The sequence below is a fragment of the Lepidochelys kempii genome, chromosome 16, assembly GCF_965140265.1.
Source record: "Lepidochelys kempii isolate rLepKem1 chromosome 16, rLepKem1.hap2, whole genome shotgun sequence".
NCBI classification, from domain to species: Eukaryota; Metazoa; Chordata; order Testudines; family Cheloniidae; genus Lepidochelys; species Lepidochelys kempii.
In genome coordinates, this window is record NC_133271.1 from 9,877,985 (window position 1) to 10,017,500 (window position 139,516).

Genomic DNA, 139,516 nt, shown 5'->3' on the forward strand with positions numbered 1-139,516 from the left:
TCATGAAAAGCCAGGGCCATGTCTACACGGGCAGCGGCACCATTGCTAGAAACAGGTGCAATGGTTTTATTGTAGAGAAGCCCCGAGTGTGTCACACTCCCTTACGCTCAGTATAGCTTACACGCCTTTACACATTACTCAGTTTGGCCCTATCTTACCTCTTATTTCCAAAGTGCCTATCACCTCTGGGCAGTTGTGCAAGTGCAAGGGAAGGAGATAAGTGTGCAACCCAATTTTCCTGCTCTCAGGCTTCCATGCAAGAGGGACAAGGACCCCGCAGGGCTTGGGACACTCTTAGGTGCTAACATTGTACAAAGGTGGTGGGCTGGACTATGTCCTCCCCTCCCATCCACACTGGCCAGAGGATATGCATCTGCTGTGTCACCTTCATGGGTGGAAGAGCAAGTGGACTCTTAAAGGTCTCTGGGGCACTGCACTTCCCTGATGTACGTGAAATTCCCACGAGGGCTGGGCACCACGCTGCCCTCAAAGCAGGGCACTGCCTGTACAGGAGAACGCAACTCATAGAATCAAAGCAACAAATACCATAGGTCTGATTATTTTTTCTGGTTTCAGAGTAGCAGCTGTGTTAGTCTGTATTCACAAAAAGAAAAGGAGGACTTGTGGCAACTTAGAGACTAACCAATTTATTTTTTACCTTCAGATGGCCCACCTTGATTATCACTACAAAGGGTTCCCCCCCCCCCACTGGTAATAGCTCATCTCAAGTGATCACTCTCCTTACAGTGTGTATGATAACATCCATTTTTTCATTTTCTGTGTGTATATAAATCTCCTCACTGTATTTTCCACTGAATGTATCCGATGAAGTGAGCTGGAGCTCACGAAAGCTTATGCTCAAATAAATTGGTTAGTCTTGTCAAAGTTCCTCCCCCACACTGAACTCTAGGGTACAGATGTGGGGACCTGCATGAAAAACCTCCTAAACTTATCTTTACCAGCTTAGGTCAAAACTTCCCCAAGGTACAAAATATTACACCCGTTATCCTTGGACTGGCCGCTACCACCACCAAACTAATACTGGTTACTGGGGAAGAGCTGTTTGGACGCGTCCTTCCCCCCAAAATACTTCCCAAAACCTTGCACCCCACTTCCTGGACAAGGTTTGGTAAAAAGCCTCACCAATTTGCCTAGGTGACTACAGACCCAGACCCTTGGATCTTAAGAACAATGAACAATCCTCCCAACACTTGCACCCCCCCTTTCCTGGGAAATGTTGGATAAAAAGCCTCACCAACTTGCATAGGTGACCACAGATCCAAACCCTTGGATCTGAGAACAATGAAAAAGCATTCAGTGTTTTACAAGAAGACTTTTAATAAAAAATAGAAGTAAATAGAAATAAAGAAATCCCCCCTGTAAAATCAGGATGGTAGATATCTTACAGGGTAATTAGATTCAAAAACATAGAGAACCCCTCTAGGCAAAACCTTAAGTTACAAAAAAGATACACAGACAGAAATAGTTATTCTATTCAGCACAATTATTTTCTCAGCCATTTAAAGAAATCATAATCTAACACATACCTAGCTAGATTACTTACTAAAAGTTCTAAGACTCCATTCCTGGTCTATCCCCGGCCAAGACGACTACAGACAGACACAGACCCTTTGTTTCTCTCCCTCCTCCCAGCTTTTGAAAGTATCTTGTCTCCTCATTGGTCATTTTGGTCAGGTGCCAGCGAGGTTACCTTTAGCATCTTAACCCTTTACAGGTGAGAGGAGCTTTCCCCTGGCCAGGAGGGATTTCAAAGGGGTTTACCCTTCCCTTTATATTTATGACAAGTCTCTTTTGTGAATACAGTCTAACACGGCTGCTACTCTGAAACCTGTCATTATGCAAGGCACTGCATTTAGCCATATGGAGTGGAAATCTATCAACTTCATGAAAAATCTTGTATAGATACTGACAGACATCATCTTCCTTTCCAAGTGCAAACAGATGGACATCATGACTGGAAATCATCATGGACATCATGACCGGATGACTGGAAAAAGGCTAATGTAGTGCCAATCTTTAAAAAAGGGAAGAAGGAGGATCCTGGGAACTACAGGCCAGTCAGCCTCACCTCAGTCCCCGGAAAAATCATGGAGCAGGTCCTCAAAGAATCAATCCTGAAGCACTTACCGTTTACTTACAATAAAACCGAGACAACTTTGCCAAGTAGGCTCGGCGTGTGGAGGGTCGCCTCTTTCCAACAGTATGCGCTGAACCTCTTCTGAGCACATCCTTTCCTCCCTGCATAACCATTGAGCAGCCACGCCATGAGGTGGAGCACCGCTAGGTTGGGGTAGAGGAGGCAGCCCTGGCCCTGGGAGAGCAGCTCCGGGCGGTACGGTAATGGCCATGGCGGGGCAACCACCACCAGGCTTGTGGGGGTCCTGTGCCAATGCTGCCTGGGCCACGCCGGGGAAACCAGGAGGACCCAGGCCCTGTCCGTCTTTATCTTTTTCAGAACCTTGCCGATCAGTGGGAACGGGGGAAGGCATAGAGAAACTGGCCTGACCAGGATAGGAGGAAGGCATCGGTAATAGTGCCCCGTCCCAGCCCCCACTCCCCGGAGCAGAACCGGGGACAGCCACAGTTCTTTCAAGTCACAAACAGGTCCATCTGGGGAGTTCCCCACTCTTGGAAAAGTCTGTGTACCACCTCTGGGTGAAGAGACCACTTGTGCTGAGAGGAGAAGTCCCTGCTCAAGCGTTCGGCCTGTGAGTTTCAGGCACCCGGTAGGTGGTAAGCTGGTAGGCAAACGTCGTGGGCTATACAGAAGTCCCACAGCTTGAGGGCTTCCAGGCAGAGGATTGGACCCCGCCTTGCCTGTTGATGTAAAACCTCAAGGCCGTGTTGTCTGAGAGAACCCTGACAACCCTGCGCTCCAGGTGCAAGCGGAAGGCCACGCACGCCAGCCAAACCATCCAGAGCTCCTTGACGTTTATGTGGAGGGCCAGGTCCTGTGCAGACCACAGACCTTGGGTCTGAACATCTCCCACATTGGATCCCCATACCAGGTGTCAAGGTTCCTTCCCCACTCTGAACTCTAGGGTACAGATGTGGGGACCTGCATGAAAACCTCCTAAGCTTACTTTTACCAGCTTAGGTTAAAACTTCCCCAAGGTACAAATTAATTTGACCCTTTACCCTTGGATTTCCACTGCAACCACCAAACTTTATCTGGGTTCCTGAAAAAAACGGAGTTTGGACACGTCTTTCCCCCCAAAATCCTCCCAATCCTTGCACCCCACTTCCTGGGGAAGGTTTGGTAAAAATCCTCACCAATTTGCATAGGTGACCACAGACCCAAACCCTTGGATCTGAGAACAATGAAAAAGCATTCAGTTTTCTTACAAGAAGACTTTTAATAGAAGTAAAGGAATCACCCCTGTAAAATCAGGATGGTAGGTACCTTACAGGGTAATTAGATTCAAAACATAGAGAATCCCTCTAGGCAAAACCTTAAGTTACAAAAAAGACACACAGACAGGAATAGTCATTCTATTCAGCACAGCTATTTTCTCAGCCATTTAAAGGAATCATAATCTAACACATACCTAGCTAGATTACTTACTAAAAGTTCTAAGGCTCCATTCCTGTTCTGTCCCCGGCAAAAGCATCATACAGACAGACACAGACCCTTTGTTTTTCTCCCTCCTCCCAGCTTCTGAAAGTATCTTGTCTTCTCATTGGTCATTTTGGTCAGGTGCCAGCGAGGTTACCTTTAGCTTCTTAACCCTTTACAGGTGAGAGGATTTTTTCTCTGGCCAGGAGGGATTTTAAAGGGGTTTACCCTTCCCTTTATATTTATGACACCAGGTCTGATGCGTCGGACACCAGTTCTATCGACGGGGGCCTGCCTCTGAATCGGACCCTGCGGAGCATGTTCCCCGGGGAGGACCACCATCATAGGGAGGCGATCACCAGTTCGGGCACCTTGTCCATCCTGTGTCTGGCCTGGGAGAACAGCCAACCAGAGCTAGAGGGGTCTCATTCTGAGTCTGGCATGGAGAACCACATATGTGCACGCTGACATGTGACCCAAGAGCTGGAGACATGCTCTGGCTGTTGTCACTGGAAACCTTGTGACTGTGTCGATGAGCCCTTTTGGGGTCTCGAACCTGTCTGGTGGGAGGAAGGCTCTGGCCAACGTGGCATCCAGGACTGCCCCGATAAACTCTATGCGTTGTACCGGGGCTAATGTGGACTTGGTGTTGTTTACCAAGAGCCCAAGAGTGGCGTGCGTCGACAGAAGGAGCACCACATGATCCCGCACCTGCAACCAGGAGCTGCCCTTGACCAGCCAGTCATCCAGATAGGGGAAGATCTGGACCCCCACTGCACCTGAGGTAGGCCACCACCACAGACATATACTTTGTCTGGGAGCAGCGGACAGGCCAAACGGGAGTACCGTAAATTGGTAGTGCTCCTGCCCAACCGTGAAATGGAGGAAGCACCTGTGCCCCTCAAATATATGGATGTGGAAGTAGGATGGGCCTGAGCCCCCCTTTGGCCTTCTGGATAAGGGCATAGCGGGAGAAGTACCTCTTGCATTTGAACTCCACTGGCACTACTTCCACCGCTCCTAGGCCAAGGAGCTGCTCCACCTCCTGCTTGAGCAGGACCTCGTGAGGGGGCCCCCCAGGAGGGACGGTTGGGTGGGGTAGAGGTAAACTGGAGGGTATAGCCCCAGGAGATGGTGCTGAGGGCCCATCGGTCTGAAGTCAGCTGTGACCACTCCGTGAGGAAAGCACACAACCGGTAGGACAAGGGAAGCTTTATTGTGGGTGGATCCCTGATGTGAACTGGTAGGTTGCCCCTGGGCATCCTGTCAAATCTTCTGTTTCCCTGCCTGTTTGCCCTTGGAGAACCCAGGCTGGGGGGCAGACTGAGACTGCCTCTGTGGGCTTTTCTTATAGTCCCGCAACTTTTTATAAAGGGGCTTATATTTAGAGTGGGTGGCCTGGGTGGGAGCCTGCTGTGGCTTAAACTTAGGTCTAGCCGGAGGAATATAGAGGCCAAGAGTCTTAAGCCTAGTGCGGGATTCTTTCAGGCCATGCAGTTTTATGTCCATCTGTTCCGCAAACAGAGCCTTGCCATCATACAGCCTTGGTCCTGCAAGGAGTTCTGTGCCTCACTGGACAGCTCAGACAGCAGGAGCCAGGACGCCCTTCTCATGGACACCGTGGAGGCCATGGACCGCGTGGCCATGTCCGCCGCATCCAGTGCTGTCTGCAGGATTGCCCTGGCAGCCGCTGTACCCTCCTCCACCGGAGCTTTGAACTCCTTCCTGTCATGCTCCTGGAGAGAGTCCTCGAACTTGGGCAGAGAGCCCCACAGATTGAACTCATACCAGCCCAAGAGAGCCTGATGGTTCGTCACCCGTAACTGGAAGCTCGAGGACAAAAAGATTTTTCTCCCAAATGAATCCAGCCTCCTTGAATCTTTATTTTTTGGAGTGGGGGCTGGTTGGCCCTGCCGCTCCCTGTGGTTGACTGACTCAACCACCAGGGAGTTAGGGGCAGGGTGGGTGTATAGGTATCCATGTCCCTTGGTGGGCACAAAGTACTTGCGTTCTGCTCTCTTAGAGATGGGGGGCAATGAGGCCTGGGTTTGCCACAAGGCATTTGAAATTTTCACCACCCCTTCATGGAGTGGCAAGGCCACCCTGCCCAGTACCAAAGCAGACAGGATGTTAAACAGGGAGTCTGAGGGCTCCTCCACCTCCTCTGCCTGAAGGTTGAGGTTTGATGCCACCCTTATCAATAGTTCCTGGTTCAGAGTCCTCCTGCGGGACGGAGGGAGGCAGGGCCGTAATCGCCTCCTCAGGGGAGGGTGAGGTGGTGGGCGCGGTACTTTGCGTTTGCCCCAGGACCGAAGAATCCACCACCTGGTCGCTCTCTGGGCACGGCGCCGAAGATTCACGTCCCACTGACTCCTTCCTCGGAGGCTGGGAGAGGGTGGCTGATGGCCATTCTGAGGCTCCGGCCACTGAGTGAGCCCCCACTGGGGGCTGCGTTGGGGGCCATGGTGCCCACCGGTACCACTGTGCCGGCCACGGGGCCCGGTACCACTCCGCCTGCTGTGGCACCGGCAGAGCAGGCTGTTTGGCCTGGCTGGCCTGACCCATCAGTAGATGACTATGAAGGGAGGCCAGGCTGAAGTATGACCTGCTGCTGTCCCCAGACTGGGAGAACTGGTGGCGCGGGGAGCGGTGCCAACCACGAGACCATGATCCCGACGTGGAGGAACGGTACCACCAGTACCAGCTGCTCTGCAATCAGCGCCGGTGGGCGGATCTGCTACGGCGAGGCGTCAGCGATCGACGCCCAGGGCTGCAGGAGCAGTGCTGTGGCGGGGTCCTGGAGTGAGATGATGAATGGGAACGGCATCGACATTCATGTTGAGACTGGCTACAGTAGCCGCTCCGAGACGAGGATCTTCTGTGGTGTCTGCCTTGGTCCCATCAGTGTCTGCTCCACAAGGTGGAGTGGTGCCTGGAGTCTCTGTCAGTCGGAACCCAGCCAGACAACCTGGTGGGGGTTGACGGCAACCTGAGTGGACTACACACAGGATGGTTGCTGAGTGCAAATGGCGTCGGGAACATTCCCTCAACTGTGACCAGTACCGAGTCGGGGCGACTGCGGAGATCCCAGCGGCAGCTTGCCTCTGGACTGCGGGGCCACACTGGTGGTGCTCCTGGTACTGGCATGGACATAACGTCCTGGGCCACCTGCAGGGCCTCTGGCCTGGAGGGCATCCAGACATCCAGGGAAGCCTGCTCCGAATGGGCCAGCCTACTCTGCTTGACCTGAGTGGGAGGTCTAGAGGCCAATGGGGGCCGAGGACTGCCCAACATGGGTCTAGGCTTTCCCCCAGTCTTGCTCCGATGCTGCGGCAGAGAAGGCTTCTTCTTAGCCTTCTTGGCATGCCCCATGGATGGGGAGCAGTGCCGACTGGTACCAGGTGCCGACTCGGAGTGGTGCCCCAGAGTCAGGGTCAATGCCGACTCCATCAGGATGGCTCGGAGCCTAATGTCTCTCTCTCTCTTGGTCCGAGGCTTGAACAACTTGCAAATCTTACAGCGATTGCTGAGATGGGTTTCACCCAAAGAGCGTAAACAGTCCATATGTGGCTCACTCACTGGCATTGGTCGCCTATGAGTGTCACACAACTTAAAACCCGGGGCGTGGGAATGCCCCAGCCCGGGCACATTAACTAAACTAAACTAAAACTAATCAAACTACTAACTACAGGTACCAACACTGAAGGAACAAGAGTTCTGAGGAAGAGCTGCAGCAAAGCTGGAGAAGAGCCGTTCCAAAGCACCTTCACTGGCGGCAAGAAGGAACTGAGGGTAGGAGGAGCGCACAGCACCCCTTACACCGCACCATGGAGGCGCCACTCCAGAGGTCACTAGGGAAGCTCCCCTACAGGTACTGCTTGGGGAAAAACTTCCGACACTGGTGCATGTGGCAGGTACACGCACCTATTGTGGACTACACACGAGCAATCACTCGAAGAACAGATAGTTCTGCTTTAAACTGTAAATAGGGACATGGTATGGAATGTCCTGGCCACCCTGTACTAATAGCCTTAATACCCTCTGTAAAGAACCATCATTAGCTGTAGCCTCAGCAAATTCTTTCCACTTCCTGTCTGAGGCTGGACAATTCTTTTTTGATCCGTCTGACATGCACTATGTCTGACTCCACCTCTGTTTCTATTACAGTTTTATCAAATGTTCTGGACAATGTGTCCCTTACGTCCTCACCCACAGGCACTCTTTGAATCAGCCCAAGGGCTGGGCACGTTTTTAAATCCAATGTACGTGCTTTATTCCTTTTCACGATCTCAAAATCCAACAATTCTGTTTGATCTTTTACTGTCACTGCTAGTACACATGTACCTGTAGTAGGAAGGAGTTCCCCCATTATAAGCTTTCAGTTTGACCAGTTTGCTCACCATGTTCCCTGAGTTTTTTCCAACCTTTTGACACTAATACCTGAAACAACATTTACCTGACATCAGTGCACAATTTGTAGGTTATAAGAGTCTCATTAGTGTCTAAGGAAATTGTCCATTCGTTTCTTCCTTCCTCTTCAGATACAGCTCCTAGATAGAACTCCTGAGCTGTTGTCTGTGCTCCCTTCCTGGATCACTTGCATAAGTATACAGGCTTCGCTTCCTCTTCTGCAGTTGCTGAACCTGGTTGCAGACGTTGGCACAGTGATTGTATTTCTTGCAAATATTGCAGCACTTACCAAAATGTTGTCGTTTTTTGTCCACATCTTGAGCAATCTTTGAAGTTTTTACAAACTCTTGTGCTTTGCATTTTCCATGCATCTCTGTTGTTTGTTTTCTACTGACTGACTGCTTGCCAGTTTTTTGTCTCTCATGTCACTCTATCCAGTGTGGCAGTCTGTTCTGTTTTCCTTCTATTATTTTTATGCTGTTGAATGATTTCTGCTGCCTGACACAGTCTTACGGCTTTATCCAAAGTGAGAATCATATCGTCCAATCGTCTCTTTTGCAACTTTGGATCTCTGATTCCAATTACAAACAACAATACCACAGTGGAAAGTGTCATCCCGCTTCCCCAGTGCAAAGAGAGGAAATATCTGTTGCACACAGCCAGAACAGCAGCTGCCTTCTTGCTGTACAGACTGGAACCATGCAAACACACGTGCACATAAAGAAAAGAACCTTGGCAGTGATCTGCCATCTGGAGCGTCTGCCGTGCAGCAGTCACTGAAAAATCACATGGACATGTAGAAAAATGCAGCAGTGGTATATCAGCAGATATGGCCTGGGCATGCATCATTATTATTTATTAGTTCTATGACACAGGGACACGTAACACTGCAAAAATTGGGATAATAATTATTTCCCCCCATCATTCATTCGTCTTGGCTGCTTAGATTGTAAGGTCTTTGGGGCAGAGATGGCTGGAAGTTGAAGCTACACACATTCAGACTGGAAATAAGGTGTAAATATTTAACAGTGAGTGTGATTAACCACTGGAGCTATTTCGCAAGGGTCGTGCTAGATTCTCCATCACTGACCATTTTAAAATCAAGATTGGGTGTTTTTCTAAAAGCTCTGCCCTAGGAATTATTTTGGGGAAGTTCTGTGGCCTGCATTATACAGGAGGTCAGACGAGATGATCACAATGGTCACTTCTGGTCTTGGAACCTATCCCTCCATTACTGGCTCCTACAGGGGGTTTGCACAGCACTCAGCACAGGGGGGTCCAATCTGACACGAGGCCTCCTGTGGCTACTGTCACACACATAATAGTAATAGAGCAGTTGGCGAGTAAATCCACCCAATCCTGCTCTCCTTGTTCTCCCAAAGGTTCCCACTGAAGCCAACAGGGGGCTTCGAAGGGATGGAGAAAGTCAGTTTGGGCTCATTATTTGGCATCCTATTTTACTATTTCAGAAGACACATTGACAGGAATCAACTTTGTGAGGAAAGATTCAGACTGGCTCCATTCAATAATCATCATTGCACGATACTGCATTTGCTGTGCGGGGGAAGCAACGGCCGCTAGTCCAGTATTGAACGTCTCCTATCAGGCCATTTAATCAGCTCCAGTTGTGACCGCTGCAGCATAAAAATCTCAGTGGAAACTGCTGGAATGTGGAGAGTGGGAAGGAGGCACTGACATGCCGGAGGCAGAGAGTTTTATTTGCTCTAGGCTGTATCGTTATTGCATATAAAAGGCTTAAAGGGACTGAAATATTAAAGGAGAGGAGAAGGTGAGAAGACAAATGGAGCTGCCATTGCAGAGATCAGCACCAGCCATGGGGAGAACTGCTCTGAAAACTCTCCTCTCTTTACTCTGTCTTGCAGCAACGGTTTGTCAGGCTAAGGACACCTGCCCAGGTGAGTGAAAGACAATCCTGTTCCCAACAGCGTTTCATATTGTGGCTCTTGCCAACCTGGACCCTGGAGAACTGGGAACTGTTCAGGGATGTTTGTTGTCCTACACATCTATAAAGTGCTTTTCCTGCTCATGGTGCTTTTTAAATAATAAAATGAACAGCTTCTTTGTACAAAATTCCTGTGTTGAAATTAATCTATATTGCAGAAGTGCACAACACAGACTTGAGGTGTTCAGAAATCAGACACAGTTTTCGCAGACCATGTTGTGAAAATGTTGTCTCTTGTCTTCATTGAGATTCTTCAATATACTGTCTTCTAACCTCTCTATGTTGCTGCTGGAATCTCTCTGTCTAAAGCTCCCATCTCCTTTGCAAATTGGGGCCAAAGCCTTTCTAATCTGGTGACTGACCGACCCACACAGGCAGATGAGCTAAATTCTGGAAAATAAAATCTCAATCTTCAAAGCTCAGAGTGAGCCTATGATTTCAGATCCCTCTGCTTTTTAAAATTCACATTTACCTAATTAAGATGAAATTTATAAAATCACAACTGTTGTGTATCTATCACTGCAAATCCACAACACAATTCTTTCCATGTCAACACTTTCATTTCTGCACTTTGGGTTGAAAATCCAGCAGCATTTGAAGGTTTATTTTAATATTATTTCAGAGCAGCATTTCATTTTCTTACATTCATGAACATTTTGAAAATCATTTGCTATGTACAATTTCTACCCAAAAAGTTCCAAATTGGGCAAGTGGAGTTCCTATATCACAGGAAATATAAACCATTTCCCCACTTTGTTTACCTCAAAAATGTCCACATCGATGGAGCTCAATACCGTTGACAGGTGTGTTTTTATTTTTCTTCACTGATGTGCCTATTAATAATTTTAAAACTCACAATGTGTATAATATGGAGAGGGGACTGTTAGGTTAAAAAACATATTTAATTCTTTCAAATGTATTACCTGTGTTTGTAAAAGCAACTGTTTTTTAAATTAATTTACTTTTGGACAGTTTTTCACTGAATGGCAGCTATTTGTTTTTCCTTTGCATTTCATTCCGCTTGCATAATAAGAACTGACTAGTCAGTGTCACTTTTGTTTCTCTGTAGTTAACTAATTCTCATGAACTGACACAATGCTGCAATGGTCGGGTTGCAAATACTGCAGAGGGATGTGTACATCAAAATTAAGTCTGAAGTGATTTCTTTTAAATACAAATATTTAATAACTTCTTTTTAACTTTTGCTTTCACTATAACTTAAAACAAAGACTAATAGTAATAACCCCCAACTTTTAATATTAGGGCATTGTCTCTGAAATGCATAAAACTGAAAAAAATATTGGATTTATCACCAATAGAGAAAAAAATCAAGGAACTATCTAGCCTTTCATTTGCTGGTTTTATCCCTCTGGATTTCTGCAGAATGTTTCAGGTCCTGAGAAGCTAACAATAATTGATTATGGGTTCATTTCTTTCCCCAGAGGTGAGGGTAGTGGGTCTCAACGGTACCGAGAAACTCACCATTGTGCAAGGCTGCCCCGGAATTCCAGGTGCTATAGGGCCCAGAGGAGACCAAGGAACTGCAGGAAATACAGGTACTGAATCATAGAATCATAGAATATCAGGGTTGGAAGGGACCTCAGGAGGTCATCTAGTCCAACCCCCTGCTCAAAGCAGGACCAATCCCCAATTAAATCATCCCAGCCAGGGCTTTGTCAAGCCTGACCTTAAAAACTTCTAAGGAAGGAGATTCTACCACCTCCCTAGGTAACGCATTCCAGTGTTTCACCACCCTCCTAGTGAAAAAGTTTTTCCTAATATCCAACCTAAACCTCCCCCACTGCAACTTGAGACCATTACTCCTTGTCCTGTCCTCTTCTACCACTGAGAATAGTCTAGAACCATCCTCTCTGGAACCACCTCTCAGGTAGTTGAAAGCAGCTATCAAATCCCCCCTCATTCCTCTCTTCTGCAGACTAAACAATCCCAGTTCCCTCAGCCTTTCCTCATAAGTCATGTGTTCCAGACCCCTAATAATTTTTGTTGCCCTTCGCTGGACTCTCTCCAATTTATCCACATCCTTCTTGAAGTGTGGGGCCCAAAACTGGACACAGTACTCCAGATGAGGCCTCACCAATGTCGAATAGAGGGGAACGATCACGTCCCTCGATCTGCTCGCTATGCCCCTACTTATACATCCCAAAATGCCATTGGCCTTCTTGGCAACAAGGGCATACTGTTGACTCATATCCAGCTTCTCGTCCACTGTCACCCCTAGGTCCTTTTCTGCAGAACTGCTGCCTAGCCATTCAGTCCCTAGTCTGTAGCTGTGCATTGGGTTCTTCCGTCCTAAGAACCCTACACTTATTCTTATTGAACCTCATCAGATTTCTTTTGGCCCAATCCTCCAATTTGTTTAGGTCCCTCTGTATCCTATCCCTGCCCTCCCGCGTATCTACCACTCCTCCCAGTTTAGTATCATCAGCAAATTTGCTGAAAGTGCAATCCACACCATCCTCCAGATCATTTATGAAGATATTGAACAAAACCGGCCCCAGGACCGACCCCTGGGGCACTCCATTTGACACCGGCTGCCAACTAGACATGGATCCATTGATCACTACCCGTTGAGCCCGACAATCTAGCCAACTTTCTACCCACCTTATAGTGCATTCATCCAGCCCATACTTCTTTAACTTGCTGACAAGAATACTGTGGGAGACCGTGTCAAAAGCTTTGCTAAAGTCAAGAAACAATACATCCACTGCTTTCCCTTCATCCACAGAACCAGTAATCTCATCATAGAAGGCAATTAGATTAGTCAGGCATGACCTTCCCTTGGTGAATCTATGCTGACTGTTCCTGATCACTTTCCTCTCATGTAAGTGCTTCAGGATTGATTCTTTCAAGACCTGCTCCATGATTTTTCTGGGGACTGAGGTGATGCTGACTGGCCTGTAGTTCCCAGGATCCTCCTTCTTCCCTTTTTTAAAGATTGGCACTACATTAGCCTTTTTCCAGTCATCCGGGACTTCCCCCGTTCGCCACGAGTTTTCAAAGATAATGGCCAATGGCTCTGCAATCGCAGCCGCCAATTCCTTCAGCACTCTCGGATGCAACTCGTCCGGCCCCATGGACTTGTGCACGTCCAGCTTTTCTAAATAATCCCTAACCACCTCTTTCTCCACAGAGGGCTGGCCATCTATTCCCCATGTTGTGATGCCCAGCGCAGCAGTCTGGGAGCTGACCTTGTTCGTGAAGACAGAGGCAAAAAAAGCATTGAGTACATTAGCTTTTTCCACATCCTCTGTCACTAGGTTGCCTCTCTCATTCATTAAGGGGCCCACACTTTCCTTGGCTTTCTTCTTGTTGCCAACATACCTGAAGAAACCCTTCTTGTTACTCTTGACATCTCTTGCTAGCTACAGCTCCAGGTGCGATTTGGCCCTCCTGATTTCATTCCTACATGCCCAAGCAATATTTTTATACTCTTCCCTGGTCCTATGTCCAACCTTCCACTTCTTGTAAGCTTCTTTTTATGTTTAAGATCCACTAGGATTTCACCGTTAAGCCAAGCTGGTCGCCTGCCATATGAGAATGAGAATCAGCCATGGATGGGGCTGACATAAATGGGAACTACTTTTGTAGTATGCTCTGACTTTGGAGATTCCCCTTGATCCTGATATGAGGAAACTCTGCCCAAATCACATAGCAAATCTCCCATGTCCACTGGTAAGGGATTGGAGCTTCAAGCTCTGAAATATTGTCCATTCCCTTTGAGGTATCAGATTGGCAACCAAGTCTTCTGGTGTTTTCCCCATCTCTCTCACTTGTTCACTGTGTGACCTTAGAGATCAGGGACTCCAGGGAGCCAGATGCAGATATATTATTTGAATTTCAACACCAGTGGGTTATTATAATTCCAGGTTGGAGAGGTGGGTGGGGATTATGTACTCAGTATTTACAATACCTTGGAAAATATTCAGTCAGTTTTCTGTGTTTGCAGGAGAACTAGGACCTCCGGGGTTCCCTGGAAAGGCAGGAAAAGCTGGCCGAAAAGGTAAAGTAACAAAGGGAAGAGAACTTTGTTTTTCTATTAGGTGACCTAAGAACAGGAAATAAGTTTTTAATCAAATATTAGAGCTAGTTATAAATTAGAGCGAGTTATAATACACCAATTCCTATAATATCTGGGCTCCAAAAACCACCATAGAATATCAGGGTTGGAAGGGACCTTAGGAGGTCATCTAGTCCAACCCCCTGCTCAAAGCAGGACCAATCCCCAATTTTTGCCCCGATCCCTAAATGGCCCCCTCAAGAATTGAACACACAACCCTGGGTTTAGCAGGCCAATGCTCAAACCAATGAGCTATCCCTCCCCCCTCCATAGCTTCCCTTCACTCTATATTTGACAATAAAGCTTTTATTATTTCAATAGAACTTCAGTTCTGATCCAGTTTCAAGATCTCGCTATCTCTGATCTGTCTTTACTATCTTATTTTTTGTTCAATCAGGAGAAAGAGGTCTTGTTGGCCCCCCTGGAGCGAAAGGTGAGAGACCTCAGATGATTCTTCTCTCTGCAGAGCAGGGCACTTTATGCCAAACAAAAGCTGAAATGAAATTGGTTCCGGTTGAACAAGAATGTCCCTTTTTTGTTCTTGTTTAATAGCCAAATGACAAAACAAAACGGTGTTCCAAAATGAAGTGTTGGAACATTTCAAAAATGTTGAAACAAAACTTTTGGAGTATGTGGGAAGGTTTTCTTCTACTTAGCTGAATGTATTTAACAAATTTGACCCCAATTCATGAACTGTTAGAGAGACGGAACTGCATTTTTTGGTGAATAAAATATTAGCTGGAAAAATTTCACCCAGCTCTAATTATAATGTCTGATATGTCACAAGGTCCAGTGCAGTCACAGGAAATAGGTCCCAACTTCAGTATAGACATAGTGTAAGGGTGAAATTCAGCCAATGCAGAAGACAAGACAAGATAAATGCAGTCCTGCGAACCCCAAATGTTTGAAAATCTTGGGTCAGTTTCATCAAAAATCAGGAGACTGTTTTAGAATCATGAGATTATGTACAAATTATAGCTGTGGTGTCCTTTTTATTGCCTTCTGCTTTTTGAGCCTTTACGGTGCACTGGGATCACATTTTGAAGATTTGTTCAAAGCCTCAAGGGCTAGAAACTTACTTTTTCTTTCAGACTGAAGGCTGAAATCATGTCATATCCACTGGACCCCAGGCTTTGAGGAAAACAATAGTTATCATGGGACTCATGATAAAATCCTGAGTGTTGGCAACACTGTAAATGCATCACTTAAGTCCCACAAAACACCAGCTTTAACAGATTGTGCAGAATGTAGGTGGCACATAGGCCTTGAACTAGCCCCCTACACCATAACACCCAAGTGATTGCTGCAGTGAAATCTTGAATTATGTAGGTCACCTCCAGGCAAAAGAAGGATCTTATTCTGAGTTTATATTTTAGGAGATAAAGGAGACACGGGAGACCCTGGACCTCCTGGAATACCTGGTGAGACCCTCTGCACTCTCCTTTATACTGAGCACAACATTTCAGTTTTATTTCTGCAGCACTAAAAATTAAGGGGCTTAAAAGGCGTGTTTCTTGAATAGATACCATGTCCACAATAGTTACCATGTCCAAAATATCAATATCAATCCTCCTGTAAGATTTGGGATCTATAAAGAGAGAAATAGCTGTGCCTACAAAAACAGGTGGCCATCCATGTGTTGTAACATCTGGAACAACACTAGCCAGATGACCTTTGGTATGAGAGAGAACAGCTAAAATGTAAGTGAAATCTGTAGATCTGGCTGTGTATCCTAGAGAAGGTTACTTTTGCCTACCTCTCTTTATATTTCCAACATACTGGGAGTGGGGAGTATGAATCACAAAAAAATGGATCTTGTTTAAATGTCCAGTTAAAGGAATGACCACTTTTCTACCAGTACTTTATTTAACTGTTATTCTCCCATTGTCATTTGGAATTTAAAAAAAAAAGTACTGAGTCAAATTCTCAGCTAGCGTAAGCATATATAACTCCCTTGACTTTGTGGGCATTGCTTCTAGTTACTGACCAGCAATTAATTTAGTCTATTAAGGACGAATTCTTAGCCCTGCAAGTAAGAGCCTCATGAGAGGGTTACAAATAGCGTTGGTACATAATGAGAGCTGTCTTGATGGTTCAGGCTGGAAGGCTCAGACCAGAGGCGTGTGTGAATCCATTAGCACTTGGATTTTCACAATTAAAAACCTGTCTAGTGCATTTTCAATATAACGAGTACTTTGCCATCCCAGCTATCACTGTTGGCCAATTACATAGTTTAAAAGACAGTAGAACATTTTCTGGTTCCATTTCACTTTCTACTGTGTTTCTTTTCGTGACTAGGAGAGGAACTGCTGGAAGACATGCAGTGTCAGAAAGGTGAGAGTTTCTTATGACCACTGAATGTCATCTCATTCCATCCAGAGACCCAAACATGAAAACCCATTAGAGGTAGACAAATTACAAAAAAAATACATCTGTGATTTACCCTATTTGCTGTTCTCAAACTATCAGCAAAGAGACTTTAATCTTTTAAAATGAAGGTGTTTAGGTGGCCAGTGAATCTTTTGTGGAAATACATTTCAGCCAGTGGGGTCACTTGCAAACTGTTTGATGTGAGTATTTCTGAGAGTATCTGATATTCTTTGGGGGTGAGTGTTCAACCAAGTCACATAATGACGGGAAGCCCTTCTGACTCAGAGAGGGATTTCAAAAAGGCTGCATGGGCACTTCCAGTAGAAGTCTTTGTGCACATTACAGTTTCCATGAGTTTTCAAGATGCTTTGAGCCAATCCTCTGTTCAGGTTGCGCTGGTCTCACACAGAACACACGGGGTTGGACAGGTGTTTCCTCTTTCAAACAAAGTTAATACAAACCAGACTGGCACCCTGGAGTCTAAATCATTTGGTTTGCTAACTACAGAGAGTATGAAAAGCCTCGCTAGGTACATACGCTGCTGCTCTAGTAGGTTTCCAAAGATAGAACGCAGAGGAACCACAAACTATTTAAAGGGATACTACCCAATTCCCATATGCTACAGTGTGGAGGAGAGGAGAAGATGACTCAAAGATTCTTTTCCAGTTACCCGATTCTGCAATTCATCTGGCCCTCAGTGCAACATAAAGCAGCCTATGAATCCCTGCTCCAAAGAGAGTTATACAACCAATTTACATATTTCAATTCCTCTTTCAACCAGGAGCAAAGAACTGCAAGGAGCTCTTAGCTAGAGGGAACATCATGAGCGACTGGTACACCATCTACCCCCGTGACTGTAACGCCATGACCGTGCTGTGTGACATGGACACAGATGGTGGAGGATGGATTGTAAGAACAGAGCATAATGAAGCTCATTGGACGTTTTTTCTTGAACAACAATTTTCTGTCCCAAGAATGGGAGGTGGCCCTTAGCCAGTGGGTTGCAGCTAGAAGAAAAGCATGCAGACAGAAACTCTGAAGCTGTTAGCTCCCCATGGTTAGCTGAAATAAAAACACAGACACTTCCTGAGCCCTTCTAATCCTCCCTAGTCCTTGTCAAATTCTCCAGATACCTTGGTTGTCAACACAATGGGTTCCATGGAGGGAACTCAGAGCTTTAGAGTCAAAAAGACCCCAAGTGAGGAGACATTTGTCACTGCTCTGACACAGGTTTCCCTTCTCCTGGCTATTCTCTGCCTGGCTCTCAGAGCCTCCTCAATAGCTGCCCAGACTCCAAAACCAGATTTTCTTCTTCCTTCCACATCTGTCACAGGCATGATGCATCAGCTGCTCTCTCAAGTGTACAGAGAGCATTCTAGGGAGATGAGGAGACGAGGGATTTGAACCCTGAATGTATCTCACATTTAAACCTTCCAATTTATTATTGTGCTTATTTATATCCCAGTCGTGCCTAGAGAATCTGATGAAGATCAGGGTCCCATTGCACTGGGTGCTGAACACACATACTGAGAGACAGCCCATGTCCTTTGCAGCTCATAGTCTCCATAGACAAGGCAGTCCAGAGAGAAAGCAGAGGTGATGTGACTTACTCAAGTGGCAAAACTGGGTATAGAACCCAGGTCTCCTAATTGCCAGTCCAGTGCTGTAGATTTCGGCCCATGTGATCCTTTAATCTAGTGCTGTTGCTCCCAAGATTTAATATGATCCTCTGAGACAAGCCTCCCTCTGCGATAGTCACCTGAGGCTGAAATAGAGCTCACCACGTTAAATCTCATTCAATGATTTACAGTCTCAGAGTTTCTGGTTTTCTGCTCTAGTAGAATCATAGAATCATAGAATATCAGGATTGGAAGGGACCTCAGGAGGTCATCTAGTCCAACTCCCTGCTCAAAGCAGGACCAATTCCCAACTAAATCATCCCAGCCAGGGTTTTGTCAAGCCTGATCTTAAAACCTTCAAAGGAAGGTGATTCCACCACCTCCCTAGGTAACGCATTCCAGGGCTTCAACACCCTCCTAATGAAAAAGTTTTTCCTAATATCCAACCTCAACCTCCCCCACTGCAACTTGAGACCATTACTCCTCATTCTGTAGGATGGAAAACAATGTGGGATTTCCCAGCTGAGAACCTCCTGTTTCCCTGCAGGTGTTCCAGAGACGGGTGGATGGCTCCATGGATTTTTACCGTGACTGGAATTCATACAAGAGAGGTTTTGGCAGCCGGATGTCAGAATTTTGGCTGGGGAATGACAATATCCACCTGCTGACATCCCTTGGTAAAGACATCACTGATGCATTCTTTTCCTTACAGCAACCTTCTCCACCAAGTTTTGTTCCCACACTTTAGCCACGACACAGGGTATAGAGTTGTACTATCGGTAGAGGTAACGCTTCCGCTGCAGACACCCCTTCCTGTTCCTTACAGCCCAGTCCTGCCACACAGAGCTACTGAAGCCAATAATGCTGTGGTAGATGGGCTGGATCCAGTCACGATTCCTGGAGCAGCATTTTGTCCTCGGGTGGTTCGCCCACAGTACAGCAATAAGGGATGCTACAGCCTGGATGAGGTCATCGATTCTGAACTTCGCAAAGCATAACATGGAGCAGGTTTTTAATAGGGAGGTCAGGTTGGTGGATGGAAATTAAATTGATAAAGTCGATAGGAAGATTGGCTTGATGCAAGAATCAGTGGGTGGAATTCTGTGATGTGTGTGATGCAGGCAATTCAAACTAGATGATCATAATGGTCCCAACGTAATGGAGCCTGATTTGTGTGTAGAGCCTTTAGGGGCTTGTGCAATAGAAACAATCAATAATAGTAATAAACACTAATGGAAGGTGCTGAACATTTTGCTTTCAAATTGTTTTCTAAAGGTCCAAATGAGTTTCGCGTCGATCTCAGAGATTTTGGCACCAACTATCAATTTGCTCTCTTCTCATCATTCAAAATTACAGGGGAGAATGAGAAATACAAGCTGATCCTTGGAGACTTTGTGAATGGCACTGCAGGTAGGTTCTGAGCTTATCCTTTACCCTTTGTAGCAGATGGAAAAATGTAAAGCAAAAGTGATGCAGAATATTCAGGTTTCAGAGTAGCAGCCGTGTTAGTCTGTATCTGCGAAAAGAAAAGGAGGACTTGTGGCACCTTAGAGACTAACCAATTTATTTGAGCATAAGCTTTCGTGAGCTACAGCTCACTTCATCCAAGGCATTCAGAATATTCAGTGGCAGAAGCAAAAGGCGAGGTAATCTGTGCAGGTGATGTCTGTCAGGAAACATCAGTTATTCTGCAACTGAAGTATTATAGGAGGAATACAAAGTCTAGTGACTACAAAACATATAGTATAATATGGATAGCCTGCCTACTGCTGGTTTCTTTCCTACATTAGACCTTAATGCCCCATAGAAATATCTGAATTAAACTAAGTAGGCACACCAGGATTGGTACAAGTCACTGCGTGGGTAGATAAGCCCCATTTCAAACAATCGATGCATTCCAGACTCTTGTATACCAGATACAGGAATATTCTGTGGCATGCAGAGTCTACTACACATCACTGCAGGATTACTTAGGCACACCCACAAGCCAACTAGGGAGAAGGGTTTTAAACTAGATTTAAAAGTGCAGGTGACAAAAACCAAGAGTTAAGCATAAAAAAGGACCACCTTAACAGAAGGCTAGATTGGGGGTGGGGGGGGGAGCATGTACAGTCAGAGGAGGAAGAAGTGGGAAATCAGTAAAGAAATCTGCTCAACATCTCAGATACCGAAATGTAAATGCCAGGCGGATGGGGAATAAACAGGCAGAACTGGAAGGATTGCAAGTGGCAGACTCAAGTTGCAGCGGGGGAAGTTTAGATTGGATATTAGGAAAAACTTTTTCACTAGGAGGGTGGTGAAGCACTGGAATGGGTTACCTAGGGAGGTGGTGGAATCTCCTTCCTTAGAGGTTTTTAAGGCCTGGCTTCACAAAGCACCAGCTGGGATGATTTAGTTGGGGATTGGTCCTGCTTTGAGCAGGGGGTTGGACTAGATGACCTCCTGAGGTCCCTTCCAAACCTGATATTCTATGATTAGCATAGTAGGAGAATTGCTACTTAAGTGGCATCACAGAAACTGGGTGGGATAAGTCTCATTACTGGAATATTGGTATAGTGGGGTATAGCTTGTTTAGGAGAGACAGACAGGGTAAAAAGGGAGGAGGTGTAGAATTATACAGCAAGAATATATAAATTTGTTCTCTGCTCCAAGCAGACCAATTGATAGTCTCTGGGTAAAGAGAAAAAGGGTAAAAAATAGAAGTGACCTCTTGCTACACGTGTACTATAGTAATGGGGGACTTTAACTACCCAGACGTTTGTTAGAAAAGTAATACAGAAAAACACAACATTTCTGATAAGTCCTTGGAATGTGTTGGGGACACCATTTTCTGGAGGAAGTAATCAGGGGGAACAGCCATTATAAACTTAATTCTGACTAACAAGGAGGAATTGGGAGTGAATCTGAAGGCGGAAGACAATTTGGGTGAAAGTGATCATGAAATCACAGATTTCTTTATTCTGAGAAAGGAAGGACTAAAAACAGTAGAAGAAGGACAATGGTTTTCAAAATAGCAGACTTTAACAAATTCGGAGAACTGATGGATTAGGTCCTGTGGGAAGACAATCTGGGGAAAATGGAGTTCAGGAAAAAGAGGTTCTTTAAATACATTAGCAGCAAGAGAAAGATGAAGGAAAGTGTAGTTCCTCAACTTAGCAGGAATGGAGAGGTAATAACTCGTGACATCAAGAAGGCTCAGGTGTTTCATGGCTAGTGTGCTTCAGTCTTCACTAAAAAAGCTACTGGTGATGACATACTCAACACACTATTAACAACAAGGGGGAAGGAATGAAAGCCCATATAGGAGGGAAAAGGTTAAAGAATATTTAGATAAGTTTGAAGTATTCAAGTCAGCAAGGCCTGATGAAATTTATATTAGGGGAATTAAAGAGCCAGCCGAAACAATCTCAGAATCATTAATAATTATCTGGAGAACTCTTGAAGGATGGGAGAGGTCCCAGAAGACTGGAGAACAGCAAACATCATACCTATCTTTAAAAGGGGGAACAAACAGGACCCAAGGAACTGTAGGCCAGTCAGCCTAACTTTGATACCTGGAAAGACACTCACTCAAATTATTAAACAATCAATTTCTAAGCACCTGCAGGACATTAGGATTAATTAGCAATAACCACCATGGATTTCTCATGAACACATCCTGACAAACCAATTTAATTCCCTTCTTGAGAGGGTTATTGGCTTAGTGGATAAGGAGAAAGCAGTAGAGATGATATATTTTTATTTTAGTAACACTTTTGACAAAATCCCACATGACATTTGGAATAAGCAAACTAGGGAAATGCAGTCTGGATGAAATTACCATAACATGGGTGCATAACTGGTTGAAAGACTGTACTCGAGTAGTTATCAATGGTTTGCTGTCAAACTGGGAGTGTGTATTTAATGGGGTTCTGCAGCGGTCAGTCCTGGGTCCGGTAGTCGTCAATATTTTCATTAATGAGTTGGATAATTGAGTGGAGGACATGCTTATAAAATCTGCAGATGGCACCAAGATGGGCGGGGTTGCAAGCACTTTGGTGGACAGAATTAGAATGCAAAATGACCTTGGCAAATTGAAGAATTGGTCTGAATTCAACAAGATGAAATTCAGTAAAGACAAGTGCAAAGTGATTCACTTAGGAAGGACAAATCAAATGCACAACTTCAGAATGGAGAATAACTGGCTTGGCAGTAGTACTGCTGAAAAAGAATTGGCATTTAGAGCGGATCGCAAATTGAATCTGAGTCAACAATGTGATGCAGTTGCACGACAAGCTAATGCCATTCTGGGGTGTATTTACAAGAGTGTGGCATGTAAGAAACAGTAGGGAATTGTCCTGCTCTCTTCAGCACTGGTGAGAGGCCTCAGCCAGAGAACAGTGTCCAATTCTGGGCACCTCACTTTAGGAAAGATGTGGACAAATTGAAGAGAGTTCAGAGGAGAGCAACAAGAATGATAATAGGTTTAGAAAACCTGACCTATGAGGAAAAGTTTAAAAACTGATGATGTGTAGTCCTGAGAAAACAAGACTGAGGGGGAGGAATCTGGTAACAGTCTTTAAATACATTAAGAGCTGTTATAAAGAGGACTGTGATCAATTGTTTTCTATGTCCACTGGAGGTAGGACAAGAAGTAATGGACTTAATCTGCGGTAAAGAGAACTAAATCAGAATTAGAATTAAATTTCTAAGTATAAGGGTAGTTAAACTCTGGAATAGGTTTCTAACAGAGGGTGTGAAATCTGCATCACTGGAAGTTTTAAAGAACAGGTTGGGCAAACACCTCTCAGGGAAGGTCTAGATTTACTTGGTGCTACTTCAGCCCAGGGGGTTTGACTTGATGACTTCTCAAGGTCCCTTCATGCCTGACATGTCTATGATTCTGTGATTCTATGATCCTGAATCTTCAGCAGGCTCCTGGCTCAGCTATTAGTGTTAGGAGCACATTGGGCTCACATTAGACCATCACAATGGTGTAAACTGATTTCAGGACACCGAAGGACTGAGCACATTGACTGCAATGAGTTACTCTGGATCAATAGTGGTGTAACTGAGATCCAAATATGGCCTGGTGAAAAATGTTCCTCACTGGAAGTAGAACTGCAGTCTCTCTCCTGCACCCAAGGGAGAGTTCTGCTGTGGGGTGAAAGGAGAAATTTAGTAACTCCACTGCAGAGCCACCAGGCTGGGCTGTGGGAACTGAGCTGTAAAAAATAAAGAGATTATCTCATCCACCTTGTCTCTGTAAAAACATGTAATAAACAAACCCAATTGTTTCCACAGGGGATTCCTTAACTGAACACAATGGTATGATGTTTACAACCTACGACCATGACAACGACTTGTCTGTACTTAACTGTGCTGAAGCCTTTAAAGGGTCCTGGTGGTACAAGGATTGTCATGTGTCCAACCTGAACGGATTATACCTGAGTGGAGCCCATGAAAACTATGGTGCTGGGGTGAATTGGTCTACAGGCAAAGGGCACCAGTACTCCTACTGGCTGTCTGAGATGAAAATCAGGCCCGCGTAGCCAATCAGGGAGGCAGTTATAATAATTATACTGAGCTCTTATATAGCATTATAGGCCTGTCATAATGAACATTAATCTGAAGATGACACGAAAGATCTTTTCTTTATGCACCAGCCACGAGGGGGCAGACATCATCATAGACACTTACCCAGTGCAGTGCACTAGGACCAGAGCTGATAAAAAAAGATTAAAATAGTTTGGGGGGGCGGGAATGGAATGTCTAAGTTGTTTTCATTGCAAAGGGTTCTAAATAAACCCATTTTTGCAGACTTTGTTTTCATTCCTCTCCCTGATATGTAGGACCAGACAGTGTTTTATTTTCTCCTTTAAAAAAAACACCTGGCTTTCTGTAAAGAAACAAATGTGGTTGTTACCCTGAGAACATTTTCAAAAAGAATTGCTGAAACCATTTTAAAAAATTGATTTTTTTCCCTGCCAAACAAAACATTACAACCACATCAGTGATATGTCATGAAAAATGTCATATTTTTTTTTAAAAAGTTTGTTTGTCCACAGAAGAGCTCATAATTTGAGAAATGTCAGCCAGCTCTGTCTAGGTTATGTCTCCTCTCCCGCATGGCTCTGCTGTCTCTTGATTCCATTACCAGAAGCACCACGACAGCTCCTACCACTGCCATGCAATTCTTCCTGTGGTGTTCGGGACTCATTATCCTCAGATGCTGCGTCTGCCTCTGGAGAACCTTCCCCTCTGTCAATAAAGCAAGGGCTGCTCAATGAGTTCCACGTCTCAGATTTGTTTGTACACACAAGACAGTTCAATAGCATTAAAGCCCAAATGTGCCTGGCCCTGCGTTGTGAACATTGTGGGCAGAGCGTGCCCTGGGCAGAAGGGGACATTATTTGCCTGGCTACCCTGGGGAGTGCAAGAGAGGGGAGCTACCTCTGCCAGCAGCGTTGTGGCTGCAGAAGGGTCATGTCGAAATAGGGTGAGGGTGGAAATAGAAGAGCATTGAGACGATCTCGGGCTAACCCTGCACTAGAAAGTCCCATCACCCAGCCCATGGTGCTGGTAGTAGAAGTTTCCTTCCCCATCCTGCAGGGGCCGCAGCCACTGGGCATGGGCCAGTGCTGGAGGGGCTGCTGCTGGTACATGTCGTTTCCGTAGCCTCCTCTTCCTGCGGGACACAGAGACGCATGTTTTGTGGTTTTTAAAAAATGTTTTATGATTCAAAATAAAAGCCTACGGTGATGTGACCATTGGGCCCCATGCTGCATGTTTGATGACCATGCTCTAACCCTTAAACCTGCCCTCAGGGCCACATTAAAGCAATCCATGTCCCCATGCATACCCCAAAATGGCCTCTGCCAACTTGGAATGCAAGTGGCAGGGCCCTTCTTCCCTTCCAGGGGATACACCAGCAGTGGCATTGTCAAGGTTCCTTCCCCACTCTGAACTCTAGGGTACAGATGTGGGGACCTGCATGAAAGACCGCCTAAGCTTATTCTTACCAGCTTAGGTTAAAAACTTCCCCAAGGTACAAACTTTGCCTTGTCCTTGAACAGTATGCTGCCACCACCAAGCGTTTTAAACAAAGAAAAGGGAAAGAGAACACTTGGAGACGTCTTCCCCCAAAATATCCCCCCAAGCCCTACACCCCCTTTCCTGGGGAAGGCTTGAGAATAATTCTCACCAATTAGTACAGGTGAACACAGACCCAAACCCTTGGATCTTAAGAACAATGAAAAATCAATCAGGTTCTTAAAAGAAGAATTTTAATTAAAGAAAAGGTAAACGAATCACCTCTGTAAAATCAGGATGGTAAATACCTTACAGGTAATCAGATGCCAAACATAGAGAATCCCTCTAGGCAAAACCTTAAGTTACAAAAAGACACAAAAACAGGAATATGCATTCCCTCCAGCACAGCTTATTTTACTAGCCATTAAACAAAAGAAAATCTAACGCATGTTCTAGCTAGATTACTTACTAACTTAACAGGAGTTGGAAGGCTTTCATTTCTGATCAGTTCCTGGCAAAAGCATCGCACAGACAGACAGAACCCTTTGTCCCCCCCACTCCAGATTTGAAAGTATCTTGTCCCCTCATTGGTCATTTTGGGGCAGGTGCCAGCGAGGTTATCTTAGCTTCTTAACCTTTTACAGGTGAAAGGGTTTTGCCTCTGGCCAGGAGGGATTTTATAGCACTGTATACAGGAAGGTGGTTACCCTTCCCTTTATATTTATGACAGGCATGAGGTATCCTTTTCTTCCCCAGAAGCAGGAGCCTCTTCCCTCTAAAAGAGGTAGCGCTAGCAGCAGGAGAGTCCCCCAGTACTTACCCAGGAAGCAGGGGTTTATTCTGTAGTCATGATGGAGGGGCAGCTGGGCCTAACCTGAGCATTGGCTGCAACCCCACATGTCAGGTCACATTTGGCCCAGCCAGCCTCCATTATGATGGAGGGGTGGCTGGGCCAAGCCTGAGCAGTGCTGCAACCCCGCACACCAGCTCGCAATGCCACTCCATCACATTTTGCTTGGTCCTCACTCTATCATGGTCAAAGCAAAACAACACAACAATCCCTCCCTCCCACTCCCTGAATTTGGGCCGTAGGCACGTGCCCAGATGGCCTATGCATTAATCCAGCCCTGATTACCGCAGAGTGACTCCATTAACATCGGTGGGCTCACTCCATGTTTGTACTCATTAGACCAGGTGGGGAGTCGCGGACACCAAGTTTTACAAAAGCATAAGAGGCCCTATCTTGCTCCCACCGAGGTCAATGGCAAAACTGCCCATCCTGTAGCTCATGTAAGAAGGACCAATGGCAGGGATAAAGAGAGGTGGACTGTTAAAAATTGAGCTGCTCACGAAAGAGGTGTGGCCAATATCCAGCTGGTCCATGGCCATGCGATGGCCCTGCTACGGGGGATAGTAATTTCAAGCTGCCCCTGGGAAGCTCTGAATGAACCCTATGCCCCCCTGGGCTCACAATGAAGGGGAATTATTACTTATCTTAATAGTTTATTATTTGGATTATGGTAGCACCTAGGAACACCAGTCACAACATCCTGTTGTCTTTGGCACTGTACAAGTACAGAACACAAAGGCAGTCCCTGCCCCAAAGATCTCATCTCAGACACAGAAGAGTGATTGTGTTGGGTCGCGGTGGACTGGCCTCTGGTGAAAAAAAGAGTGTGACAGTGTATAAAACAGATTCTCTGTCCAATAGCAGGGTCATCTGACACTGGGCGTGTGTATTGTGACAGCAACTGGGAGAGCTGGGTCCAGGATCATGATGCCAGCTAAGTCCATCACTGGGACTGGCAGAGAAGTGAACGGTGCCTAGCACATTTTCCCACAGCACATTTTCAAAGGCATTGCACCAACATCAGGTAAGATGGGGTTGGCTAGTTGCAGCCATCCAAATTTCACCCCTCCCCCGCTGTATCCTCCTCTCGCTGTGTGGTGCTCTGTCCTCATCTGGTGATGGCTGGGCCACAGACAGAGGTTGATGAGTCTACTACAGCACTGTAGGCTACATACCTGAGTATTTCAGCTAAAGAGGCAGTAACTTATATGTTTCAGAGTAACAGCCGTGTTAGTCTGTATTCGCAAAAAGAAAAGGAGGACTTGTGGCACCTTAGAGACTAACTAATTTATTTGAGCATGAGCTTTCGTGAGCTACAGCTCACTTCATCGGATGAACTGTCAGTAACTTATATGGTTAGCTACAGAAGCCCCAGGTTCAATTCCTCCTGCTGATGTCCCACCCATGAGAAAAATACATACCCTGGCAGTTGGAGAAGAGGACAAACTAACATTCACTGATGGTACAACCCATCTGACATGCAATGGCATGCCCAAAGAAGCAGATCCTGCCCAAGGTAAATCCTGCAGCACAAGGTCTATCACACGAAACCTGTGTGAGACCAGAAAACACAATACAATATTAATCATGCTTCCCCGGTGTAAAGAGGAAATACCCATTGCACCCAGGGAGAATAGTGGCATTCTTGCTCTACAGATTGGAGTCATGCAGACACACAAGCACATAAAGAAATAAACCATGGCAGTGATCTGCCCTCAGGAGCATCCAACATGTGGCAGTCACTGAAAAATCACATGTACGTATCAGAAAATGCAGCAGCACTGCCTCAGTAGATCTGGGGCCATATAGTACTGCAAAAATAACAACCTTTCTTTTCTCCCATCCTTCATTTGTCTTGTCTATTTACATTGTAGCATCTTTGGGGCAGGGTTGGCTGGAAGTTCATGGGGGATAGGTCCATCAGTGGCTATTAGCCAGGGCGGGCAGGGATTGTGTCCCGAGCCTCTTTTTGCCAGAAGCTGGGAATGGGCGACAGGGGATGGATCAGTTGATGATTACCTGTTCTGTTCATTTCCTTTGGGGCACCTGCCATTGGCCACTGTCAGAGGACAGGATACTGGGCTTGATGGACCTTTGGTCTGACCCAGTATGACCGTTCTTATGTTCTTAAATTAAGCCTAGAGAAATTCAGACTGGAAATTATGGTGAGAGTAATTAACTATTGGACTCATTTCCCAAGGGTCATGATGGATTCTCCATTACTGACCATTTTAAAATCAAGATTGGCTGTTTTTCTAAAAGATCAGCTCTAGAAATCATTTATCTAGGAGTCTGTGTTATACAGGAGATCAGACTAGATAATCACAATGGTCACTTCTGGCCTTGGAATCTAGCAATCTGTTACTGTCTCCTACTGTGGGCTTGTACAACGCTCGGCACAGTGGGGCTCCAAGCCGATATGAGGCCTCCTGTGGCTACTGTCATACAAAAAATAACAAGAACACAGTTGGATATTAATTTCACCCAATCCTGCTCCCCTGGTTCACCCGAAGTTTCCCACTGAAGGAGACAGGAGACTTGAAGGGAAGGAGAAAGTCAGATTGGGCTCATTATTTGGCACCCTATTTTAATCTTTAAGAAGACACATTCTCATGAACTTTTGTGAGACAGGATTCAGACTAGCTCCATTCAATAATCATCACTGGACAATACTGCGCTTGCCGTGTGGATGACGCAGTGGCTGTTAGTCCAACACTGAACATATCCGACCAGACCATTTAGATCAGCTACAGTTGTGAACTTTGTCTATGTTGCAATCTCAGTTGAACCAGTGGATTGTGGAGTATGGGAAGGTGGTGCTAAGAGGTGGGATTAGTTCTGTATGGGTCATTCAATATGAAAAGCTTGCAGAGCCCTACATGCTAAGCAGAAGAGAGGGTGGCAAGAGAGGGTGGAGCTGCTATTGCAGAGACCAGCACCAGCCATGGAAAGGGTTGCCCAGAAAACCCTCCTCTCTTTACTCTGTCTAGCAGCAACGGTTTGTCAGGCTCAGGACACCTGCCCAGGTGAGTGAAAGACAATCCCTGTTCACAACAGCATTTCATGCTATGCTTCTTGCCAACCTGGACCCTGGAGAACTGGGAACTGTTACATATTGAAGGCAGCTGAGTGTAAGGTCTTCAGGGATCTTTGTTGTCCTACGGGTCTATAAAGTACTTTTCAGGCTCATGGTGGAATATAAATAATAAAAAGAACAGCTTCTTTGACCAAAATTACTTTGTAAAAATTCATCTGTATTGCAGAAATGGCCACCGCGGATGAGAAGTGGTCAAAAATAGGACACGGTTTTTGCAAATAATTTTGTGAAAATCTTTTTTTTAAATGAAATTTTCTGAAATCTGACATTTTTTGACCTGCTTTTCCTCACACTCATTTCCTAACTTCTAACCTCCCCCCGTTGCTGCTGGAATCTCTCCATCTAAAGCTCTTATCACCATTGTATGTTGACACCAAAGCATTTTTAACCCAATAAGTGACCAACCCACAAGCTGTGAAATGTCCACTTAATACATTCTAGGAAATCTAAACCCGACCTTTAAAGCTCAGCAGAACCCTCTGATAGTAGATTAGCCTTTTTAAAACTCGTGGTTACTAAGTTAAGGTTATCATTTTAAAAAATATTAGTACTGTATATCTAATAGCAGACATCCACAATAGAGATCTTTGTATAATGATACTTACTTTCACTGCTGTATTTTGGATTGAAAATCCAGCAGCATTTGGGGGTTAATTTTAGTTCACCATAAAATCCTATGGTCCTTATGCAGGATTTAATCAATTTTGTACAGACCTAATTCAAGCAAACTCCCTTTGAAGGAAATGGGTGTTTTGCTGAAAAAGGAATGAATACAGGATTTACCCTCTTATGGATAAATTAATGTATTATTTCAGAGCAGTACGGCTATTTAAGTTTCATTTCCTTACATTCATAATTATTTAAAAAATCATTTGGTACCTCTGATTTATGCCCAAATGCTCCAAATTAGGAGGCAGGTATCCTATGCCTACAGGAAATACTAACTATTTTTAAAATTAATTTGCTTTTGGACAATTTATTCACTGAATGACAGCTTTCTTTTTTTTCTCTGCATTTCATTCTGCTTGCACAATGAAAACCGACTAGTCTGTGTAATTTTTGTTTCTCTTTAGTTAACGTCATTAAGAGGTTCTCATGAACTGGTACAATTCCACAATGGTTGTGATGCAAACACGGCAGGGCAATATGTACATCAAAATAACTCACGTGTTTTTTTAAAAATCACTTAAATTTAATAAGTCTTTTTCTTTTAACTTTTCACTAAAACTTAAAACAGAAACAGAGAGAAATGATCACCCCCAACCCTTTAATTTTAGGGCATTGTCTCAAATTCATAAACCTGAAGAAAATGTTGCATTTATCACTAATAGAGAAAACAAAATTAAGGAACTATCTAGGCTCTCGTTTGCTTGGTTTTCTGCAGAATGTTTCAGACAATGAGAAAATAACACATATTATTTATGGATTCATTTCTTTCCCCAGAGGTGAGGATAGTGGGACTCAGCGGTTCCGATAAACTCGCCGTTCTCCAAGGCTGCCCTGGGTTTCCTGGTGCCGCAGGACACAAAGGAGACCCAGGAGCTGCAGGAATGAGAGGTACATTCCCAGGCACGGAAAGGGAATCAGGCATGGATGGTGCTGATGTAAATGGGAGTTACTTATGTAATATGCTCAGACTTTGGAGATTCCCCTCAACTCTGATATGAGGAAACTCTGCCCAACTCATAGGGCAAATCTTCCATATCCTTTGGTGAGGGATTGGAACTTCAGAATACACAAACTTTGAAATATTATCCTTTCTCTTTGGTGCATCAGATTGGCAATCAAGTCTTCTAGATCATTCTGCATCTCTGTCACTGTCTCATTGTGTGGCCCTGGGCAAGTCACTTCCTCTCCCTTAGCCTCAATTTTCCCCTCTGTATAATGGCTATAATGGTCCTTTACCTCCCAGGGGTTATCTGAGGCATATTTCGTTGACCTGTGTAAAGCACTCTGAGAACTTTGGATGAGAGGGGCTAGAGAAGAACAAATGATGATGATTATTTTGAGCCATTGACTTTTTAATGGTAGTGTGACCGGGATCCTAGTGGGAGCCAGCTGTGCTCACTCAAGTAGGGTGAACTGCAAAGAATGGGGCAGACAATCCCCAAAAAGCTGGTGGATATTCCAATCCTTAGATTTACCAAGCCAGAATAAAACAGCTTCTTTATTACCTCACTGGTTACTCAGAAGTCCAAACAACACAGATCCCTTAAAATGATCCAGCCTCAGGCCTCCATCCAGGTACCCATGTTAAATATGATGGCAATTTCTGTAAATTTTATTTCATCACATAAAAGAAAAGATTTACCAATCCCAAAGGATCGGACACGTCACCTCCCAGGTTAATGAATGTTTCAGATCTTACCCAAACACATGCTACAGCCAATTCTTATTAACTAAACTAAAATCTATTAAAAAACAAGAGAGAGAGAGAGTATGGTTAAAAGATCAATATACATACAAACATGAGTTCAACTCACTGAGGTTCAGATTCACAGCAGATATGGTGAGCTTTGTAGTTGCAAAGAGTTCCTTTAGAATTCAGTTCATAGGTCATAGTCCAATGTCCAAATCTCATATTCAGAGCTATCCCATGTTTACAATTCATTGAATTGAGATGTTGTTGTTTTGTCTTCTGAATGATCAGAAAATAGCACAGACAGGGACTGTTGATTACATTGTCGACCCTACTTATACATATGTAAATACACAAAACCACAAACATTAGCTCCCCACGTGTCTTTTGTGGGTTATTTATTTTGCAGGATGTTTAACCCTTTCTAACCATGCGTCACAGGTAGCATGTAGAAAATGGTTGTTTCCCAGCTTTGGTTCTCACCTGGCAGCAAGATGTGCTTGTCCCATTGATGTCAATGGCCTCCATGCAAGAGTCCATGCTAGTGGATCCTGATGTGAGATCAGGGACTCAACGAGCCAGATGCAGATACATGAGTTGAATTTTGACACCAGTGGGTTATTATAATTCCAGATAGGGGTGGTGGGTGAGGATTATATACACAGTATTTACGCTACCTTGGAAAATATTCCGTCAATTTTCTGTGTTTGCAGGAGAACGGGGACCTCCAGGGATCGCTGGAAAGGCAGGACAAACTGGCCCAAAAGGTAAAGTAACAAAGGGCAGAGAACTGTGTTTTCCTATAGGTGACCTAAGAACAGGAAATTTGTTTTTGATCAAATATCAATTAGAACTAGTTATAAAACACCAATTCCTATAATATCTGGGCTCCAAAAACCACCATAGCTCCCCTTCACTCTATATTTGACAATAAAGGGTTTATTATTGCAACAGAACTTCAGTTCTGATCCAGTGTCAAGATCTCGCTATCTCTGATCAGTCTTTACTATCTTATTTTTTGTTCAATCAGGAGAAAGAGGTCCTGCTGGCCCCCCTGGAGCGAAAGGTGAGAGACCTCAGATGATTCTTCTCACTGCAGAGCAGGGCACTTTATGATGCTGTTCACGGTGATAGAAGAACCAGGAGCCACATTTCCCCCCATGCCACTGTTCAATTTTCCCTTTTGTCTTCTCTCTGAAAGAAAAAGCTGAATAAAAAAATTGGGTCAGGTTGAACAAGAAGTGCCATTTTACCCAAACCAAAAGGTTTTAGGTGGGTTTTTCTAATCTCTTTTTGGTTTTGCTTAATAGTCAAATGACTAAACAAAATGTTGTTTCAAAATGAAAGGTTTGAACATTTTAATAATGTCAAAGCAAAACTTTTTGAGTAAGTGGGAAAATTTCCCCTCATTTATTTTTGTTTGTTTACTTTGGCTGTACGTGTTTGCCAAATGTGAACTGAATTTGCGAACTGTTTCGGACATGAAACTGTATTTTTTTGGTGAATAATATATTAGCTGAAAACATTTCAACAGCTCTAATTATAATGTCTGACATATCACAAGGTCCTTGGCAGTCACAGGAAATTACTCCAGGAATCAAACCACACTAGGCCAGCGGTTCTTAAACTTCATTGCACAGCGACCTTCTTCTGACAACAAAAATTACTATACGATCCCAGGAGGGGTGTCTGAAACCTGAGCCAGCCCGAGCCCTGTTGCCCTTGGCGGGGGCCAAAGCCCAAGCCCCACCGCCCAGGGTGGGAGGCCTGTAACCTGAGCCCCTCCACCCAGGGATGAAGCCCGAGGTGAAGGGGCTTGGGCTTCAGCCCCAGGCCCCAGCAAGTCTAACGCCAGCCCTGGTGACCCCATTAAAACAGGGTTCGACCCACTTTGGGGTCTCAACCCATAGTTTGAGAACCACTGTGGTAGGCTAACACATTTTCGCTCATTACGTAGGAGCTAGGAAGCATGCACCCAGTTGCAGTGTTGACATATCCTAAGGGTGAAATTCAGCCAGTGAAGAGGACAAAAGAAGATACATGTATCGCTTAAGTCCCACTAGCAGGCTACTTTAACAGATTGTGTGGAGTGAACTAGCCGCCTGCACATAACCCCCAAGTGGGTGTTGAAATGAGAGCTCAAATTATGGAGATGATCTCTAGGGAAAAGAATTTTATTCTTAGTTCTTTCTTTCTTTAGGAGATAAAGGAGCATTGGGAACCCTTGGAACAGTTGGTGAGACCCTCTGCACTTTCCTTTATACTGAGCACATCACTTCAGTTTAATTTAAGTGGCTTAAGAATCTTGCTTCTTGAATAGTTACCATGCCCACAGTATCGAGCTCAGCAATATTCCTGTCAGTGTTGAAATGTTTGGAGAGAGAAATAGCTCTGTCTACAAAACAAGTAAACAGTACAGTATTGCAAAATCTGCCATAACTCCAAGCAGATGATCTTTGGTATTACAGATAAGATTTGGCATGTAAGTGAAAGCTGAAGATCCAGATGTATATCCTGGAGAAGACTGCTTTCTCTTACCCCTCCTTATACTCCTCACATACTGGGGGTGGGGAGCATGAAGTATAAGAAATGGATCTGGTTTAAATGCTCGTTTAAAGGAGTTCCCCTTTTTCTGTTTAACTTATTCCACTTGGGATTTTTTATAACATATTGACTCAAATTCACAGCTAGTGTAAGCAGGTGTAACTTGCTTCTACTTCCTGACCAGCAATTCATTTAGTCCGTTAAGGACCAATTCTTACCCATGCAAGTAGGAACGTCATGAGAGGGTTACACAACAGTGTTGGCTAATTATGAATGACATCTTTTTTATTCCAGACAGGAAGCGCAGATCAGAGATGGGTGTGATTCCATTAACACTTGGTGTTGCACAAGTACAAACCTGTCTAGTGCATTTTCTAGTACATTGCTAACCCAGCTATCACGGTTGGCACAATTTAAAAGACAATACAATGTTTTCTGGTTCAAGTTTCACTTCCATTGTTTCTTTTCCTCTCCAGGAGAGGAAGAGCTGGACAATATACAGTGTCAGAAAGGTGAGCATTTCTTATAACCAGTGAACTATCATCTCATTCCATCCAGGGAACACAGCCGTGATGGCTGAACCCTCAGGAATGATGAACAAATATTTTAAAATGATTAATATGACAACTCAGCCTGTTTTACTCACCAGAGAGTTGGGTATTTTTAAATGAACAATTTGTGCAATTAGCTAGTGAATCTTTTGTGGAAACACATTTCAGCCAATGGGTTCACTTGTAATCTGTTTGATGTGAGTATTCTTATGAGTATTTGATATTCCCTTGCAGTGATTGCTCACCCAAGTCACGTGATAACCAGAAGCCCTTCTGACTCACAAGGGATTTCAAAATGGCTGCACAGGCACTTCCACCAGTACAAATCTTTGTGCACATTTCAATTTCCATGAGTTTTCAAGACACTTTGAGCCAATCCCCTGTTCAGGTTGAGCTGTTCTCACACAGAACAGATGGGGTTGGGCAGTTGTTGTCTCTTTTCCTCTTTCAAACAAATATAATTTGAACCACACTAGCACAGTGAAGTCTAAATAATTGTGTTTGCTAACTAGAGAGAGCATGAAAAGCCTCGCTCGCTACGTATGCTGCTGCTGTGGTAGGTTTCCAAAGATAGAACACAGAGGGACCATACACTATTTAAAGGGATACTACCCAATTCCCAAACACTACAGTGGGGAGGAGAGAAGATGGTGGCTCAAAGATTATTTTCGAGTTACCTGATTCTGCAATTGATCTGGCCCTTAGTGCAATGTAAAGCAGCCCATGAATCCCTGCTCCAAGGAGAATTATTCAACCAATTTACATATTTCAATTCCTCTTTCGACCAGGAGCAAAGAACTGCAAGGAGCTGTTAGTTAGAGGGTACACCCTGAGCGGCTGGTACACCATCTACCCGCACGACTGTAAAGCCATGACCGTGCTGTGTGACATGGACACAGATGGCGGAGGATGGATTGTAAGAACAGAGACTAAGGAAGCTTATTGGATATTTTTTCCTTGAACAACAGTTTTTTGTCCCAAGAATGGGAGGTGGCCCTTAACCCGTGGGTGGCAGCTAGGAGAACAAAGTGAGCATGGTTAGCTGAACAAAAACACATACACTTCCTAGTAATCCTGTCAAAGTCTCCAGCCACCTTGGTTGTGAACACAATGGGTTTCATGGAAGGAACTGGGAGCTTTAGAGTCTAAAATGACCCTGAGGGGACATTTCTCACTGCTCTGACACAGATTTCCCTTTTCCTGGCTATTCCCCGCCTGGCTCTCAAAGCCTCCTCAATAGCTGCCCAAGCTCTGGAACCAGAATTCCTTCTTCCTTCTACCGTGGTCAAAGTCCTGATGCATCAGCTGCTCTGTCACTCAGGCAGCCCCTGAGTATGAGTGGAGAGAGCATTGTAGGGAGCTGAGGAGACAAGGGGTTTGAACCCTGTATACACATCACATTTAAACCTTCCAATTTATTGTGTTTATTTATATCCCAGTCGTGCCTAGAGAATCTGATGAAGGCCTCATTGCGCTGGGTGCTGAACACACATACCAGCAGCTCCCCGCAGCTCAGCTCACCTCCGCTCCGCCTCTGCCCCTGAATGTGCCACGCAGCTCTGCTTCTCTGCCCCCCCCCAGCTTCTGCGACTCACCCATGGAGCCGGCACCTAAGGCACCACTTTTGGCCAGTTAAATTTAGAAGCCCTTTTAGAACCGGTTCTCTCTTGTGGAACAACTGGTTCTAAAAGGGCTTCTAAATTTAACAACTGGTTCGAGCGAACCGGTGCAAACCGGCTCCAGCTCACCACTGGTCCCACTGCGCTGAACGCACATACTGAGAGACAGCCCCTGTCCTTTGCAGCTCACAGTCTCCATAGACAAGGCAGACAAAGGGTCGGACAGAAAGCAGAGGGGATGTGATTTGCCCAAGTGGCAGAACTGGGTATAGATCTCAGGCCTCCTGATTGCCAGTCCAGTCCTGTAGATTTTGACCCATGTGATTCTTTAACCTAGTGCTGTTGCTGCCAAGATTTAATACGATCCTTTGGGACAAGCCTCCCTCTGTGATAGTCACCTGAGGCTGAAATAAATCTGACCATGTTAAATCTCATCCAACGATTTACAGTCTGAGTTTCTGGGCTCCTGCTCTACGTAGGATGGAAAACAATGTGGGATTTCCCAGCTAAGAACCTCCTGTTTCCCTGCAGGTGTTCCAGAGACGGGTGGATGGTTCCGTGGATTTTTACCGTGACTGGAATTCATACAAGAGAGGTTTTGGCAGCCGGCTGTCAGAATTTTGGCTGGGGAACGACAATATCCACCTGCTGACATCCCTTGGTAAAGACATCACTTTAGCCATAGATACAGGGTATAGAGTTGTAGAAGGTAACACTTCTGCTGCAGACACCCCTTCCTGTTCCTTACAGCCCTGCTGCACAAAGCTATTGAAACCGATAGTGCTAGGGTAGCTGGCCTGGCTCCAGTCATGATGCCTGGAGTAGCATTTGTCCTCTGAGTGCGGTGGTTCGCTCACAGTACATTAATGAGGAATGCTACAGACTGGATTGAAATTGCTGAACCTTTTGCTTTCAAATTGTTTTCCAAAGGAACCAACGAGCTTCGTGTCGATCTCAGAGATTTTGACAACAAGTATCAATTTGCTACCTTCGGATCGTTCAAAATTACAGGGGAGACAGAGAAATACAAGCTGATCCTTGGACCCTTTGTTAATGGCACTGCAGGTAGGTTCTGAGCTCGTCCTTTACCCTTTGTGGCAGATGGTAAAATGGAAAGCAAGTGAGATGCAGAATATTCTGTGGTAGCCCCAAAAGGCGATGTAATCTGTGGAAGTGATCTCTCTTGGAAAAGGTCAGTCATTCTGCTTTTGAACTATTCTGGCAGGAACACATGTTCTAGCGACACCAGCTATGAAGTGTAATATGGATATCCTGCCTCAGGAAGACAGAAGGCAGAATTCTGAGCAGAGTTAAGCACAGCCACTCCTTGTTGTTTTCCTAAATTAAACCTAAATGCCTGTGAGAAACATCTAAATTAAACTAAGTAGGCACACCTGGATTGGTACAAGTCACTGAGTGGGTGAACATGTGCATTTTGTGCAAACTATGCATCCAGACTCACACACACTAGAGACCGAGACATTCTTTGGCATACAGAGTCTGTTGCAGGCCACTGCAGGATTGCTTAGCCACACCAACTTGCCAACCTGTTATGGAGGGCTTTAAATTAGGTTCAAAGGGGGTAGGTGATCAAAGCCCACCGCTAAGAATAAAAAAGGGCCACCTTAACACAGGGTTAGATGTTGGGGGGGTATGTATGGTAAGAGGAGCAACACGAGTGGGATATCAGCTCAACACCTTAGAGGTCTACACACAAATGAATAGGAAGAACTGGCAGTATTAGCTCAATAGCTAAAATTATTAATTATTAACAGCTAGCCAAAGACTCAAAAAGTAACAGGAAAATTTTTTTTAAGTACATCAGAAGCAGGAAGTCTGCTAAACAACCAGTGGGGCCACTGGACAATTGAGATGCTAATGGAGAACTCAAGGAGGATAAGGCCATTGCGGAGAAACTAAATTAATTCTTTGCATCAGTCTTCACGGCTGAGGATATGAGGGACATTCCCAAACCTGAGCCATTCTTTTTAGGTGATAAATTGGAGGAAATGGCCCAGACTGAGGTGTCATTAGAGGAGGTTTTGGAACAGATTGATAAATTAAATAGTAATAAGTCACCAGGACCAGATGGCATTCACCCAAGAGTTCTGAAGGAACTCAAAATGTGAAATTGCAGATTGTGGTATGTAACCTATCATTTAAATCAGCTTCTGTACCAGATGACTGGATGATAGCTAATGTGATGCAATTTTTTTTTTTTTTTTTTTAAAAAAGGGCTCCAGAGGTGATCCCGGCAATTACAGGCCGGTAAGCCTAACTTCAGTATTAGGCAAATTGTTGAAACTATAGTAAAGAACAGTATTATCAGACACATAGATGAACACGATTTGTTGGGGACAAGTCAGCATGGTTTTGTAAAGGGAAAATCATGCCTCACCAATATACTAGAATTCTTTGTCTCCATCTTGTTCACCCCTTCAATGGGGATATAGTGTACTTAGATTTTCAGAAAGCCTTTGACAAGATCCCTCACTAAAGGCTCTTAAGCAAAGTAAGCTGACATGCAATAAGAAGGAAGGTCCTCTCCTGGATAAATAACTGGTTAAAAGATAGGAAACAAAGGGTAGGAATAAATGCTCAGTTTTCAGAATGGAGAGAGGTAAATAGTGGTGTCCCCCAGATGTCTGTATCTGGACAAGTACTGTTCAACATATTCATAAGTGATCTAGAAAAAGAGGTGAACAATGAGGTGGCAAATGATGATCCAAAACTACTCAAGATAGTTAAATCTGAAGCAGACTGCGAAGAGTTACAAAGGCAGACCACAAAACTGGGTGACTGGGCAACAAAATGCCAGATGAAATTCAATGTTGAAAAATGCAAAGTAATGCACATTGGAAAACATAATCCCAACTATACATATAAAATTATGGGGACTAAATTGTTGCCACTCAGGAAAGAGATCTTGGAGTCACTGTGGATAATTCTCTGAAAACCTCTACTCAATGTGCAGCGGCAGTTCAAAAAGCTAACAGAATGTTGGAAATCATTAGGAAAGGGATAGATAATAAGAAAGAAAATATTATATTGCCTCTATATAAATCCATGGTACACCCACATCTTGAATACTGCATGCAGATGTGGTCATCCCATCTCAAAAAGATATATATAGGAATTGGAAAAGAATGATTAGTGGCATGGAACAGCTTCCATATGAGAAGAGATTTAAAAGACGGGGACTTCTCAGCTTGGAAAAGAGACAGCTAAAGCGGGATATGATAGAGGCCTATAAACTTATGACTGGTGTGGAGAAAATAAATAGGGAAATGTTATTTATTCCTTCTCATAACACAAGAACTAGGGGTCACCCGATGAAATTAAAAGGCAGCAGATTTAAAGCAAACAAAAGGAAGTATTTCTTCACACAACGCACAGTCAACCTGTGGAACTCATTGCCAGGAGATGTTCTGAAGACTAAGACCATAATATGGTTGAAAAAAGAACTAGATAGGTTCATAGAGGATAGGTCCATCAATGCCTATTAGCCAGAAGGAGCAGGGATGGTGTCCCTAGCCTCTGTTTGCCAGAGCACATGGGATGGATCACTTGATGATTACCTGTTCTGTTCATTCCCTCAGGAGCATCTGGCATTGGCCACTCTCAGAAGACAGGATACTGAGCTAGATGGACCTTTGGTCTGACCCAGTATGGCCGCTCTTATGTTCTTATTACTTAACTGGCATCACAGAGACTTGGTTGGATAAGAATTGTTACAGCAATATTGGTATAGAGGGGTGTAGCTTGTTCAGGAGAGACAGGCAGGGAGAAGGTGTTGCATTATACACCAAGAATATATACACTTGTTTTGAGGCCTTGAACAAGGTGAGAGGCAGGCCATTTGACAGTCTCTGGATAAAGATAAAAGTGGTAAAAACGAGGAAGATGAGATATTTCTAGAACAAATAGCAAAAATAGGCAAACCCAGACCTGATAATAATGGGGGAATATAACTACCCAGACATCTGTTGGAAAAGTAATACAGCAAAACAGAAAATTTCCAGTAAATTCTTGGAATACATTGGGGATAACTTTTTTGTTTCAGAAAGTAGAGGAAGTAACCAGGGGGACCAGCCATTTTAGACTTAATTCTGACCAACTGGGAAGAATTGGTAGTGAATCTGAAGTTAGAAGGCAATTTGTGTGAAACTGATCATGAAATGATAGGCTTTATTACTCTAAAGAGAGGAAGGAGTGAAAGTATCAGAAGAAGGGCAGTGGATTTCAAAAAGCAGACTTTAACAAACTCAGAGAACTGGTAGGTTAGGTCTTACAGGAAGACAATCTAGGGGGAAAAGGAGTTCAGGAGAGCTGGTAATTTCCTAAGGAGACAACTGCAAACTATCCCAAAGTGAAGGAAAGGTAGGAAGAATAGGAAGAGGCAATTAGGACTCCATCAGGAGCTCCTCAATGACCTGGACATCAAAAAGGGATCCTACCATCAGTGGAAACATGGACGAAATGCTAAGGAGGCGTACAAAAGAACAGCATCACCCACAGGGACAAAATCAGAAAGGTTAAGTCACAAAAAGAGTTAGACCTAGCAAGGGACATAAAAGGCAGTAAGAAGAGGTTCTTTAAATACATTAGGAGCAAGAGAAAGATGAAGGAAAGTGTAGATCCTCTGCTTAGTGGGGATGGAGAGCTATTATCTGATGATATTGAGAAGGTTGAGGTGTTTAATGCCTATTTTGGTTCAATCTTCACTAAAAAGGTTAATGGTGACCAGATATTCAACACAATTAATATCAGCGATAAGGGGGAAATGAATGAAAGCCAAAATAGGGAAAGAGCACATTAAAGAATATTTAAATAAGTTAGATGTACTCCAGTCAATGGGGTCTGACAAAATTCATCCCAGGAACCATTAGTAATTATCTCTGAGAACACCTGGAGGGCAAATGAGATACCAGAGGACTGGAGAAGTGCAAACATAAGCCCTATCCTTTAATTATTAAGCAATCAATTTGTAAGCACCTAGAGGAAAATAGTATTATAAGGAAGAGCCAGCATTGATTTGTCAAGAAGAAATCATGCCAAACCAACCTGATTTACTTTTGTGTCAGGGTTATTGGCCTCGTGAATAAGGGGGAAGCAATAGAGGTGATCCATCTTGATTTTAGTAAGGCTTTTGACACAGTCCCACATGACATTCTCACAAGCAAACTAAGGAAATGAAATCTAGATGAAATTGCTCTAAGATAGTTGCACAACTGGTTGAAAGAACATACGCAAAGCGGAATTATCAGTGATTCACTGTCAAACAGCGAGGGAATATCAAGTAGAGTCTAGCGGGGGTCAGTCCTGTATCTGGTATTATTCAATCTTTTCATTAATGACTGGGCTAATAGAGCGGAGACTATTCTTTTAAAATTTGCTGATGACACCACGCTGGGAGAGTGACTCCTTTCACACAGCAAGTCTAAGAATACTGTTATAATTGCTGGAGGCAAAGCAGGGTTTGGGGATGGAGGCTGGCAGCTTGCGGCTCGCCGTGTTATAACCTTGCAGCCCCCTGAGGTGTCATGACCCTGGGTCTGAGATCTCCTGGGCTAGATGGTAGTACCGCTGAAAAGAATCTGAGGGTTAGAGTGGGTCGCAAATAATATGAGACAACAATGTGATGCTGTTGTGAATTATTCTGGGATCTATTTACACGTGTATTGCATGTAAGACACTGGAGGTAATTGCTCGATTCAACTCAGCACTGGTGATGCCTCAGCTGGAGTACTGTGTCCATTTTTGCATACTGCACTTTAGGAAATATGTGGACAAACTGGAGAGAGTCCAGAGGAGAACAACAAAAATGATATAAGGTTAGAAAACCTGACTTATGAGGAATGGTTAAAAAAGCTGGGCATGTTTAGTCTTCAGAAACGAAGACTGAGCGGGGACCTGAGAACAGTCTCAAGGGCTCATACAAAGAGGACGATGATCGATTCTTCTCCATGTCCACTGGTGGTGGGATAAGAAGTTGTGGGCTTAATCTGCAACAAGGGAGACTTAGTTTAGATATGAGGAAAAACTTAACTACAGCATGAGGATAGTTAAGGCTCTGGAATAGGTTTCCAAGGGAGGATGTGTAATGCCCACCAATGGGGGTTTTAAAAACAGATTGGCTGAACACCTGTCAGGGTTGGTCTAGGTTTACTTGATCCTCCCTCAACATAAGGGGCTGGACTTGGTGACTTCATGAGGTCCCTTCCAGCCCTATATCTCTGTGACTCTGATTCCTTGGACCTGAATCCTCAACCCGTTCTCTGGTAAGCTGTTAGTGTTAGGAGCACATTGACTGCAATGAGTTACTCTCTTGATTTATAGTGGTGTCACCGAGATCAGAATATGGTCTGGTGGAAAATCTTCCTTCTAGGAAGTAGAAATGCAGTCTTGCTCCTGGACTCCAGGGAGATTTTTATTGCCTGGTGAAAGGTGAAATTTAGCAACCCCACTGCAGAACTGCCAGGCTGGGCCGTGGGACCTGAACTGTAAAAACATGTGGTAAATACTGTACACACAGTTGTTTCCACAGGGGATTCATTAACCATGCAGAACAACATGCCGTTTACAACCCAAGACCGAGACAATGACCTATATTCAGGTAACTGTGCAACATCCTTTAAAGGGGCCTGGTGGTACAAGGAATGTCATTGGTCCAACCTGAATGGATTATACTTGAGAGGAGCCCATGAAAGCTACGCTGATGGGGTGAACTGGAAGACCGGCAAAGGGCACAAGTACTCCTACAAGGTGTCAGAAATGAAATTTAGGCCCGTGTAGCCAATCAGGGAGGCAGTTATAGTAATTACACTTAGTTCTTATACAGGCTTGCATATTTATCATCTTGATCATTTAGCTGGAGATGTGCTCAGATGAATTCTTTTTATACCATAATGTTTTGTCTTTTACGTCTTTTTTTCTGCTCACCCAATGAGATGTGCAGCCATTTATGTAACAGAAAGTAGAAATATGGGCTCAAATAAATGGTAAAATACATATGGACCCAAAGTCATAAGTAAATAAATGGTAAAATATATGGTACAATGGTAAAATACTAAATAAATGGTAAAATACATATGGACCCAAAGTCCTAAGTAAGGCTAGAGCCCATCACCTGTCAGCACAATAACTGCAAGCCCCCAATACCTGAGCTAAGCTAGTATCTTTTAGCTGTGTGTAAGGGGCCATTTTCTTTGTATACCACCCACTAAGGGAAGACATCAAATTACACATTCAGCCACTGCAATGCACTAGGACTAGAGCTGGTAACAATAAGGCAAAAATAGTTTTGTGGGGGGAAAAAAATGAAATTTCTAAGTTGTTTTCATTTCAAAGGTTTTTTGGGTTTGTTTTTAATTTTTTGTATATTTTTTTCCAATTCTTTCCCCCTGATATGCATCAGCAAAAATGCCATTGAATGTTCTCATTTACCAAAGCCCTGGCATTCTATACACACACAAAAAAATAAAAATTGCATCATCCCGAGAACATTTTTGATATAAAAAAATGCTAAAGAGTTTCAGTAAAAAAATATTGTGAATTTTCCAGTCAAACAAAACATTAGAATGATGTCAGTGATAGATTAAAAATTTCATTTGAAAAAAAAAAAAAAAGCTATTTCTCCCTAGAAAAACTCTTAGGGTATGGTTACACTGTGACAAAACCCAGAGCACTAGGTCTTGGTGCCTGGGTCAGCTGACTCAGGCTCATAGGGCTTAAGCTGCAGGGCTGTAAAATTGCAGTGTTGACACTCAGGCTGGGGCTGGAGCTCTGAGACTCCCTCTTTATGTGCTGTCATCGCCTGGGATCCAGCCCGAGTCTAACCTAGCAGCTGACCCAGGCCAGTTGCGGTCATGCCACAAGTCTTTTAGTGCAGTGTAAACATTCCCTTAATTCCAGAAATTTCAACCAGCTCTAACTAGGTCATCTCTCTTCTCCTCTTCGGTTCTGTCCTCTGCTGCTTCCATTCCCAGAGGCACCACGACAGCTCCTACCACTGTCATGCAATTTTTCCTCTGCTGTTAGTGAATCATTGCCCTTGGAAGCCGCATCTGCCATTGGCGAACTTTCCCCTCCGTTAGTAAAGCAAACACTGGCTCCATTATGTGCCTTTCACAGACATTTAAAAAAAAAAAAAAAAACATACAAGACAGTTCAATAGCATCAGAGCTAAAAACATGCCTGGCCGTGCAGTAGGTGAATTAGAGAGGTGGGAAGGCAATGTATAATCATGCTAGAAGCAGACAATTTGTCTGGGTACACTGGGGAGTGCAAGAGAGGGTAGCTACCTCTGCCAGGAGCACTATTCCTTGGAGGGGGCATGTCGGAAAAGAGCAGTGGTGCAAATAGAAGAGTTCTGCAAGGACCTCAGGCTACATCTGTACTAGAAAATCCCACTCCCAGTCCAGGCCTCAGGACGCTGGTATTACTCCCAGGGCTGGATTAAAGCAAGCCGTGGCCCTAGACGTACCCCAACATGGCCCCCACCAACTTGGCTTGCTGGTGGCAGGGTCCTCCTCCCTCCCAGGGAGTCACAGACAATGGCATGGGGCATCCTTTTCTTCCTCCGAAGAGACCTCTTTCCTCTCCAAAGAGGTAGGGCTGGCAGCAGGAACCCCCGCTCTTCCCCCAACCAGTACTTAGTCCAGAAGCAGGGGGTTAATCTATAGTCATGATGGAGGGTTTGGTTGGCCCAAACCTGAGCAGTACTTTGACTAGGTCATACCACCACTCACTCTAATTTGGCCTGGCCGGCTGCCTCTCATGGGAAGAAACAAAACATACTGGGCCTCCGACCGCGCTTGGGCCTTAGGCACATGCCTAGTTTGCCAATGCGTTAATCTGGCCTTGATGACCCCACTGTGACACACAGCCCTTCTTTGGTTGAAAACATCATGTTCCTATGGTAGGTTAAGGCATCACCTGTAACAAAGAGCTGTAGCTGTCTCCCAAGTTGTAATACAATAACTCTCTGACAGAGACATTGTCCTGACTTTATGGATGGGGAAACTGAAGCACAGGGAGGGGAAGTGAGTTGTGCAAGGTCACCCAGGAGACCAGAGGCAGAGCCAGGAATAGAACTCCGTTGTCCCAAGTCCCAACAGAGTGCTTGATCCACTAGCCCACACTGCCTCCCTCCCTGTAGTTCAGTCTCCCAAATGCAGGGCCTGGCCTTCCAGTGTGGGGATTGATCACTCCCCTTGTGGGCATCCCAAAGTCCTCACAGTACAGGGCAGGGAGGCTGCTGTTTCACTCTGGAGGCCTCTCAGGAATAGGGAAGAAGAGGAAGCTTTTTATAACAGTGCTCCGAGAATGACACATTCGGTCTTGCTTACACTGGGTTTATGCTCAAATATCTGGACCCTGAAAACTACCCGTAAGCTTTACAGCTAGGGCCAGAACCAGGATGGCACAAATCACAAACTTTGGCTTAAAATCCAAGTGTTCCCCAAGTTCAGACAGTTTGGATCAGAGATTTTGGTTCATCCCTTTACAGATATGAGTCCAGCTACAAAGTCCAGTTCCAAACTACCCCCAAAGTTTTGGTGGTTCAGATCCAAGGGATATTTTTGGGCCACGTTTTAAGCCAAAACTGGGCTAAAACTTTCAAACCCCTCTAAACAGAGGCCTTGTTCCTGAGCTTTGTACTCAGACCTCATTCACCCAAAATCTTATTGATCTCAGTGTGACCTGACACTTTGGCCTGGGTAAGGGCCACGGGATTTGGCTTTGGGGCTGGTGACAGGAGGTGCTAGATGGAAAATGTAGAAACCTGAAGCCAGTCTGGGTCTGTGCTCTTGGCAGAACCAAAACCCACCACTGCAGGTTCAGGTTTGACCTTGGGCCCAGGCAAAGCTAGCACAGCAATGACTACAGGATGTACTTCCTGTTCTGTGGGTTTGATTTAAGAGCACTTCTGTGATTGGTACCAGTGTCCTGGGTCCTCAGTGATGAGTGAAACTGGGAGCCATGTTCCAAGGGATGATGTTCCCTCCCTGTCTTCACGGGAGAACTGCTGGGAAGGAGAGAGACGGGAGGTGCTCATTACCCCACAGGGTAATCAGAGGGATAGAACTGAGAAGTTGCTCTATCCCGCTGGGAGAAGAGGAGATGCTCTTCCTCTTGATTTTGGAGAATCCTCACCAATGCATTTCACTGCCCCCAAATGAAGCCAGCTGTCGGAGATTTCAGAGCATGTTCTCAATGTGTGTGAGGGATGCCCAGGAATCCTGTTTGTTAACCCACTGGTACATAAGGTGGCATCTTCCCAATAGGGGCCTGGGACAGAACTTTCAGGGGTTTTATCTGAACCTGAGCATGTGCCTCTCTAAGTGGCTAAATTCAGATTGTGCAGACAGGGCAGAATTTACTTTGCTGGCTGCCCCAGACTTCAGCACATCTCAGCTGAATTTGCTATTCCTTCTTAGCTGTGATCACAGTAAAACCCGGCGAGCACCTACCTGCTGTGCCATTGAGAGTCTCCTAGAATCAGTTTATAGTTCTCAGATTCTCCTAAAATTTGGAATGATTTGTACTTGGCAAAATACTTCAGTTTCAGAATCCATGAGGTTGATGCGCAGCTTATTACTTCCTGTTAAAAACAGGAAGAATATCAGCTATTCCGTGTTCCACTAACATTTTTCAGCATCTGGGTTTAGTACATCATTCATCCACCAGCCTATCCCTGAATGCTCAGTCTGGGATGCCTTTAATAACCTAGTTGCATACCCCTATATCTCTTGTCCATTAGCAAACAGCACTCATAGCTAACATCTGCGCTCCAGCTAAGTGACCAGAATCTATAGCATCCATCTCCCTATGGCCTCTGCCAGAACCAATCCACTGACAAAGCAGCAAGGGACAATTACAGCTCCTGTCTTAGCACCGATGGTTCAACAGATATTCTGTCCTACGCACTGTAACAAGGACTGGTACATCTCCAGATCTGTACACTTAATGCTCTTTAAGGTGAGCTAGCCTTGACTGGAGTCCAAAGAGCTCCAGTGTAATCTCTCTCAGAAACTTTTCCTTGCAGGTGTGTGTGTGTGTGTGTGTGTGTGTGTGTGTGTCAGGAGCAGCCAGTGGTGACTCTGGGAGCAGTTTCACTACAGCATAGTCCAGTGGACAGGATACACAACTTGGACTTAGATATGGTCCTCATCTCTGCTTCCCTCAAACCCCCATTCACCAAGTGGGGTTAATGATACTTACCCTCCCTTGTAAAGCACTTTGAGATCTACAGATGAAAAGCACTACATAAAGCTACCATATCATCATCACGCTGTGCCATGTTACCAAGGAAACGGAGGGCATGGTGATTTTATATATATATATATATATATATATGTTAAATTGCATCTGTGATTTCTTACCATGAGATGTTAGCAGGTGAATGTTGTCGTTCCCCTGCCAGAATTCCATCTGCTGGTTGCCAAAACCTCTCTTGTATGACTCCCAGTCATGGAAAAAAATTCACTGACCCATCCACCTGTCTCTGGAAAACCTGCCAGGAAATTAGAGAACCTTAGGTGAAAAGATGGTTGCATTCATTTTAGTTGAATGTGAATAGCTGCTCAGTTCTTCAAGGACAAGTTGTCAGCATGGTGCATGCTATGGTTAATCAGAATATGTGTGAGCATCTTTTCAAAGAGTTTAAAATGTGCCCCAAAATTTTGACATCCTTTTCGTCAGCTATTTGAGAAAGGAAGAGCTGGTGAAAAGGGTGAAACAGAAAGCCTTTTCCATGACCAAATCTTGAGGTCTTTACTAAGTTTTTACTCAGCCCTTAATAAGGGAAAAATCCCATGGTAGAAAATTGGAGTTTGCCTTAGTAGAAGCTCAATAAGGCCCTTAAGATTTGATCCAATTAAAGTCACCATTAGCAAGATCCTTCTTAATATAATTCCAAAATAATAATAAAAATCTCTAAACACTGCGTTGCTTGTGTTCCTTTCTAACTCTAAAACTACAGCTGTTCGCTAACGACCCAGGAACCACAAACCCAGGAACTGAAGACCAACTTTGATTCGCAGACCGGCTGGTAGAATTTGTGCTGCAGGATGGTCTCATTCGTAGATTTCAGTGTCACGGTAAACAAAAAAGGATATCAAATGTTTCAGTTTGTAAGTAATCACCATGATGTGGATGTGAGAGAACAGCTAGACGTCAGAAAACAGGTTAATCCATTGCATTGAACACTTTTCAGACTGACCCATCACCTGCCTTCCATCACATTAAACAAATGTTTAATGTCACACAGAGTAATAGCTAATATATGTCTCTCTGATCCCATCAGGATTGTTCACTCTGAAAGGGGTCGGGCACATGGTAATGGTTGGATTGTGCTGGATGAGACAGCCCAGATACAACATAGCATGATATTTAGTTCTGCCACTCAGCTGAAAGGAGGAAAAGTTGTTTGCAGTGTTGTGTCTGCATTGGTCCCTGGATATTAGAGATACGAGCTGCGTGAAGTAATCCCTTCATTGGACCACCATCTGATGGCAAAAGAAACAGTTTGAGCTACACAGAGCTCTTCTTCAGGAGGAAAAGTGTAATTTTAAATAATCTAAACAAAGGTACCAAGCTAAATGCAAGCCCATGTCTCAGGCCAGCAAGCAGCAATTCCACTAGCTGTCTAGTCCAGTGGTTCTCAGCCTTTCCAGACTACCCTACCCCTCTCAGGGGTCTGACAGGGCTTAAGACTCACCTCTCAAAAACTACTTGCTTACAAAAAATCAGACAAAAAATACAAACATGTCACAGCCACACTGTTACTGAAAAAATGCCGACTTTCTCATTTGTACCATATGATTCTAAATAAATCAATTGGAATATAAATATTGTACTTACCTTTCAGTGTGATACCTGAGCCTGTTTTTTTTTCCCCACTTGTGAGCCTTGTGTGAAGCCAAAGCCCCAGGCAGCGGGGCTGAAGCCCGAGCTGAAGCATGTAACTTAGCTTTGCAGGGGCCCCAGTGGTGCAGGGCCCCAGACAATTGCATATTGCTTGCCACCCCTAATGCAGGCCCTGCACTTCTGGGGGAGGGATAGCTCAGTGGTTTGACCTGCTAAATCCAGGGTCGTGAGTTCAATCCTTGAGGGGGCCATTTAGAGATCTAGGGCAAAAATTGGGGATTGGTCCTGCTTTGAGTAGGGGGTTAGACTAGACGACCTCCCTAGGTCACAGAATCAGGGACTCAGAAAGTACCATGTTAAAAGTATGTAAAAATTGTGAATCATTCGTCAGTGCACCTGTTGGACTCTGCAAAATGGGCTACTTTGAGTGAAAATTGTTTTGTATCAAAAATCTGAAAATTTGTGTTTTTGCAGGTTTGCAAGGGAAGAGTAGCCAAGTCACTGATTTCCCATAAAACACGATTGATGGGGATGGGGGGGGTTGAAATGACAGAAAACAAAAAAGACTGGAAAACATTGTGTGAAGTTCTGTGACACAAAAATTGTGAATTTTGCCCACCTAAAGATGCACCAACACCTTTCAGGTAAGTATTGGAACATCTAAGGTTAGCTCTACTGGTGGCATGTCTTAATCTATATAAAGTCATTCCTTTAGTATCACTGTTTGTAATGATATTAAAGATCCAGCTAATTCCTAAAACCAAGGGGGCTACTTTGTTTTTAGACAGTGAGAAAGATCCATGAAGCCTTGTGAGCTCTGACCTAAGGTGTTCACGACAGTCTGGAATTTGCAGAATATTTCAGACCCCGAGGTTCTCCTTACAAACATCATCCATTTATTTCTTTCCCCAGAGGTGAAAACAGCAGGACTCAGCAGTTCTGACAAACTTGCCATTCTCCAAGGTAGCCCTGGAACCACAGAACCACCCAGTCCCAAAGGTGAACCCGGAGCTGTAGGACTGAAAGGTACATCTCTGGCCCTGAGTGAGACGCACTGCAAGCTATCCCTGAACAGGCTCCTCCTGAAAAGTGATATGCCTGGTTTGACACTTCATGAGTTCTAGGAGTTGGGGTGCACAGTTCCAACATCTTCAGTTGGGACTGGAAAATACGTTCAGTCTCCTGGGCTGCAGACTGGTAGTAATGCACCTTTGGAAACAGACAATCAGAGCCGGGGTTCTGAGCCTGGGGATTACAACCTCTCTACCCATCCCACATTACTAAATGGAAAAACATCCCAGCTAAATGGGAGGGGTGTCCTGAGCACCAGGTATGGAAAAGGTTGAGAATCCCTATCCAAACCACCCACAGGATAACAGCAACTTACAGACTGTATCAACCAGATAAATTTACACAGAATAGAACCCACAGGAACTATTCTTGAAATCCTAACAGAGCCCTCACTCATGAAATATTCTGCTTGAACTCAATGGGAGATTAGCTTGAACAGTGGTAGCAGGGTCAGATCAAGGCAAAATAAAAGGAGAGTAGATATTGTGACTCAGTCTAGCCATGCCCTCCCCAGGTGACATTCACCCTGTGTACACAGTCAGCGAAGGGTCTACACACCACTTACATCCTGCTTCAGCTTTTATTTAGTGGGCTCAAGCTCTGCCTAGACCTTTTGCTAGCCTTCTGCCCATGGATGAATTCACCCTTATTGAGCAAATTATTAGCTGTTAGAGCCTTTTTGCCAAATCCATGCTGCTCTGGAATTAGCAGGATTATTCTTCCTCCCTGGAGTACTAGTAAATGGATTTGGAGGGGTTTGGTTTTCCCAACACCAGGGCAAGGTTAGCACAATGAGCAAAGTGTGACTGATGCATGAAACAAAGATTTCAGGCTCTCTTTCTTTAGGGAAAGAGGAAGCCCCAGAACACTTGGGACAATAGGTAAGAACCTCTGCCCTCTCCTGTATACAGAGATTCATTTTTAAAGTGTTAAAGTAACATGGAAACACAACTTAATCATTGTACACAGTTCTCTCGGCTATTCTCCTAAGTGATTTTTTCCTGAACGGTGAAACTCTTGAACCAACTTAGATATTAACTAACATGTGGCTGTCCAGATGATGCAACATCTGCAATAATTGCTCATAGGTTATAGCTGGCTGTAACAGGGCAGTTTGACTCACCACTCTAACGCCTCCTGCTGGTCACTCCAGGAATTAGCTCAGTGCAGCCATGGAGCACCCCTGCAGCAGGTGTCTCGCCCATTGTCTGCTCTGTTGTCTCCACCTTCTCTCAGGGCCGCCCAGCAGATTCAGGGGGCCTGGGGTCTTCGGGGCACTTCGCCAAAGACAAAGAGCGGAAGGACCCCCGCCAACTTGGAGCAGTAGAAGCAGCAGCGGGTCCTTCACTCTGGGTGTGTTTGGCAGCACTGAAGGACCCGCTGCCAAAGTGCCACCAAAAATTCTTGTGGGGGGGAGGGGCCCTGAAAACTCTCATGGGGGCCCCTGGGCAAATTGCCCCACTTACTCCCCCCTCTGGGCAGCCCTGCCCTATGTGGCTGTCTCTGGACCATGGCATCCTCTTCAGGAAATAGCTTCCACAGCCATGCCCCCCAACTCCATTCTCCCCACTTTTGGGGTAATCGGCTGTCCTCAGTCCAGTCCCACCAGCAGTGGGTAACTGTAGTTCCAAGTCTAGCCTGTCCCTCAGGGGACAACTGCAGTCCTTTTTGTTAGCTACTCCCCTTCCAGCAGAGCAAAGGGGGAGACCCAGACCTGCCCACTACTCTGGACCCTGGCCCAGGGACCCTTGAGCAGCAGCCACTTGCTGCCTTCCTCCACTCCCCTCTTCTGCCTGCCTTCCCTGGGCCACCTCCCCATAGTCCTTAGCACCCACTCAGCCTGTGTATCTAGGCCTGCAGTTTGGCAGTGGTCAGCCAAAGCTCCCATTACCCTGCATGCTGTCAGGAAGTCAGTCCCTCTACCAGGAGCCAGTCCTTCTCCTTTGGTGGTCAGGGAGAAACTGATCTCACCTCTACTCAGCAGCCTTTTTATAGGGCCCAGCCTGGCCCTGATTAGCTGCCCACAGGCCCTTTTTAATTGGCTGCCTGTCTGCACAGCCTCACTGGCCTCCTTTAACCCTTTTTCCTCCAGAGTGGGGCAGTCACCCCACCACAGTGGCCCATGTCCGAGTATGTAACTATGTAACTAAAACCCCAGCTGTATAGGATATATGGCACAATAGGGATGTATGTATTTTACAAGCCTATCAAAGGTCAACCACGCCGCCCACCCAGCACAGATGTTATGAAGCAGTTAGCGAATGCAGCCTGAGGTTGCATTCACTTTCTGCTAGTGCACGGTGGAGAGAATACATGCTCACCTGTCCTGAGCTTTACCTCTTCCCCAGCCCTGGATCCCCCACCTCACTGGCAGGCAGGTTCTAGTGTAAGGAAAATTATGGTGCAATCAGCTGTCCCTAACCCTCTTCAAAGAGCAGACGAGATCTGCCCAGTGAGATGCGTCTCATCTAGTAAAGTCAGGGGTACAATTGGGACCTTACGTCCAAATAACCAGGTTTAAAGGCCTTGTCTACATTGCACTTTTTCCTTAAAATTTCCAACTGAGGTGGCTCCACCAGGAGAAGCAGCAGTGGAAGCACTATAGGTCACTGCTTGTGGCCAGGGGGTTGGCAAGACAGGCTCTGAGAGGGGTCAGAAGACATGGTGCCAAAAACTCTTGCACAGCTACTCTACATCAGCGCTGTCACCACTGGCAGAAGTGCATCCTTGGAAGAACAATGGTAGACAAACGGTTTTCCCATCCCATGAAAATCTGAGGTTTCAGAAAAAAACATCCTGTCCCAAATTGCGATGAAAAGTCAAAGTCTCCAATTGTCACAAAACTGAAATTCTTTTTTTTTTTTTAAAGTTGGTTTGGCACTGTCAGGCTCTGAGTTCTAGGTTGTTGGGGACACTGGGGCATGGCCACTAGGTAACTCGAGGGGATGGAAGACCACAAGTGCCGATGAAGCCCCCTCGCACTAGGCCCAGGTGTCCTTGGCCCCCCTCCTGCCTGGAGGCACTCGCAGCAGCTCTGCGTACTAGGCCCAAGTGTCCTTGGCCCCCCCGCCTGGAGGCACACACAGCAGTTATGCTGAGAATCTGCAACAGTATGTTGCAGAGTCAGACTGCCTGAAACTAAGCAAGGCCAAACAGGGGAGATATGGAAGAACAATGCTGAATAAAGCAGCTTTATGTATAGTTTAACAAATGATACAGAGAATCAGGGAACTAGCTGGGAACTGGATTAGCTGGCTATATGGATACTTAGGGCAGCTTGCTATTGGATAAGTATGCTGGGAAAAAGGATGTATAAAAGCCTGTGTAACTTCCTGCTCTGTTGTGCAGGATTTGAGATTTTATTCTCCCTGTACCTTTTTGCAGCTGCAAATAAACTTTTCTGTTTCTCCACCCCGTTGTGATTATTGGGTGTAGCACACCGGGTAACGAACCACTCAAGCTGTTGGTCAGCCTCTCGGCACTGGGTGCCAGCAACAAGGTGATCTTGGCTGATTGTTGGAGCCATGGTCAAGAACAGGTACCAAGGGCTGAAGCCAGCTGTAGACTCGGCATTGGCTGAAACTGGGGTCTGAGGACTGGCTGTGCATGAGAAACAGGATCAGAGTCTGTAGACAAGCCGAATCAGGATCGGAGCTAGAGTCTGGATGCAGGCCGAAGCTGAGCTGGAGTCAGTTTGAGGGGCTGGGGGTCAGGAGGCAGGTGCAGGTCAGGAACAGGGCTGGAGCAAGGTCAGAGTAGGGCACAGACAAAGCTGGAGTGGGCTGGAACAAGGCTCAGGCAAGAATAGGAACCAGATCAAGAGCAGGCTGGAAGCCTGAGGAGACTAACCCCATGAGGCAGCAGGATGCTCCCTGGCCAAGTAGTGGTGTTGTACTGACTAACTTACGGCTCCTGCTCTGGCAGACTCAGTGAAATACCTGTGCCACGGGTCATGTGACCCAGGCCCTGCCCAGGGATAGGCTGTTGAGGTATGCCTGGGGGCGGGGTCACTGCAGGCTTTGCTGGAGGGGTGAGTCATAGCAACTGCAGGAGCAGAGCAACTAAAAACACAGTGCTTCTATAATTGCAAAATATTCTGTTTCAATTTCAACTTTTGGGTTTTTACACTATAAACATCCATCTCCCACTGAAAAGTCTTTCTGCGGAAATAAACTTTGTGTTTGATTTAAAAAGTATCCAAACAGGACATTGACAGTTTCTACACTTTTTTTTGCAAAACAGGAAATTCACCAAAACCAACCTTTTTCTACAAAAGAAGTTTTGGCTTCAACAAAACTGCATTTTTTGATTGAAAAAACATTCCACTGAAAATTCCCAACCAGCTCGAATGTAGATGTTATAAGCTAGACTGAGGAAGCTGTTTGCAGTGCATATCAACAACTTTATTCTGCCTCCTTACTGATGAACATTACTATAGATTCCTATATGCCAGTCCATAGAGTTCTTTAGATTAACTATCTACATAACATAGACCTCTCTTACATGGCACTCCCATAACAGACTCAGCTAGAAGGAGAGAAAAAGTATAACTAATATTTTAGAATCTCTGAATAGAACTTAAAGTAGCTTCCTCATGTATATCAGTGTTGTAACTTCAAAGTCTGAACTCTCAGGAACTTCCAGGGCTAGTAGCAAATACCATTTAGCCCATTAATAATCTAGAAATCTCTTTTCCAGTGGTCCATTTCTACTCCCAATGGATCCCAAGATAATTAGACTTTAAAAGTGTAAGTGTCCCAGGACTACCGAGGAGCCTTTGTGATCTTACACTTGTGTAACTTTGGAGCTACAACCCCACATTTGAGGGGAGAAGGAAAATTTCTTTGCTATAATTATTCTTTGGGTTAGGTTTTTTGCACTTTTTATTTTTAAATAGCCGCTCTTTGAAGTCCTGGGGCAGATGGGTTCATGGATTTCCTTCCTGGTATCTGTATGGTTGGTTTGTTCTCTTTTGAAAGCAAATTGTTCTGGGAGTGAGAACGTGTCTGCAAAGGGCAGAAAAAAGATGCAAAATGAGAATCATTTAGGGTGGGCTATAATGCGCCTTTGCTTCCAGGTTTGAGCATGGGGTGCTGCATAGATTTACCCTTCCAAGAGCAGCCCAGGGAAAGGATTGCACCAGGTGGGACATAAGCTATGCCACCCCTTTACTAGATTCAGATGAATCTTCCTCCATCCCTGGTGCTGGCTCATCTACCTTCTTCAGTGACCTGGAGGACTACAATAAAGGCTTGGTCCATTCCCCTTTTCTACATGGGGCAGGAAATACTGATAGCACAGCTACTGCACCAGGCACCCAAGATTGGAGAAGACCATGCAGAGGGTTGTTTTATGCACTCGTATGCCCCAATGCCATAACATTAGGTTCAGTTACAATATGGACCTCAAAAACCATTTTCACTGTCTTCCTCCTCCTACACAGGAAAGATGGAGCTGGAGAATATATACCGCGTGAAAAAGGTGAGTTTCATATTCTTATGAGCCTGTTATCTCATATTCTGGTAGCATAGCTCGGTCACTTTGCAGTAGCTTAATGTAATTCAAGTCAGCTCTTGTATTTCTAATGCACCTACCCCCCGTGTAGCTCAGTGCAGCTGTGCAACAGGGGAGCAGTGGAAGGATTGTGCAATGCACTTTGGCCCTGATTTCACAAGGGCTGAATGCCCACAGCTCCCGGTGAAATCAGGTGAGAGCTGCAAATGAAGATCAGATGCTGCAATTTTCTAACAAGAGCACAACTGATCCATTTCCTCATATCCACATAACTCTTTTGATCAAGGAAAGTCCTTCAAGTATTTACATCTTCCAATTATAGGTCTTCATCCTGCCCAGGAGCAAAGAACTGCAGAGCGCCGTTGAGCAAGGGGTACCTCATGAGCAGCTGGTGCACCATCTACCCCTGTGACTATACGCCATGACTGTCCGGTGTGACATGGACCTGGATGGCAGAGGATGGATTGCGAGTACGAATCAAGAGTAAAAGAACATGGCCAAGCACTCTTTAGCAAACCAGCCTACTACTCCTGCTCTAAAGTGGGATTGGAGCCCTTAGTACATGGGTTTGATAATAAAATTTGTTGTGCAAGCAAATTAAATATATAAACAAACATACTATGGAATATTATCTAAATTAGTTTTAAATTTAAAATTTGGCTTAAATATCTACAGCTCAGGGTGCAAGGGCCACACGTAATTTAAAAAAAACCAATTGCGACCAGTGTCTAAACTAAAATCCTCCTGAGTTTACCCAACTCCTACTCAGATTAAAACTATCTAGGGCTTTACAATTTAAAACCAACGGCCCAGATCTTCAAATCAGTGAACGTTAGGAGCCTACATACTTTTGAGGATGTGGGCCAACACCTTTAATTGAACCCACAGAAGTGCAAATAGCCCAGTACAGATCCCTGAGCAGACTGATCCCATCGAGCACTCTCTCTCAGCAGGGAAGGAGTAGCATGCTGTGCTAGCTGAAAAATACATTTTTACCAAGTGCATCACAGTGAGCCTGGACTCCACTGTCCAACTTGGATAATAGAGTGGCTTTAATGGGGGTAAAATGTATTCAAAACCTTATCAAAAATACCCACATCAAAATCTGTCTGCCTTGCCTACACAGCGTGATGGGAGAGCAGAAAAGTGGACCCGAGCTAATGTTGTCTAGGGTGACTAACGTTAACTGTGCAGTTCCGCCTTTTTGAATGTTAATTTTGCGTTTTATAGCATTAGTAGTTTGAGAAAACCAGTGTTCTCCTATGGGATTCCTCCACCAAGTCCCCTAAATTTAAGTGCCAGGTTAGCAAAGATTTTTCCCTTGCAATTACTGTGGATGCTACTTTTGGTCAGAGTTTTAGTTACATTTCTTCCTTATAAGAGTTGGTGTAAAGGCTGATTGTGTCATACAGGCAGTTTCTATCACTGTGCACAGGTAGGTAACACAATTCTGGGCTATGCTACCACACACCACCCTGACCATTAGCCATGGGGAGCTGAGCTGAGTCATGGGAAACAAATGGATTTGAACAACATGTAATGCGCTTATTCCCTTTTCAGGATCCAGACCACTTTGCTGCCTTCCACCTGAGCCCTGCTCTTTTCCCTGCAGGCTTTCCAGAGATGGGCAGATGGGTCAGTGGATTTTTTCCCCGTGACTGGAACTCGTAGAGGAGATGTTTTGGAAACCAGCTGACAGAATTCTGGCTGGGGAAATCACAATATCCACCTGTTAACATCGTTTGGTAACTAAATCACTGATGTATTTTTTTCTTATGCTCTCCACGTGGACTGAGTGAGACAGACCAGTAGTGGTTCTGAAACTGCAGCCAGCAATACCCCAGCAAAGAGACTGAAAAACAGTCCTACAACCCCTGGGAGAAGATATGTAATGGGGGAGATCCTCTAGGCCAGCAGACAACCAGCTCTTAGCTCCCTGCAAGAATCCCTGGTGCAGAAGAGGATATAGGGCATGCCAGGCTTAGATGCAGCCCACTCCAGGGCTGGGAAGGTGTATGCCCTGTATGGTCCTGTTCTCTAGATAATCCGGCTGTAAAAGATCAAAAATCTTGAGAAGCTAGCTACAAGCTGTGCAAGCCTCAGGGCATCCCTGACTCCAGTGGGGGGCTGAATTGCCCCCTGACAGTTCCAAGACTGGGGAGGGGAAACACAAGCCAGCCCCTCTTCCCTGCGCTAGGCTTTGCACTGGCTGACGGATGAATTGGGCCCCGACTGCATGATTTACCTACAGCTACGCCCTGGGAGTGGGGTGGAGCACAATCAGCTGGTTCAGAGTGAGGGTGGGCGGGGGCCTTGCATCTGTCCCACCTTTCCCTGTCCCCTTGGGAGCAATGTGCCTTCCCAAGGGCACAGGGAGTGAGCAGTCCCTGAGCACAGGGACAGTGTTTGTGACAGGCTTTTGTATGTCCCCACCATGCATCTGCACAAGAGACAGCCACAAATCTTGCCTTTAGATTATAAGCTGTTCAGGGCAGGGCATCCCTCGGGATCTGTATTGTAAAGTGCCATGTGCATTGATGGCATAGCTCATAATGATCCTCTGCTAAATCAGTGGAGCCAGCCAGGAGAGGAGCTAGCATCTCCTTCTGCTCAATGTATCATGAGAGAGAAGAGACAGATAAAGCTTCTCTCTCCTTAGTTAGAGACAAAGTGCTTTGTTAATGGGCAGGTGTGACTCAGTGTATCACAGTGAGGAGAGACCTAGAATTCCAGTGTCGCCCTCAGCTTTCCTTCTTCAAGAACAAAGAAGAAATCCCACTCAAACGAGATTCTCCAAGCAGAAAACATTTTTATTTCAGGAGAAGCCTCCATAGGAAGCCGGTGCTCACCACAAAATGCACCTGGGAGGGGAGGGTGCACAGCCCCTACCTCACACTAGGGAAGAGGCCTGAATTTCATTTCGGAGAACTTGTAGGAATATTCATTCCCAATACCCTTGTTCCAGAGCACACCATGACCAGGACGATTATGGGCTCCTCGTAAATACATCCCATTCAGGTGGGAGTGATGGCAGCTATTGAACCACCAGGCTCCTTGGAAGGTTTTTGCACAGCTACCCGAATCCAGATCATTGTCACGGTCTGGGGTTGAAAACTTACTGTTCTTCTGGTAGGTTAATGAATCCCCTGTAACAACACACAGACAGGGTTTAAACTTTTTCCTTCCCCTTAATCCTGGGTCAGTTAATTCTGAGGATTTAATCACCTCCGATGTTGCATCCTAGTGGTGCTGGAGAGAGGCTGCCATTATGCTCTGGGCCTACTTGAGGGTGCGGGGGTGAAACTGTGTTTAATAGCCATTGCCAAGTTTGGGGTGGGAAGACTAGGAGGGAAAGACTAGAAGGAAAGTAAAGGAGGGGTGGGAGATGAGGCAACCAGTTCCTATTCGCCTGGCTGGAGGAAAGTGAAGGGAGGATGAGTGGCCCAGCTCTACTTGGTTTCCCCACAACCCAGCTTGAGGAAGTAGAGCCAGAGACATGCACCAAGCTCTTCAGCTTCAGGTGGGGCAGTGGAGGGAAAACACTCTCCACCATAGTCCTTGATCATGGAATTGCACCACCCAAGGAGTAAGTCAGTGCTTCTGCTCTGACCCAAAGGGTGACATGATGCACTGAGAGAAACAGGACAGACAGAATACGTGAGTACCTTCTGGTTCCCTGGCCTTATCAGCATGAGTACCTGAGCACCTCACCTTGGGGAGTGAAGAGACAGGGTCAAGGACCCTCATTACTTCCTTTGGATCAGGCCAAGGGCCTGTTCTGCCTTGCAGGACCTGCCCCTGCTGATTGGAATGAGGTTTTTCCCACTTGTTCCTGTTTAAATACCTGCCCTGTGCGACCAGGACGTGGTCTGGAAGGTCTCAGAGGACGGGTAGAAGCACTTTTCCCCCCTTTCCTCCCAGTTCCATGATGAGAAGCTGGAGCTTTAAAGGGACAATTGAAGCCAGAGCTTTACAGAGACTATGTTAAAATTAAAACTTAAGGTGTTTTTTTCCCCTTAATTTTATGAGCCTGATGCTGCAGCCCTGGGCCAGTCTTTAAAAGGGTAAGATTTGGTTTGTTTCTGCTGCAGGATGTCCTACATCTCCATTGGATGGGCACGTTTTTCCTCTGCTGTGAGCAAGTACAGCACCTACCTGCATCACCTGCCACCATGTCCCCTAGAATCAGTTTGTATTGCTCAGATTCTCCCAAAATGTTGAATGACTTGTACTTGGCAAAATATTTCTTGTTTTCGAAGTCTCCGAGGTCAATGCGCAGCTCGTTATTTCCTGGGGAACACAGGAGCTAAGTGAAATATTCACTACATTCTATCACTTTGCACAATGCTGGGTTTATTTGTGAGGACCCTCACACACCTGGGCTTGACTCACCAGCCTGTGCTGACTCTGGGACTGCCTTAGCTAACCCAGTTTCCATCCCCCACTCTCATCTTTCCGTTGGCAAACAGAACCCACATCTAACACCCTTCACCCAGGCAGGAGATCAGAATATATAGTGTCCATCCCTCTATGGCCTCCGCCAGCAAGACACACAGGTATTTCTGTCCTGGCTCCATTGGTTCCAATGGGGGACTCTGTCACAGTGATTAGAACAGGATTTTGGATCTCAGGGTCAAATAGGAGCTGGAGTGAACCAGCAGGAACAAGGGCAAGGGCAGGGAGAGGGAACAGAACCAGAGACAAAGCTGAGCAGAGTAGCAAAGGCTGGGTGCCCTGATGTATTTGGAATCCCACAGTGTAGCTGGATATTTTGCTACCTGTTGACCCTCTTCTGGCCAGCAAGGATCTGACAAGTGTTTCCACCATTCTGTCTACTAGAGTTCATGGAAAGCAATCCTCAGGGAATGATGCTGCATAGAATCACAGAATCATAGAATATCAGGGTTGGAAGGGACCCCAGAAGGTCATCTAGTCCAACCCCCTGCTCAAAGCAGGACCAATTCCCAGTTAAATCATCCCAGCCAGGGCTTTGTCAAGCCTGACCAAAAAAACCTCTAAGGAAGGAGATTCTACCACCTCCCTAGGTAACGCATTCCAGTGTTTCACCACCCTTTTAGTGAAAAAGTTTTTCCTAATATCCAATCTAAACCTCCCCCACTGCAACTTGAGACCATTACTCCTCGTTCTGTCATCTGCTACCATTGAGAACAGTCTAGAGCCATCCTCTTTGGAACCCCCTTTCAGGTAGTTGAAAGCAGCTATCAAATCCCCCCTCATTCTTCTCTTCTGCAGGCTAAACAAGCCCAGCTCCCTCAGCCTCTCCTCATCAGTCATGTGTTCCAGACCCCTAATCATTTTTGTTGCCCTTCGCTGGACTCTCTCCAATTTATCCACATCCTTCTTGAAGTGTGGGGCCCAAAACTGGACACAGTACTCCAGATGAGGCTTCACCAATGTCGAATAGAGGGGAACGATCACATCCCTCGATCTGCTCGCTATGCCCCTTCTTATACATCCCAAAATGCCATTGGCCTTCTTGGCAACAAGGGCACACTGCTGACTCATATCCAGCTTCTCATCCACTGTCACCCCTAGGTCCTTTTCCACAGAACTGCTGCCTAGCCATTCGGTCCCTAGTCTGTAGCTGTGCATTGGGTTCTTCCGTCCTAAGTGCAGGACCCTGCACTTATCCTTATTGAACCTCATCAGATTTCTTTTGGCCCAATCCTCCAATTTGTCTAGGTCCTTCTGTATCATATCCCTCCCCTCCAGCGTATCTACCACTCCTCCCAGTTTAGTATCATCCGCAAATTTGCTGAGAGTGCAATCCACACCATCCTCCAGATCATTTATGAAGATATTGAACAAAACCGGCCCCAGGACCGACCCTTGGGGTACTCCACTTGATACCGGCTGCCAACTAGACATGGAGCCATTGATCACTACCCGTTGAGCCCGACAATCTAGCCAGCTTTCTACCCACCTTATAGTGCATTCATCCAGCCCATACTTCCTTAACTTGCTGACAAGAATACTGTGGGAGACCGTGTCAAAAGCTTTGCTAAAGTCAAGAAACAATACATCCACTGCTTTCCCTTCATCCACAGAACCAGTAATCTCATCATAAAAGGCGATTAGATTAGTCAGGCATGACCTTCCCTTGGTGAATCCATGCTGGCTGTTCCTGATCACTTTCCTCTCATGCAAGTGCTTCAGGATTGATTCTTTGAGGACCTGCTCCATGATTTTTCCAGGGACTGAAGTGAGGCTGACTGGCCTGTAGTTCCCAGGATCCTCCTTCTTCCCTTTTTTTAAAGATTGGCACTACATTAGCCTTTTTCCAGTCATCCGGGACTTCCCCGGTTCACCACGAGTTTTCAAAGATAATGGCCAATGGCTCTGCAATCACAGCCGCCAATTCCTTCAGCACTCTCGGATGCAACTCGTCCGGCCCCTTGGACTGCAATATGGCAGTGACTGACTGGCTGGCACTGTGATGTCTCACCTTCTAGAGAAGATATATCCATGAATGCTCAAGGTTAGCCACTGCTAGGAAAGGGACAGTTTGGGGGAAACTCAGGTGTCGAATATTTGCTATTCAGACACCATATCAACCTTCAGGTTGAAGCAACCTTGACTGGAGCCAGCAGCACTAGATTGCTATCTATTTCACTTGCTTTTCCTGGAAGAGCTAAGTTCTAAGACATAGGCGATGGTGATGGTGATTCTGGCAGCAGTTTTACCACTATTGGCCCAGTGTGGAAGGCACTGAACAGGGAGTCAGGTCTAAGCTCTATTCACAGCTCTGCCACTAACTTGATGTATGAACTTGGGCAAATTACTTCCTCTCTCTGCACCTTGCTTTATGTGAACAGATACCCTTCTTGATAAAGCATTCTGAGATGTACAGATGAAAGTCACTATGTAAGAGCTACTGTAAGTGTTATGATCACTATAAGACATGTTGCAAAGAAGGGGATTGGAGGGGTGGGCAGAAGAGATTTTAAGAAAAACCGCATCCATGATTTCTTTACCAAATGATGTCAGCAGGTGAATATTGTCATTTCCCAACCAAAATTCTGTCAGCTGGTTGCCAAAACCTCTCTTGTAGGAATCCCAGTTACGATGAAAATCCACTGACCCATCCACCCGTCTCTGGAAAACCTGCAGGGAAACAGGTTGGAGGCTGGTCACATTCATTTTAGTTTTGTGAGACTGGCAGTTCAGGTTCCTCCAGGGTAAGTTGCTCAAATAGTGTATATTATGGTTAATCAGAATTAGACAGCCCATCATTTTAACTTTCTTGTCATTAGCTCTTCTAGAAAGGAGAGAATTAAATTTAGAGTCCTTTCAATGGGCCTCATCTTGAGATCCTTATTCAATTTTTACTCAGTCTTCCCTTAGTTCTCTTCAACAGGGGTTTGCCTTAGGAGTGCCCAAGTAAAAAAAATAAAATTTTATTTTATTTTTTTTAATATATATAAGAAAGAGAGAAAAAGAGAGAGAGAGAAACTTCCCTTGTACAGAACTGGTATTTGGCAGAGTAAAATTTGAATAAGAATCTCAGATTTGGGCCAGTGTAAATTAAAGTTGACAAAAGCCAAATCTACCCACAATTACAAAAATTCACTTCTGTCAAATACTGAGTTTCTCGTGTAACCCCCATGCTCTTACACCATGGCATTTTATTTTATTTCAATTCCATAGTAAGGGAAGGCTGTGATGCGGAGGAGGAACAGATTTGTTGGAAGGTTGCAAAGTCAAGCACACAGAATTAGGAAATGTCAAATTTAAGTTTGCCCATGCAACCTTAATTCAGCTCTTGAGAGTCCAATTTGGGTACTGAGTGAGCCACAGATCTCACAGGAAAAAATGGTATTTGATTTATGTAACTGAAGACGGTATATTAATGTATACACACAAAGGTGCTGAATTATATTATAGAGCCACTACAGTTTTCATTCTAATTCTGAAGAATCCAGTTGATACTTACTACATATGGGAAACTCTCTCTGAAGATTGGCAGGAAAAGAGGTGTATATGTGTGCGCTAAAATTCGGGAGTGTAAATGTTATGCTGAAATCCTCCATTGCACTGCACATGTAACCCTTCTGCCAGGTGGAGTTGGCACCAATAAGGGCCAGGTTCAAAATCTAGGGGTTCCTCTTATAACAATACAAAACAGAACAGGCCTAAACCCTCACTCAGGAATCTTGGAAAACTAACCAGCACCGTTAGGTGCCTCTAATAGGCAATACTTCCACACTTGCAAGCTTTAATTTGGGAGAACACCACAACCACAATTCAAAAATAACATGTAATTGTAAGTAAACACCCATCCCATAGTGCACTGGGAAGTGTCCTTTGCCTCAGTTTTCCATCTTGAGGTATGAAAGTCTGACCAATGTGTGTCTGTTTAACACGCTACTCCCTCTGCTGCACCCCATTCACAGTTGTCTAACTTGGCTGTCATTGGTCAGCAAACACCTAGATTGCACAGGTGCATCCACATGCATTCACCTATCACCTCGGAGGTGTAGGGTGGCGTGCATTGAACAATGCCTCCAACTGCCCGGCAACTAGTTCCCGGCTGCTGCCACGGTTATCTCCGCCATTGTTCTCCCCTTGCTGCCATCTCTACCATTCAGTACCATCTGAGATGCTGTGTTCTGAGGTTCCCCATTTAGGCCCAGCTCTTAGGGATTTCACTGGACAGGGGGGACCCTCCGTGCTGCTGCCTCTTCACGGTCTTTCCCTGCAATGTTGTTCCCGCACCAGCTCTAAGGCTTGGCCCCTACACTTGCTCATCAGTGATTTCAGCTCTAGTAATCACCGAGCAGAAACAAGGAGCTTCTGTTGGGTCCAATCAGCTCTGGCTTCAAACACTGAAGAGAACATAAGAATGGCCAGGCTGGGTCAGACCAAACGTCCATCCAGCCCAGTGCCCTGTCTGCTGACAGTGGCCAATGCCACTGTCCCAGACTGCCCCAGAGGGAGTGAACCTAACAGGTAATGATCTAGTGATCTCTCTCCTGCCATCCATCGTCCCCCTCTGACAAACAGAGGCTAGGGACACCAGTCCTTACCCATCCTGGCAAATCGCCATTAATGGACTTAACCACCATGAATTTATCCAGTTCTCTTTTAAACCTTGTTATAGTCCTAGCCTTCACAACCTCCTCAGGCAAGGAGTTCCACAGGTTGACTGTGTGCTGTGTGAAGAACTTCCTTTTATTCGTTTTAAACCTGCTGCCCATTAATTTCATTTGGTGGCCCCCAGTTCTTCTATTATGGGAACAAGTAAATAACTTTTCCTTATTCACTTTCTCCACACCACTCATGATTTTATAGACCTCTATCATATCGCCCCTTAGTCTCCTCTTTTCCAAACTGAAAAGTCCTAGCCTCTTTAATATCTCCTCATATGGAACCTGTTCCAAACCTCCAATCATTTTAGTTGCCCTTCTCTGAACCTTTTCTAATGCCAGTATGTCCTTTTTGAGATGAGGAGACCACATCTGTACACAGTATTCAAGATGTGGGCGCACCATGGATTTATATAAGGGCAATAAAGATATTCCCGGTCTTATTCTCTATCCCTTTTTTAATGATTCCTAACATCCCGTTTGCTTTTTTGACTGCCACTGCACACTGCGTGGAGGTCTTCAGAGAACTATCCACGATGACTCCACGATCTTTTTCCTGATTTGTAGCTAAATTAGCCCCCATCATATTTTAAGAGAGGAGAATCAAATGGTGTCCAGGACTCTTTAGGCAGAGCCCGCACCATGAGGAACAGGAACACTTGGCACCACCCCGTCTCCTCTTCAATGGGATTTAGCATCTCTACCTCCTGCTTACCAAGGGAGAGTCAGTCGATTGCGACACCCTCAGTCATGGCATGCGAAGCACAGTTCTGCTGCTCTTTGATCGTACAACAAAGAGAACATTACCCCACATTGAATACTAAAGTGAATTGTAACCCAAAACCAGCCAAAATTGATCACTTTTGCAAAGCCAGTCTGGCTGCTGAAAACGTAGGCAGAGTGGGTATGTCCATACAAATACAATCTGCTCCTAAAGTCTTTTCTCCAGGTCACTAGATGTCAGGGGAAAGCTCATTCAGGCCCCACTTACACACATAACTAATGTTTTAATAGGGAACTCCCTGTTAGATTCACTGAAGAAAAAGCTGTGAAATAGGAATTTGCTTTGTATTTAATATTCATGCTATGGCTGTATATTGAAGACTCTGCCTAAGAGAACTCATTTTGAGACAGGCACACATTTGCATAAGCGTCCAGTGAACTTCATTACGCTCAGTTCTTACTTACAAGCCATCCCCCACCATCTGTGTCCATGTCACACAGCACGGTCATGGCAGCACAGCCTTCGGGGTAGATGGTGTACCAGCCGCTCATAATGTGCCCTCTGGCTAACAGCTCCTTGCAATCCTTTGCACCTGCAGAGAACAGGAATTTAAAACTTTAGTTTGCACCAAATGGGAAGGATTCAAAATTATCTTATTCTAATGATTTACCATTTTGAGATGTATAACTTAATTGAAAATACATGATTACTTATTTACAAAAGGCAAGAAATGTTTGAGTAAAAGGTTCTATAGCCATATAAATAAAAAGGAAACAAGGACAGAAGTGGGACTGTTAAACACGGAGAATGGGGTAGAGATTAAAGATAATCTAGACATGGCCCAACACCTAAACAAATACTGTGCCTCAGTTTTGAATGAGGGTAATGAGACGCTTAGGTTTTGGCAGGGTGGTTAATGGCAATGAGAGTATGGAAGTCGAAATTACCACATCTGAGGTGGAAGTCAAACTCAAGCAGTTTAATGGGACCAAATTGGGGGCCCAGATAATCTCCATCCAAGAATATTAAAGAAACTGGAACATGAAATTGCAAGTCCAGTAGCAAGAATTTTTAAAGAATCCACAAACTCAGGTTACTGGTGCATTGCTAACAGAATACCTATTTTTAAGAAATGGGGGGAAAAGTGATCTGGTAAACTTCAGGCCTGTTAGTTTGACCTCAATTGTATGCAAGGTCTTGGAACAAATTTTGAATGAAATAGCTGTTAAGGACATAGAGGTAAATACTATCTGGGCTAAAATACAACATCGTTTTACCATAAGTAGATTGATCAGGTTGGTCTGGCAGACTTTCTTTGAGAAAATAACTGATTATTTAGACAAAGGAAATTAAGTAGATCTGATTTACCTGGATTTCAAGTAAGGCATGTGATACAGTTCCAAATGGGAAATTAGTTAAATTGGAGAATATGGGGATTAATATGAGAATTGAAAGGTGGATAAGGAACCGATTGAAGGGGAGACTACAATGGGTCACGGTGAAAGGTGAACTGTCAGGCTGGAAGGAGGTGACTAGTGAAGTTCCTGAGGGATCAGTCTTGGGACCAATCTTATTTAAAATATTTTAGTGACCATGGCACAAAAAGTGGGAGTATGCTAATAAAATCTGCAGATGACACAAAGTTGGAAGGTGTTGTCAATCTTGAGGGGGACCAGAATAGCATACAAGAAGACCTGGAGGATCTTGAAAACTGATGTGATAGAAATGGGATGAAATTTAATAGTGCAAAGTCATGCACTTAAGAACTAACAATAATAATTTTTTCTATAAACTGGGGATATATCAGTTGGAAGCAACAAAAGTAGGAAAATACCTGGCTATGTTGTTTGATCACAGGATGACTATGAGGTGCTAATGTGATGTAGCTGTGAAAAAAGGCTATTGTAGTCCTAGAATGCATCAGGGGAGGTATTTCTGGTAGAGAAAGGGAAAGGTTAGTACCACTATACAAGGCACTGGTGAGCCCTCATCTGGAATACTGTGTGCAGTTCTGGTCTCCCATGTTTATGAAAGATTAATTCAAACTGAAACAGGTGCAGAGAAGGTCTACTAGGATGATCAGAGAAATGGAAAACCTACCTTATGAGAGGAAACTCAAAGAATTTGGCTTGTTGAGCCTAGCCAAATGAAGGCTGAGAGGAGATATGAATGCTGTCTGTAAATACATCAGAGGGATAATTACCAGAGAGGAAGAGGAGTTATTTAAGTTAAGCGCCAATGTGGACACAAGAACAAATGGATATAAACCAGTCATCAACAAGTTTAGGCTTGAAATTAGACAAAGATTTCTAACCATTAGAGGAGTGAAGTTCTGGGAACAGCCTTCCACAGGGAGCAGTGTGGGCAAAAAAACAAACTGGCTTCAATACTGAGAATGATAAGTTTATGGAGGGGATGGTATGATGAGACTGCCGACAGTGGCATGTAGCTCACACAGGACTGCTAGCAGCAAATATCCCCTGTGGATGTTGATGGGACATTAGATGGGGAGGGCTCCGAGTTACTGCAGAGAATTCTTTCCTTGTGCCTGGCTGTTGGGTCTTGCCAAAATGCTCATGTTCAACTGACCACCATATCTGGGGTTGGAAAGGAGTTTTCCCCCAGATCAGATTGGCAGAGACCATGGGGTCTTTTCCACCTTCCTCTGCAGCATGGGGCATGGGTCATTTGCAGGTTTAAACTAGAGTAAATGGTGGATTTTCTGTAACTTAAAGTCTTTAAATCAAAATTTAAGGACTTCAGTAACTCACCCAAAGATTAGAAGTATATTACAGGAGTAGGTGGGCAAGGCTCTGTGGCCTGCAATGTTCAGGAGATCAGATAAAACTATCATGATGGTCCCTTCTGGACTTAAAATCTATCAATCAGATGATTGAACACAGATAGATTTTCCCCACAGCATTTTCATCAGGACTCCCATTTCAAAAGAATTAAAATATCACAATCTTAATGAAAATGAATTCCTCAGCATCACACTGAAAATCTGTATATGAAGTTTATAAAAGGGACTTCCTTCTAGTACTTAACTGCTGTGGCAGAGGTCACCTCATCTGTTACTAGGCTAGAGATGGCCTTTTTCTCATAGGGGACTCTAGTGGGACTATTTCTGTGAGTAAGGAAAACAGGATTTGGCCCATTGTCATTAGCAGAATTTATATGGAATGGAATTCCATTAAATCTGTTGCTGCTGACACAGCATCAGTTATATGATCTCTGTTTCTCAAAAAGTGAAATTCACACACTTTCCTCTCTTCATGGAGCAGATATACACTGGACTTTGATACCTGAACGGGATAACTGGCCAATTATTATCGCAAACTCACCTTTCTTACACTGGATATTGTCCAGCTGCCTCACATCTGTGCAGAGAAAGAAACCCAGTGGAAGTGGGTTAAAACCAGAGAAAAGAGCATTTTTTTCTTAACTCTTATTCAGTTCTAACAGTTGTGTCTATTTTTCTGAGTCAAACCATTTATAAGAACACAAGAATGGCCATACTAGGGCAGACCAATGGCCCATCTAACCCAGTATCCTGTCTTCTGGCAGTAGCAAGTGCCAGATGTTTCAGAGAGAATGGACAGAACAGGGCTACTGTTGAGTTATCCATCCTCTGCCATCCAGTCTCAGGATCTGACAGTCAGAGATTTAGGGCTATCCAGAGCATGGGGTTGCATCCCTGACTATCTTGGCTAATAGCCATTGATAGAGACCTATCTTCCATGAACTTCTCATTCTTTTTTGAACCCAGTTATACTTATACTTTTGGCCTTCACACCATGATCTGACAATACGGGTTGACTGTGCATTGCGTGAAGAAAGTACTTCCTTTTGTTTTAAACTTGGAGTCAATTAATATCATTCGGAGACTCGTAGGTCTTGTGTTACGTGAAGGGGTAAACAACACTTCCTTACTCACTTTCTTCCCAGAATTCATGATTTTATAGAGCTCTCTCATATCCCCCCTTAGTCATCTCTTTTCTAACATGAACAGTCCCTGTTTTTTTAAATCTCTGGTCCATTGTCCTAATTGCCTTTGTTGCCCTTCCCTTAACTTTTCCAGTTCTACTGTATCTTTTTTGAGATGGGGCAACCAAAATTGCACTCAGTATTCAAGGTGGAGGTGTACTGTGGATTTATATATGCCTTATGATATTTTCTCTTATTATTTATCCTTTTCCAAATGGTTCCTAATATAGTTAACTTTTTTCACTGCCGCCGCACATTGAGTGGATGTTTTCAGAGAACTATCCACAATTCCAAGATCTCTTTCTTGAGTGGTAGCAGCTAATTTAGACCCCATCATTTTGTACGTATATACAGTTGGGATTATTTTTTCCAATGTGCGTTACTTTGCTCTTATCAACATTGAATTTCATCTGCCATTTTGTTGCCCAATCACCCCAGTTAGCCAGATCCCTCTTCGTTGTCATCTTTGGACTTATTTTGAGTAATTTTGTACAGTCTTCAACCTTTGCAATCTCACTGTTCACCCCCTTTTCCAGATAATGTATTTGTTGAACAGTACAAGTCCCTGTCCAGATCCTTGGGGGACGCCACCATTTACCTCTTTCCATCTGAAAATTGACCATTTATTCCTAACCTTTGTTTCCTATCTGTTAACCAGTTACTGATTCATGAGATGACTTCTCCTACTCCATGACTGCTTACTTTGCTTAACATGCTTCGAAGGGACACAACCTCACACTGGTATGAAAGAGACTAACAGCTCTTCTGGGCCTGTTCCACGCTAACAAGATGCACCTGCAAGGCTTGTTCAACCTGGAGGAGGAGGAGCTTAAAAGGGGGAATTTCCCAAAGGAAGGGGTAGTGAACAGGAAGAACGCTGCTCCACCTAGAGGCTGCTGGTAATAGAAGTAGTCCAGCTGAGGAAGAGACCGCCACAAGGCGCACCACTCCCAAAGCTGCCCTGATTGACAGCAAAGCAACACACCCCAGGAAGAGGGGTAGAAGGTAAACCATGCAAAGGGGCAATAGACTCTGAAAGACTAAGCCCTTAGAACTGGATATCCTGGGGCTGTCAGAGAGACTGGCCCTCTTTCCAGATGGATCCACATCTTTTACAAGGCAAATCATGGGCGGCAGGTGAACAAGCTGTTAGGAGAGGCTAGCCCCCTCATGACCCACCCCTCCCCCTCCTCTTCTGCCCCCACAGCCGGAGCCCAGAGCAGCACCCTGCCCCCTCCCGTGCACTCCCAGGTCTGGGCCTTGCAAGCACCAGCCCCAGCCTGCCTGCCCCAGCCTCTCCACCATGGAACAGCTGGAAGGGAACTGGAAGTAGGCAGGAGAGAGACTGGAAGCGGAGTGTGGACAGGGCCATACTAGTCCGTTTGGGGAGGCACAGCCTCCGCCCGGCCTATGACGCCCACCGTTCAATGAAGGGAAGGGAAGGGAAGAGGGCGAACTGTTCCTCTGCCCGTGTCCAACAGCCTCAGAGAGCTTCCCCATGCGCTGCCAACTGGGGGAGAGAAGAGGGCAAATGACTGACAGGGAACCCTCCCCCCCAAAACTGTCGAGAATGTGGGCAAACTATCCCAGATACAAAAAAAACACCCAACCAAACAAGCCTTAGAGCTGACAGAGCTCAGCTGTTCCGCACAGCCGGGGGGCCGGCGCAGTGCCATAAGTGGGCAGCAGCGATGCTGTTGAACCTGCTGCTGCAGTTGCTGCAGCAGCAGATCACCCCGCAGCAGGTTCAGGCCACCCAACAGCTGCTGCTGAGGGAACGGATGACCCCGCAGCAAGAGTTCCCAAAGGAAACGTTACCGCAGATGACATCAGCGCTATGCCCGTATGCGGGTCCAGGGATGCATGCTTCAACAGAAGGGGTCCCTCCACCTGTACCAGTGAAGTTCACCAAGAAGGACTTCAAGTAAGTGAAGTCCACCATCTTGGACTATCTGGATATTTCAGAAGAAACCTACCGCCAATGGTTTAGAGCCGGGAGCTACCCCAAGGGGGCACGACCCCGAATGGTAGCACGATGACTGAAAACACTCCTGGAAGCGTCTCCATCCAGAGGAATGCTCAGGGACCCAAGTGGCTGAGGCCTTTGTGTCTAGAGCAATTTATAAAGATTGCCTATGGAAGGCAGGGAGTGGAGACAATGGCATCTCCAAGGGAAACTATCAGAAGCAGTCAGGTTAATGGAGGAATTTGTAGAAGCCAAAGGGTCACTAAAGGCAGAATTACCTTAGGCATCAGCAGGACAAGGGACCTGGGCAGGGTGAGCCACAGTCCACAAGGAGGTGAATCCCAAAGGGGCCTCTCAGATGGCCACTTTGACACAGGGCAGGCCTAGAGGGTGAGTACAATGCAGCCAGTGGAACCGTCAGGCACCCCAGAGAACTGAAGCTCATAGACGAAGGTCCAACCAGCACCTCACAGGCAAGCTTCCCTCAAGACTAGGAAAGAGGCTAGCAACCCCAGCCCATTAATAGGCTATTCCTGTGGGCTGGCAGGGCACATAATGAGGGCATGCCCACTGATGGAGTGAGAGTACGCCCAGGTGGACGGCAGAAATCCAGGCACAGGAGAAAACTCCCCCTAAGTTGGTGGTCCCGGTGATGGCCCAAGGGAAGCTGGTTCAAGGACTCTTGAACTCTGGCTGCAGCCAGACAGTGGTCCGGACCTCCATGGTGGGAAGTGACACCACTCCCAAGACAACAATCTATCTTCAGTGTATCCATGGCAATGTCAAGACCTACCCCACCCAGCAACTACAGCTGGCAGTGGGAGCCCATACTGCAGTAATAACCGTAGGGATAACTGCAGCCTTAGCAGAAAAGTTGGCCTACCTTGTGATTACAGGCTAGGGTGGCTTTTTTTTTTTTTTGCAGCAAGTATTTAATACCTAGGCCTGGGCCACAAGCAAGAACAGAGGCCAAGTAGTAACACCAGCTCTCCGGAGCTTGGCAAGCCTTAGGGAAACAAATGACCTTGGGGAAGAGATGTCCCAAGCAACACAGCTGCAGACCCCCACAGGGGAGAAAGAAGCAAACCATTAGGACCTGGAGGCTCTCTGATGGGATGGAAAGTTTTGTGCAAGAACAGAGGAACGACCCTATGTTAAACCGTATATATGAGCAACTGGTCCCCATAAACGGGGAAGCAGCAGTCTCAGGGAGGCGATCAATACCTGCACTTCGCACTCAAGAAGGAGCACTTGTACCAAATTGAGAAGAATCAGCAAACTGGGGGGGTGAGGGACCAGCTGCTTATACCATGCCAGTATCACCAGTCCATCTTGCAGCTGGTGCATGATATGGGAGACAGAAGACACAGGCCTGGATATTCGCTAGAGTCTATTGGCCACAGGCATACACCATGAAGTGACAAAATACTGTTCCTCCTGCCCAGCATGTTGACTAGCATGCTAGTGATCATTGACTATGCAGCCAGGTATCCAAAGGGGACGTGAATAACGTAGCTGAAGTTGACGTACTTAGATCCACTTACTGCGGCGTCTTCACTGTGGTAAGTTGACTGCTGCTTCCCCATCGACTCCGCCTGCGCCTCTCGTGGCGGTGGAGTACGGGAGAGCGCTCGGGGGTCGATTTATTGCGTCTAGACTAGACGCGATAAATTGACCCCCCCCCCCCCCGCTGGATCGATTCCTGCCCACTGATCTGGCGGGTAGTGTAGACATACCCTGAGTCTCTGCTCCCCATACCGTACTATGCAATGGATATTGTAGATTGAGGTTCCCAGGACTGGGGCCGAGGTTCCAGGTGCAATCCTCACACTTCTGCACAAACACCAACCTTTCCTGCTAGGGGGGTCAGATGTAACCCCTGGAACAAGCACCACACTTAACAAGAGCACAACACTTATCTGACCCAGGCAAAGCCAGGTGCAGACCCAGGTCTGGATCCCCAACAGGGGTTACACAGACTCCCTCTCCCTAGGCACAGCATATAGCAAAACAGCTCTTCCCCATGCCTGGGTAGACACACAGTCTCTCTACCATGTGCCAATACAATCCCTTCCCTCCAGTGGATCCGTCAACCTGTCCATGCAGTTTTGGGCTGGTGCTGGCTCAGCATCGTGGGTTGGCTGCTGGTCTCAACTCCAGGCTGGGCATTTACAAGAATCTCCTTTTGCCAGCAGCCAGTTCTCCTCCAAGCAGCTTCCTCTCTGTCCAGCCCAGGGCTCCTGCCTCTTCTTTGTTCGCTTTTTCAGTTTCCCAGGCTTGTCTCTCATCCCACCCCCGTCTGCTCGTTCACTCAAACCCTCCCAAGGGTCTGAATTAATTCTGCATGTTTGATTGCCACTTCCCCTTAGCCAGTCAGATTTGTGCAGAGTAAGGTTGCCAACTCTACTGAACCGGACACCATTGACACAAATGGGGATGCCCTTGCTGCAAAATGGGATCTGGTCCATCCGGTCTGGGAGAATTGACAACCTTAGTGAAGAGAAATGGGAGAAAGGGGAAGGAGCTCTCTCACCAACTCTACACCACTCAACAGGAACAAAGATCTGGTTTCTTCAAAAAGTAAGAGAGTATCTGGGCACCACTGTCTGTGGCTTATTTGAGATCAGAAACTTATTTCTCCTTCACCAGGAGAGCCCTGCAGGGTTGGCTGTATAAGGGGAAGTTACTTGATTTAGGAATAGACGGTCCCAACGAGTGGATGTAGCAGTGTAATGGTCCTCATTCGAGGTCTGGTTGGGGGGTGTGGCCTAGTGGCCATGGCTGCAGTCCCTGGCTGCCAAGGGGGTCGTGGGGAGGGGAGCCTGGACCCTCCCACTCCACCAGGCTCTGACCCAGGGCCCTTTGGTCTACCAGTAGTCTGGCAACCAAGGCTGTTTAAGCTTGTCCTCCCCATGCTTCTTCCTCTCATCCCTTACACCCCCTGGGTCAATTTAGTCCCTCTGCTCTGCTCTGGGCTGCTGGAGCTGTGGGCTGCAGGTCTGCTCACCTCCAGCTCTGCCACACAAATCAGCGAATTCCCGGCCTTTTAATTCCTCCAGCAGATGGAACATTTGCAGCAGGTGTGGCGGGATGGGGCTGACTGAGCCCAAAGTAATCCCTTAACCCCTTGCTGCCCAGGGTGGGGTTTGTACACCCAATCACACCCTCCCCCTCAAGACAGAGCCAGGGGAGCTGGGGCCATCCGATTGCTACCCTCCTCCCTGGAAAAGAAGTCAGCATTCTGATGGGCTTTCCTGGCTCAATGCTGAATTTGGAACGTGTTGGGCTGGAGAGAGAGGTACCAGTGCAACAGGCTGAGGTGTGTCTCCTTCATAGTGTTTAGCCATCTTAACGGAGCACGGTCTGTGACAAGCTTGAAAGGGTTTCCCAGGAGATAGTATCGAAGCTAATCTATGGCCCATTTTACTGCCATCCCCTCCTTCTATATGACAGAGTAGGTCCATTCATGTGGGAACAGTTTGCAGCTCAAATAAAAAGGGAGGAACACCCTGTGCTCTATTTCCCAAGATAAAACAGCGCCCAGTCCCACATCGGAAGCATCTCTCTGCAAAATGGATTCTTTGGAGAAGTCTGGACTGAGTAGGACCGGTTCTGTATAGAAGTGTTCTTTCAATTCTTGAAAAGCCTTTTCAAAGGTCTTAGACCAGTGCACTTTCTTGGGGCTGTTTGTGACCAGATCTGTGAAGTTGGTGCCTTGGCCAGTGAGAATCTCCTGCGGAACTCCTACTCGAGCAAAGACTTTCCATAGTCTCTGTATTGGTATTGTGCAGTGGGATTGCCTCAGAATAGTGAGTAGCATAATCAACTATCACCAACAGGTATTTGTATCTGGTGGCATTTTTCCCCCCCAGAGGACCAACAAGGTCTGTACCAATTTATTTGAAGGGGACATCAACAACTGATAGAGGGACAAGGGGGACTTTCATCCCACCTTTTGGCCTGAATAGCTGGCATTCAGATCAGGAGTTGCAAAAGTTCTTAACTTCTTGATGTATACCAGGCCAGAAGAAATTGTTTAAGATCCAGGCCAGCGTTTTCTCCTGTCCAAGGTGGTCTGCGGAGGGGATGGCATGGGCCAGTCCCAAGACTTCTCATCGATGCAGCCAAGGTACAAGGAGCTGTGGCCAAATTTCTTGCATCTGATGGTCTTTTTCCAGCCAATATAGTTGTTCCGCCTGGATCTCAAAGTGGAGGTACTGTGCATCCCGGTGGGGGATCTACAACTTTGCTGTTAACCACTGGGAGTTGTTCATATGCATGGCTCAAGGTCTCATCCTCCCTCAGGTCTTAAACAAAATCCATCACTCAAGTCAGTAAGTCCCCTTCCTAGAGCGGGGTTTGTAAAATCTCCTCATTAGGAGGATCTTCTGGCAGCACTTCCTCTTGGCTTCCTCTTCCTCCCCGGAGTCCCGCACCTCACCTACTCCAGTCAGTGTCACAGCCAGGGTTCCTGGCCTACCCTGGTTCCCTTGGGCACGTCCTCCTGAGGGCAGCGTGCAGATGGATGGAGCCTCCCTGAACCTAGGGGCTGCACAGATCAGATGGCCACTTCTAGGAGCCGTGCAGAGCCAAGGTAGGTAGGGAGCCTATCTTAGCCCTAGGCCCTTGCTGTGCTGCCAACCAGACTTTTAATGGCCCAGTCGGCACTGCCAACCAGAGTCCCTTTTCGACGGGGTGTTCAGGTCGAAAACCAGACACCTGGCAACCCTAACTGGTGCACACTAGAATTTACACTCCAGGAGGTGCACACCAATTTACAGTATAGACAAGCCCTTAGGCTCCTGAGCAATTTATGGTCAGATTTTCAAAGGTATTTAGGCACTTCAGGAGGAATCCCCTATTGGAATTTTCAAAACTGCCCATTAGGCACCTAAACTCCCATTGATTTCAGTGGGACTTGGGTACTTAACTAACTTAGGCACTTTTGAAAATCCCGTTAAGTACTTATCTGCATCATTAGAGGCCTACATACCTTTGACAATCTGGCCCTTAGGCACTTTGAAAGTTTACCCTTAGGTTTTGAGCAATTATTGAAGATGATGCCACACTTGGATGGGCGCAAGCTACTGTATACCATGATTGTTACACTTTTCTTACATCACATCACAAAGGGGAAGATCAGTGGGTGGAGCTCAATATTGCACGCAAAGAAATTAGTCAGAAAGTTTCCCGTATCATCCTAATGCTAGCGATTTAATCATTAAAACTTAAATGCTTCTCACCAAATGCTGTTGTCCCAGGGATTCCTTTTTCTCCTAAAGAAAGAAAACACAGACTTAAATACTTATACTACTTAAAGACTACGCCCTGATCTAAGTGGTGCCGTCTTTTATGTATTTATTTCTATTTTAAGGGGGGAAATGTTTTCCAAAAAGTAATGGGAGAACGGGGCGGGGGGGCAGGAGGAGGAGTGAAGTACAAAATCAAAAATATAGGGGGAAACACACAGTTCTGCTATTCCTCTCTTACCAGAAGAAGAGAGATTTAATTTCATTGGGTCATTTTCAGCTCAGGTTTTCCAGCACCGCACATTCTACGCATAAACATTTTAACAGTTGTGCTGAGATGAAGCCCTGCCTATCCAACAGGTGGTGTATTTGTTTAATACTGCATTCTAAGTTACATTCTGCCAATAAAGAGAATCACAAGGATATTCAACATACTGAAAAGAACTTTTCCAAAGCAGCATGTTTGCTCAGATCCAAAACAGGAGAAGTGCAGACCCCATGAAAAAAAAATCTAAGGCATTAAAAGAATTTGGGGCTACTTAATTGCTTTGATACTACTTAATTGCTTGTAAGTCCAACGTCAAGGACTCAGCACAGTAGGGGGCTGGTGTAGATCAGTGGAGCTCGCAGAGGTTCCAGTCCCATGCTGGGCCTTCAGTTGGTCTGACGACCTTGAGGCTGGGAAGAGGGCTTACATTTCCAAACAGAGGCACCTGAGGGTAGTGACCAGAAGCTCCATTTAGGGAGCAAAATAAAAGTTGCCCGAAACCAGAATTCGTCTGAAGTTTGACAATCTGGGCCAGGTTCTTTTGTGCCTGGTGGAGGCTGCATTCCCTGGTGATTTAATCTCATTGCCCGCTCAGTCATGTTGTTAGACACCAGTCTAAGGTGAGGCCGGGTTTAGTTATCTTTTAGTTTAACATTTGCCTTTTATTTCTTCTATAGGCTGCAACCAGAAAGGACCCCGCTTTCCCTCCATGCCAGTCAGCACATGGTAGCGCAAGCTGCGGCCTTGTCAGTGGAACTAGCAAGGACTGCTCAGGCCTGCATTCCCCTGGTGCTTGCAGAGGCATTGGCTCTGTCTCCTGGTGGTCAGAGGAAGCAGGGAACGAAGAGCCACAATCTGGCCCCCAGTATCAACTTTACCTCTTACACCCTCAGTCTCTGTCCCCATGAAGAGCAGCAGAAAGGACCTGGCTCCAATCCTGCAGCCCTCATTCAAGGACAGTCGCAGGGACACCAGAGAGACTGCTGCTGTGACAGCTGCAAGATCGGTCTCCTGATCCTGACTGGTACTGAGCCATTGGCAGAACCAGACCCCAAAGCAGGAGAGGAGAACTATCCAAGGTCTCTCACCTTTTAGTCCAGAGGGGCCGGCATCACCTTTCTCTCCTTATTAAAAAAAGAAAAGGAACAATCTAGTACTTGTTGCTGACATACTAGGAGCTCAGTTGTTCCTTACAGCTACTGCCCTGCCTTGGGGGTAATATAGAGCTGCCCCATCCCATGTGGGAGCTCGGGGAGGCACCTGGAGATCTTAGGGAATGTTTGAAAGGGGTGCAGCATATGTGGGTACCCCGTTCTCCTTGTCCAGTGTGGATGGGAGATGAAGCCATGCTCCTTTTCAGAGATTAGCAGCCACAGTGGTACCAGCTCTCCAGAGAAGGGGCTCTGTCCCTCCTTGTACTGCTCCCCTGTCTAGAGCTGGGAGCAATCTGACTCTATGATGATAGGCCCATGAGGGCCAATTTCAGAGGACAGGTATAAAATGGCATCCAGAGATATATGCAGGTGTAAAGAAGTTTTACTGACTCTGGCCTTGTCTTCACTACACAGTTTCGTTCCCGTTTTCTAGCAGGAACTCAGGTGAACTGCTGCTAGCGCTGGTGTAGGTGCTAGTGTAGACAGAACTCGGGGCGGGGGAGGGGGGGCAGATACTTGGCTAGTGTAAATTGTCACAGCTGCATTGACTCCAGTGGAGGTAAGCAATTTGCCCCAGGTGGGGATCTGCCCCTAGGTGTTTTTAGCACCATCTCATCAGAAGCTAGTCAAGTTTTCATGGCATAGCATTAAAATCACCTTGCCCTGTCTAAATGAGACCTTACACCTTCTCTGGAACTAGAGCAGCTGCCCCAGAGGAAAATTCCATGCCTGAGTCTTCTCAGCATAAGTACATCCTCAGGGAGGTAAGTGAGTAATTACCTGTTGTAAGCTACAAGCGGAGGGAGCCACTAGGAGGTACAGGTTATCTCAGGTGCCCTTAGATCCACTTGGTTGCGCTTGTGGATTTACCCCGTAATATCAAGGGAGGTGGGAGGGGAGAGGTGCTCAGAACTAGATTCTCTGGTCATACACTTTCTAGGCTAATTTTCCTCTCAGATACATAAGTTCAGCTCTATTGAGCTACCCTGGTATCACTTGAAAGGAGAATCTGGGTCATTGTGAATGAACATTTGGCACATATGGGAAGATGGAAGTGTTTAAAATGTCTTACCTTTGCCTGGTGGCCCAGCTGGTCCCACCTCCCCAGGAGCTCCCCTTTCTCCTACAAACACAGAAAACTCACAATGGATACTTCACAGCTGCACACAGGGAATGTATTTCTAGGGTTAACCAATGGCATGGGTGGACAATTTCTACCGTCAACCCAAATCCAAATTTCAAAAGTAAGTTTCAACCAGGGACACAGTTTAAGAATTTCCCCATCTGATTGGGCATTATCTTGGGTCTGATCCTGCATTCCTCAGCGTTTGGAAGTTTTGCTTAAACTGGAAGCAGATGTTCACGCTCCTTTATCTTAGCAGCTTGTTGAAGATGTTGCATGACTCACCAACCAGACTGCCAGCGAGCCATGTTTTCAGTGCTTGCAAATAATAGCTCTTCACCTGGCCACTAAAGAGCCATGGCCACCATCTTCAACACAGAGCAGAAGTAATTTTAGCTCCTGCCACCAGTGGGGGTATTGCTGGAACCTGTTCCTCACCCCACTACCTCCCCTCCTCCTCCCAGTCTCCTTTCGCCTCTCCACTATCCAAAGTTCTGTTGTATGCAAAAGTTATTTTAAATCATTACAGATCCTGAACAAAACAAGTAAAGAAAAATGCAGCAAAGATGTAGGTGATGCTGCCTTATCACCTAGTTTGATTAATTTATTTTCCTGGCTTCTGACTAGTCAAAAAAAAAATTCTGCAGTGAGTTCAATCCTCAGTGGGAAAGAAATGAGAGGACATAGGCTAAGGGTGATTGGCATTGATCATCGTATTTCAGGTAGATGTTGAATAATGTGATTGCTATTTATTTCCATATGAATTTTAACCCCACGTTGAACAAAATAAAAAACTCCCAAACTTAATGTCCTGTTTCCAAGGCAAACACTGTAAACATTCGCAAAAAGAAAAGGAGGACTTGTAGCACCTTAGAGACTAACCAATTTATTTGAGCATAAGCTTTCGTGAGCTACAGCTCACTTCATCGGATGTATTTTCCACTGAATGCATCCGATGAAGTGAGCTGTAGCTCACGAAAGCTTATGCTCAAATAAATTGGTTCGTCTCTAAGGTGCCACAAGTACTCCTTTTCTTTTTGCGAATACAGACTAACACGGCTGTTACTCTGAAACCTGTCTATATTAGGGCACTGTTCATTGTAAATGACCAATAAAGTGAGAGACCACCATCTAGGATATTCATTAGCATATTGAGAGGACTTACAGAAAAGCAGGATGTTTGCTCCGTCTCATAAATGGGCAGAAAAAACTCCAAAGCCTATAGGCAAATCTTCTGGACCAATTAACTGGATTGATGAACAAGTTTGTCTATCCAAGACAAAGCAGTCTCCCTCTTGTCTATGCTAGGAAAATTTATCATGCTTGAAAATATGTTCACTAACATGATGCTAAACATGACTTAGCGCCTAGTGTAGACAGGAAGTCATGTTTAAAAACGTGGTATCTGGACATGTGTAAACACAATGGTCCTTGTTCAGATTAACTGCAAAAATTTTAACACTACATTAGTTGACATTATGATGCATTTTCCTTGTATAGAAATGGCCTTTGAGTTCAAGGACATCTTCTCAAATGGGCCAAAAAAAGTCTTTGAAAAGAATTGTTGTGCACTCATGAAAATTAGATAATAAAAATGTAAAAGGTTTGGTAGCTAGAGAAAATGGATAAAGAAGCTATTCAGATATGAGATGGCTTAGAAATAAAGTTACATGTATACTGGGTCTGAGCCAAAGGATGAGGTAACATACTGTGTGATAGCGTAGTCTAAACTCCTGGACTCTCAGACACAGAAATCAATAAGACAAGGGGGATGCAATGGAATTGAAGGAGACAACATGACTCCCATGGACATGATATTTTTGGCCACATTTCCTTCTTCCCCCTTTCTTCAGTTTAACTTTACTGATTTCAGTGAGGTTTTAGATCCTTGTAACATAGGGTACACCTGCACTACAAATGAAGGTGTGACTGTCGTGCTGGTAGACGTACCTGGAATAGCTCTAATGTAACTAATGTGTGTAACAATAGCCAGTGTAACAATAGCAGTGAAGATGTGGCAGCACGGACCCTGGCACAGGCCTGCAACCAAAGTAGGTACCGAGAATGCTCAGAGGACTTGTACTTGTGGACTAGCCTGTGCTGAAGTCCACACTGCCATGTCCTCACTACCACTGATGCACACGGTAGCTAGATTAAATCTATCCGCACAGCGAATCACACCTTCATTTGTAGCATACAGGTACTGAAAGGAAGATTTTCTCCTTGGTGAATACCCATTCTGGCACATATACCAAGTAGAGAAGATGCAAATGGTTTAAATCATGCAGTGAATGAACACAGTTCTTATTTATTCTTCATTCCTTTACCTTTCTGCCCAGCTGGTCCTGCCTTTCCACGGAACCCCTCAGCACCTCTCTCTCCTACAGACACAAAATACTCAGAATTAACATTTTAAAGATGCTAGTGGGGATATATTGTAGGGGTAAAGTGGGGAGTAAGGGAACCTGTGAAATCAGTTCCTACCTTCCATCCTGGAATCCAAATACCAAAATTAACTAAAAAACCCACAAGGTTTAAGAGTTCTGCCGATGTGGCTGGTCACCCTCTTGAGACAGATCCAGCATTCCTTGCTCAGACAAAATTCTCATTGATCTTCAGCTGCAGTTTGTATTCCTTGCGCAGACAGGGTCAAGCCAATTATCTCAGCACCTTGGTGAGGCTGTGGCACAACTGGCCAACCAGAAGGCCACTGGCTCAGGTTGTGTCCTACCTGTCTGTTGGGTTTGCCTTCAGCAGGTCACTGAGCATCTATTGCGAACATCCTCTACCAGGGGAGAGCTGCTGCACCCTAACCCCTCTCTCTCTCTCACACACACACACACACACACACACACTTGTTGTGCATAAATATTATTTAAAAATTAGTTGTAGACCCGGAATAAAAGGAACATGAGGAGAAATGCAGCAAAGATACAGCTGATGCTGATATATTAACCAAATAAAGTAAGGATTTTTTTCCTCAGTCTTTTGTCTGTCCAAACCCTGGCGATGACTGGAGCAGGGAGGGGTTCCCTAGCCAGACTACATCCCCTTCAACGGTTCACCAATATCAGGAACTCCCATGATGCACCACCACTTGATCTTACCAAGAGGAAAGACCACAACACATCATGGGAGATGTAGTATGACAAGGGAGCTGAGCCTTTAGAGGAAAATGAGGCTTCTGAGCTGCAGCTCCCATGAGGTCACCAGAGTGGTCGTTCCATACCAAAATATTTTTTGTTGGGGGGAAAAAAAATAATCAAAACTTTCCATAACCAAAGCCCATTTTCTGACCAGCTCTAATGCAGCTCCATTACCTTCAATGCCCATTTACACCAATTGAGGATCAGAGCCCATGTTCTGTTGTCTGACTCTCTGCTAGCCCTGTCGCAGACACACTAAACCCGTGTCCTTGAACAAATCTATGTATGGTACATCACACCACGAGAAACTCTAATGTTTGCTTAAAAACAGTCAAGATTTTTAACCTGACTCTCCCAAATGTTTAATGCAAACAGAACAAATAAATCCCCTAAATCAAACCTATTTACAGTACAGTAAAAAAAAAATCAAAATTGTCAAACATACAAGCTGATAGTGAGTATTTCCAACACACCTCTGAACAACATACTAACCCACAAAGACCTTCCTACTAAGAATACAAAAAGAAGGATTCTGGGTGGACTCCTCCTGAAGGTCAAAAACAGACTGGACTTCTACATAGAGCGCTTCTGCTGATGTGCACAGGCTGAAATTGTGGAAAAGCAGCATCACTTGCCCCATAGCCTCAGCGGTGCAGAACACAATGCCATCCACAGCCTCAGAAACAACTCTAACATCATAATCAAAAAGGCTGACAAAGGAGGTGCTGTCATCATCATGAATAGGTCGGAATATGAACAAGAGGCTGCTCGGCAGCTCTCCAACACGAGTTTCTACAAGCCATTACCCTCTGATCCCACTGAGGGTTACCAAAAGAAACTACAGCATTTGCTCAAGAAACTCCCTGAAAAAGCACAAGAACAAATCCGCACAGACACACCCCTGGAACCCCGACCTGGGGTATTCTATCTGCTACCCAAGATCCATAAACCTGGAAATCCTGGACGTCCCATCATCTCAGGCATTGGCACCCTGATAGCAGGAGTGTCTGGCTATGTAGACTCCCTCCTCAGGCCCTATGCTACCAGCACTCCCAGCTATCTTCGAGACACCACTGACTTCCTGAGGAAACTACAATCCATCGGTGATTTTCCTGAAAACACCATCCTGGCCACTGTGGATGTAGAAGCCCTCTACACCAACATCCCACACAAAGATGGACTACAAGCCATCAGGAACAGTATCCCCGATAATGTCACGGCTAACCTGGTGGCTGAACTTTGTGACTTTGTCCTCACCCATAACTATTTCACATTTGGGGACAATGTATACCTTCAAATCAGTGGCACTGCTATGGGTACCCGCATGGCCCCACAGTATGCCAACATTTTTATGGCTGACTTAGAACAACGCTTCCTCAGCTCTCGTCCCCTAATGCCCCTACTCTACTTGCGCTACATTGATGATATCTTCATCATCTGGACCCATGGAAAAGAAGCCCTTGAGGAATTCCACCATGATTTCCATCCCACCATCAACCTCAGCCTGGACCAGTATACACAAGAGATCCACTTCCTGGACGCTACGGTGCTAATAAGTGACAGTCACGTAAACACCACACTATACCAGAAACCTACTGACTGCTATGCCTACCTACATGCCTCCAGCTTTCATCCAGACCACACCACAAGATCCGTTGTATCGTAGAGCTTGGCTGTAGACAACCACAATTGCTCCAACCCCTCAAACAGAGAAACACCTACAAGATCTCTATCAAGCATTCTTACAACTACAATACCCACCTGCTGAAGTGAAGAAACAGATGGACAGAGCCAGAAGAGTACCCAGAAGTTACCTACTCCAGGACAGTCCCAACAAAGAAAATAACAGAACGCCACTAGCCATCACCTTCAGCCCCCAACTAAAACCTCTCCAACGCATCATCAAGGATCTATAACCTATCCTGAAGGACGACCCATCACTCTCACAGATCTTGGGAGACAGGCCAGTCCTTGCTTACAGACAGCCCCCCAACCTGAAGCAAATACTCACCAGCAACCACACACCACACAACAGAACCACTAACCCAGGAACCTATCCTTGCATCAAAGCCTGTTGCCAACTCTGTCCACATATCTATGCAGGGGACATTTTCATAGGGCCTAATCACATCAGCCACACTATCAGAGGCTCGTTCACCTGCACGTCTACCAATGTGATATATGCCATCATGTGCCAGCAATGCCCCTCTGCCATGTACATTAGCCAAACTGCACAGTCTCTACGTAAAAGAATAAATGGACACAAATCAGACGTCAAGAATTATGAGATTCAAAAACCAGTTGGAGAACACTTCAATCTCTCTGGTCACTCGATTACAGACCTAAAAGTGGCAATTCTTCAACAAAAAAAACTTCAAAAACAGACTCCAATGAGAGACTGCTGAATTGGAATTAATTTGCAAACTGGATACAATTAACTTAGGCTTGAATAAAGACTGGGAGTGGATGGGTCATTACACAAAGCAAAACTGTTTCCCCATGTTTATCACCCCCCCACCCACCGCTGTTCCTCAAACGTTCTTGTCAACTGCTGGAAATGGCCCACCTTGATTATCACTACCACAGGTTTTTCCCCTCCCCCCGCTCTCCTGCTGGTAATAGCTCACCTTACCTGATCACTCTGGTTACAGTGTGTATGGTAACACCCGTTGTTTCGTGTTCTCTGTGTATATAAATCTCCCCACTGTATTTTCCACTGAATACATCCGATGAAGTGAGCTGTAGCTCATGAAAGCTTATGCTCAAATAAATTGGTTAGCCTCTAAGGTGCCACAAGTCCTCCTTTTCTTTTTGCGGATACAGACTAACGCGGCTGTTACTCTGAAACCTGAATTTATTTTATAATTCCGCTCTTTCTGATCTCAATAATCTTAGGGCTACTCTATGAACATCCCAAACAATAGATCAGTCAAACTCTGTTTGGCTGGTATTTTAAGGATTAATTTATATATCAACTAAATCTCCATTTTAAATCATCTCTGTATGTAAGCAAATAGAACATTAGCATCTGTAACCTGGTAAATACATAACAGATGTTTCCCTACATACCTCCAACCAAGTGTCCGCTCTTCACTATCAGCAGAGAGAAAGGGAAAATGGATATTAGCTCAGAGCAGAGACATTATAAAGCTCAAATCCCTCACCATTGGTTAAAAGATCTGCATTATAACAGATATTTTAGACATCACCAGCAAGACTAGATTCTCATTCAGCAACGGGGAACATACCTTTCATTCCTGCAGATCCAGATTCTCCTTTGGATCCTGAGGCTCCAGCCATCCCAGGGCATCCTTGGAGAACAGCAAGTTTGTCAGAACCACTGAGACCTACTATCCTCACCTCTGGAGAGAGAAATGAAACAATAAACGACACTTGTGAGGGTCTCAGGATGTGAAATATTCTGTAGATTCGGGGGTGGGGGGGACCTCAGCAAATTAGAACCTATAGATCTCATCTGTAGAGTTAACCTATAGTTTATAAATTATATAATAATTTGAATAGTCATTTAGTTGAGTTTGTTAACTGCATTTGTTAAAGTTACTCGTCACTATATATGTAGTTCTCTTTATGGTTTCACATTTCTCATGAGGCTGCTATGAGGGTTCTGGATGCTTCAGGACAATATGGTAGTTAAGTTGCCTTCTGCAAGTATTTGCTATTATTTAATATCCGTGACAGCCAGTTAGAGGCCTCAGATACCTGTGCCTCACAAACAAGTGTTAATGAATGCTTGTTTTCTTGTTTGTGAACAGCAAGCCATGAGAGATCCAAAACCTCATTGGTTGTGCAACATCCTAACTATCAAAGTCAAAGTTTAAGTTTCTTTCCATGCTAATTAGGGAAATATAGCACCATAGTAATATGTACATGTGTCAGTGTGAATTTTAATCAACGTTGCATAGTCTCAGCATTCTTAACTCAACACTCACTCCACTGCTCTGAACAACTGAGCGGTTGGCCATCAAATGAATGTCATTTTGTGATGGTCCCAGAGAATGGATCACTGGTAGTATACACACAGCAGCAACATGCTAATGGCATTATAGTAATTAGACAAAACAATTCTAGTAAAAAAGAGAAGTCCTGGTTTAAGGCTATTATAGTTTCAGGACTGTCATTTGCTAACTGGCAGTTCCATAATCCACAGAAAAGTCCAGAAAAGTCCAACATCAGATAGGAGATGATGAAGTCTACAACTCCCTATTAATAACAAAATTATTTTAAGGAAGGAACCAACCAATTAAATGCAGATTAATCTGATCAGTCCCACTAGCTCTGTGGAATATGGCTTAGTCATAAGGCTATTACGAGAAGCTGTGATTGGGTTTGTTTCCTACTCACCTGGGCAGCTGTCCTCATCCACGCAAACCGCTGCTGTTATGCAGAGTAAAGCAGTGAGGGTTTGCTGTGCAGCTCTCCCCATGTCTGGTGCTGGGCTCTGCAAGAACAAGCTCCACTTAGCCTCTTCTCTAATTAGCATCTCATCCCTTGGTGCTTTTTATAGGCTAAATAAAAATAAACTCCACCTCTTAAATTCTCAACTCTTCCCACCCATCCTCCACTTTACTGCTGAGATTGTTCTATGATTTCTCTATTTTAAGCTCATTTTAGGTCCTGGTGGAATATTTCTACAGTAATTCCCTTGTTTAATATCCCTAGGTTTCCTTCTGCTAGCTTCAATGATTTTTCTTTAAAGCAGAGATTCTCACAGTGATTATTGATGCGGTCAGTATCACTGAGCATGATACAATATGCCCAAATCCAAAGAGCAGAGTTTAAACACCTCCAAAGTTGTTCAACAAATCAATCTGTATAAAACTATTCTTAAACTCTTGTACATTGTCTTCTTCCATCAGGACATGAAAGCTGAGAGGGAAATCTTCTCTTTCATTAGACACGGTTAGCCAAAGAACCCTAAACTAGAAACAAACCAACCAACCCCAAATGAAAATATAAAGGCATTTGGTTTTACTTAAGGGCAGAGATGGGTCCCAAAACTCAGCCACAGAACTGAACACCCTTGTATTTATCAAGTCTTTGAAAACTGAACCCAGATCTTCACAGGGAACTATTTTTTTAATGTTCTCTAATCTGACATTAGAAAATGAAACACCCCAATGGATATATACAAATATTGAAACAAGATCCCTGACATAACAGTATGACAGAGAGAGGACTGAAGGCTGATCTTGTGACTAAGACAGAGGACTTGCAGTTAATTAATGGCATAATCTTCATCTGAATGCATGCAAGTCCCACGGACTTCAATGGCAGTTCAGTCCACAGAGCTGACAGGATAATAAAACCACAGGTAACATCTCCAATCGAAGTCAGCGGAATTACAGCAGGGATGAATCTGGTCCCAGGTGTTTTGGTTATAACTGGTTGTCTGCAATCAGAGACCACATTACCTACATTTCCATTTGTAATGCAGAGAGGACAGCAGAGAACTTGATGGGAATGGGATATTACAGAAAAATCTATCAATCACTTGTAGCCCTTGAAGTGCCATGAAAGCATAAATTGCCAAGTTTTTGTTCAGCAAAACTTTTGGGAGAAATTTTATGAATAAGGAGAATTGCAGCAAGACCATCTGAGAGCATAATAAATGCAACATGGATGTGAGGCTTGACAATAATAGAATGACAGACAATACAAATTAGAAGAACACTAATTCTAACCTTCTGAATTTTGAAAATTGCATCTACCTTTTATAATGGACTGAACTGAAATCCTAGATTTAAACACCACCTAAATTTTGGAAGTTGAAATCCAGATTGTAGCCTGTGTTAAACAGGAAGTCAGACTAGATATTCACAATGGTCCCTTCCGGCCTTGCCTTGGGATCTTTGAATTGTAATTATGTAGCTAAAGCCCAAGATTGTATTTTAATTTCATGAAAAAGGGATAATTAAAATTGTTCTGCACTTGGGTAGAGATGAGCAGACCCCCTCCTACTACAGACTCAAAGAATGCAAAGATTGCATTTCCTGCAGTTCCCTCTGTCACAAGGGTGGAAGTGTGAATTGATGACTGGGAAGGAGAGAGAAGTGGAACTCATTATTTAGAGAGCTAGCAGCAGGTCACCAGCATCATTTCATGTGAACATAAATTATTGTTTTTTTCTGACTGTAGAAAATGTGCTAACCTGTCAAGGTTCCTCCCCCACTCTGAACTCTAGGGTACAGATGTGGGGACCTGCGTGAAAAACCTCCTAAGCTTATCTTTACCAACTTAGGTCAAAACTTCCCCAAGGTACAAAATATTCCACCCTTTGTCCTTGGATTGGCCGCTACCACCACCAAACTAATACTGGTTACTGGGGAAGAGCTGTTTGGACGCGTCTTTCCCCCCAAAATACTTCCCAAAACCTTGCACCCCACTTCCTGGACAAGGTTTGGTAAAAAGCCTCACCAATTTGCCTAGGTGACTACAGACCCAGACCCTTGGATCTGAGAACAACGAACAATCCTCCCAACACTTGCACCCCCCCTTTTCTGGGAAATGTTGGATAAAAAGCCTCACCAATTTGCATAGGTGACCACAGACCCAAACCCTTGGATCTGAGAACAATGAAAAAGCATTCAGTTTTCTTACAAGAAAGACAAGACGACTTTTAATAAAAATAGAAGTAAATAGAAATAAAGAAATCCCCCCTGTAAAATCAGGATGGTAGATACCTTACAGGGTAATTAGATTCAAAACATAGAGAACCCCTCTAGGCAAAACCTTAAGTTACAAAAAAGATACACAGACAGGAATAGTTATTCTATTCAGCACAGTTCTTTTCTCAGCCATTTAAAGAAATCATAATCTAACACGTACCTAGCTAGATTACTTACTAAAAGTTCTAAGACTCCATTCCTGGTCTGTCCCCGGCAGAAACAGCATATAGACAGACTCAGACCCTTTGTTTCTCTCCCTCCTCCCAGCTTTTGAAAGTATCTTGTCTCCTCATTGGTCATTTTGGTCAGGTGCCAGCGAGGTTACCTTTAGCTTCTTAACCCTTTACAGGTGAGAGGAGCTTTCCCCTGGCCAGGAGGGATTTCAAAGGGGTTTACCCTTCCCTTTATATTTATGACATAACCCAAATTAACCAACTAAATAATCGGAATAAAGACAGAAGGAAGGAATAGAAAAAAACCCACAACTTGTTATGGTCACAGCTGAAGTGGATCCAGTCCTGGTCCCATTGACTTCACTAAGAAGAGGAGCAGGCCCACATAGCTACTCTTATGGGGAGGGAGGGTCGCAAGATTATTGTGGGGGAATTGCGGTACTGCTGCCCTTATTTCTGCACTGCTGTTGGCAACTGCACTGCCTTCAGAGCTGGGCAGCTGGAGAGCAGCAGCTGCTGGCTGGGAGCCACCACCAGCAGCGCAGAAGGAAGGGTGGCCTGGTCTGGTGTTGCCACCCTTCCTTCTGCGCCGCTGCTGGCAGAGCGCTGTCTTCAGAGATGGGCGCCTGCCCAACAGCTGCCGCTTTCCTGGCTGCCCAGCTCTGAAGGCAGCACAGAAGTAAGAATGACAATACCACCACAACCCCCCACAAAATAATCTTGTGACCCCCTGCAACTCCCTTTTGGGTCAGGATCCCCAATTTGAGAAACACTAGTCTCCCCTGTGAAATCTGTACAGTATAGGGTAAAACCACACAAATGACCAGATTTCACAGTGGGAGACCATATTTTACGGTCCATGGCGTGTTTTTCGTGGTCATGAATTTGGTAGGGCCCTACTTATTGGAGTATTGCGTCTACGCTGGGCACCACAGTTCAGGATAGAAGGGAAAACACTGGAGGAAGTCCAGAGAAGAGTAACAAAAATGATCAAAGGTCTAAAAAACATGATCTGTGAAGAAAGATTGATAAAAAGGGTGTAGTCTGGAGAAGGAAAGACTGAAGGCGGATATGATAACAGACTTCAAGTACATAAAAGGTCATTATAAAGAGGAGGGTGATAGATTGTTCTCCTTATCCAGTAAGGACAGGACAAAAAGGAATGGTTTTAAGTTGCACCAAGGGATATTTACTTTAGACATTAGGAAAAACTTCCCAACTGTCAGGGTAATTAAGTAATGGCACAAACATTCTAGAGAGGCTGTGGAATCTCTGTCATTGGAGATTTATGAGCAAGTTTGACGAATACCTGTCAGGGGTGGTCTAGATAATACTTCGTCCTGCCTCAGTGCAAGGGGCTGGACTAGAGGACCTATCGAAGTCCTTTCTAATCCTATGTTTCTACAATTTATCGTTCGCTTATTTAGTGGAGAAAGTAGAAGGCTTGTCACCTTCCAAGTGAAGACAAGAAAAGACGTTCAGGTATAACAGCAAGTAGCATCATAAAGACACCTATAAACAAATAAAAATGAAGCTTTCCTGTATGGCCCTATTAAAAAAAAAATAGAGTTTGTGATGTTTGCCATAGGTGAAATCTGAAAATATTAGGAAGGCATCAGTGATGACAATATTTAAAGTTGAGTTCCATTTTGCACTTAGAGAGGGAATCGCCCTTTTTGTCATGCATGAAAAAATATTGCATATCCTCCGCAAGCACTCAGCAATTACTCTAAGTGGAGAATGAATTTTCTGATCATTTACAAGTAAATCTGCTAATTTACAAGTTAAAACTAATTAAAACCTGCTCCTTTATGAAACTTAGCATCTGTCTCAGTTTTTTCTCTGTTTCAAATAAACTTAATAATGGAGTAACACAGACGCTTCAAACTTTCCTTGTAGTTAAAATTATTTAAAATCTTATGCATAGACTATCTTTGAAGAAATGAGGTTGCAATTAAGCTATTAATGATTGTTGTATACAATTGCTATAAATATGTGGGCAACCAGGCATGGTGGCATAAACCTCTGATCCCAGTTACTTCAGAAGCTAAGGTTGGCAGATCGCTTGAGCTCAGGGGTTCTGGGCTGCGGTGTGCTATGCCGATCGAATGTCCAACACCACTGACAGTCTGGCCAGCGGGTGGCTGAAGGAATGGCTATGACAAAATGAACAATGTGTTGTGATCGTCACTCTCTCTGTGAGGGTTGATGGACCAATCAATTAAGGTGATGTGCACAACAGACAAGCTCAGAAAGGAAAGGAGTACTAGTGGCACCTTAGAGACTAACCAATTTATTTGAACATAAGCTTTCGTGAGCTACAGCTCACTTCATCGGATGAGTGAGCTGTGGGTCACGAAAGCTTATGCTCAAATAAATTGGTTAGTCTCTAAGGTGCCACAAGTCCTCCTTTTCTTTCTGCGAATACAGACTAACACGGCTGCTACTCTGAAACCAGACAAGCTCAGGTATTTCTTAAAAAGGGCATTGTGACATCAGAAGTAACTCAGCCATCCTCCACTGGTCTCTATAGCTAATTTGTGTGCAACAATTCTACTGCTTGTAATGACTCGGTAATATGAAGGAGACTAGACACGTGTGCCAGGATGGTAGATTTCTTGGTCCAGCTGTCACTGTTCTTTAAAGGGTCCATTAGCAACATGCTAGCTTGGGCATCAGTGCTGGAAAGTCTCCCTATGGCACTACTGTCTTGGATCCACTCATACCAAGGCAGCATTGCCAGGGGAACTAAGTATAAGCTGAGCCCTTAATGTGCACAGACACTGGGACTGGACTTTCCCCGGCCCCTTTCACATAGCACTGGCCTTGCTAACACAGCCCTCTAAACCTATGTCAGTTGCAAACTAAGGGGCAGATTCACCCATATGCTGCAGTTGCTTTGCACTGCTTTGGCAAAACAGAAGTAAACGGAGCTTAAATAGGGGGTGCACGACAGGAGTTTTACATTGATTTAAAGAACCAGTGAGTCTGTCCCTAAAAATGACAGGTTTCAGAGTAACAGCCGTGTTAGTCTGTATTCGCAAAAAGAAAAGGAGTACTTGTGGCACCTTAGAGACTAACCAATTTATTAGAGCATAAGCTTTCGTGAGCTACAGCTCACTTCATCAGATGCTCACGAAAGCTTATGCTCTAATAAATTGGTTAGTCTCTAAGGTGCCACAAGTACTCCTTTTCTTTTTGTCCCTAAAAATGTTAAATTAAAACAATGATTGGAGGTTGAGATGAATAAAACTTTTAAAAACACAATGAAATTCCCAGGCAGAAAAGTACATTAACATGTAGTTAAGGTTGAGAGTAAGTATCAGTGACTTAAGGGAAAAACCATAGCAGGATATTGCAATATCCCCAAAACAATCATTATAAACCCAGAAAAGTCAAAAGTAAAGTGACACTCAAAAGAAAATCAAATGTTTAAATATGGAAATGCAGCATTAAGGCACCCAAATAATCTTAACTCTTCCCAAAATGTCTATAATATATTATCTATAAGAAGGAAGAGAGGAGATTGAGGTCACCGATGAACAATGCAGGAAAAGCAATAAGGTGCTAAATTAAAGAAGAAGTTTGATATTTTTGATGGAAAAATATTTCAAATGATAAATTTTTGTTAAAACTGAAATGCTTAGTGGAAACATATCAGTTATGGCAAAAATGTTCTCAAGAAGGTTTCTCAGGTCCAGGATGGAATTTCAGGGTGGGAAGGAAGGAAGGAATGGGAGTGGGGGGAAGGGGGAAGAGGAGGGGGAAAAGAGATTTGGCCCATAACATACAAAAGCCAGGTGGTTAGAGCACTCACCTGTCATGTTGCAGACACAAGTTCAAGTTCTACAAATCAATATTGTGTAGTGAACACAGCTGTTGTCTTTAGGACCCCAGTTTTATTTGTTGCAGAAATCGGAAGATATGTACCTATTGTAGGTACTGGGCTGGGCACGCTGGAAAGTGTGTAGTGAATTAGTCAGAGGACTACAGGAAGAGAAAGCTTGGTCTCGTGGTTAAGGCATGTTGCTCCATTTGGCCCAAGGAGCTAGCCAATGTTCAAGTCTTGTGGATTGTTTCTGTTAGGAGGAAAAGTTGATAGGTGCAATCCAGTTTATTTACAAAGCACGTACACTAAGTCCTGTTTCCCTGAATACAGTAGAAACAAACAGGGGGCAGTTTCCTTGTTCACAACTCCAAGCCTTTTTCCAAACTGCACTCTGCCCAATAACCTCTTCTGGCTTCCTCCCAGGGCCATGCTGCCAGAGCTTCTCTGGCTGTCTCCCAGCTTTTCTGTTCTACATTTGTGAAGTATTTAGCACACTGGGTGCTAATGTAAATAAATAATATCAAATGTTTCTTTTCCTGTGTGAAAAGCTGAAAGGCAAAAAGGGTGAACTAGAATGCCTAGCTATGTAAGAGGACTTTAACTATAAAAACAGCCCTTTCTGAAGCATGATAGTATATTTTAAAAAGGGAGATATTGTGATATCTGGACAGACAGATTAGGTCACACAGGTTGGGGAGTAGAACTATACCTACAGGATTCTACAGAATTTAGAGAATTTAATGAGTTAACATTCTGAGTGGACAGGACTATAAGGTAGATCTGTAGGTCTATACAACCCAACTCAGAAAAAATAAAAATGCTAGTTAAGTTTTACTACTAGAACAATAAGTTCAGAGTATAAAAGGAAATTAAAAAGACAAATCACCAAGACATTGGGATCTGTAATACCCATTGGGTAAAACAGCAGTAATGTGGGACTTGACAGAATCATATTATCAGCTGATGAAATGACACACCGCGATAGAATAAAAGAGGAGCAATTTCTTGATCATTTAACGACTTCTTGGACTATCTAGCTCTAGGTAACACAGTTAAGTAGCCTCTCGTCTTAAGTAATATACCGGAGTTGGCTGAAGTAGTAACTATTCTTTAGCCTTTTACTGACAGCCAGCAGTATATAATTATGGTTAAAGTCTTCATAGCTCATACCGAAACCAGCAGTGTGGCATTAGTCTTTAGGAAGTGGGATATAAAAAATAAAGAAGGAAGCTAATTTAAAAGGATATGAAAGTCAAATGTGAAGAAATTAAAATCTTTACTCAGCATGGAGGCTACTTAAGGATGTTTTATCATAGAAGTCAGCAAGAAAAGAGAAAGAAAAAACCCTATCCTGATATCCTGGAGGAGAAATTACACAAAAAAACCTGCCCTGTTCCTGCAGCCTGGCTAACTGCAAGAAAGGGTGCATGGGCCTATTTGGCAAGTTTGAAAAAGGTGCATAAACTCTGGCAGGTAAAATGTAAGATGGAAATTAAGAAGGCTAAGGAGGAAATGCAAAAAGTAAATGACCAAAGGAATTTAAAAACAAAAAAAAAAAACCCACCACCAAAAAGTCTGTAATACTAACAAAAGCTGGAAGCCTGAAAAAGAGCTGTTGGGTGCACTGAACTAGCAAGGAAAGAAGGGAGCTGTTAAGAACGGATATTACAACATAGTCACTTCGGTTTGGAACCAGAAAGGGACTTAGCTGTTATGATGCTCAGCATTGCAATACCTAACTTTTAGGTACCACGAAAATCACTGGGCCAACATGGCGATCCACAAAGCTTGAGTTAAGCACATAGGCTCCCTATACAGTGAATGGAGAGAGTGAGCCACAAAACCCAACGCTCTAGGCAGGGATCACCTAAGCAAACCAAGGCGACATGTCAACCAGAGGTGATAAGCCCCACCCCTCTCAGGGAGATAGGCACCTAAGCTCGCCAATAGGTGAAACCAGTCAGAGAGATGTGTGCTAATGGAAGATGCCAACCAGAAGAGTGTGTACCAAGCCCTGCCCCTCTCAGGGGGATAAGTGTTTGAGCTAGCCAATGGGAGATACTGACCAGAGAGGTGGGTGCTAAGCCCTGCCCCCTCATGATAATGGTGGTTCCCTTATCACTTCTAGCCCAGTAGTTAGAGAACTCACCCAGGATAAGCATTTGAACAGGAATCTCCCACCATCCCAAGAGAATGCTCTGAACACTGACCAATGGGACATTCTGATTGGAGAGGACTCCCTCCCTCTCTCCTGTTGAAGCTGTTCCACGGTGTGCAAATACTTAGTCATTGGGCTAGAAGGAGAGACAGCATGAGAAAGAATTATTCCATAGCCCCAAGTTTAGAGCACCCCCTGTGGGAGACCCAGGATCAAGTCCCCCTTCTCCACTAACTAATTATTTATACCCAAAGGAACAGCTTCAATAGGGGTTATCGAGGGAGCCTGACACCAGAAAATCCCATAGTTCAGGGGATCACAGTGATGCTTAGAACTGGGATTTAGGCCTCTGGGACTTGGGCACCTAAGGACCTTTGTGGATCTGGGCTTTAGCTCCTCAGCATCACTCTGCACCACGGAGCAGGTTGGGGAGATACCAGCTCTAGACTTACTCTCTCTCAAGAAATAAAGAGGAGGTCCTGTCAGACACTGAGGTGGCAGAAAAGGAGGTGCTGAAAGAATCAGATGAAATACAAGGACCAGCTGGCACTTCTGAAGGAACTTAAGTGTAGAGTGGAGTGGCTGGGCTGCTAGCAAAGACATGCAATCTCATTAAAAGAAGCTGTTATACTGGGGGGAAGCAAATTTTGTACCTGTCTTTAATAAAGATGCTCGGAGTGCTCCTAGGAATTATATGCCAAAGAGCCATACTTTTGTATTAGAGGGATTAGCCCAGATGTTTAATAAAATAGAATGATAATTTCACAATAACCAGGACATGTGGAGGAAAAAGCACCACTGAGCTTTCGTAAAGGAAAGTGGTGCCTTTTCGCTGCTAGAGCTATTTCACAGCATCAGCCAACCGGTGGATAAATGAAAAGTAGCTGACCAGTTGCACCTGCAAAGCATTTTGACAAAGACCTTCACAAGAAGCTAATTAAGAAAGTGTAGTCGTCACAAGACAAGAGGTAAAGTTCAGACATTGACCAGAAACTGGCTAAGAGAGAGAAAACAAGGAGTAGGAAGAAATGGTCAGTTTTCAATATGCAGAGAAGTTAACAGTGTCCCACTATTTAGGGCTGGTGTTTACTGCATTTAACAGAGCTGGTAGGGAGTTCTCAGTCCATCTTTTCTTGACAGAAAATACCTTTTCCACAGAACTGAACTTTTCCAGGGGATCTTCGTTTAGGACAGAAAGAGAGGTTAAGATAGTAGAATTTCTGGTGAGATGGAAATTCTGATTTTTGACCAGCTCTAGAGTTACATGGGATATGGAGAAGGAGAGACCACTCTAGAGCGAATATCGGAGATATAATTATTGAGATGAGTCTGGACTAAAGTACATTGAGAAACTTCAAAAAGGACCTACCAAAGGCGGACAAATGGGCAGCATGATGTGAATTAAATTCAGTGGAGGCAAGTGCAGGATAACACACACTGGAAGGAATCATTTGAGCTACTCATCTTCATTGCTGGGATCTAACTTAACAACAACAACAAAAATTTTAAAGCCAAGAAGAGAGACCTGGGCATCTCTCTGGGCAGAGCTCAGTGAAAAGCTCTGTCCTTTATTTAAAAAAAAAAAAAAAAAAAAGGAGGGAGGGTGGATAGGAAACCATGAATATATTTTAGGGCTGTCGATTAATCGCAGTTAACTAACACAATTAGCTCAAAAAAATTTATCCTGATTTAAAAAATTGTGATTAATCGTAGTTTTAATCACACTGTTAAACAGAATACCAATTGAAATTTATGAATTTTTGCATGTTTCTACATTTTCAAATACATTGATTTCAATTACAACACCATACAAAGTGTACAGTGCTGACTTTATATTATTTTTATTACAAATATTTGCACTAGTATTTTTTAATTCACCTCATGCAAGTACTGTAGTACAATCTCTTTATTGCAAGAGTGCTACTTACAAATGTAGATTTTTTTGTTACATAACTGCACTCAAAAACAAAGCAATGCAAAACTTTAGAGCCTACATGTCCACTCAGTCCTACTTCTTGTTCAGCCAACTGCTCAAACAAGTTTATTTACATTTACAGGAAATAATGCTGCCCATTTCTCATTTACAATGTCACCTGAAAGTGTGAAGAGACATTCACATGGCACTTTTGTAGCATTGCAAGGTGTTTACATGCCAGATACGCTAAACATTCATATGCCCCTTCATGCTTCGGCCACCGTTCCAGAGGACATGCTTCCATGATGATGCTTGTTTTTTAAAAAAAAAAAAAAAAGCAATCATTAAATTTGTGACTGAACTTCCTGGGGGAGAATTGTAGGTCTCCTACTCTGTTTTACCAGCATTCTGCCATATATTTCATGTTCTAGCAGTCTTGATTGATGACCCAGCATATGGTCATTTTAAAAACACTTTCACTACAGATTTGTTTCTTTACATTAGTTCTTCTCCCTGTCCTCCCTCCCCAGGGAATAGATTAAAGCAACACAGCCTCCTGAGAATGCTGCAGGCTGTTTACTCTCATAGAATCATTTCCTTATCCCACCCCACCCCGCCTTTGGCCCAGGCTGGGACGTGATGTGAACTCTGCAGATGCGCCTCGGAACTCAGACTGCACAATCCAAGGACAGCAGCCATGCGTGAGGTACATCCGATGAAGTGAGCTGTAGCTCATGAAAGCTTATGCCTTAGTCTCTAAGGTACCACAAGTACTCCTGTTCTTTTTAGGGAAAGGACAGGCATGTTAATGGGACTTGTGTTGCTGGACTTTTCTTTCTTTCTTTCCTTTGTACATTTATGAACCCTGTTTGTGCTGTTTCCCCAAAATAATGCTGCATTGTTTCCCTCCTTTTATTAAAAGATTTTTTGCTACACCCAGACTCTCTGCTTGTGAGAGGGGAAGTATTGCCTCTTAGAGGCACCCAGGTGGGTAGTGTGTAATTGTCCCAGGTCACTGGGTGGGGGCTTGAGCCAGTTTTGCACTGTGTTATTGGAACGGAACCCCTAGATATTGAACCCAGCCCTTGTTGCTGCAACCCTGATGGGCAGAAGGGTTATGTTAATTTATAAGGGCGGGGTGGAGGTCACAGTCAGAGGCTTGCTGTGTGAAAGGGGTCACCAACACAAAAAGTTTGAAAACCACTGAGCACTTGCCTTTGAAGTGTGTTTGTTTAAAGGTGCAAACAGCCAAATTCTGAGGTCATTTTTATTTAACTGTGCAGAGACTGATGCCTAGCTTACAAAATGGGCCATTGTGCTCCAAGCAGGCAGCTACAATTTGTGGACTAAGGCAGGACGCACCTGCAATACCAGGCTTGGCTCTGCAGAGGGTGCTACAGAGCAGCCCCACCTGTGACAGGTGTCATTTCTGAAGAACGCTTTTTTCCTTTATAAAAACAGAGATCAATGTCAGAAGCCCAACTCTCATAAGCAACAACAAATCAGGGTATAGACTCCAGTTCTTAAGAGCAGCCCACCTGTAAAAAAAAAAAAAAAAAAAAAAAAAAGAGCACCTTCATCCCATGCCCGGAGCAGCCCTATAATAATTGATCTATCTACACAGAAGCAAAACCCTGCGGTAATGAATCTGTGGGCTTATCACTCAAGATGCCCACAATAAATGACGTTGTATGTTGAACAAAATATTCATGAGCAACCCTACAACGATAAGCAGCCAAACCCTTGTTCTTGTTGGGTTAATCAAAAAACCTTGTGAGTGCAATGAATGAAAACAGATTTCAGTTTCTAGGTAAAATTTTTTGCTTTTTAGGAATTCTCTCTTACCCTGTCGAGGTTCATCAGTGGCCGTTGGCCACTGGGGCGGAAAGACTGGGAACTCCAGATTTTCTACCCAAAATTTCAAAAGCACATAAGTGATTCCGCAGCCTAAGTTCCATTTTCAAAATGGATCCAGGCACTTACAGTCTGGATTCAGGAAGGGACGTAGGGGTGACTACACTGAGCATAACAAATCACTGGGACTGACAAAGCCAGAGTTCAGCGCTCAGGCTCCCTGTAAGATGCATGGAGGGCGCCTCGAAATAAGATTCACAAAAGCCAGCGTGTTAGGCAACTCCCCACCTGAGCTAGGCAATACCAGATACCAAGGAGAGGGCTGTGTCCTAAGCCCACGCCTCTCGTGGAGTCTGTTGCCTAAATTAGGGCTGAAGGGAGGCACTCCACCCCACCTTCTTTGGTTTCTCAGTTGCAACCCCTCTTGGGATTAGGCAGAATGCTATGCCATAATGTGGCCAATTAAATAGTTGAGGCCCTATCTTTTAAGAAGAAATTCAGGGTCCTGACTGATCAGTCTCCATTAGCATGATTATATAAAACAAAGGGCTCCCATTCAAAACTACGATGGAGCATGACTCTCCAAGAATATGATATGGAGATTGTACATCTAAAGGGGAAAGAAAATATGGTGGCATAGAGCCCTGTCCTGGACAGGGCTCTGATCTGTTGCCTCCAGGTCAGCCAATGGCTAACCCTCCAGCATTTTTGTAAGGCGGTGGGGGGGAAGGTGTGACCCTAACAGCACCCCAATGCAAGAGGCTCACTGGCATCTGGCAGTAATTTTCAACTGGCCTGACCAGTTTGGTGTACCCCCATTCATTAATGTCAAACTGTATCTGATGTCAAGTATCAGAGTAGCCGCTGTGTTAGTCTGTATCCACAAAAACAACAAGGAGTCCGGTGGCACCCTAAAGACTCACAAATGTATTTGGGCATAAGCTTTCTACCCATGAAAGCTTATGCCCAAATAAATTTGAGCATCTTTAAGGTGCCACCAGACTCCTCGTTTTTGTATCTGATGTGTGTCATGTAACATATAATTGGAAAATTAACACCCTAATCATTAATATTTTTGTATGGTATATGTATGGTAAGTGCCAAAGGGATCACACAGATCTGAAGGAAATGTGGAACTAAAATGTGTTTACCAGACACATTTACAAAGCCCGGACTCTTCTCCTCACGCTCCTCGTGTGGCTGGGCTCCAGTTGCAGCACGTGCCCTGTTGCGAACTGCAGTCTGTCTGTCACCCCATCACCGACACGCAGGAGTTTGAGGTGTGTGTATCCCCATCTCTGAGTGCTGGGAATGAGGCTGCACCCCGATCCCCCTCATTGCATCCCTCCCCGTCCCATCCTGCCCCCAACACCTACCCATCCCAGCCCTGTACCCCTTACAGTGCTCTCCCACTCATCCTCTTCATCTCCCAGAGCCATCCCCACCATGTCTCTCATCCCCCACAGCCCTGCACCCCATTATGTCCCTATATACTCATGCCCCCCACATCCTCATGTACCTGTAGCCTTCTGCCTCCCTCTGCATCCCCATCCACCCAACATACCCCCTCCTCTCTCCTTCACAGCCTCCTCTCACTCCCACCCTGCTCTCATCCTTGGCCTCTTTCCCTCCCCATCCTCTCTCCTCCACCACCACCCCTTTTCCCCTCCAGCCCACCCTCCTCCCTTCCTGGCTGGGTGATTTAGACAGCCCCTGGGAAAGTGTCTCTCTGTAGGCAAGTTTGTGCGTATGTGTTTAAGAGACTGTCTCTTGGTGTGTGTATTGCCATGCGTGTGTGTAGCTGCATGAATACAATGTGCAACTTAACTCTGTCTTTTATTCCTTTTGCTGGCTTTCAGACACAAAAATTGATGACAGAGAGTGAGTGTGTGTGCGCATTCATTTTATAACAAGTTTTTAAAAGAGAGGGGAACTCTAAAAGAAATGTACTATTTCTTAAAAAGTGAAAGTTGGTGACTAGTAATTGCAGAAGAGCCAATGTATCATACATTTCTCCCCGCCTTTGTCTAGCTACATTGTGAACTCTTTGCTGCACTTTTTTTTTTTTAAAAAAATGAGTATGTCCAGCAGCTACCACCCTGGATCTCTGATCTTAGTTGGGGTCTCTAGGCACTAAACAACTGTAATATTAAATAATGTGGCAGTATATGCATTAGTGCATTCTAGATGTGTACACATGAATACACATGTGCATCTGCATGCAGGTGTGGGAGTCAGTTTCTACAGATTTATTTATATAGGTATCTGGACAGGTGTGCATTTCTGTGGTTGTGCTCTGTGGATTTGTATTTGGGCTTCAGGAATGGGCCTTTAATGGACCCGTAGCAGCTGTGATAATGTGTGGTCCTAATTCCACACACAGAACCATAGAACTGGAAAGGACCTCGAGAGGTCATCTAGTCCAGTCCCCTGCACTCAGGGCAGGACTAAGTATTATCTAGGCCAGCGTTTCCCAAACTTTTTTGGCCATGGAACACCTGGTATATATTTACGGAACACTTATATTTTGTAGTCGTTTGGTTTTCAAATAAAAAAATTGTTTTATAAAATAAAAATCGAGCATAAATAACGCAAAGCAAAAATACAAATTTAAAATAACTTGAACTAAATTTCTAACTGGAAAGCGCATATAAAGTAGCAAAAATCAAGTGCAAGACCCCCCTTTTTTTTTTTTTAATTACGATTCTTTCACGGAACACCTATTCACATCGTGCGGAACACCAGTAGTCCACGGAACAGTTTGGGAAATGCTGATCTAGACCAGTGGTTCCCAAACTTTAACAGCCCATGAACCCCTTTCACTAAATTGTGAAATCTTGCGAACACCTTCCTAAAAATAAATAAATAAGAATATTTCCAGGGATTTAAGTTTAAATTTCCTCAGTGCGATGGATGTGCTTGCTTTGCTCTACATAGCTCTTGGAAGTCCAGAACCACCGGAGAAAGAAAGTCTCAGGTCCGGTTCAGCATCAAGTCTGTTTCTGTATTTGGTTTTCAGATGTGCATATGAGGAAAATGTTGAAAATGGTAACAAAATTGCAGCAGCTTTTTCTGCCAGAAGGGGGTACTCATTTCTTAAACTCGGCCAAAAGTTGATCAATGACAGATTTCTGAAACTCCTTTTCAGTTCATAATCACAGGAGATCTCAATGAATTTCTCTTTTTCCTCAGTGCTCAATATCTGTGTTGAGAAGGTGGTATCATTGAAAGGGTTGCGAAGCCAATCATGCTTGCCTGACGTAGCTGGAAAGTATTCCCTGAAAGTTGTGCAAAGTCCTTGTAGGTGTGCAATTATATTGGTTTTAGTGCACTGATCCAACTGAAGTTGATGTTCTGCCAGGAAGTCATGAAGATTACTGAAACACTCAGTTTGATTGTTTTCCAAACATCTTTCCCAGAACTGCAACTTCTTTATCATGGATTCAGCTTGCTCTTGCACATTGAAAAAACTGTTGGATTGAGGACTTGAAGAGAGAAATTTAGGTCATTAATCCTTGAAAAAATATCTGCTAAATAAGTTAGGCTCTGGAGCCAGACATTTTCCATACAGCTGGCAAGGTGGAAAGGGTGGCTTTTGAGAAAACAAAAACAAAACAAAAACAAAAACAAAACTAGGATTTTGGTTCCAAGCTCAAACAAGCACACAAGGATTTTGCACTGTGAGAGCCATCTAACTTCAGTATGGGTCAACAGACAATTGTGTATACTACCCATTTCTTCACAAAGTACGTGAAATATTCTGGAATTTGTTGGCCGTGATTTTATGAAATTCACCATTTTCACTGCATTGTTCAGCACTTTCTTCAGTCCCTCAAGCATGCGTTTTGGTGCGAGAGCTTTTCTATGGATGCTGCAATGAGTCCAAGAGACTTTTGATGCAACCTTTTTTGTTCGAGCTACAAATCCAGTATACTTCCCCGTCACTGCAAATGCCTAGGCAAGGAGACCAATCTATTTCCTTTTCTTGAAAAGCTGCATTAGTCAGATTGAAGATTTCTCCAGTCGTACGTTCTTCCAATGGTCGGCAAAACAACAAGTCTTCTTCAACCAGACCTTCATTCACATAACGTACAAACAGTACCAAAATAGCTAGATTAGCTACATCAGTTGATTCATCCAACTGTATAGCATAATACGGACTATTTTTCACTCATGTACAATTGTGATCTCTACATTATTTGACAGGTCATTAATTCTTTGTGACAATGTATTATTGGACAAAGGTACCATGTCAATCCTTTTTGCAGCCTTTTCTCTGAGCGTGCAACGTCTTTTATACATGGACCGATCAAGCTTTCTGCTATGGTGTGAGCTTCTGATGCTTTTGCTACAAGTGCATTTTCATTATCAGCATTTGCTTTGGATAGAACACTGGCAATGTCACTTTTCCTCTAGCTAATTTTCACTTGAAAAAAATCAACAGGCTTGTCGAGTTGTGCAGGGTGCCTAGTTTCTAAATGGCACTGAAGCAGAGAAGGTTTGAGGCTGCTGTTTGCTAGATCACCACCACAAATCTCACACAGTGGTACTGAACGTTCTTGATCACCAATGCACGTAAAGCCACATTTTATATAATCGTCGTCATATTTCTTTTCTTTGTAAGTGACTTTCCAGGACCATCTTGATCATTAGACTTCAATTTCCCACAGTGTGGACTTGAGGAAACACTAGCTGATTCTTGCGTCTTGACACTTTCCGTTTTCAGCCACTTATCCATTGAACTTGTGCACAAAAGTTCTAATAAAAACAGAGAGAGATTGCTAACAACCAACAAACTAGAAAATGAGAAGATTCACTCAACTCTCACTGAAGCAAAACAGCACTCCAGAGAGAATGACAATTACTAAGGCACCTTAACACTGCTACACTGGCTACAACGTGCTCCCGGCTGGTTTTGCTTGCAAACAGCTTTTCTTCCACCATGAGGTCTGTCCCCACGAGGGTGCCCTCCAAGGAGGAGATTAGCTTGGACCACCCCCCATGTACAGCGTGGCCCCGGCTCACTCTACCCTCGATGCCAACTTCCCCTGTCTGACAAGGACAGGGGTCCGAGCTGCCACCTGCGCACCTGGGGTCTCAGCTGCCCCCCTGCCCATCACAGGGCTCAGGCTGCGGGCTCCGCACCCCATGGGGCTCCTGCTGCTGGACCCCATTGACCACCCCAGTCAACTGAGCTCCACTGAGCTCGGGTTGCAAGTCCCACTGACCCTGGCCCCGCTCTCCCTGGGGCTTGGGTTGCCAGCCCCACATGGAGCACTGGGATTCAGGCTGATGGCTCCCCTGCTGACGGGGGCAGGGCTTGGACTGCCCAGCCCCACGCGGAGCATTGGGGTTCAGGCTGCCAGCCCCACGCGGAGCACTGGGGTTCAGGCTGATGGGGGCAGGGCTCGGCCGCCAGCCCAAACTGCCCTGCCCCGCTCTCCCTGGGGCTCAGGCTGTCTGCCCTGCAACCAGGTCCCACTACTGCCTCCAATGCCCAGGGTCCTCTGGCCACTATTACTGAAATTTTTCTGGCGCACCCCCTGTAATGTTCTGCAAACCCCCAGGGGTTCGCAAGCCCCAGTTTGGGAACCACTGATCTTGACCATCCCTGACAGGTGTTTGTCCAACCTGCTCTTAAAAATCCCCAATGATGGAGATTCCACAACCTCCCTAGGCAATTTATTCCAGTGCTTAATGACCGTGACAGTTAGGAAGTTTTTCCTAATGTCCAACCTAAACCACCCTTGTTGAAATTTAAGCCAATTGCTTCTTGTCCTATCCTTGGAGGTTAAGGAGAACAATTTTTCTCCCTCCTCCTTGTAACAACCTTTTATGTACTTGAAAACTGTTATGTCCCCTCTCAGTCTTCCCTTCTCCAGACTAAAACAAATAGATGTTTTTCAATCTTCCCTCATTGCTCATGTTTTCTAGACCTTTCATCATTTTCGTCGCTCTTTGGACTTTCTCCAGTTTGTCCACATCTTTCCTGTAATGTGGTGCCCAGAACTGGACACAATACTCCAGTTGAGGCATAATCAGCGCGGAGTAGAGCAGAAGAATTACTTCTTGTGTCTTGCTTACAACACTCCTGCTAATACATCCCACAATGATGTTTGCTTTTTTCGCAACAGCCTTACACTATTGACTCACACTTAGCTTGTGATCCACTATGATCCCCAGATCCCTTTCCGCAGTACTCCTTCCTAGGGAGTCATTTCCCATTTTGTAAGTGTACAACTGATTGTTCCTTCCTAAGTGGAGTCCTTTGCATTTGTCCTTATTGCAAATAGGATGAAATTCTTCAGACCATTTCTCCAGATCATTTTGAATTTTAACCCTATCCTCCAAAGCACTTGCAACCCCTCCCAGCTTTGTATCATCCGCAAACTTTATAAGTATACTCTCTATGCCATTATCTAAATCATTGATGAAGATATTGAACAGAACCAGACCCAGAACTGATCCCTGTGGGACCCCACTTGATACGCCCTTCCAGCATGACTGTGAACCACTAATAACTACTCTCTGGGAACGGTTTTCCAACCAGTTTTGCACCCACCTTATAGTAGCTCCATCTAGGTTGTATTTCCCTAGTTTGTTTATGAAATTACAATAAGTTTAGTGAACAAAACACATGGAGCTGGTTACAAAAAGTGGGAAGAGGGGAGGGAAAGAAACATGAAAACCTTTGTGGAATTTCATTTTTTTTATTTTTGGTTAACCTTTTTCACTATTTTGCTACCAGCTCTAGTTTCCTATAACAAATAAAACCTGAACTTAGCAGAATACATCTGTCAAAACAATAAATATGCCTGTTTGGGCCTTGCAGTGAAAATGAGCAAGAGAGAGAGGGAGGGGGAGCACAAGCAACAGAGGAAGGGGGGGATGGAGTGATTGGGGGGGGGCCTCAGGGAAGGGGCGGGGCAGTGGACAGAGCAAGGGTGTATGGTTTTCTGGAATTAGAAAGTTGGCAACTAGAATGGGTTGTCATGGCAGGAGGACCTTGCCTGCACACACACAAATGTGCCACATGATACCATAACAGGCTCCTCCAAATCTGTGAGTCGCAAGAGCCAATGTGCCAGAGCGGGGGACAGGCCCAGACCCACAGGACAGGAGCCGCCTTTGCGGGGTGAGTATGGGGCGGCCAGACTTGCTCTCCAACCCATTGGGACCTTAATAGCACTTAACATTAAGCACCCCAAAGAATATTTTCACCCTCTGCCTGTGGCTCTCAAGATTTCTGAACAGGTGTCTGCCTTTAACTTCAACACATTAGCACATTTTCATAACATGATAACAGCAGCATCCTGCCCATCACTCAGGCCTGTAACCTTGGCATTGTTCTTGACTCAGACACCTCTAGGTCCTCACATCCAGGCTATGTCTAAACCTTGCAGATTCCTTCTGCATCTTATTGCTAAGATGCAGCCTTCCCTGTCCATCCACACAGCTAAAACTCTTGTCCAAGCTCTCATCAACTCATGGCTCAATTACTGCAACCTTCTTTTCTCAGGCCAGATTACGTGTATCAAGGCCAAACTCAGACCCATTCAGAATGCTGCTGCAAAGATCAGGTTCCCCTCAGAGCCCCCTAGGTCTCCAGGCATAACAAGGAAACTCCTTACAATTTAAAGTCGCAACATATAACATTAAATAGAGTTTTCAAATATACCCCAAAACTCTTTACAGTGTTGCCCTTCCTAGCATGAAGGATCTTGTTACCGTTGTACCTAAGCTCCTACACAATGTTGAATCTATTTATCCTCACAACAGCAATGTAATGTAAGACAGGGCTATTTCCCCATTTTAAAGATGCATACGGCGGCCTGGAGAGAACAAGCCACTTATCCAAAGTGTCCCAGATCCACAAGATCTGTGCAACACCCCAGCTTTTCAACAGTCTCTTGGAGGAACTTCGTGTGCCAGATCCCAAAGCGGTCCCACTCTTCCTTCAGAGGAGGCAGTGGTGGCTGTGTGGCCTACTAGGCTGAGCTACTGAGCTCCAGCACTCCAGTTTCACACCTTGAGCTCTGCTCAGCAAGTCCAACAGAGGCAGACTCCTGGTAGAGACCTGTACATTCTTCACGGACTGATGTACCCCAGCAAGTATTTGCAGTGACACCCAAGCAGAGTTTTCAAAATAGATTGGGATTTATTAGTCAACTGGAACACAGCATTACAAGCCCTTAGGTTAGCGCAGAGAAATAAAGGTTTAAGCATAGTCCTTTCTAGTCAAGCCAGAGCAATTCACCAGCTAAGCTGTAGTAATCTCCATTTTCAGGATCTCTTCCTACCCTAATCTTCTATGAAAGGAGGTCATCTAGTCCAATCCCCTGCTCAAAGCAGGACCAACACCAACTAAATCATCCCAGCCAGGGCTTTGTCAAGCCAGACCTTAAAAACCTCCAAGGATGGAGATTCTACCACCTCCCTAGGTAACGCATTCCAGTGCTTCACCATCCTCCTAGTGAAATAGTGTTTCCTAATATCCAACCTAGACCTCCCCCACTGCAACTTGAGACCACTGCTCCTTGTCCTGTCATCTGCCACCACTGAGAACAGCCTAGATCCATCCTCTTTGGAACCCCCTTTCAGGTAGTTGAAGGCTCCTATCAAATCCCACCTCACAGTTTTCTCCTGCGGACTAAATAACCCCAATTCCCTCAGCCTCTCCTCATAAGTCATGTGCCCCAGCCCGCTAATCATTTTCACTGCCCTCCACTGGACTCTCTCTGATTTGTCCACATCCTTTCTGTAGTGGGGGGATTAAAACTGGACACAATACTCCAGGCGTGGCCTCACCAATACCAAATAGAGGGGAATAATCACTTCCCTCAATCTGCTGACAATGCAGCCCAATATGCCTTTGGCCTTCTTGGCAACAAGGGCACACTGCTGATTCATATCCAGCTTCTCATCCACTGTAATTTCCTGATCCTTTCTGACTTCCTTGGTCAGTTCCAAACTTCCAGGTAAGAGCTGCGAGCTTCTTTCGCAGCCTAAAGCCTAAACTTAACCCTCTGTCCCAATCCTTTGTTTTCAAACTGGTGTCTCTGCTGAGCTTTGCTGCTGAGTGTGGATTCACGAGTCATAGGAGCTTGCATTGTCTCTCTGGACCCCAGTTGGTCTGGGTCAGTTTCAACCAGTTCATTAATGACTCTGCTGCTCTGGGTGGAATGAACAAAATGAGACACACACATGCGCCTTTGTCTCTTACAATCTTCTCCCCCCACCACCACCACAGGGTAGCAATGCACAGTATAAAGGAGAAACTGAGGCACACATAGGCCACAAATATACTACAAAAAAATTCCCCACTTCACCACACAAGGCCCACTCAGGGTTTGTGGCAGAGAACTGAACCCTAGTCTTCCCAGACACGGGCTAGTTCCCTAACCACTAGAGCATGCTTCCTCTTCAACAGCTGTGATATTCCCTTTACTTAGCATAGGTAATACGGAGCCACCAATTACTGGCAATGGCATCTCTAAAGCTTTTAATGGTGACCATTTTATTTTTCTGAATTGCATTAACCTCAATCAGAGAGCAGAAATATATTTATAAGGATACACTCAGATCTTTGCCAGTTCGTTGAGACACAAACCAGTATAGCCCTCAGTTAAATAAAACATTGATTGTATACAATCACATTAATTTTATACCTGTTGGCCACAAGCCACTTTCCCAGCATGTCGTATCATCTACACCCATGGTTGCATTTTAATCAGCTTAAGAAAATTTGTTGTTTGAGTCAAAATTGCTGCAATGTCAGCAGTGGGCAGAGACGCACAGGACAAGTTTAGGCAAACTGTGTAATCTCCCGAACACTTCTTTGATTAATATGGGATGCCCCATAATACTTTGTGATTAATATAGAGTGCCCTGTAATTTGTGAATACTGTATGTTGGTCTGGTTTTCTGTATAAATATTTTGATTTAAGCGCCTCTGTCATAAATATAAAGGGAAGGGTAACAGCCTTCCTGTATCCAGTACTATAAAATCCCTCCTGGCCAGAGACACAAAATCCTTTCACCTGTAAAGGGTTAAGAAGCTCAGGTAACCTGGCTGGCACCTGACCCAAAGGACCCATAAGGGGACAAGATACTTTCAAATCGGGGGGGAAGAAAGGTATTGGTCTGTCTTTTCTGTGTGTGCTTGCTGGACACAGGTCAAGGAAGCAAGCAATCCAACTCCATTAGAATTAGTAAGTACTAGCAAGGGAATGTGTTAGCTTATTTTTGTTTTGGCTTGTGATTTTCTCTGTGCTGAGAGGAAGGTGTATTCCTGGTTTTCTTTTTGTAACTTTAAAGTTTGGCTCAGAGGGAAATCCTCTGTGTTTTTGAATCTGATTGCCCTGTAAGATTATCTTCCATTCTAATTTGAGAGTGGTGCCTCTTTTACCTTTTTTCTTTATTATAAAATTCTGTTTCTTTTAGAATCAGATTGGGGTGTTTTTTTTTTCGTGTCCTAAAAAAAACCCAAGGTTGGCCTGTGCTCATCTTGTTTATTCTCAAGCCCCCCCAGGAAAGGGGGTGTAGGGACTTGGGGGAATAATAGGGGGGAGTAGGAACTCCAAGTGGTCCTTTCCCTGAGTTTGTCTAACTTGCTTGGTGGTGGCAGCATTACCTAATCCAAGGTATAAGGGAGAATTTGTGCCTTGGGGAGTTTTTAAACCTAAACTGGTAGAAATAAGCTTAGGGGGTCTTTCATGAGGGTCCCCACATCTGTACCCTAGAGTTCAGAGAGGGAAGGGAACCCTGACTGCCTCTCTCTAGTAGACTGTCTAGGATGGGTCAGGCAGCCAGCCAGCAATGGCTCAAGATGGTCACGTATCAGTCTCCACCAAAGAGTTAAGGAACAAAGCCAGAACTATCAGTAGTGAGGACTCTGGCTTGGTCTTTTCACAGCCTAGGAGACTGATTTAACTGGGGGCGGGCTGGGGGGCAGAGGGACAAAGCCCATGAACACTGGAATAGACAACCTGCAGAACAAAGAACACTTGCAGGGTTTAAAAGCACACTCTCAAGTAATAGGAGGATAACCGGACTGAAAAGCCATTCAGAGGAACCTGGGGGGGGGGGGTAAGAACGAAGCAGGATTTGAAGCAGCTAGGCCTGCTAAAGTCACCGTTATGGGATGGTAGGACTTCAGGTCAGATAGACATGTGTGTAGGCTTTTTATAATCCTTTGTCTCGCTGCTGCATAAAATAGGTTTAAGAAAGCTGTTTGGGGCCCATCTCATTGTCACAGGATCCCAAAGGGAGAAATCATGGGTGCTTGAAACCTCATCAGATCTGCAGGATGAAAATGGTAGGTATACACCGCGTAGCCTTACCAAATCTTGGTTTAGAGAAGCGGGGGGAAAATCGTGAACCTAAGACAGGTAAGTGTAGGAGCCCAAGACCTGAGCATAGGTGCTAGGTGTGCTTCCGCCCCCACAGCTTGAAGGAGTAACAATCCAAATACAGGGTTCCAGAACAAAAAAATGTTCCAGCACCACGGGACCCGAGTGCACTTGGAGAGACCCAAAAGGGGACAGAGGTGCAGCTAGCCCTGTAAGCTTAGGCTGAACCAAAGCCAACAGGGTCAGAAGCTGATATTAACTTGTTATCCACAAACAAAACCAGCCATATACTCACAGCCTCAATAACCTTTATATTAGATGAATGAAAAATAAGATCAAAAGCAATCTTACAAAGAGCACATTGTCTCTCTTTCTCTGCATCATGCTGCATGCATACTGAACACCAAATGGGGCATGGGCTGGCAGGGGGTGGGAGCAGGTTTAAGACCATCTTGGGGATTTTCACTCCCCGAGTGTCTGGAGATTGATTTGATTGCGGAAGTGATGACTCTGACCTTCCAGTGGGAGGGAGAGCCACCCAAACAGTCTCCAGAACTCTGATCTTTCCCCCTCCTCCACACACCGGTTGACACATGGATCAGCTCCCTTAGCTGGGGAGTTCTGCACAGTCAGAGGTGGCAGTAGGGGTAGAGGGATAAGAAACAATCAAGTGAATAATGGAGGCTCTAAAAAGAAGATGTGAGCATCTCCCACCCTCAGGCCCAGGGTAATGAAGGAGACCCTGTCCACAAAAACACAGAAAATAAATGGTACGGAAAGAACTATTTATCTGAGTAGCACGATAAGCGCGGAGTGCTCTTTTTACTGGGAGCTGCCTGCTGGGTTAACCTGGCCTACTTTTCATTTCAGAGAACCTTCAGGAATAACTGTGACCACTTCTTGCCCTTCCTTCCATCAGCATGGCTCCCTTGTTTCCTCTTCTAGTAAAATCCACTCAGGCTGAAGTCATGACGATGTGCCTTTTAGCACCACCCCTGTAGGCGGTAGCACATTTACCTATTCTCAGGTTATTGTTGTGGTCCATGGTTGTACATGGCAAGTTCTTATGAAGGGAGAGGGAATCACCTGGGGAAATCATGACTGCAATTTCGTTTCTGTTTATCATAATGTTAAAGTTTTGTTCACCAAATGCTGGACTTACTAGTTCTATGTTCTTTTGTCTCCCTTCGGCATGGTGTCAAATTTTTGTACATTTTTTTCCATTTTCATAATGAATATACATCGATATAAAGCTCTGAATGTCCTAGCACACCATTCAGAATGCAATTAAAACTCAGCCAGACGGCTTAAAGTTGGCATTGTGTGTGGACCTAAAAATCTTAGGTCAAGTACACTTAAGAAATCCAATACACAACAAAGATGTAACCCTTCTTCCAGATGTTGTCAGCAGTGGCAAGGGCCAGGTTCAATATTAGCAAAACCAGCTCGAGCCTCCACCTGGAAACCTGGGAAAACAAAACACCTCTCCTGGGTGCCCTTACTAAGCAATACTTCTCCATTCACAAGCACCGAGTCCATGTATAACACAGGAAAAACTTATTAAGAGAAGAAAATTTGGGAAAATACAGTAACGATGACTCAGAAGCATGCAAATAATAAGCAAAACTCTCTCCCAGAAGCATCTTGGGCAGTAGTCTTTTGCCTGAGTTTCCCATGGGGAAGTCCAATAGACAAATATCCCTTTAACACACCACTTCCTTCACTGTACCCCACTCACAGTTTGTTGGCACAAGTTTGTTGTCAGAGGTTAGCAAAGTCCCAGAGTCCAGACGTGCATTCAGATAGGTTCACCTCCACCGCCTGGGAGAAGGGAGGCAAGGTTTGCTGCCTGGCTCCTGTGAAGAAATGCCTGTCCCTTGTCTCACTGCTTCAGTTTGTTGCCTCTCATTATACGACCTCTTGCCACTGCTTTACTACTGATAGCAATTGGGCTACTACTTCTTTAGCATCTCATTTTCCTGGTTTACTGTTATCACTAGGAAGAGAGGAAGATTCTTAATTGAATCTATTCAGCTGTGTCTTTAAACTCTGCAGTCCCAGCAAGGATAAGAATGTTCAAATAACACATAAGACCCTTCAACAGAAGCCATACACCCACCCAAAAAAAGAGAAACATTAACATTCCTATCTTCATTTCTCCCCTCCCCCTGGCTTGGCTTTTGGCTCACTACCCAGCTGTTCAAGAATGGGCTATAGGTTATGGTGATCCCCCTTAATCAGGGCATATGAAGTATAATTCTACTGCCCTTTATTCATACAATACAGGGAATAACATTTAATTACCCCTATATCTAAGACTTATGTGAATTTTAACCCAAAACAGCCAAAAATGATCACGATGATACAGTAGGAGTCACTTATGCAAATAAGATCTGCTCATGAGGTCTTTTCCTCTCATTCATCAATAGATGGCCACAGAAAGCTCACTCACCCCAGTGGCTTACATCTATAGTCACTGAGGTGTATTGACCATAGAATTATCTCCCAATGGAATGGGTGTGATCTCAGATTTTAATAAATGCTTGTAAAGGGATATATACTCCAGGTCATCCTGACAGTTTTGTGTGATAGTTTTAATACATTTTTTTTTCCAAGGAGAATTTCTGCATTCTAAAAAAGTCAAAATTTACCAAGTTCTCTAGCAAAAAATGTACCTACCTCAGAACAGAGAAGTGCTTGAGGTTCAGGAGTATCTGATTTCCCCTTCTTCTAAATTATAATGATTAGAGTTACCATAATTTCGTCTCACGGAGCTAGTGCTCTGGCAATAAGCTTATAGCACCCAAAAATCCCCACAGATGTCATTGATCTACCTTGAACCTGTGCTGCTGAGATTGATGTGGAGGTCTGGGTGGTTTTTGGTTTTTGTTTGTTTTGGGAAGTGGGGGTAGGGGAGAGTTTGCTAGAAGGCACTAGCCCAAAGCAGGTAGATGCTACTTTGCCATTCCATCTCAAACAGCTTGTCACAGCCCTTAACTGGACCCTCATGAAATTTCACATCCCTGATATCAGGTTCAGAATTCCTGCCTAGAAGATGGGTGGTGTGACGGGGCGAGGCCAGACAGCTATAGAAAAGTAGTGGGAGACATATATTAGCCCCAGGCTAAACAAATCCCTGTGACCAGGATAAGTAAATGGCAACTGCTCCAGGTCAATTAAGACACCTGGAGCCAATTAAGATCTTTCCAGAAGGCAGGGAAGATAACTAGGTTGATTGGGACACCTGAAGCCAATTAAGGGCTGGCTGAAACAAGTTAAAAGCTTCCCAGTTAGTCGGGGGGAGCTGAAGGAGGATGGTGTATGCTAAACTGGGTAGTACAAACCAAAACAGGTAGAAGGAAGGCAGTCCTGAAGTAAGGATGAAGGAGATTTTGGGGAAGTGGCCTAGGGAATTGTACATGTCCTGTTTCTAAAAGGTCAGCTAATATAGCTGATGCTATTAGGGTTCCTGAGCTGGAGCCTAGACTCTCTACTGAATTAATCAGTGAGACTGAGAGACAACACAGATGGTGTGAGAGAGAGTTGCTTCTCTTCACCTCCCTTGCTGGCTTATGATGAAAATAACTTAGTAGGCTATGACCCTTCTCTCTAGAGAGAGAGAAGGGCTATGTGGAGGGTCACACTGAGCCTGAGGCTAGCAAAATCTGCCAGGAAGTGTGGGACCCAGGGAGACGAGGACAGAGCTTTGTCACAGGGGGTAAACTATTAAAATAACATTTATAAAGGATGAATAGTAACTCTGTTCTATCCCCTATAGTTTCTTGAGGGGACATTTTACCAGTATAGTCTCTATGACTGTTATCACAAGCTAAGTAAACTTGATTTGATTTAAAAGTGTATTTTTTCTCTGAGAGGCTATTTCACATCCCAGATGGGAAAGAATTTATCTTGCTTTTGCAATAGGCTGGTGTATATTTATTAGAATTGCATGACTTTCCCTGGCTATGAGAGGTATAGAATAGGGGTGAGCAAACTCTTTGGCCCGAGGGCCACATTGGGGTTGTAAAACTGTAGGGAAGGCTGTGCCTCCCCAAACAGCCTGGCCCTTGCCCCCTATCTGCCCCCTCCCACTTACTGTCCCCCTCAGAACTCCTAACCCATCCAACCCCTCCCTGCTCCTTGTCGCCTGACTGCCCCCTCCTGGGGCCCCTAACCATGCCCTATCCAACCCCTGGAACTCCCATGCCTATCCAACCTTCCCCTGATTGCCCCCCATCCTCAGAATGTCTGCCCCATCCAACTGCTTCCTGTCCCCTGACTGCCCCCTGGGACTCTCTGCCCCTTATCCAACCTCCCCACCCCCTTACCATGCTGCTCAGAGCAGCAGAACTAGAAGCTGTACTGCCTGGCTGGAGCCAGTCATGCTGTCTGTGCAGTGGTGTAACTAGGGGGCTAGGGGGACAGCAGGGGAAGGGCTGGGAGCTCAAGGGTCAGGCAGGCCGATCCCACAGGCCGGATGTGGCCCACGGGCTGTAGTTTGCCCCCTAAGAATCCACCTGCTGTGCTGCCAGGAAAGTCTTCCAGAATCAGTTTATATTTTTCCATTTGCCCTCTATTTTTGAATGACTTGTACCTGGCAAATACACTATTCTCAGAACCTCTGGGATTAATACAAAGTCCATTATTTCCTATTAAAAATCTGAAAATAAATTATTCAGCATGCCCCATTAACAGTCTGTACGATCTTTCAGGGACCTTCTTGGCACGCTTTGGCTGAATGAGGATTCAGCTTGTATCCACTTTCCCCTCTCCAATTGTAGGGGGCTCTCGCCTGCCTGCTGCAGGAGGACCGGGCCCTGCGGGCTGAGCTGGCACAGCCTGCAGCAGTACCCGGGCCGAGCAGAACGTGCTCTGCCTGCACCAGTGATGGGCAACGCCAAGGGACCTCAGCCACACCCCCACCAGTGCTCCTGGGGGGCAGAGGCTGAGGGACCTTGCTTATGGTAAAGAGTCAAGGACATGGAGCTTTGGCTTGATTTGGGGCGGGTGAGGTCAGGGCTTTTTCCCCAGCTCGGTCAGGGAAGGGGTGGGAAAGGAAATGTACGTTATTTACAGTATTATGGTTTATTTGTATGTATATAATTTAAAATGTTCTCGGTGTTAATAGTGGCCCGCGGTGCTTACTGCAGCTGCACGGGGGGCCTCAGGGAATAAAATTTGGGAATCCCTGCCCTAGAGAAGCCCCTCAGCCCCTACGGTCTGGCTTCTGCCCTGGCCTTGCATGCAATCCATTCCTTAGCTGAAACAATGGAAGCCGCCACCAATCACTAAACAAAGGGGCATTTAACTGATTCCTCATTCAGCCTGAATGAAAGGCAGCTATCCTGCCTATCCACTTCAGGGAAGTCTGTGACTTCTTATAGATTAAAGACAGGCTGGTTGGAAGCAACCTAACCTGCACGTTAACAATAATAATATCTAGTTCCTATCTAGCACTTTCCACCCACAGATCTCAAAGAGAAAAGGAAAGCGGGGGTGGGGGATATGGGGAAGGAAGAGGCACTATCTGAGCTTCTACCCTCTTCCTTTTCATTTGGGGGCTTCTTCAACAGAAGGTGGCACTCCAGGGGAGCCTCCCCACGAAAAGCCAACTCTGGAGAGCAAGGGAATTGGGTGAAGGGACAGATAATCTGTCGCTTCACCACCTCAAACATTCCCTGTGTAACTGCTTGCCCCTGTATCTGTCTAGAACTCCAGCCTCTTCCTCTGGCCCCCTCCCATGCTGCCCGATAACCCTTCTTCCCCCAGTTCACCTAACACTCCTTTGCTCTCCTATAACCCTCTCTTCCCCCAACACTCACCACTGCCTGTAACTTTCCCTCATAGCCTGAGACTTTTTTTCCCTCTGCATCAGTTTTGGCCCTGTTTTTTATTTTATTTTTCTGTGAACAATTGAAAATTCAAGTGGAAACTAATTTTTTTTGTTCATTTTCATAGAAAATTTCCACAGGAAAAATTTAAAATTTCAGACCAGCTCTACTCCTTAAGCCTTGCGGATTATTTACTGGGGCTCTCAGCGCATCACAAAATGTTTCCCAGGTCCTTCACCCCTCACACAATATCTCTAGTATCTCCCATAGTTCCCTGAGCCTCAGAAAACATATCCCAGGGTACATGCTTCACAGAATGTCACCTTTGGCTCCCAGCCTCACAAAATGTAGTCTGGGCTCCCTGTGCCTCAAAGAACTTTGTCCAAGGCTAGCAACCTCTCACAGGAGGTCTCCTGGGGCTAACTATCCCTGACAGATTGTCCCACAGAGCTAATAACTCCCAGAGCTCCCGTCCCCTCAGAAAAACACCTTTAGGGTTCCCTACCCCTCAGAAAACTGCCACCAGAGTAGAGCTCCCCAAATATCCCTTGGACTTCTAATTGCCTGTAGAATGGCCTCCTCAGATTCTAGTTCCTCACAGAACCTTCTGGGTCCCCCACACAAGCAGAGAGCATCACGGGGTGCTCCTGGAAGCCTTCACGGCATTCCTTACACCTTAAACATAAGGTTAATGCCGCACTTCCTGAGGTTAAGCTGATTCCTCAGCCTCTGACCTTGTCCTTTAAACCTAAATGTAACCTCCACCTAATAACCTGTCTCTGACCCTAGACCTAAAACATACTTCCAGGCCTCAAAGCCTAAATCATTATCCCCTAATCCAAAACCACCACAAACTTTGACTAAAACTAGTCCCTCACCCTTAGACCCACACCCTGTCCACCTCTGACCCCATCCACTTAAACCTAAATCCCTGTCATTTAAACTGGAATTGAAGTCTTTGCCCTGTAAACCTAATGCCCTGGCTGCACCCCTAAGCCTAAATTCAAGCCATGCCCACTTAGCCTGAGCCCCAGTAACCCACTTCAAACCATGACCCCTAAACCTTAATCCCCATTCCCTAAACCCAACTCCATCACCCCTAATTCTAAAACTGAACCCCCTCTCTCTAACCCTTAATCCTCTTCACACTAACACTAAACTGACATCAGCTAATCCTGCCTCACCATCCCTTAAAGCTAAATCTATATCCCTATGTTGACTGTCTGCCAGCAGTGAGGAATGTCACACTTGGAACTGTGGAAATCTTCCCGCTTCTTCTACAAGAGGCAAACCTCACACCAAGTACCTTCCACAGGCTTTGGGTAGGGGAGTAGGAGACCTAGTCCTTCCCATGCCCCTTATCCAAGCAGCCCAAGAGGTCACTCAGAACTGGAGCAATTGATCCCAGGGATGCAAGGCAGAGAAAGTCTTCCAGGTGCAGTGCAGTTGCTCGAATTACCCCTAGCATTTGCCGCCTCTTTCAGGATCATGCTCTTCTAAAAACTTGTCCATTAACATTTGCCTATTAAGCTACTAACAATAAAAACCAAAGCAAAAGCACCATGAGGCCTGGTTGAGACTAGCACAGGTTGGCCATTAGAACAACTTTTTATTACAGTTATACTTAAAACAGATATGCAGCCCCCTGTTGCGGTTCAAATACAAGACAGAACAAGGCTTTAAGCAAGCAAGCAGGCTGGTCTGCCGACAGGCTGGTCTCCCTGTCAGCTTTCCACCCTCTCTTTTATTTCTCTCCCTCCTCCTGCGCATTACATACTCCAACAGATAAAAGGAATACACTGGCTTTGTTTAATATTCTTATTTACCAATTTCTATCTACCGCATTCCTTGCTCTTGGGCCTTGAGCCCAGTCCTGGGAGGCTTCCCACGGTTCATGTCATCTGGGCGAGTTTCCAAGGTTCATGCCCTTGAGAGGAGCCGTGTGTGCACTGCTCCTACACAACACTCCGGGTGTGCCCTGAATGTTGCCAAGTGCATGAACCCCATATGAATCCTACAGCCCCCCAAAAAGCAAACTGAAGGTTCCTACCTCAGCTTTCACTGTGCCCCCATGCCTGCCCTCCCCCACACTCCACCTGTGGGCTTGAGACCAGCATGAGCTGCCCCAGAAATGTTTCAGCTGCCTTGCTGTAATGTACATTTATGAACAACATTATTGTGTGTGACTGACTGAGGAGCTGAAGGTCCATTTTCAAAAGTGAAGGTCAATGGGACCTAGGCTCCTAAGTACCTAAATCATTTTAGAAAATGGGGCTTAGGCTTCTATGTGACTTAGTCCCCTTTGTCCCCAAACTCCTCTCTTCTATGGGGAATAATTGTTGGAAACACCATGAGATGAACTGTTCTTACGTTACCTGGCTCTGCTCCCTCAGGGATGATCACACTAATGTTATTGGCATGGACTGAGTTTTCAGGGAGTATGTTTTATTGTTAATAGCCTTAAGAGTCTTATTACGGCAGTGAGAGCACTGGCTACTACCCAAGTTCCTTTCCTTCCACTTAATGCTAGAAGGCAAAAATAGATTTACTAGGACAGAGAGGGAGGGAGGCACTGAGGGACTCATAAATATTCATCTGCCTAGTTTACGAAAGGAAACCTATCTTTGTTCACAACAGCTGGAGATAGGGTATGGATGGATGTGACCCCTCCTGGAGTGTGATTGCAGTGTTTATCCCCAGGGCGATATAGAACAATGAAACATTGTGGAACTCAGCCATGGGGGAAGTGTCCAACAAAGAGTGTCAAAGTTCAAGGATTTTTACAAATGTTCTGTGCTGTGTTGGTGTAGCTATAGTGGTCCCAGAATACAAGAGACACAAGGTGGGTGAGGGAATATCTTGTATTGCCTTCTGTTAGTGAAAGGGACAAGTTTCTGAGTTACACAGAGCTCTTCTTCGGGGCTCTTCTTCTTCAGGCTCTGTGAAGCTCAAGAGCTTGGCTCTTTCACCAACAGCAGCTGGTCCAATAGAAGATATTACCTCACCCACCTTGTCTCTCTTGATTTTAAAAAATGGCAGCCTAATCTGGATGACATTGGACAGGGCTGGAACTTCTGCTGAGCACAGACAGAATCTTGACTGTGAAACAAAATGAAACCTTCTATATCCACAATAAAAAAAGAACAAAGCAAAAGCACCACGAGGCCTGGTTGAGATTAGCACAGATTGCCCCTTAGAACAACCTTTTAGTAAAGTTATACTAAGACATGCAGCTCAAAAAAAAAAAAAGAAGCAAACTGAATGTTCCTACCTCAGCTTTCACTTCGCCCGCAGGCCTGCCCTCCCCCATGCTCCAGCTTTGGGCTTCAGACCATCATGAGTGCCCCAGAAATGTTTGAGCAGCTTTGCTGTAACGTACATTTATGAACAACATTATGGGTGGGATTTTCAAAAGCGTCTGAGTGACTGAGGGGGCCTAGGACCCATTTTCAAAAGTGAAAGTCAATGAGATCTAGGCTCCTAAGTACCTATATCCCTTTAGAAACTGGGGCTTAGGCTGCTATATCACTTAGCACTTTTTTAAAATGTTACCCAACGGGTATGTCTACACTGCAATAAAATACCTGCAGCACAGTTGGGGCTGGCCCAGATCAGCTGACTTGGGCTCACGGGGCTCTGGCTGCCCGGCTAAAACTTGCAGTGTAGGCTTTTAGGCTTGGTCTGGAGCCTGGGCTCTGAAACCCTGTGAGGAGGGACAGTCTCAGAGGGGTTCCAGGCCAAATGCAAACTGCAATTTTTCGCCCTGCAGCCTGAATCCCAAGCCCCAGCTGACTCAGGCTCTGAGACTTGGTGTCATGGGTTTTTTATTGCAGCGTAGACATACCCTGAATGACTTAGAAGCACACATGCCATTGACTTTTAATGGAACTTGTATTCCTAAGTCACTCAGGTCCACATTGTTAAAGGGATTTAGACACCTATCTCCCAGGCACCTACATACCTGTAAGAATCAGGCCAACAAGACACCATGCCCCTCCTGCAGAAGCCCTTCCGCATGACCTTTGTATAGGATTGCAGAATGGGGATGCTCATTATCTGGACAACAGAAACCTGCTCAGAAGGATATTCCTATGTCAGCCCTAATTATCTGGAAACAAAGAAGTGCAGCCTCAGTTCCATTATAAAGAAATGATTTATTTAGTTCTCAAAATGATCAGCAATGCAGAGCAGACAGCGTGTGAAAGATTTCCAGTTGTTCTCAAACCCTTTGATCCATAACTCTGTCTCTCCCCACCTTGCACTGCCACTAGATGAACCATGGAAAACCTCAGCTGGCAGGTAAAGTAAGGTTGACTGTGTAACAAAGTGTAACATTCTATATCCACAATAAAAAAACAAAGCAAAAGCACCACGAGGCCTGGTTGAGACTAGCTCAGATTGCCCATTAGAACAAACTTTTATTAAAGTTATATTTAGATTCACAGCTCAAAAAAAAAAAAGCCACTATGCAATAGCAAGTCAGGTGCCAGAAGAAAGTAGCAATCTTAAGGAGAGGGGGAAGAAACTCAAAATTATTGATATACACGTAGTGGCATACAAAATAAGTTTACTCCTGTGATGCGCTCACTGCTGTGTGATCGCCTGCCTTCCTGCTGGGCTAAACGGGCCTGAATTTCATTTCGGACCGTTTGTAGGAGTAGTTGTACCCTTTGCCTGCCTGCCAGTTCACCCCGTCTGCAAAGCTGCTGTGGGCTCCCAGCCAGTACATCCCATTCAGGTTGGAAGAATGGCAGCTACTGTACCACCAGGCCCCCTTGTAGGTTGTTGCACATGCGTTCGAACCAGGATCTTGCTGTCGGTCTTTAGTGGAGAACAGCATGTTGTTGTGGCCGGATAACGAATCCCCTGTGTGACGTAAATGAAACCACTGTTTATGGCAGGTCGCAGGCAGTTTAGTTCCTCAGTGGCCAAATCTAACATTCCTGGAGTCGTGCTGTCCATTTCCCCCTTTCATGAGGCACTCGGAATCCCTGGAACTATAGAAGGAAGTCTGAAGCTCAATTTAACCGCTTCCATCTGGGTTCCTGATGCAGCAGGTGCTGGGTTACATACCACCTCCAGCTCTTCTGAGGTGCAGGTATTCCACAGAACGCCTGTGGCTAAGTCACCTGACTAGGACTAGGATTGTCACACACCTCCTGGGTAACCTGGGACAAGTCGCTAGAAAGTCAACGGGAGTTGGGTACCTTAAGCCTCTCTGAAAGTGGCAGTCATAATACCTCGGCACTTCAGTTCCTTAGTTGTAAATCATAATTCCTTACCTGCACCCCCTGCCTTGTCTATTGAGATTGCCACTTCTCTTACCATGTACAGAACCGATTAACTGATAGTACAACAGTACCTGATCTCGTTTCGGTCCTCTAGGCGCTATCATGATATAAATAAACAATAACAGTACGGGCACTTCAAAGATCATGGCTGTTGACTGCAGCAAACCCAACAGGACCATGGCCAAATTCCTCTGGAGAAGGATGGGATGAGTTGAGAATCCATTTAGAACCAGAGATTATACACAGGAGCCCCGAAAATGGACCCATATCAAACCAGAGTGTGAGATCGAGTTTAGACAACAAAACAGCTAGCTCCTCAGCTCCCTGGTGGGCAGGCTCCCCAGCTCCCCAGCGGGCAGGTGGATGCCAAATAGACTGTTTGGTTCCACCAGAAATTTCACACTATTAGTGTCGCATTCTGATAAGTAACAAAATGTCAGCAATCTGGAATTTCACATTACATGGACATTCCCTTTTCCAGTCAGTTTTACTCCCGTAGCAAGGCTCCTGTGTGAGATTGCTACTTCTTTCTGCCTCTACTCTCAGTTTAAGTCAGGTGGAGCAGCAATTCATGAACATCATAAATACAGCTAAACAAACTTTTTCTAACCTCAAAGGTCCAATTCAGGATCCATTTGAGTTTGCGGTGAAGATTCAGCTCTGCTCTTCTTTTATCTGAATAACTTTCCATCTGTAATGACGCTCACCTGCCATTTATCTGGACCACGTTCTGAGCTCCTGACTCAGGTAAAATGCCCAGTGACTTTGATGGGAGTTTGCCTGACTAAGGACTGAGTAGGAGAGGGTAATAACTTCAAGATTTAGCCTTAGGAAATGGCAGAGTAATTGTAGATGAGAAGTTTAATTTACTTTTGTTGTGGGATTCTGTACACCTCCAATGGCATTGTAGCATTTCTCTGTGCTATGAAATGTAGAGACCATGTATGGCACCTACCTGCATTACCCCCAAGGAAATCTCCAAGAATCAGCTTGTAATTTTCAGTCTCTCCTAAAATTTTGAATGACTTGTACTTGGCAAATGCATGGATGTTATCGAAATCTGTGAGGTCAATGCGAAGTTCATTATCTCCTAATGGAAACAAATTGGAAAGAAAGAAAATAGCTCATCACACATTCCATCCACATTTTGCATCTTTAGGAGTTCCTTCAACTTCACCTCACCTCTAATAGAGGCAAACCAGCAGCACCCTTCCCTTCAGCTCTGACACCAAAATCTCCTCCTTTCCACTGGATTTATTGCTGACCCATCCTGGATGGTAGGTTGCATCTCTTATCTTGGTTATATTTACATCTTAGTGGATACATTTACATCTAAGTGCCAGAAAAACTAGAAGCAACTATAAAGAAACCCTCGAAACCTTCGCTGGTTATGTATGACTGAATGCTAGCTGCTAAGCAAGAAGATATTTGAAATCGGTTTCATTAGCCCCTACTTGCAGAGCAATAATGACTTTTTAAGGTGTGTTGCTAATGTGTTGAAAACTTGATTGATCAACTGGTTTGGGGAGGGACAGAGAAGGGCTATGGGCAACTGGAAAGAAAGTTCTCAGGAGGCCCAGATTTTGCAAAACAAAGCCTTCTCTACATTTCCTGCGTTATTTTTAGAGTTCCTGTTTGCCACAGTAAGAAAAATCAGCAGTCTCTGGGTACATGCTCTTCCTTAACTTGAGACCAAGAATCAACACTCAAACAAGAAGGGCATAAACAGAACAGCCTCTAGTGCTCTATGTTCTGGAGTCTGGTCAGCCAGTCCATCTGTCTCTCATAGGCAGGAGAAGATAGGAATTTCTGGTAAGGAATATTTGCCATTTGATTCATCACTCTATTTACCAGGCCCTGACTGGAGCCACCAGAGCTACAGTGTTAGCTGGTCCAATGAGATTTCACAAAAGAACCCTTTTTTGTAACATGCATGTCCACTATTACCAGCATTTAACATGTTATGGCTTTGCATAGAATTAATAGTGAACCTTAACAATTATGGGATGGCAGCCGCTGTGACACTATGACCCATATTCACCATAGTAATATTATTATGGTATGATTATGGCATAATTATTATGCATTTTGTACAAGAGGAGTCATGTAAGGTGTCATTGGAAAAGTTTCAGAGTAGCAGCCGTGTTAGTCTGTATTTGCAAAAAGAAAAGGAGTACTTGTGGCACCTTAGAGACTAACCAATTTATTTGAGCATGAGCTTTCGTGAGCTACAGCTCACTTCATTGGATGCATACTGTGGAAGTGAGCTGTAGCTCACGAAAGCTTATGCTCAAATAAATTGGTTAGTCTCTAAGGTGCCACAAGTCCTCCTTTTCTTATTGGAAAAGTTATGATTTGCTGAATATGATTATCCTATTTGTATGCATGCATCATTTTTGTATCTAAAGTTATGAATATTGACTAGGGATCTGTATTTCACATGTAGTTACACTTGGGTGACACCCACTAGGCAAAATGCTACCAGCTTAGACAGCTGCTTGGGAAGGGCCTATTCAAGATAATGGGCCATTAGGAAAAACAATAGGCCTTAGGAGAAGCTCATCCACCACCCAGTGAGCCTTCCTGAGAACGCTCAAGACAGCCTGTAAGTAATGGCTGCTATGACTCTGGAGGGGGATGTGACCAGACCACATGACTCTGGACTCCATTTTCGGTACCTGTATTTTTCCACAAACTGGGCTGGGAACTGTTTTTGGAACAAAGGGTTCCCTCCATATGCTAAAGCTATATAAGGCAGGAAGTGACATTATCAGTTGTTCTTCACTCCCCCACAACTGAACACCTGAGAAAAGCTCTGAAAGAAAAGGACTTGAAACGGGGGTGGGGATCCCAACCTGCAAAGCAAGTGCAGCTTGTGCCTTGAGAATCTGCGAGCCTGCTTGTATCATCAGTCAGGCCGAGAGATTGTTCATTCTAAATCTATCCTTCTAGTATGTTAAGCTTAGTTTGCGTTTTTGTTTATTTACTAGGTAATCCGCTTTGATCTGTTTGCTATCACTTATAATAATTTAAAATCTATCTTTTTGTAGCTATTAAACTTGCTTTATATTTTAACCTAAACCAGTGTGCCTTTAAGTGAAGTGTCTAGGGAAAAATCTCAGCTTGGTTACCACAAGTGTGCATATTCCTCTCCACATTGAGGGAGAGGAGAACTGAGTAATAAATTCATACTGGTTGGGATTTTGACCAGAGCAGAAAAGTACAGCTCTGGGGTCCTGGGCTGGGATGCTGGGGGTAATTTTGGCTGCAGCCTCTCTATTGTTGGTTCATATAGCGGCTGGCCAAAGCCTGCATACAACTGGGTGTGTCCCTGCCTGTGTGAATGCTGGTGGGAGTGTAGGACTGGGAGCCTGGCACAGCAGCACAGTGCAGAGAGGGAGACCAGGCTGGTGAGTCAGAGGGCTCAGTGGTACCCCAGTTCCAGGTTGCACCCCAGGGGGAACCCATCACAACCGCCACCTTAAATCCATCTCTCTCTAGAAAAACACACAATAAGGAAAGTCAGTAGCTGACCTATGGCTGGACTGTCCTTTTCCTTATCAGAGAGCCTAGTTAAAGTTATAAAGAGAACACTCTACAATCAAGTACAGAGCAAGAACTTGGTGGGGAAAAGTGCACACGATGCATGTTGTTTAGTTACCAAAAGAGGTTAATAGGTGAATATTGTCATTTCCCAACCAGAATTCTGTCAGGCGGCTGCCAAAACCTCTCTTGTATGAATGCCAGTCACGGAAAAAATCCACTGAACCATCTGCCCGCCTCTGGAACACCTGTGGGGAAATGAAAGGGATGCAGGTCAGTTTCTGTCCTGAACAAAGCAAGAGTACCAGAGCAGAATTTTAAAGCATCCACAGTCACTATTAAACTAGTCAAATTCTACTCTGCCTCACAGGATATAAATGAGAGCTCAGATTGGCATTTAATTACTGGTACTTATTTTCATCTGTTTTGAAAATTGACAAAGTGGATAGATGCTGTAACAGATTCATAGATTTTAAGGCCAGGAAGGTCTCCTCCATACATGGACCATAGAATCTCACCCAGTACTTTCTGCATCGAGCCCACAAATAGAAGTCTAAAGCAATGAACTAATACAATTTCACCTCTTACATGCTGGAAAGCTAAGGAATTACTTCTACATAAATAAGTGACATAAGATAGCAGCTGCGGACAAAAATGACCGATAAGGAGCTTGTCTACAGCCATGTTCCAGTTGTGCAAGTGAAACTTTCTGAGCACCTGGTGCCTTAGCACCAAAAAGGGAAATCCTCCCACTGCTGTGTTAATAGGCTTAACAGGGAAATTGGAAGTTAAAAGAATAAAATATTAAAAGCTGGTCAGAAAATGCAGTCCCATTGAAACTGAAATGCTTCATAAAATTGTATTGAATTCTCAACCTCTTGTACTATATATTATAATATAAACAAAAGTCAAAATCAAAATGACACACTTGTGCTGATGTTAGCTAAATGAAACGTTTTTGATTGATCCAAAACAAAACAAAAATCAGAATATTCATTTGGAGAATTTTAAAATTTTCAAGTTTTATTCTGATTTGTAAATAAGCCAAATTCTGCAATTGTGAATTCCTAGTGAAACAGAATTCCTCTGCATTGCACATATTTTCCCTCCTCTTTCAACTCCATTTAACACAGTGGACTACGGGGTTTTTCTTTTATATGGCGATAGGTATTGGATACAAAGGTAACCAGAACCTGTAAGACCTCACTCCCTTAACACCATCAGCTCCTCACTTTTTTCCTCACCTTGTGCACCTCCTCTTCCCCCAAATTCTAACAGAACAGATTTAAACAAGCTCCCAGTTCAGCCTCAATTTTATCTTAAACACACTGCCAAGATGGGAAGTTTCTGTTTGAACTCCTGCTCCTAGTGAACATGTATCACTGGGACAGCACAAAGAAATAGATTTCATTTTCAACCAAGGTTACAAATGCCTTCACATGGTTGATGTCCTTTCTAGGAACTGACTTGTTTGAGCAAACCCTTGGCCCCATCCCACGCCCTGTGAAATCCATCAATGATTTGCATTGGCTTTGATGGCAGCAAGAACGAGCACTCCATGATTTGTTCTCACTTACTATCCATCCACCTCCGTCTGTGTCCATGTCACACAGCACAGTCATGGTGTTACAGTCATGGGGGTAGATGGTGTACCAGCCGCTCATGATGTTCCCTCTGGCTAACAGCTCCTTGCAGTTCTTCGCTCCTGGAGAGGATGGTAATTTAATGTTATAAATAAATTACTTGCTGGAATGGATAATTACACAAGCATCATTGATCCCTTTTCAAGGAACTAGGAATTTCAAATAGTTGTCTTTTCCAAACCCTAGAGTACTGGATTTCTTTTTAAACAGCTTTCCTAAGTCCTGACTTCTATTTGAAAAGACATCAGCAAAACGGTACATTCCCGATTAAACTGACTCCTTCAGACTTCATATAGAAATGTACACAAGGATCCACAGTGGCTTTTAGTCATTAGCCCATTTTACAGGATTACCTGCTTGTATTATAGTCAGGAGGGTTTCTGGTATAACAAACGCATGTAAGTCAATAATGCTAACATATCAGAAAGAGGTGTCAGTTACACTAGTTGCTACAGAAGTCGGAATGAATTCCAAGCACCTTTGACTGTGTCTCTACCCTGTGAGCTGACCTCCAGGTCCCTTGAATGGGATGAGTTGACAGCTCAAGTAATGTGATTCTAGGAAACACTCACCTGTCTTACAGTGTACGTCCTTCAGCTCCTCCTCAGCTGTTCAGGAAGGCAAACAGAAGGAAGGGGGATTGAAACCAGGAAAAGAATGATATTTTCCTAAACTCCTGCTCAGGCCACAAGGCATGTATGTATCATGAGTTAAGAGACAGTAAAGCATCTTAACGCATCTCTAACCCCAGCTACCAGTATGTGGAGACAAGTCCTTCCCTAGACAAAGATCAGTGTCCTAAATTCTCTCCAGCCATAGATTTTACTTCCCACACCCTCATCCATAAAAATAACATCCAGTTACACCTTACCTAACATTCTTCACAAGCTGGGAAATATTCAGGCAATTGTAGGGTGTGAAATACATTTTATCCCTTTAGTTCCTTCTGCACCAAAGTAGCATAATTTCACACATTGGCTGTGATCTGAGCCTCCCCAAACTTTCAGGGGAGATCAGTTCTCGATCCAAATGCAGATGCACATGTGACAGCCCATGCTCATCTCTAATTATTGAAGTTTTTTCACACTCTTGGATAGCTCATCAGCTCCAGGGATATTAACAAATTCAGTATTGTGTGCAAACAAATTGCACTCTGAAAGTTTCCTGAGAGGTTCAAGTGTACTTCTTTTAAAATGAAATCAAATTATACTCTTGCCATAAAAGAAATTGCAGATGTTCTTACTTATAGTTCCAGGTATTCCACTGTCTCCTTTATCTCCTAAAAACACCAAAAAACACACAGGAACAAATCATTACACAGCCAAGAGACAGCATCCTGATCTGAGTGCTCATCCCAGCATTTGTTATTAATTCCATGTTGGTGTAAAACCCCAGTTCCCCTACATCACCCCATAGAAAAAATATTAACCCTTCCAGAGTTTGATAAGTGTGACACAGAGGAGAGAGGGACAAATTCTTTTTCACATCAGTACCACCCCCCTGACTTCATCCGAGTTGAACGAGTACAAATAAGAGTGTAATTTGGGCAACTGTGTATGTTGGGGTGGGCTCTTTTTATTTTATTTTTGAGGTGAAGGCTGGAATTTCCAAAGGAGACCAAAAAAGTTAAGTGCCCAACTCCCATTGACTCTGGGACGCATTGGGTGCAGAGTTCTTTGAAAAACTCTTAGCATGTCACAACTGCACTCCCTACTGACTCAGTTTCTATCACTAAGGATAACAGCATAAAAGACAGGAGTATAGCTCAACAAGTAAAAATTATTGGAGGTCTCTTACCTTTCAGACCAGGAACACCAATGTCACCATTCTCTCCTGGTGGAAAATGGAAAGAATGAACAGAGACGTAGCAATCTCAATGAAAGCTTAGAACTGAGGTTCTATTGGGATAAGAGCTGGGTGAATACTGAAAACACAGATCTATGAATTTGTTTGTGAAAAAATGGCCCAAAATGTCATTAGTGTCCATTCAATGGAGTCCGACTATTTGCTGTTCATGAATATTTAGATCACTGCTAGTATTAATGAAACTACTTACTTGTCCTGCAGACTGCATGAATTCATACCAGAAGTTCTTCAGTCATCACTCTCATATTAAAAGGTTTCAGTCAACTAGATCCCGTGACTCCACATCATAAATTACCAATGCCTGTAGCAAGCATTTCACAAAACAGCCAGCGGCTGAGAATACTTTGGTGAACACCAGGAATAATGGATACATTCTTAGCAATTAGGAACAGTTCATGAGTGAGTCATAAAACAAAGAGAGGCCTAAATTTGATTCATGCTCTAAATTGAGAGAAAGATGGGAGGAGGGGTATTGTTAAATGTTTCATAAAAGGAAAATTCAAATGTTAAAAATTATTTGATGGTAGTTAAACAAATTTACTTAGTCTTTTTATTACTTTACCTTTCTCTCCAGCTGGTCCCATCTTCCCAGGGCTCCCCTGAGTTCCCTTTTCTCCTACAAACACAGAGAATGAATTTAAACATTTTATATTTTCAAACACAGAAGAAATTAGAACAGATCTGAGCTCCCAATTCTACCCTTTCTGGCTGAATCCTCAGGCAATGAAAAAGGACACTGAAGCGAATGGAACCAAGCCAGTTTTCATCAGTTGATGATATTGGTCAAATCCTGCATGTAATTTACATGGTCTTTTAATCAGCAACACTATGGTTATATCTGATGAAGTGAGCTGTAGCTCACGAAAGCTTATGCTCAAATACATTTGTTAGTCTCTAAGGTGCCACAAGTCCTCCTTTTCTTTTCGCAGATACAGACTAACACGGCTGCTACTCTGAAACCTGTTATTTATTGAGTAATTCATGTTTGTGCCTGCACCATCCAAAGCCAATTCTCACTCAATGCTGAGGAAAGTACCTCTCATTCCTGCAGCTCCGGGTTCTCCTTTGAGACCTGTGGCACCAGGAACACCAGGGCATCCTTGCAGAATAGCGAGCTTCTCATTACCACCAAGACCCACCATTTTCACTTCTGGAGACATAAAATAATATTTATCAGACACGGAGGATATGGGATGTTCTGCAAATGTGAATTCCAGGTGGAATTCTCTGTGGTTCCCACTGTGGAGGGCTGCAGAAGAATCTTCTTTGGACCATGGGGGAAGGTAGAGTCAGAGTGGAAAGCCTCTGCCCCAAACTCCCTGTCAGGCTGTGGGTTTTCTGGCCTGTCCCTCTGTGGTTCAAACTACCCTGTCCTCTCAGTCCATATTTCCTCTTGCTCGCAAACTGAAGTTTCAAGAGCTTCCATAGTCCAGACTGCATTGAGATTTGCATTTAAAGTCGGGATTAAGCCTCCTTCTTACATATGTGTCATGTAATTTATCATCCCCAAATTTACAGCACTAATTCGGTACATAGAATGGAGTTTCTGCGAAGTCCACTAGTTTGAGTTATAATTGTTTAAAAGTCAGCCCTTAGAAAAAGAAGTTTAAAAAACAAACACTTTGGTCCCTCTAGTAAAGATGAAGAAGGGGACATGGGGGTGGTATGTTCATGACACCTGCATAAAGTAAAGATGATTTCATCCATGATTTCAGAGATGATATTACATTTAAACATGGCAAATCTTTAACACAGTACAGGCAGTCCTTGGACTCGTAACACAATTAGTTCCTGAAAATTGCGTCGTAAATCGAAACGTCGTAACTCAGAACCGCAATCCACTCCACTGTGGGACCGAGCCTCAAAGTCTAAACCAATTGTCTTAAGTCAAAGCAGGGTGTAAATTCAGAAATGTCATAAGTGCTGTTTGTTGTAAGTCGAACGTTGTAAAGTCGAGGACTGCCTGTACAGTACATGACCATGACAGTCCTTCATTGTGTGAACAGCAGTTTTCAAAACAAGGCTGCAGGAAAGAAAGGGGTAAAAGGATCAGATCTTCAGCTGCTGTAAACTGGCAAATTGACTTCAGTGGAGCTTTGCCAATTAACACCAGTCCATCTAGCCAAAACACTGATGCATTGACAACTGTGTTAAAATTAGAAGCTGTCACTTTAAGTTCTAAGGGGCTCTAACTCTCTCTGTGTATGCCATGAACACAACAATTGTAGGTTGATATAACAGCAGGATCAGGGTTAGAAAAAGATCCAGGAACATTTTATAAAGCCACATTGTGAGAAAGTTACAGTTATTAACCCATACAAGACATCACCTATGCAAATACTGAATAGTATTAGAACAGGGAAATGAACAATGAAGACATCAGCAACTTCCTCCAAACAGAAATTGCCAACATTACAACACATAGGAAACTTGAGGTGTGAGAAGCATGTTTTGAGTCTGGGATTCTGCTTGGAAGTTGTTCGCTGATGGCTTTACTGTTCTTTTCCCTGTTTTCAATGTCTGTGTTGGTGATGTAACATATTGGTTAGTATCTCACCCTTTCTTACCAGAGCTTTTAGTTTTTTACAAGCTGGAAGCCATTTGTGAAGGTGATCTAGGAACGAGGTTTATACAAGAATGTGTATTAAGAGGGGGGATTTAAATATATATAACATGTTAGAAAATTCCAAGTCTTGAACATTTTAAAATACTTTCTGAACTGAAAGTCTGTGGAACAATAGAATGGATTGAAAATTAACAGCCGCGCCTCTGAATTTCATGGGTTCTGTTGGTTTATAGCAGCCTGAACCTGCAATAAAAACTATCCATCCCCAAATAGCTCAATCAATGCAAGTCTGTATGGGGAGCAGGAACGGCTTTCCCAGCTACTTGTATCCAGGTGCAGAGGGTAATAGAGCCTGTAATCAGCATCTTTTGGTGCACATGTTGTACTAAGGTGCCATTTATAAATGTTGAAGAGATGTTATAAGCACATTAGAAACCCATGTAGTATGTGTTATAGATGGTTCTAAACACGTCAGCAGAAGATGTTATAGATGGTTTTATTCAAAGGTTTATTACAGTAAATAATCATTCATATTATTGATTTAAGACGTGGTAAGCACCCCATTGACTTAACAGACTCTATAACAATCTGTAACCATAGACAAGCCTTGTATTAAAACAAGTTAATCATTTAATAATGGAACCTTAATATAAAAGATGACTGTGTTTTGTATGTGCTTTAGTACAGCTGCATTTTCCCCCTTATTCTAGATTCCACATTAATTGCAAAACTCTGGGTAGTACCTCCCAGGGGCAAGGGAATGAGGAAACAGTGTTGTGTGGCCCATACATTGGCTTTGTGGGGGCTGGCACATAAGCAAGTGTTTGATTTCATGAGGATGATTAATGAGCCAGAATTGGAGCAGCTTGGGATGCTATTGGAGATGGTTTCATTTTGAGAAGGGGAGTCTTTCAAGGTTCCCTCTTAGTAACTGGGAATTTTTCAGCCTTGTCTCCCTCATCCCCACCTCCCCAGGTCTGCCACAGCCCAGAGAAGATCCCAATACTAATGGGGAGAAGCTGGAAGCTATGAAGTGAGTCTAATGTGTCCGGTTCCTCCCTGTTCAGAGCTCTGCTGTATTGTGTGTGATCCCCGCTGTTCCTCAGAAATCAGCAGAAAGTCCTCTCTACGTGCTCCATGGAGTTAGGGCCCCCTGGCTCTGGGGTAATGAGGGAATGGAACTAGGGGGGCAGATGCTCCCAGCAACATGCTCCGTTTGGGACCTAGGGAATTTCCCATCAACACTAACTCCCCCTCCACAGCATCCCCTTCCCAAAGAGGAACAGTAAGGCGGATAAGCATGGCGGGGTGGCCACTCAGAGAGCCATGCTACTGAGAAGCATGGGGGAGGCTGTGCAGCACTGTGGAGGAGCTTCCTTTCTCCACAGTTCTCTGGGGTTTGGAGGCTGGGACCCTGCTCCCCTAGCTCCCAGATTCCTCTCTCCTATGGGGAGTATTTCTTAGAAATCCCATGAGATGAACTGTGCCTGATTCCTTCGCCCTGATTCCCCTTCCTGAGACCTCACTGCAGGCGAGTCTTCAGTGGTGCTTCACCATCAGGGGTGGACAGTAACTACTGCAAAGTAGCTAGTCGGACCCATGTTGTTAAAAGGTAACAGCTTTGTTCCTCACTCACCTGGGCAGGTGTCCTGAGCCTCACAAACCACAGCTGCTAGGCAGAGTACGGCGAGGAGGGTTTGCTGGGCAGCCCTCCCCATGGCCAGTTGCTGGTCTCCGCAACGGCAGCTCCACTCGTCTTCTCACTGCCCTCTCCTCTGCTTTAGCATTTCAGAGCTGTGAGAGTTTTCCAGGCAACACAAATTATAATATTAAGCTCCACCTCTGACCTCTCAGTCTCCTCAGCCAGTCTCCATAGTCCAGTTTTTTCCCCTGCCGAGATCACTGTAGAGGAAGTGTTGCCACCTGGGTGCAGGGAAATCCTCAAAAGGGTTGACACTTTTTTTTTTTTTTAAATATAAAACCTCCTGTGGCCTTCTGGTTCCAGTCTTCTGGTTTCCCTTTGGTGAGCCGGGGGATTTACACTGAATGTAGAGCTGTCGGGGAGAGGGTTATTAGGAGCTTAATTCCAAAATTCTGAGGAACTAACCCACAACTAAGGAACTAAATACACCTCCGACACGTCACTTTCATGCAGCGGGTACTGTATAACTGGTTACCACATTCAAATCTCTTGCCCTTTATAAATCAGCAGCAATGCCCAGCCATGCTCTGGGTATTTGTATAATTTTGGTCACACACATACACATTTGTATTCTGCTCTGTTCAGGTTCTTATACCAGGCCCATCATCTTGGTGTGTGAGCACCTTCCAGAGACGCATTAAGCCTCATAATAGTTGGATTCTTCCTAATGGACTGTGCCACCTACTTTAGGATCCAAGCCAAACAACACTGAAATTAGTGGAAACCCTCCCATTGATTTCAATAGATCAGGCCCTGAATAAAGACCCACCAATAGAACAACAACCCCCTTCTGTGGCAGGTATCTTAAAAAAAAAATCCTCAATTCCAAAACGTTTGGACTATTAGCACATCCTGGCTCTGAAGGACCACATCTTGTGGATATCATAGAATCATAGAATATCAGGGTTGGAAGGGACCCCTGAAGGTCATCTAGTCCAACCCCCTGCTCGAAGCAGGACCAATTCCCAGTTAAATCATCCCAGCCAGGGCTTTGTCAAGCCTGACCTTAAAAACCTCTAAGGAAGGAGATTCTACCACCTCCCTAGGTAACGCATTCCAGTGTTTCACCACCCTCTTAGTGAAAAAGTTTTTCCTAATATCCAACCTAAACCTCCCCCACTGCAACTTGAGACCATTACTCCTCGTTCTGTCATCTGCTACCATTGAGAACAGTCTAGAGCCATCCTCTTTGGAACCCCCTTTCAGGTAGTTGAAAGCAGCTATCAAATCCCCCCTCATTCTTCTCTTCCGCAGGCTAAACAATCCCAGCTCCCTCAGCCTCTCCTCATAACTCATGTGTTCCAGACCCCTAATCATAGTACACCAGATACATAGTGCACCAAGGCAGACACTAACCAGCCAAGGTGTTTTTCATCCAATTTTTGTCACTGTTTTGCTCATCAAGGAATCCTGCTTGGTGGTGGCATAGTTGTAAGATCTCTGATCAGGTTAGATAAGCATTTAGAAACCCATCCTGTGAACTCTGGTTCATCTGAGTAGTCTAACTGAAATTAAAGGGATGAGTCACATGAGCGAGGGTTTGCAGGACTGGGCAGTAAGAGACTCCCTAGTGCGCCTTTACCTAGCACCTGAGCAGAGCACAGGCAGAATAGGAGGTGGGTTAGCACTCTGAGCCAGCCCTCAACCTTGACAAGAGCCATGCTTCATATGGACACCAGTAAAGGTGCCTGCCGTGATGTATCCCTTTTGGTCCTTTCATTTCTCCCCCTGGTTCCCTATAGATTGGAGCCCTCTTCCTTGAGACCAATGCACAGCCTGCTATCCATCTCTCTGCTGTCAGAACTGCCTTCTTCCACTAACTCCGCTGTGTCTACCTGCTACCATTTCCATTCCTCCACCTTCTCAGACTTGCTCCATGGCAGAAGAGAACTCCATAAACAGGGAAGTTTACATCTTTTCCTCCACACCAGTCCCCCTGCTCCTGGAAACCCAGTTTGTTGCCTCTGCCACATGCTCAGTCTTCACTGGTCCAAAAACAGGTGTTCTGAGGTTTCTTTGGAACCCGGGTCTCTCCTGTAGCAGGATGACGTGAAACCCATCCCTTCAACGTTCTTACATTACCTGGCTCTGCTCCCTCAGGGCTGATTGCACTAATGTTATTGGGGTGGACTGAGTTTTCAGGGAGATTTGTTTTATTGTTAAGAGCCTTAAGAGCCTTATTACAGCAGTAAGAGCATTGGCTACTACCCAAATTCCTTTCCTTCCACTTAACACTAGAAGGCAAAAATAGATTTAGTAGGACACAAAGGGAGGGAGGCACTGAGGGATTTACATCCATATTAATCTGCCTAGTTTACGAAAGGAAACCTATCTTTGTTTACAACAGCTGGAGATAGGGTATGGATGGACATGACCCCTGCTGGAATGTGATTGCAGTGTTTATCCCCAGGGCGATATAGAACAATGAAACATTGTGGAAATCAGCGTGGAGGAAATGTCAAAGAGTGTCTTAAAGTTCAAGGATTTTTACAAATGTTCTTTGCAAGTGTTGTAGCTGCATTGGTCCCAGAATATGAGAGACACAATGTGAGTGAGAAAAAAAGGAGTACTTGTGGCACCTTAGAGACTAACCAATTTATTTGAGCATAAGCTTTTGTGAGCTACAGCTCACTTCATTTGGAAAGGAAGATGATGTCTGTCTGTATCTGTACGAGTTTTTTCATGAAGTTGATAGATTTCCACTCCATACGGCTAAATGCAGTGCCTTGCATAATGACAGGTTTCAGAGTAGCAGCCGTGTTAGTCTGTATTCGCAAAAAGAAAAGGAGGACTTGTGGCACCTTAGAGACTAACCAATTTATTTGAGCATAAGCTTTCGTGAGTGAGAGAATATCTTTTATTGCCTTCTGTTAGCAAGAGGGACAAGGTTCTGAGCTACACAGAGCTCTTCTTGTTCACGAGGCCTGGTTGAGACTAGCACAGATTCCCTATTAGAACAACTTTTTATTAAAGTTATACTTAGACATGCAACTCAAAAACAAAAAAAAAAGATGAAAAAAGATCGTTGGATGAAGTGAGCTGTAGCTCACAAAAGCTTATGCTCAGATAAATGTGTTAGTCTCTAAGGTGCCACAAGTACTCCTTTTCTTTTTGCGAATACAGACTAACACAGCCGCTACTCTGAAACCTGTCATTAAGTGACATAGGAGCCTAAGCCCCATTTTCTGAAGGGATATAGGTATTTAGGAGCCTGGATCCCATGGAAATTCAATTTTGAAAATGGGTCTTAGGCTCCTCAGTCACTTAGAGACTTTTGAAAATCCCACCCAAAATATTGTTCATAAATGTACATTACAGTAAGGCTGCTCAAACATTTCTGGGGCAGCTCATGCTGTTCTCAAGCCCACAGGTGGAGTGTCGGGGAGGAAAGACCTGGGGGCCAAGTGAAAGCTGAGGTAGGAACCTTCAGTTTGCTCTTTTTTTTTGTTTTTGAGTTGCATGTCTAAGTATAACTTTAATAAAAAGTTGTTCTAATAGGGAATCTGTGCTAGTCTCAACCAGGCCTCGTGAACAAGAAGAGCTCTGTGTAGCTCAGAACCTTGTCCCTCTTGCTAACAGAAGGCAATAAAAGATATTCTCTCACTCACGAAAGCTTATGCTCAAATAAATTGGTTAGTCTCTAAGGTGCCACAAGTCCTCCTTTTCTTTTTATGTCACTTAACACTTTTAAAAAATGTTACCCAAAGGGTACGTCTACACTGCAAAAAAAGACCTGCAGCACAGTTTGGGCTGGCCCAGATCATCTGCTTTGGGCTCAGGAGTATCAGGCTTTGGGGCTAAAAATTGCAGTGTAGTTGATCAGGCTTGCACTGGAGCCTGGGCTCTGAAACCCTGCGAGGGGGGAGAGGATTTTTATTGCAGTGTAGATGTACCCTGACTGACTTAGAAGCACAAATGCTTTTAATTTTGGAGCTTGTGTTCTTAAGTCACTCAGGGCCTGACTGTTAAAGGTATTTAGGCACCTAAATCCCAGGCATCTAAATACCTGTAAGAATCTGGCCAAGTCAGTTTTGAAAATCACACTCTAAAGTCTTTAGTTGAAGGATTACATTTTATTTTATTTTATCCTTTCCATTTCTTTGAAAGCAACTTCCTCAATAGCACTGGGCTCTTTTACAAGAGTTTGAAAGTACCCATGGCTTTACCTAGGGCAGTGGCTCTCAACCTTTCCAGACTGCTGTATCCCGTTCAGGAGTCTAATTTGTCTTGCGTACCCCCAAGTTTCACCTCACTTAAAAACTACTTGCTTACAAACTCAGACATAAAAATACAAAAGTGTCATAGCTCATTGTTACTGAAAATTGCTGAATTTCTCATTTTTACCATAGAATTATCAAATAAATCAACTGGAACATAAATACTGTAGCACATTTCCGTATACAGCATATAGGAGCAGTATAAACAAGTCATTGTATGAAATTTTAGTTGGTACTGACTTCGCTAGTGCTTTTCATGTAGCCTGTTGTAAAACTAGGCAAATATCTAGACAAGTTGATGTACCCCCGAAAGACCTCTGCGTACCCCTGGTTGAGAACCACTGACCTAGAGAACCACCGTTTCTTCCTAGGATTGATGTCACTGTATGAAGGGTTAGTACCAAGAATTATGGTAAAGCAGCAGAGACAATGATTGGCCAGCGATGTGACATCATTCCCAGAAGCACCATGTTCCAGGAATACTGGAATAGCACACGACACTAGAAGTGCTCAGGTATCATTGCAGCCCTCCAAAGGAAATTTGGATGTTGGAATATAAACTAACCGCTTAACTTTAATCCTGGTCTAATGGATAGGTCATTGGACTGGAAATCAGAAGATCTGGCTTCTATTCCTGGCTCTGCCACTGACTGGATGCATGATTTTGGGCAAGTCATTTCACCTTCTGGGCCTCAGCTTCCCCTCCCACCTTTTGTCTTTCTTGTGTACTTAGATTGCGAGAACTTTGGGATGGGCTGACTCTGTGTGTTTTCACAGTGCTAGCACAGTGAGGCCCTGATATTGATTGAAACCTCCAGGTGCTACCTCAATACACAACATAATACCACCAAAGCCAGAAACAGAGATCATTCATTTTTGAAGATTCCCACTAACAAGAAAGGAGGAAGCTGTCAGGAAGATGAGCATGGATATTTTCTTTGTTAAAACTAAGATGCTGAAACAATCAGATAATTACTACCAACACTGAAAAGCTACTTTCGTAATTGGAACATGACTGTGAACTGGCAGTTACATTACAGCTGAATTTTAAGGACGTTCAGTTCCCAATCAGTGGACATAGGATCTGCTCTTCTGGGCGGGAACAGCACCTTGTACAGCAAATTCTTTTCACAATCTGATCATATCTGATCACTCTGCCCTTCTAGAATTGACAGGAATGTCCTGGTTCCATTGTGATGACAATCGTCGTATTAGTGTGCCACTTCGCTTTGAGGCTTGCTCAGGAAGCCATTTTTCCTGCAAAAGCTACTGATTGTGGTCTCTGTGGGCCAGAGTTTCAAAAGAGCGCAAGGCCAGATTTCCATTATTTTCAGATTTCCAATTGATTCTGCTATCCGCCACCACGGTGCAAATCCGAAGTAACTGACTGCCAGGGAGATACCCCAGAGTACCTCAAGGAGTGACTGAAATCCGAATCTCTTCCACTGGGATCTGCCTCCTCAGCTCCACAGAAAACAACTACCAGCATGTACCCAGCATTCAGGGCTAGTTACCAGGCACTTTCTATGGCATCAGTGTAAACTACATGTTTACAGCCAGTCTGGCTTGGGGGGAGGCCCAGCTGGCTGAGCACCATGCCGAACTCTGGAAGCCCCATCTGGCTGTTTGTCTCTTGAAAAAGTGATTGGATGAAAAAAAGTAAACACTGAAGAGCTTTTTCTGACACCTATGCAACAGCTCTGCAGCGTCTCATATTCCACAGGTCCAGGAAATTGTGTAGCTTGCCAGCTAACTGCAATCCCAGATTTCCTGCAGCATGAGAGTTGCTATCTCTATTTGCAATGCTGAAGCCTAGTAGCAGCCCACCAAGTCTCAGAAATCTCACAGGAGAGACCTTCGTCTCTTCAGGCCACTCCTTTGTGCGCTCTCATTCTCTCTGTCCTGTAATTGCCCTCTGCTGAGAGCTGACAACCCCTGGGACAACAGTCAGAGTTCTTCCACAATGTCATCCTGCCCATTGTCCTTAGCCATCACACGGTATGCGATGCGTGTGAAGGAGCCCGTGAGCATCAGGACAAAGAGGATGAAGAGCAAGGGCCAGATCCCATATTCAATCCCTTTTAGGGAGCTCGGCTTATCCTCTGGGATGGTGTTGGTCAGATTCAGCATGTACCCAAGAGCCCAGCCAGCTGATACGTTACCAACCTAATGAAACAAAACAACAGAGTAAGACTGGGTTCGTGGCAGGTGACTAGTGATAGGTGAAGCCCAGGGCTGGAGGCTCAGACAGATATCTCAATGCCCAGACCCAACGCTTAGTTAATTTTATCCTGGTCTCAAAATTGGGTTAGAAGACTCAAAAGACCAGGCTTTCTCGGGAGATTACTAGTTTCTGAAGGGCACTTCTGCTTCCAGTCCTGGCCAAAGGCAGGAAGGGAAGGGATGTGACTTTTCTTTTAAAAGATGTGTCTAACCAATCTAACCCTGCCCCCCAGTTTATTCAAAATCTGAACCCAAATTTCACAGCTGGCCCCCGGCTCTGTAACAGACCACACTAGCTCTCCAGATGTGAACACTCCCAAACTTTGCAAGGCATTCAAAAACCAGAAACAGACTGGGATATTTTTTGACTCAGGCCCATCTCTCAACTCAGAAAACCATGAAGATGTCTTTTTGCCCTTAGTTTTAAATTATCTCCAG

The 139,516-nt window shown here is 44.7% G+C and overlaps 5 protein-coding genes across 5 annotated transcripts in view; 2 read left to right on the plus strand and 3 right to left on the minus strand.

The window, feature by feature from the left end:
* Window positions 1–9,821: 9,821 nt before the first annotated feature.
* On the plus strand, window positions 9,822–23,548 carry LOC140899062 (ficolin-1-like). Its single transcript, XM_073313806.1, has 10 exons — window positions 9,822–9,903; window positions 11,393–11,506; window positions 13,918–13,971; window positions 14,426–14,461; window positions 15,414–15,449; window positions 16,327–16,362; window positions 17,180–17,307; window positions 18,565–18,694; window positions 19,293–19,427; window positions 23,301–23,548. The coding sequence occupies exons 1-10, from the start codon at window positions 9,822–9,824 to the stop codon at window positions 23,546–23,548; spliced, it is 999 nt and encodes a 332-aa protein (XP_073169907.1).
* Window positions 23,549–28,822: 5,274 nt separating this feature from the next.
* On the plus strand, window positions 28,823–42,843 carry LOC140899195 (ficolin-2-like). The gene is made up of 10 exons (XM_073314220.1): window positions 28,823–28,904; window positions 30,419–30,532; window positions 32,048–32,101; window positions 32,365–32,400; window positions 33,535–33,570; window positions 34,355–34,390; window positions 35,218–35,345; window positions 36,580–36,709; window positions 36,979–37,113; window positions 42,596–42,843. Exons 1-10 carry the CDS (start codon window positions 28,823–28,825, stop codon window positions 42,841–42,843), a joined length of 999 nt encoding a protein of 332 aa, XP_073170321.1.
* Window positions 42,844–58,331: 15,488 nt separating this feature from the next.
* LOC140899194 (ficolin-2-like) lies at window positions 58,332–92,979 on the minus strand. The gene is made up of 12 exons (XM_073314219.1): window positions 92,907–92,979; window positions 86,593–86,689; window positions 85,479–85,592; window positions 81,412–81,465; window positions 79,034–79,084; window positions 77,896–77,931; window positions 76,534–76,566; window positions 68,682–68,717; window positions 65,802–65,929; window positions 62,502–62,631; window positions 59,662–59,796; window positions 58,332–58,652 (listed from the first exon to the last, which is right to left on the minus strand). The coding sequence occupies exons 2-12, from the start codon at window positions 86,672–86,674 to the stop codon at window positions 58,402–58,404; spliced, it is 1,050 nt and encodes a 349-aa protein (XP_073170320.1). The 5' UTR covers window positions 86,675–86,689; window positions 92,907–92,979; the 3' UTR covers window positions 58,332–58,401.
* Window positions 92,980–120,439: 27,460 nt separating this feature from the next.
* LOC140899223 (ficolin-2-like) lies at window positions 120,440–135,199 on the minus strand. The gene is made up of 11 exons (XM_073314299.1): window positions 133,995–135,199; window positions 132,573–132,990; window positions 129,407–129,520; window positions 128,933–128,986; window positions 128,302–128,337; window positions 127,748–127,783; window positions 127,077–127,112; window positions 126,439–126,566; window positions 124,980–125,109; window positions 122,274–122,408; window positions 120,440–120,893 (listed from the first exon to the last, which is right to left on the minus strand). The coding sequence occupies exons 2-11, from the start codon at window positions 132,652–132,654 to the stop codon at window positions 120,646–120,648; spliced, it is 999 nt and encodes a 332-aa protein (XP_073170400.1). The 5' UTR covers window positions 132,655–132,990; window positions 133,995–135,199; the 3' UTR covers window positions 120,440–120,645.
* Window positions 135,200–136,310: 1,111 nt separating this feature from the next.
* The window catches only part of LOC140899224 (ectonucleoside triphosphate diphosphohydrolase 2-like), a 33,796-nt gene continuing 30,590 nt past the window's right edge, over window positions 136,311–139,516 (minus strand). The window contains exon 10 of the mRNA XM_073314300.1: window positions 136,311–139,021. Coding sequence (XP_073170401.1) covers window positions 138,803–139,021 — 219 coding nt within the window. The 3' untranslated portion in view covers window positions 136,311–138,802. The remainder of the gene's footprint in view (window positions 139,022–139,516) is intronic.

Bases quoted from the DNA above. Each gene is read 5' to 3' on its own strand.
- LOC140899194 (XM_073314219.1), bottom strand. From the start codon at position 86,674: ATGGGGAGAGCTGCACAGCAAACCCTCACTGCTTTACTCTGCATAACA. The intron at 77,932-79,033 runs GTAAGACATTTT...TTTTTTAATAAG, and splicing joins AGCTGGGCCACCAGGCAAAG to GAGAGAAAGGTGATGCCGGC. The intron at 68,718-76,533 runs GTGAGAAGCATT...TTCTCTGCACAG, and splicing joins CCCTGGGACAACAGCATTTG to ATGTGAGGCAGCTGGACAAT.
- LOC140899062 (XM_073313806.1), top strand. From the start codon at position 9,822: ATGGGGAGAACTGCTCTGAAAACTCTCCTCTCTTTACTCTGTCTTGCA. The intron at 11,507-13,917 runs GTACTGAATCAT...CTGTGTTTGCAG, and splicing joins AGGAACTGCAGGAAATACAG to GAGAACTAGGACCTCCGGGG. The intron at 19,428-23,300 runs GTAGGTTCTGAG...TTGTTTCCACAG, and splicing joins CTTTGTGAATGGCACTGCAG to GGGATTCCTTAACTGAACAC.
- LOC140899223 (XM_073314299.1), bottom strand. From the start codon at position 132,654: ATGGGGAGGGCTGCCCAGCAAACCCTCCTCGCCGTACTCTGCCTAGCA. The intron at 128,338-128,932 runs GTAAAGTAATAA...ATTTTCCACCAG, and splicing joins GGGACCAGCTGGAGAGAAAG to GAGAGAATGGTGACATTGGT. The intron at 127,784-128,301 runs GTAAGAGACCTC...TGGTGTTTTTAG, and splicing joins TGGTGTTCCTGGTCTGAAAG to GAGATAAAGGAGACAGTGGA.
- LOC140899195 (XM_073314220.1), top strand. From the start codon at position 28,823: ATGGAAAGGGTTGCCCAGAAAACCCTCCTCTCTTTACTCTGTCTAGCA. The intron at 30,533-32,047 runs GTACATTCCCAG...CTGTGTTTGCAG, and splicing joins AGGAGCTGCAGGAATGAGAG to GAGAACGGGGACCTCCAGGG. The intron at 37,114-42,595 runs GTAGGTTCTGAG...TTGTTTCCACAG, and splicing joins CTTTGTTAATGGCACTGCAG to GGGATTCATTAACCATGCAG.